Raw genomic sequence first — 144,179 nt, forward strand, 5'->3', positions numbered from 1 at the left:
CAGTTAAGTGCTTCCTTTAACATCCTAAGTGAAAAATTCACTGAATACAAACATATCATTAGAGTTTCTCTCAGTCAATGGCTAGAACCAGTTTGTTCAGGGCTCATGTCCTTAGCATCATTTCTACTGCTACAAGCTTCAGGCCTCCCTGGATTCTTATACCCTGATCATGTTTATGTCTCTAAAAGAAGTTTAACCAATCCACATGTTCTCAAGAACTTTAATCTTACCAATTAGAGCTCTCTTTTTACATTAATGATGCTGATCAGTCAGCCACTATTTTCACCTCTAAAAAACCATTTTTCCATATAGTATGCTATTCATGAATAATATCTATTAATAACATTCTTATTTTGAACATATTTCCAACATCTATGGATAAGCTACATATGGGTAATACAAGTGCTTTTATCAGTACCTGCTAAAGTTTGGATCTCTAAATTCCATAACCCTTTCTTATGCTGCTAATAAAGACATACCCAAGACTGGCAATTTATAAAGGAAAGAGGTTTAATTGACTCACAGTTCAGCATGGCTGGGGAGGCTTCAGGAAACTTACAATCATGGTGGGAAGGGAAGCAAACATGTCATTCTTCACATGATGGCAGCAAGGAGAAGTGCCCAGCAAAAGGGAAAAAGCCCCTAATAAAACCATCAGGTCTCGTGAGAAGTCACTCACTATCACGGTAATAGCAGCATGGGGATAACTGACCCCATGGCTAAATTACCTCCCACTGGGTCCCTCCCACAACACATGAGGATTATGGGAACTACAATTCAACATGAGATTTGAGTGGGAACCCAGCCAAACCATATCAAGCATGGAACTCCTCATTAGAAAGCCTGCTGGTCAGCTATCCCATTACTGGGTGTATACCCAAAGGATTATAAATCATGCTGCTATAAAGACTCATGCACACATATGATTATTGCATCACCATTCACAATAGCAAAGACTTGGAACCAACCCAAATGTCCAACAATGATAGACTGGATTAAGAAAATGTGGCACATATATACCATGGAATACTATGCAGCCATAAAAAATGATGAGTTCATGCCCTTTGTAGGGACATTGATGAAGCTGGAAACCATCATTCTCAACAAAGTATCACAAGGACAAAAAACCAAACACCGCATGTTCTCACTCACAGGTGGGAATTGAATAATGAGAACACATGGACACAGGGAGGGGAGCATCACACACTGGGGCCTGTTGTAGGGTGGGGGGACAGGGCAGGGATAGCATTAGGAGATATACCTAATATTAAATGACGAGTTAATGGGTGCAGCACACCAACATGGCACATGTATAGATATGTAACAAACCTGCATGTTGCACACATGTACCCTAAAACTTAAAGTATAATTAAAAAAAAGAAAAGAAAGAAAGCCTGCTGGTCAGCTGTGGATTGAAATTCTTGAATAGAATGCTCTTAGCATATGGGATGTAGCCTCACTCAAATAGCAAACACACAATACCACACTGCATATTTTAAGGTAAATGAAAGCTATCATGGCATTAATCAATCCAATTTAAGAATGCATTTTTGCTTTTTTTTTTTTTTTTTTTTTTGAGTTGGAGTCTTGCTGTGTCACCCAGGCTGGAGTGCAGTGGCACAATCTCGGCTCACTGCAACCTCTGCCTCCCAGGTTCAAGTGATTTTCCTGCCTCAGCCTCCCGAGTAGCTGGGACTACAGGTGCATGCCACCACTCCCAGCTAATTTTTTTTTTTTTTTTGGATTTTTATTAGAGACGGGGTTTCACCATGTTAGCCAGGATGGTCTTGATCTCCTGACCTTGTAATCCACCTGCCTTGGCCTCCCAAAGTGCTGAGATTACAGGCATAAGCCACTGTGCCTGGCCAAGAATGCATTTTTTTTATAAACGATAAAGGAAACATATTTAAAAATTCAGAGGTTATGACAATGAACATCTTCTTTAATCTGCATCTCACCTTGGGTATAGCTTTCAGAATAAGAAAATTAGTTTCTGGCATTTGCCAACAAAAATAAAGAAAAAAACAAACATGTGAGGGCAGGTAGTGTATGTGGCCAATGATGACAATGCCTGAGGCTTACTAACCAGTCTAAGTTTGGAACTATAAATTCCAAAAGCCATCTCTACCCTCAAGGCCTCTGGAAAATAGGTTGAAAACTGATTAAGATCCCCATAACCTGTGAAGATGGGGGTCACTGCAGTCAGCTTCTAGCTGAGAGAAAACTCAGACAACGAGGTACATTGTTAACAAATGTATTTTATGCAAACTTGATAAGTGGTCTGATGACATTGAAAGGAGACGTGAAAAATCTACAACTTGTCTAAGTTGCACATCCACAAAAAGAAAAAAGAAAAGAAATATTACAATGCCTGTTTTGGACTGTGGAACCCAAAACGGTAAAAGTTATCTGTTACCTAGTTGACTTAATGTCAAATTCATTCCCTATCCACCCCAACCCCCAAAAAGACAGAAAGAAGAAAGTCCCAAATGTTTGATAGCTTCTCAGTATTCCCGATTTATAGTTTTCATAGGAAAATACACCATGGGAGTTGCATTGCAGCTTGTGACAGAACTTTCCAAAACATTGCTTTTGTCTATATACCTACACCCTTTGTTAACTTTGTCGTTTCAAGAGTGATGCAAAATAAACTTGTCAATTAAGAAATAAGCCATACTCTAGGAACTTCTCATTTAAATGATTCACTAGAGGACACATGTTTCAGAAGTAGAATATGAAAAACAACATTGCCACAGTTGAAGCCACAAATCTTTTTTAAGATCAAATAACCAAAAAGAATAACATTGCTGCCAAAACCACCAACCTAAACTAATTTATCTAGTACAAATAAAAGTTATGAGACATAGAAAAAGTCATAAGCTGAAATGATGCCAAAATGTACAATTATATGATAGATTTTAAGTGGTTATGAAGAAGAGGGACCTGTGGTAAAATTTATCAAAATTGTGGTATTACATTACATTTGAGCATCTAAAATGCATGCATTCAACAGTCTCCTATATTCTGGGAATATAGAATATAAAAAAGTATATTGATAGAAATACATATCATTTAGAAAATCAATTCCACATTTTCTTCTTCTCTAGAAATTACTTTCTGAATAATCTTAAAACCACTGTCTCCTTAACAATAAGTCACTCTTTACTATAAACAACACTAGATTATTTACTCTTTGATCTTGATTCCTTGGAAGTACTGCTTCTGGACTAACCAGAAGGTTTTGCATAAGTCAAGTCTGAAGATGTGGGTTCTACTCCTCATTCTATCATAAATTAGCCTCTCTGTAACCTCAATTTCATCATCTGCACATTAATTGTGTAAACTACATTTTAGCAAAATTTTCTCCTAGTTTTAAAACCTGTGTTCATGAAATAACTCACAAACTCATAGTTCCTAGAAATCTCTAAATTTTCTCTAGTTTCTAAATTTTGAGTCACAAATATTTATGTTAATAAAACTTTTAATTGCAAAAAAAGAATACACATATAGGACTTTTATCAAGTCCTATATGTGTATTCTCTCTCTAGAATGTTCCCATCACATTTCTACAACTCATTTTACTCTTTTACTCAGCACGTTTTGAGCAACAGCTTCTCCTTCACTGAGTGGAGGCTCATGTACTACAAATTAGTTTTCCCGTTAACAGTAAACCTAAGATTGTAAGAAATGAGCAACCACTCTACTTCAAAGAGAAAGTGATATTCGAACCAGGCTTTGAATGATGAAAAGGAGATTTCGGGCAGAAAATGGAGGAAAAGCTACTCCATGTTAAAGGAACAATGTAGCAGAGGAATAAAGGTGTCAAAGAGAAAATGTTGAGAAATTCGATATCGTTATTTGGAAGGAGGTGGATAACAGATGAGCATAGAGAATGATAAATATTGTGGCCAAATTGTAAGGAGCCCTGGATTTTATTCTCTAGGTACCAAGGGTGAAAATACTATGACAGACAGAAAAGTGGCATGACCAGATTTTTACATGTGCAGCTGTAACTTTGCAGCAATGTTGAAATGGACTGTAGTAAGAGAAGACCAAGGACAGGAAGACCACTGGTGAATGGTTTAGGTGAGATTCAGGAGACTCTAAAATAGGGCAGTGACCAAAGAAATAAATAATATGTTTTGGATGAAATTATTAAACAATAAAATAAGTTAGCGAAAATCAGTTATTTAAATATTAATTATTAATCATGTGCTTTGAAGGAAATAGTATCATCTGGAAGTATTAACAAATATTTGCCGAACAAGGGGACTAATGAATAAATAATTGAAGTTCTCTCTGCAAAGCTGAATTTGTACTTTTGAAATATACCAGGAAATCCTATCTCTAAGATCCACTGGATTTATTTTCCCTCAAGTTGCTACTAGAATGTGTAAATAAGTTTATTCCTTTAGATGTTCTTGGTAATCTTGTTCTCTCATTGGATCGTATTCTTATTGGATCTCATTGGATCGTATTGTTCTCTCACTGGATCATATATCTCATTGGATATAGCCAATACTGTAATGAGCACTTTAGCTTCAAAATACGTTAAAATTTTTCTTTTCTTTTCTTTTTAAATTTCAATAGTTTTAGGGGAACAAGTGTTTTTTGGTTACATGGATAAGTTCTTTGGTGATAATTTCTGAGATTTTGGTGCACCTGTCCTGAGCTGTGTACACTATACCCAATGTGAAGTCTTTTATTTTTCACCCCCCCCACTCTTGTCTTCAAGTCCCCAAAGTTTATTATATCATTGTGTGCCTTTGCATTCTCATAGCTTAGATCACACTTGTAAGTGAGAACATACAATACTTGGTTTTCCATTCTTGAGTTACTTCACTTAGAATAACGGTCTCCAACTCTATCCAGGTTGCTGCAAATGCCATTATTTCATTTTTTTAAGGCTGAGCAGTATTCCATGATGTATATATAACACATTTTCTTTATCTACTCATTGGTTGATGGGCATTTAGGCTGGTTCCATATTTTTGTAATTGCTAATTGTGCTGCTATAAACATGCATATGCAAGTGTCCTGTGGGTAGATACCCAGTAGTGAGATTGCTGGATCAAATGGTAGTTCTGCTCTTCATTCTTAAGGAAATTCCATACTGTTTTCCATAGTGGTTGTACTACTTTACATTTCCACCAGCAGTGTGGTGTTCCCTTTTCACAACATCCACATCAACATCTATTATGTTTTGATTTTTTTAACTACGGCCATTCTTGCAGGAGTAAGGTGGTATCTCACTGTGGCTTTAATTTTCATTTCCGTGTTAATTAGTGATGTTGAGCATTTTTCATATGTTTGTTGGCAATTTTTATCTCTTCTTTTGAGAATTGTCTTTTTCTTCTTTCCTTTTTCTCCTTTCCCCCTAGTCTCCACATATAACCTTGAAGCAAACTGCAGAAACCTTCTTTTTTTCTCCTTGGTCTTAAAATATAGTCTTGAAGTGTTCTTTGGAATGCTATGTCCCTCTCTCACCACGCACTTCCTTGATACTATGAACATTTATCTAATTGTATACTTGTTAAACTTACACTACGCACGCTTAAAAGTTGTGCTTACTTAGAAGTTCCAGAAGCTAATTTTGAGACAGACCAGGCATGAAGACCCAGACACAAAATTCCAGAGATTACTTCAAGGTGGTTAGTCAACAACCCCACCATTGTTGAGACGATGCCAGCCCGCACTCTAGGTGAACCGTAACTCAAGATAGCCACTAGTACAAGACACACAGACCTTGTACCCAGTGCCACTCCAGCATGCCTCCCATTCCAAGTTCCCTTTTTAAGCCCCTCTCCCCAGCCTAAAGTTTGAAATGGTTTCTTCAAGGCACTAGCCTTGGCCATTTCCTCACTGCAAGCCCTGGAATAAAGTAATTTTCCTTCCACTGCACTTCGTGCTTGTTACAAGCAGTGAGCAGCTGAGCTTGCTTCTTGATTATTTGATAGATATGGAGTATAATTACTTATCCATATCATAATTATCTGCAGGGACACTCATGCTTTTTTTATTTTTTGTCAAACAGATTCCATTTAATATGTAATTCATGTTTATTGATAAGACTAAACAGAACATTCTGAGTTAATATGAATATTTCTAGAGGTTCACAAGAGGGGTAAAAAAATAAAAATTTCTAAGATGAGTTATTATACAAGCTCAACTTTTTTCAGGAATGTAATTATTTACTGCTGATTTTTAAATCAATCATACAATTAATTTTTAGGCATAGTATAAAAGGGGAAAAAAGCCAACCACCAACAATGTAGGTATTTACTATCTGATGTGGTTTGGATGTTTTGTCCCTTGTAAATCTCATGTTGAACTATGATTCCCAGTGTTGGAGGTGGGGTCTGGTGGGAGGTGATTGGATCATCTGGGTGGATCCCAAATGATCTGGGTGGATCCCAGCTTAAAAATCATATTAAGATTTTTAGCAGCATCTCCTTGGTGATGAGTGAGTTCTTGCTCAATTAATTCATGCAAGATCTGGTTGTTTAAGTCTGGAACCTCCTTCTACTTCCTTGGTTGCTCTGTCTTGCTATGTGATACATTTGTTTCCCTTAACCTTTCACCATGATTGTAAGCTTCCTGGGTCCTCACCAGAAGCAGATTTCAGTACCACACTTCCTGTACATTCTGCAGAACTCTGAGCCAATTAAACCTCTTTTTATTTATAGAAGCTACCCAGTATCAGGTATTCCTTTATAGTAACACAGACTAACACAGAAAATTTGTACTAGGGAGTGGGATTTTGCTATAAAGTTACTTGAAAATGTGGAAGTAGCTTTGGAACTGGTAACAGGCAGAGGCTGGAAGAATTTGGAGCACTCCGAAGAAGACAGGAAGACAAGGGAAAATATGGAACTTCTTTGAGAATGGTTAAACAGTAGTGACCAAAACGCTAATAGAAATATGAATAGTGAAGGCCAGGCTGAGGGGGTCTCAGGTGGAAATGAAGAAATTATTGGGAACTGGAGTGAAGGCACCCGTATTATGTCCTATCAAAGAACTTGGTTGCTTTGTGTTCATGCCCTAGAGATTTGTAGAATTTTGAATTGAAGAGTCATAACTTAGGATATATGGTGGAAGAAATTTCTAAGCAAGTGTTCAAGATTTGGCCTGGCTGCTTCTAACAATCTATACTCAGATGCAGGAGCAAAGAAAAAACTTAAAGTTAGAACTCACATTTAAAAGGGAAGCAGAGTCAAAAAAGTTTGGACATTTTGCAGCTTGTCCATGTGATAGAACAGGAAAAGTCATTTTCAGGACACAATACAAGCAGGCTTTGGAGTGGCCACCTGCTAGAGAGATTAGCATAACTAAAAAGGAGCCAAGAGCTAATATCCAAGATAATGAGAAAAAAGCCTCAAAGTCATTTCAGAAGTCTCTGAGGGACTCCCTCCCATCATAAGCCCAGAAACCTAAGAAAAACAAATGGATTTGGAGGCCAAGCCAAGGGCCCCACTGCCCTGTGCAGCCTCAGGTCACTGCTCCCCACATTCTGGTTGCTCTGGCTGTGGACTCAGCTCAAAGGGCCCCAGATACTGCTTTGGAGACCATAAGGCACTGTAAGCCTTGGTCACTTCCACATGGTGTTAAGCCTGCAGGTGCATGGAATGCAAGAGTGAAGGAGGCTTGGCAGCTTCTCCTAGATTTCAGAGAACATGTAAGAAAGCCTGGGTGACCAGGCAGAAGCCTCCAGCAAGGGTGGAGCCCTCACGGGAAGCCTTTACTAGGGCAGTGTAGAGTAAAAATGTAGGGTTGAAGACCCTAAACAGATCCCCCACTAGGTCACTGCCTAGTGGAGCTGTGGGAAGGAGGCCACCATCCTCCAGACCCAAGAATGGTAGATCTACAAGCAGCTTGCATCCTGAACCTGCAAAGCCTCAGGCACTCAACTCCAACCCATGAGAGCATGCACAGGGGCTGCACCCACAAAGCTACAAGGGCAGAACTGCCCAAGACCTTGGGAGCCCTTGCACCAGTGTGCCCTGGATGTGGGTCCTAAGGAGTCAAAGAAGATCATTTGGAGCCTTCAGATTGAATTACTGCCCTGCTGGGTTTCAAACTTGCATTGGGCCTGTAGCACCTTTCTTTTGGCTAATTTCTCCCTGTTGGAATGGGAACATATACCCAATGCCTGTACTATTTATTGTTATATCTTGGGAGTAAATTACTTATTTTTTATCTTACAGGCTGATAGGTGGAAGGAACTCATCTCCAGATAAGATGGTGGACTTGGGACTTGGAACTTATGAGTTTACACTTTGGGGGACTATTGTGAAAGCATGATTATGTTTTGAAATGGGAGAAGGACATGAGATTTGGGTGGCCGAAAGCAGAAGTTTATGGTTTCTCATAATCTACCTCCAAATCTCATATTGAAATGTAATTCCCATTGTTGGAGGTGGGGCCTGATAGGAGGTGATTGGATCATGGGGGTGGTCCCCTCATGAATGGTTTAGCACCATGCCTTTAGTAATGAGTGAGTTCTTGCTCAGGTAGTTCACGAAAGATCTGTTTGTTTAAGATCTGGGACTTCCTCCCCCACTCACTCTGTTGTGCTCTCTCCTGCCATCTGACACACCTGCTTCTGCTTTACCCTCTTCCAGGATTGTAAGCTTCCTAAGGCCTCACCAGAAGCAAATGTCAGCACCATCCTTCCTGTACATCCTGCAGAACTGTGAACCAAATAAACCTCTTTTCTTAAAAATTACCCAGTCTTAGGCATCCCTTTATAGTAATGGAAGTGGACTAATACACTATCCTTCACAATATTGCTAACCCTTGTTACATAATTAAGAAAAACCCTGAACTAGACAAAAGAGTTTGATGTTGTTTTCTGAATACTAGAAAAATTATATTATTCAAAGAATACTCTGTGAACTTATTATGTATTTCATCATTTTCAAGGCTGGTAAAATCACACGCCTTCACATAGGCAAAGAGAACTTCACATTCTTGCAGTTTGGAAACTCCATAGGAAGGAGATACTGTTCCCCATTAGCTCTAGCAGAAAAGTCTCACAGTGGATTCTGATTGGCCCACCTCATGTGATGTACCCATTCCTCAACCAATCAGGACTGGACAGATCAGGGTACTAAGCCTATCTCCCATAGTGGAGGGAGGTGGTAAAACAGAACCATGTGAATGACAGTCTTTCCTGAAAGATAAGGAATAGTCTGAATTCTCTAAGTGAAAGTGAGTGCTAATAATGGAAGAAGAGTGACAGGAAAGTGTGCTAAGCAAATTAAAAAAAAAAAATCCAAGCTGGGCATGGTGGCTCATGCATGTAATTCTAGCACTTTGGGAGGCCAAGGCAGGTGGATCACCTGAGGTCAGGAGTTCGAGACCAGCCTGAGCAACATGGAGAAACCCCGTCTCTACTAAAAACACAAAACTTAGTCAGGCACGGTGGCACATGCCTGTAATCCCAGCTACTCTGGAGGCTGAGGCAGGAGAATTGCTTGAACCTGGGAGGCAGAGGTTGCATGAGCCAAGATCATGCCATTGCACTCCAGATTGGGCAACAAGAGTGAAGCTCTGTCCCCCCAACCAAAAAAAAAATTCCTAACCACAGTCCATATGTCTAGGTTAGATCATGGTTTTCCCACTTACCAACTGAGGGATCTTGAGCAAATCACCGTACTTCATTGATCCTCAGTTTCCTTATTTATCAAGTAGAAAAGTTAAAAATTACCTCTCTTACATGATTGCCATAAGAAATTATTGACAGAATATAAACTAAGGGCTTAGACCAATTCTTGGCTTATATGGGCCACAGCAATCTAATTGACCAATATTTAAGGGATTCACTCTGTTCTTTTCCCTGTGATAGATATTGACAATAAAATAATGAGCAAGTGCAGTCATAATTACTTTAACCAAATAGTCAAACAAACAAATATAAAACTGCAGTTGTTTTGTAAAAAATAGGTAATTCATGCTTGACTTTATAGTAAGAGGAGAATTGAACAAAGCAAAGAGATCAGGGAAAGCCTCCCTGAGGAAGAAAATATAGGGAATACTGAGTTGAGATGTACATGATAAATGCATACTTACTAGGCACAATGATAGGGTGAAACAAAGTGGTCCAAACAGAGGCAGAAAGAAGGGTATTTGCAAATGGTCTGAGGTGAGAATTATGAGGACAGAAGGGCCTTGGCCCTGGAAAAAAGGGAGCACATAATGAATTGACCTTGGAGAAGGAGGGAGAGGCGAGATCCTGGAGGCCTTGAAGGCTTTGCTAAGGTGCTGATTTCTTTATTCCAAGAGCAATGGCAAGCCACCAAAGAGCTTTCAGCAGAGGAAATTTCATGATCAAAGAGGCATTCTTTTCCTTTCTCCCCTCCTCTAGTCACTCAAAGACAGATATAGACAGCCTGTCTCCGGTCTGGCTTGGTCAGGTAATAAGTTTCAGTTTGTGAGAACCATTTTTTAAAAGAAAAATATTGAAAACAATATGTGTGTCTAAAAGAAGATATCCACAAAATAGTGAATGAACAAGAGATATTTCACATGCACAAAGCAAGATAAGACTTATTTGGTAAATTACACCTGCCTCTTAACAACAAAAACGATAAAGCTCAGGAAAAAAGCTTTTCAAAATTGGATTAATCAATAATAGCATGACTGACGAATAGTATTGAAAATATTCAAGTAAAAATTAGATAATTATGAAATAACTTTCTACCCAGTGTGTTAAATGTTGAACTCCCTGAGTTGTATAATGGTAGCTTGCTACTTCCATAAGAAAACATCCCCCATGCCTCCTGTCCACCTGGGACACAGCCTTGCCTCTTGTTCAGTTTAAAGGAACCCCCTGGTTTTTCTTCCGCAAATCAACTGAATGCTGGCCTGCATCCCCTATCAAATGCCAGTCTTAAGGAGAGATCTCAGTCATTCTGACCCATTTGTGACTTCCATATAAGCCTACCCAAAATCTTTCATTTGCATATTAGCTCTTTCTAATCCCTTGGATATTTGCTTTGACATTCTCTTGATTTAATTTCAAGTAACATCATTACACAACAAAACTGTAACGCAGCAGTATGAGGGAAACAAAAGATACAGTTATGGATGAGAAAGTCCGTGATATTAACAAAGCTAGAACAAGGGAATGGTGGAGGTGGGAGGAGAAGACAGAGAGAACTGAGAGGGAAAAAAATGGAAAGAGGGAGAAAGAGAGAGGAGAATGAGAATACATTGTAGGAGATGAACGTAGCATGTATTATTGAGTTGAATGAAAAGAAATAGAACTGAATTTCTGTTAGGAACACTGCCTGGTTTCTTCAAACCTGGCCCAACAAATTAGGCCATTCCTTTCTATTGGTCTCATAAAATCTGTATGGTTAGATCTATGATTCCCAGGCTTCAGTAATTCTCATACCATTTTGATTATTTTTGTCGTATCTGTCCTCCTTTAGTACTACTTGTTATTTACTTAATGTTATACATTAAAGTGAAATTATACTCACACTAAATATTTCTTTTTTGGGGGGGAAAACCGTGGTAAAGGGGTACAAAGTTTTAGTTAGACAGGATGAATAAGTTCTGGAGATTTACTGTATAGCATGATAACTACAGTTAATGTACTGTATACAGTTAACCCTTGAACAACACAGGTTTGAACTGTATGGGTCTACTTATATGCAACTTTTTTTCAAACTCAGAAAATACAGTATTCTAGAGACGTAAAACCCATGTATAAGCAGGGCTGACTTTTGTGTCTGCAGGTTCTGCAGGGTTGACTGTGGGACTTGAATATATGTAGATTTTGGTATACCTGAAAGGTCTAGGAATCAATCCCCTGAATATACTGAGGTACTTCAAAACTACAAAGAGTAGATGTTAAATACTCTCATTTCCCAAAAATGATGAGTATGTGAGGTGATGTATATATTATTTAGCCTGATTTAATAATTTCACAATGTATACATAAGCAGAACATCACATTGCACGTGGTAAATAGATACTATTTTTGTCAAATATAACAATAAAGCTGGAGAAAAAAATAAAATTCTTGACTTCAAAAAAGCCTTAAAGAGGCCGGGCGCAGTGGCTCATGCCTGTAATCCCAGCACTTTGGAAGGCTGAGGCAGGTGGATCACCTGAGGTCAGGAGATTGAGACCAGCCTGGCCAAAATGGTAAAACCCCGTCTCTACTAAAAAAAAAATACAACAACAACAAAAATTACCTGGGCGTGGTGGTGGGCGCCTGAATCCCAGCTACTTGTGAGGCTGAGGCGGGAGAATCGCTTAAACCTGGGAGGCGGAGGTTGCATTGAGCCGAGATTGCGTCATTGCACTTCAGCCTGGGAGACAGAGCAAGACTCCATCTAAAAAATAAAAAATAAAAATAAATCTTGAAGAAAAAGAAAACAATCATCTGCTATGCCTCCAGTATCCAAATTAAGCAGCTCATTTTGATATTTGATGTTCCATATATTTGTACTAACAGTACACAATGTATAAAAATCTTTCTAAGCAACTATCAACTTGGAATCATGATTGATGTGCTGTCTCTACATATTTTTTCTAACATGAGAAAGTGAGAACGCAGTCCCCCACTAAATTATGCAGTCGAATTTCCCACATTTGGGGAAATCAAAGAGGTCAGCACATCTGGAGTGAAATAAACAAGCTTCGCCCTGATTACAGGTTTGGCATATTCATGTTTAACAAACGCACCGGAACTGATTAAAGCAAATTTGGAATCCTACTCTATTATTAAAATAACTAATTCCTAAATTCATACATTACTCTTTCTTTTAAAGATCACTGATGTTAATGTTCAGCTAATATTTTCTTTTAAAAAAATTAATGAAATGCTTTGGAATGTTCTCCAGTTATACAAACAAAAACAGACACATTTTGGAGAATCAATAAAATATTTGAAGTATTTTTTTTAAGACTGTACAGCTGGAGCTCCAGGTTTAAATTAGAGCTCTGCCATTTACAAGATATGGTTGGTCAAGAAAATTAACCTTGTATTTCATCGTCCATAAAATGGGAATAAAATAATAAGATCTATACTAATAGATTTGATGAAAGAATTTAATGAGATAATCTATGCGAAGTTCTTAGTCTGGCACCTGGCACATGAATAAGCGCACCACATAATGATGTTAGCTATTATTACTGTGGTTGCATTATCTTTCCGTTCAAAAAAGTACAACTTTCAAAGCCTTGCTGTGTTGGCGACCTATAGTTTAATTATCTATCGCTTCTCTTTCAATCTTAATTTCTAAAGACACGGTAACAAACCATTCCAAATGAAGCATCTCCCCTTGCAATACTTAACCTTGAGTCAACAATTCTTGTAATTATTAAATATTCATTCACCAAAGTAATTGTTTTTTTAAAGAAATAGAGGTGATAGGACAATGGCCTAACTACAGATCGCAATTAAACTTTATTTCTTTAAGGCAGGCTGGGTGAATTCTTTGCTCCGAACCTCCCGGACTCCTCTCCCTCTCCGACTTTTTATAACAGAGGGAGCTCGGAGCCCTCTCTGGCGCGCGAGGTATTTCGTCTGTCCCCGGGGGTGCCAGGTGAGCCCCAGCGGATCCGGGAGGGTAAGCTGGGACTCCTCGCGAGCAGTAGCTGCAGGGCACCAAGCTTCGCCCTCTGGCCCTCTGCGTCCCCGCGCCTTCGCGGTCTCCCGCCAGTGCAGGTCCGGGGCCCCCAGGCGAGGGGACGAGGTTGGCCTAATCTGCCCAACTTCTGGGGCTTTTACCGTGCTCTGGCCGCCCTCCCGAGTCTTCCCTCAGCGCCCTTGCCTGCTTCTCGCCTACCCCGGGCTCCGGAAGGGAAGGAGGCGTGTCCGGAGCAGGCGGGCGGGAACTGTATAAAAGCGCCGGCGGCTCAGCAGCCGGGCTTCGCTCGCCGCCTCGCGCCGAGACTAGAAGCGCTGCGGGAAGCACGGACAGTGGAGAGGGCGCTGCGCTCGGGCTGCCCAATGCGTGGACTATCTGCCGCCGCTGTTCGTGCAATATGCTGGAGCTCCAGAACAGCTAAACGGAGTCGCCACACCACTGTTTGTGCTGGATCGCAGCTCTGCCTTTCCTTATGAAGAAGACACAAGTGAGTAGGGCGCGCCCGGGAGCTCCCAGGCTCTCCAAGAAAAATCGCGCCCGGTGCCCTGGGGAAGCCGGCGCTCCCTGGGACCTGCAGCTGGGGCGTGCAGGGCTGTGCCTGCCGGGTGAGCCAAGAGGATGCGGGGGAGGCCGGCGTGGTGTGCTATCCCGAGCCGGGAGAGCCAGGGAGAAAAGGAGTGGGAGTGCTGAGAGGGAGCCGGTGTCAAGTTTGGAGCCTCAGCAGTTAAGTTTTGAGCTGTCAGTCGGAAACCGCAATTCCCGTCTGGTGGAAAGATTGGCTTTTGGGCCATGGAATCTTAAATTATCACGGGAAGGCATGTCTTTACATAGGAGACGGTTTCCCCGTGGATTCCAGGAGATTATGAAACAGCACCCCACGCGCCACCCTCACTGACTCTCTCACTCAGATTTATTTGTGTAGCCCTGAGGTGGGCGCCGGGCACCGGGAGCGGCGCGAACGCGGGTGCAGCCGCGGGAGCGAAGCCAACGCGGAGCTCCTAAGCAGCAGCTCTCGGCGGGGCGGGAAACTGCCCGCCTGCCCGGGAAACTTGGCTCTCGGCGGTGTCTGCCTAGTTTGCGGCTCTGTGTGGGCTCTAAAGAGCTCTAGTACCTCCGCAATGCATGCACCTTTTCCCATTTCAAAAGGGATAGAGGCTTTTTATAAAATAGGCACCTCTAAATGGTAGTGATTGAGATAATTCCCAGTGCTGCTAAATTCTGCATTATACATAAAGCACTGTGGGTAAAGCGCTGCCCGGGGGGACAATTAGATTTTTTTTTCCCTTGAAGAAAATACCTGGTTCGTCGTTTAGAAAGGGCCGCCACGGTGCCCCTATCCACAGTTCTCTTCACCATTGTTGATTCTTACCTCCTCTCACTTCTCCCCCTTAGAAATTGTTATGTGTTATCTGCCGCGGATTGGGTAAGGGTTGCCCTTTCACCCCCCAGAGGTTCTGTTGGAGATTGCAGTTCCTGAAATGTGTGGAAGGGGTGGAAGTGGTGGGGAAAAAGGAAATCGGGGTGTTTGTACACATCGTTTGTCTAGAATGAAAGCATCAATGTGCTCAAAATGCTTTATCAAATGACCTGCTTAGCATCATATTTTAAACAGATATCTAGGCCTGCAGAAGTTGCAAGGCTCTAGCCCCTTGTACCGGTGTGGTAAAAGGCAGGGGAAAGGGACATTGCCTGGCTAAAAGAAGCTTGCATAGTCTCTAGAGCACTCTCTAAGAGAAAAGAAGTGATGTGCCTCTCCCCTCTCTTACAAGCAGGTTAGCTTTCAGGCAAGGCATTGAGCACCACAGCTGGAATCACCACAGCGTGCTGTCGAAATGCAAATGTTAAAGATTCTTGCAACAAAATAAAAGTTTTGTTGTAATCTCTTGATTTAGACAAGCTTTCTGCGGAATTATAAGAAGGGTAGAGACCTATTCCTTTTTATAGTAGCATCTGCTCCCATGAATGGTGGTGAGATCTGGGGGAAGAAGCTGCTACCTTCTAGTTCAGGAAAAGAGCCTAAACCTTCCTATTTAAACAAGCACACAAGAGACAGATAAGGTTAATGTCCAACACTCCAAAGCCAGGGGATGTACTATCAAGTCACTTTGAGAGGCAGTAGGATTGATGATCCTTGCACCCTTGCTTTGCAAAACAAATGTGAGCTCTGTAATCTCCTTTCTCGCTTTGATTAAATGGCTGTGTAAATCGGATTACATGAAATAATTCCATTGAAAACTAGAAAGAGGTCAATCTAGTCTGAAACATTGTGACTGTGGCGTTAGTGACTCAGTGCTGCCGACCAGAGACATTTGAGAAAGCTAAGTATTTTAGATATGTGACCTGTTCGGTCACACATCACACAAGTTAAAGTGCAGGCCCTTTGGGGGAACTTGCTGATGTTCAACGGCTTGTAGGCAAAGGAGGGCAGTACTCTTGTTGAATGAAGGCATTCATTGCCTAGGATCTAATGACCTTCAAGGTTTTTTTTAAGAATACTTCTGGGGTTTCCACAGTCACTGAAAAAGGGGACACTGGAAATAGCCCAAAATCAATAAAATAATCTGCAGAAATGGAGGAGGGGACTAGATCTTCTTTCATATTGTTAAATTTTCTAATCCAAAAATTACAAAGACATTTTCTGTGCAATGCTGCATGGATGGAAAGTAGCCTATGTAAACTGGACACTAAGAAATAGGATCAATTGTTCTGAATCTAATGTTATCCTCACCAGGGAAGAATATCTATTAATATTTAGTAGTTTAAATAGTCATTTATAAACATGGCATCAATACCATGGTTCTATTATAAAGCAACTGGTTCTGTACTCTCCTACTACCCCACATATAAAAAATAATAATATTTTAAAATGGGCTTTGATTTGAATTACACAGCTCTCCAAGAATCATGGGGACTCCAGGTATTCTGGCCTTTCCGTCAAGCTAAATAAGTGTGAAAATTCCATCAACAACCACTTGGGGTTTGATGAATGATTCATTCATTTAGCATGTGTGGTACACTTCAGTATTTCCAAATAATGACACAGGCAATAAGCTTAGTCACAGTTCTACAGAAATGATTGTCTTTTGAATTTTTCAGATTTCTGTTTGATTTTATTTTATTCAGATTGTATGGTTTTACAGTTTCTAGAGGTTTTTGTGGCTTGGGCTTAGAAAAAACATCTCTTTCAATGTGTAACTATTTTTTAAACATAATATTCTGATACATCACATTGGATAACAATCAAGGCACCATATTTTGCAACACTGATTAAGATTTGGTTAAAAGTGTCATTAGCTTAATGTGCCGGGTGTTACATTTATCAATGTTGTGCTTACATTTTAGTTTGGGGATGGTTTGTGAGAAGTGTCATAACTGCTGTCAATTTCAGAAATACTGAGATAAGAAAGATTGATCTTGCAAACAATGTAAAAAAGGCCATTTTAGGCACACCAACTCTCAGAGAATAAGCAAATAGAATGCTAGTTTTCACTACTCCAAAGAAAATATCTCTTTTATGTCTGTATGAAGTTTGTCATGTGGGTGACGATGCAAGTTTACTTTGTAGAAGAAAATTAACATATTTATGAAAAGAGCATTTTTTTAGTCTTGTCCTTAAGATCACTCAATTTGGAATGTATGCTTTGAATAATTCTAATTTATGTAGCTTTTAATTGATACATTCTGCCAAGACTTTAAAACCCAAGTGCTAAGTTGATTACATTTAACATAAAACAAGGAAAATAACCATATGGAAATCTGAAGGTCTGGGCCAAACCAATTAAAATTGCTAAATTTTATTTACATCTAACCGCTGATTTGAAGATAGCAAATTCTGGGTCACATTTGTTCTTTAATAATAGGTGACTGAAATGTTTCCATCACCATCAATCACATAAAAATTTCTCACTCATATAGCAAGTCTGGGTATTGGAGGTTTCTTACATGGATTGGCAAATTCCACTACATGTGGCCTTCGCTTTATATCTGAAAATAAAGCATATCCGAGCATATCTGAGAAACACCTAAAATATGGTTGGTGGAGGGATTCTAGGCTCTAGCTTCTGAAGACTTAGATTCTGATTCCTGTTTTACTACTCATGAGACAAATGACCTTAGGCAAATGTTTGTTAAACTTTTTGGGATTTCTGTTTTTTGTAATCTGTATGATGATTATAAAAGTTATAAAGATTTTTCTCACATGGTGGTTTTAAGGACTAAGTGAAATTTTATATGTGTCTTTATACTAGCATAGTGGCTTACTATATGTACAGTTTGAATTTACTGTTCCTGAGAAGAGAGTGCCTGCTGGCCTACTTTTACAAGACAGAGAAAAACTTACTTATTGCAGGTAAATTATGCCTAATGAACCAAGAACAGAGACCAAGTTTTCCTAAATCTACATCTGTCGATTTGGTGACTGTCATGATCAGCTAATATCTGTTTATAGACTATAATTAAGACACATCAATCCAGGAATATGTGAAGATGAAGGTGATATGTGGGCGTAAGAGGTGCTATGTTCCTGAAGGTTTTTCTTTTAAAGTACAAATGAATGAGATAATTAGAATAGAAAATAGAAATGGAAAATGGAAATATTATCATTATCGCTGACTCAGTTTCATATTTCCACACTCTTGCTTTCTAAGTTCTCCTTGTATGATTCTAAGGAATTATTTCATTTTATTTTATTTTGGACTAAAGAGACTTGGTCAGTTTCCCATCCCTAATGTTCTCGCACTTGCTTTTCTGAGTGAGGCCATGCATTCATTTCTGTGGGATGTCTTTGTTGTCTTTACCAGGCAACGTGCAGTGACATTTTTTTTTCATTATGCTAGTTTGAGACTTTTATTTTTTCTTTTCTGGATTATCTTAATGTTCCCTTTTGTAAATTAGGGCAAGGCATTTGGATATAAATCTCTGAGGAGTGATCTTTTATCTTTCTTTCTAGCACATAAATCATGAGCAGCTGCAAGAAACTGTTCTTGGTCTTACACACTGTTCTTGGTCTTAGTCATGTGTGTAGCCAGAACAATTTACAAAACAAGTTGAGGGAACACCAAGATAATTTTATAATATATGCTGCTTTCAGGGTTCTTTTGTTTAGGCTGTGTTTCATAGAAACAATTGACTGTAGCCTTTCTGATTTATAGATGCAGCAAGATGTGTTTGCCTTTTCACTTAATTATGGGTATACTAAAAACTGTTTACAGGGGCTGGGAGTTTAAGAGAATTGTCATGATCCCATCTCTACCTATTTCTTTCTCTGTAGAAAAAAGAGGTGGGGGAGTGATTTTCTCATAGTTGGGGCTCATGGTTCTTTCTTTAAAATCATAGTGTGTGTCATCTAAAGGAAGACTGTTCTTTATGTACCTGTCTTTGTCCTTTGGCTACATTTTACTCTTTTTGTAGGCTGCCACTTTGGCTTGGGTATTAGGAGGCTGATTTCTTTTATTAACCTGGATACTAAGTAGTAGTAATTTGGGAAATTATTTGAACTCCAGATCTTAGTTTGCTCAACTGTAAAATGAGTAAGTGAGACTAGGTGATTTCTAAGTGCCTTCTGGTTCTAAAATTCTCTATTTCTAAAGTACTAGTAAAATAGATATTTGAACCAGATGGTATTTAAGCTTCCTTCAGTTCTCAGATTTATGTAGCCATTGCTTCAGTGTGAATACACATTATAACCATTGTTTTATGATTATGAATAAGCCAATGGAGAGAAATGAAGGAGATTTAAATTTAGACTGTTCTACTTTTATCCATTTCACCTACTGCTTGAGATTTCTGTGTAAAAAGAATGGTATTTACACTTTCCTGTTTTAGCAAAATCCATAGTTAAAGAGGATCTTTACTTTCTCTGTTCTAAATTTTTAAGTTCTATGAAAAAGAATTCTAAGATAAAGTCAGCTAACCAGAGGAGATAATCTTACAAAAGGTAATGCTTCCCTATATTTGCCTGTCTTTTTCTGTCCCTTTCTTTAACTTCCGGTACGTGTGTGCACGGAGTTGAAATGCAGAAAGAAAACCAAGAAAGGATCTGGTGATGCCATAGAAAGAGCACTGAGGGGAGAATCAGAGGAACTGATCCTACCCTTTGGTCTGCCTCAAGATGTGTGACCTTGGACTAGTCTCCCAGTCTTAGTATCTCTGAATCATGCCCAAGAGTTAATTCTGAGAAGATAGTGAAGATGAGAGGCTGCAGCTGGAGACACAGAGGTGGAAAGAGGAGGGAGCCTCAGGGAAAGGCAGTTCCTGCAGATGATACTATGCCAAGTCTCTCCTTGGCTGGCTTTTGTCTGGATCCAGTACCATCCTTGAAACAGTGCTTGCTTACCTCCTTTCCTTAGCTGAGATCTGGAGCAAACCCAGTAGCTAGCTGTAGCCGTTTTTTTTTTTTTTTTTTTTTTAGCAGTCAGAAGCTATGGCAGTCTTTTCTTGTTGACATGAGAATATTCCAAGATCAGCCGGACCCTCCTCAAGCTAGGAGAACACACATTTCTCAGCAAACAGGGCCATAACAATGAAGATAATGCTCTTCTCTAATCACTGGCATTGCCCACTGAGCTATCCACTAAAACAAAGTTTAGAATTGAGGCAATAGTCTAGAAAATTTTAAAAAAAAAAGTAGCAATGGCTATTATTGGGATATTTGGATGCAGAAATTCAGCACTTGACTTTGTGCCTGTAGCTGTTGCCCTGGAGCTCTTGAATGCTTCTGATTAGAACATGGGTAAATTGGGAGGGAGCGGGGCAATAAGGTAGCCTTTTCTGTGTTCCAGGTACACAGACAGCAGCTCAAACTTTGTCTGTTGCTCACAAAGAATGCCTTTGCTCTTTAGGGTGACCATGTAAAAGGACATGAAAGGACCACCGCAAGCTCATCGGTGCTCACTTGAAAAAGCAAGCCTTGTTCACCTTTGCAGAAAGGGCATCCCCACCGCATAATTGCATCCCTGTGCAAACCTGGGAAGAAAGAGCACAGCTAGAAAGGGGCGTTGTGTTTGTCTTGTATGCCCATACTGTGTCGCCTTTTCAGGAGCAGAAGTTCATCTGCTGAACATAAAACCTGCGAGTGCTTACAACTTTTCCCTCTTTTTCACCTTGACATAAAATCCCTAAAGCAGAGGACCTTTCCCTTTCAGTGTCTTCACTCTGCTCCAGGGCTGAATCGCATCTCATTATTGGCTTGTTTCACCTAAATGTGAGTATTTGAGTGGCAGTGAACCAGGTTGCCTCTAAGGAATATAACTGAATAGTGGTGGTCAATTGTGAAGGAACCTCTTAGGGCCCTACAGTGCTGAGTTTTCTACTGTTTACTTGGAGTTCCTTTCTCAGTGCCCTCCCAAACAACTGCCTTGGGAAAACACACAGATTCTTTGGCTTCCAAGAAGAGTGTGACAGAGAAAGTGTGCTTTGTTATAAAGGCCTTGTCACCCTCCTGGGATGTGTTATCCGTATGGATGTACTGGCTGTTAAAACTCATGTTTACTGCAGAACTTAGATGGAGGAGTGGGAAGAAGGGAGGGTAGAGACGTTTTCATATAAAATTGTTTCTAATGTGATCTAGAAAACCCAAGGATTGCAAAACAGACCTCAGCAGTCGTACATCATTATTTATGGTTCTGTGTAAATGTACAATTTAACGCTTCTGAAATAGTAAACACATTAGGGATTTCCTTTTTCGATGAACAACCAAAAGCTCTGTGATTGCTTTAGTTTGGATTTCTGGCAACTTTAGAAAACTGTTGTATTCCGTGGGCCCTACTCAGAAATCTTTGATGTGCTCTGTTAGTCAGAGGATTGACCTTAGCACATATGTCATTCTGCTGTTTGAAACATACATTATCACAGTATAGGAGAATGGCTGGTGCTTTCTACTTCCAGGTGGTCCAAAGTGGGAACTAAACAAAATGAGGGGATAATAAAGGGATTAGGCAACATTCAAGAAAAATTCAGAGGAAGTTATTAGCATAATGTTTTTACTATTTGGATGACATCAATTCTATGTAGAAAAGCACTGAACTACAAAATAGGGCTTACATAATTCTTCCACTATCTTTGTAACAAATTATATATATATATTATTATATATCTAAGATATATATATAATAATATATAATATATAATGTATGTATTTATGTTTATTCTTAGCCCCTGCCCAGAAAAGTGTTTTTAAAACTTTGGTTCCTGTTTGTAATGTACTGAAGTCACAGTACTCTATGCTTTAATAATACTTTAAAAATAATGTACCTTTTTTTAAAATTTGAAACTAGAGTCTTTAAGAAAAAAATGTATTTAGGCATTCATTAAGCTTGCTTGATTTATTTCATATATAGACACACATATGACTGTAGCTAATTTTAATTTAAAATTATAAGTAGATTCTAATAATACTGGCAAATCCTTATATAATGCTTACAATATAAGGACCTGTTCTAAGCCCTTTGCATTTATTTATTTATATTTTTCAATAATGAGACTTTTAAATCCAAGACTAATTTGATCATTTATTGTTTGCACTTCTGTACAAATGTCACACATAATGATTCAACTTGAAGAGATGAAATTTACTGTACTATGTGTCAAGTGTTTGGCATTTAAATGTGTAGCCATTTTAAATAGCTTCTATCATTATATTATAAAAATCAAACCATCCTGATTATAGACCATTATTATTATTATCATTATTATTATCATTATTATTCTACCAAAATGGCACTTAGTAGAAAACAGTTCCAAGATTAATTAATTCACAGCACTTCTCCACTGAGAGGTAGTTATTATTTTTTTAAACCCCATTTCACAGATAAGAAAACTAAGACAAGGTCTTTCTCCTGCCAATTCCAGGTGTTTATTGCAAAAGAGACTCAGCTGGCATTAACCACAGCACATTAGTGTGGCTTATTTAATACCTCAAAGATACGCATTCTGTTAACATGAACATTGAATCAAAAACAAATGCAACTCAGATATTCAAAAAAGCTGCCAGTAATAGAATCTGGACAACAAAAATTTCATGATTGCAGTTGCCTCAAAGAGTGGCTCCTGCCAGCTGCTCAGTAAATACACTTGGAATGTTGTGAAATGAATGGAGACCTAATTCAGGTTGTTAGACACTGATACATTTTTTATAAGCCTCTTTTTTAATGGCAAAATTTTAACAATTTTGCTAGGTCTGTTATACACACAAATGTGTTTGGTGCATGACTGGCAAGGCTACTTTGTTCACTATTTTACAGCATTAATTTTCAGTGAATGTGTAACATCATTTACTTAGTGAAACTGGAGACAGTGTGAGAGAATAGCAAAGGTTTGAATGGGTATAGATCAAATGTAGTATTGGTTCTGCTACTTACCGACCCCAGTAAGTTTTTCTCTTTGAACCTCACTTTCTCAATATTTAAAATGGGCACAGAAGTAACCACCTAGTAGTAGTATTGGTGTGATAATTAAAAGAGATAGACTGTCTAACATCACAGCAACTGGCACTTACTTAATAGAGCATCGTTCCCTTCTCTAACAGAATAGTCACACAGAACATTAAACAAATCTGTATGCTGTAAGAAATAACTTCAGTGTTAGTAATTCCTGGCTTTGGCTATAGGGCTTTCATAAATAAAAAAATTAAAACCAATCCTTAGAGACTAATAGCTTAACTCTCTTGTTTATACATTATTTATCTTATTTAACACTCATAAACACCCTTAGCAAATTTTTAAAAAATTTTCCCAATTTTATCTTCTTTACTTTTCTTCCCTTTCTGTTGAAAGGGAATAGCTATACAAAGTAGGCCAAAGACAAGCTGTTTAAGAAGTAAAAGAGCAGCTTACTGAATAAGGAAATAATAAGACAAATTAATAAGTTAATAGCTGTGAATTACTCCCCATGGGTGAAGCACCATACCACAAACTGCACAAGTGTATCTCATTCGATTGTAGCAAAATGTCGTAAAGTACATATTATTATTTGGCATCATTTTTTTAACAAAGAAAAAAAAAACTGAAGTTCAGAGAGATTACGAAAACTTGCCCAAAATGAGAATTTAAAAAGTGCAGGTAAGTGGATGAGTTTGTATTTGAAGCCAAGCCTATTTAAATCTAAAGGCCAGATTCCTTCTAATCACTACAATATAATGCACCAATATAGACACGCATGCATACACATACAAACTATAAGGCTTGAACTTCTTTGTTTTTTTTGTTGTTGTTGTTTCGAATTTATGTGTGGAGATGAAGATGCATTTTAACTTTACACCAGAAAGACTGAGAGCAGGCAAAGCTGAGTCCTCTGGTTGAGTGATGAGGCTTCTGACCCCACACTCCTCAGAACTTACCAGAAGTGTAAATGGTTGTATATGAGCAACACTCCCACAGGTCAGGGAGCCTGGGTTTCCTCATCAGGCTTTCCCATCCATCTCCCCAGCAGTCAGATGGAAACCCCTTGCCTGGCTCATCTGACTGTTGTGAGGGAATCTCATTGTAAACTCTAAAGATGTCATCTTACTCTATGGAATTAGGAATTACTTCATTGCCAGAAAGCTTTCTGTCTTTCAAATAAAGTGGTACTTTGTTGGCAGAGGGCAGATTTTAAAATATTTTAAAGTTATGTTTCAAAATAACTTCTTGGAAATAGAAAGATACTTCAGAAATTACTTTTATCAATTTGCTCTGACCCTCTTTACATGCTGTTTTGGAAGATGGTTTTAAATGTCTGTGATCATATTAGGAAACTATTTGATAATAATGTCGCTTATGTCTGGGTTTTAAAGCTACCAGCCATTTATATTGTGGCCTTTGTTTTGTTCATTTCTTATCAATCCAACTGCAATAATAGTAAAAAAAAATATTTTCTGCACTAATATCACAAGATTTAAAATGGGTGATTGTCAGCACATCCTTATCAGCAGCATCACCTTGTAACTTACTCAATAGCAGTTTAGTACAAATGAAAATGTTGGCTGAAAAGTCCTGGCATCATCCCAACACAGGTAAAGGAGACAACAGAACAGAGATGTGCTTAACCAAACTCTGCAGTCAGATGGTCTGCTTTGGTTGCCTAAGAACGAAAACCTCTTTCCCCATCTGCCAAACAGAATGAGCAATGGTACATTTATCATAGGTGATTATAAGGATAAAACGAAATAATCCACAAAAAAGCACTTAGTCCAGTGGTGGACACCAAGAAAATACTGAATAAACATTTATTCTTGCTATTACCATTAAACAAATGGTAATGTAATGCTTATCAATAGTGATGGCTCCTTTCTTAAAGAAAGTGACTTTAACTGCAAAATCTCCACTACCAGAGTGAAAGGGAAAGTTGACGCAATTTATCCAAGTAACTCCAGCCTCAAATTCACTTTTGTCCTGAGTAATGTAGTTGTTTTTATTCTTTTTTTAAAACGAAAACTGAAAAAGAAAAATGTGTATAATTAGAATCACAAAAGAGTTTACCTAGAGCAAAGTTACTTCTTTCTATCATGTGCCCAAGATCACAGCACCAATATGTGGTGGCTGGCTTATGAAACAGATTCGGATTCAGAGCTCGCATTCCCAAGCTCTTTGCTTTACCTGGAATTAGGGGGACAGAACATGAGTCATTCCCATTTTGAATCAGTGAGTGATTTCCTACTTTTCCCTATATGAGTGAAGTCATTTTCAGCATCCATAGAAATATAGCCACTTGTCAAAAGAAAATGGAAAGAACATGGCTTTTGTGTCAAAAGCATATAGATTTTACCTCTGGCTCTTGACTCTAGCTTGACATGGGACCTTTGGCAATTTATTTATCTTTCCTTAATCTTCTCTTAACCTTCTGTAAATGGAAGAATAATACTTTGCAGCTTCCTTCTCTTGCTTCCTCACTCTTTTTTTTCTCCCTTCTTTCCTTGTTCTTTCCCAAAAGTGTTTGGCTCATTGGCCTTGTGTAGACTGGAAGAAGCATGGGGTTTGGAGTTAGACAGAATGAGGGTTAAATCTTAGCTCTACTATTATGATTACAGCATGATATTTATTTCCTTCCTCTAGGCCCCAATATCCTCATTGGTGTAATGGGGTTGTAGGGATAATAGTACATAGTTGGAAGAACACAAGAATTAAATGAGATTATAGTCTGGGCATGGTGGTTTATATCTGCAATCCAAACACTTTGGAAGACAAAGGCAGGAGGATTGCTTGAGCCCAGGAGTTCAAGAAGAGCCTGGGCGACATAGTGAGACCTTGTCCTTACAAAAATATTATAAATAAATAAATATAAATAAATAAATAAATGAGATAATATGTGGAAATTGTCTGACCCAGAAGTGATGCTCAATAAATTGTATCTGTAAGCTTTAGGGAATGGATTATGCCAGCAGACACATCAGTATGTATTAGACTGTCTGCTCTGTGTCTGTAAGGATGTTGACACATGTTGGCAACCTCACAAGTTGTGAAAGTCAAGAGAGTAATTAACTGAGCAGTGCTCTACATACTATACTGTCCATTCAGAGGCCTAGTGTTGTTGTATTGTTCTCAGCCTTGAGCAATAAAAAATTTAAATTTTCCAAGTACATGAAAACTTTTGTTTATTAATGTCTTCTAAAATGAGCCTCAAATTACTTTTTGTATAGTATGATCATGAATAGCTTTGGAGACTCATAAATCTGGAATCATCTCTTCAAACTGTATGACTTTGAGTCACTTGATTCTTCTGATAACATTCTGATTTTCTCACTTGTAAAATGAGGTTTATAATAGTGTCTAACTCCTAAGGTGACTGGGAGGATTAAATGAGCTAATGCATAAGAAGGGCATTAGGACAGGTACCAGAAAATCTCGGTAAATGTTAGCTCCTTTCAAATAAAATGCAGTTTTGCATTCAAAGGTTGTTCGTTTGTTGTTTTTATTTTTTTTGCATGTGTTGAATTTAATAACTGTATAGAATCAACAGTTTGGAAATGTTTCCATTATGAATTCAGGTTTTATTTTCTTGTCAGTGATTCTGTTTAGTTTAAGGGCTTGGTTGTTCGGATTCATCTTTGAGTAAGTTTTGTATCAATCAAGACAGACGCAAGTTACTTTTATCAGTCCATTACTTCAGGTAAACAAGCATTCCATTCTTTGACAGAACATTAAACTGTTATGCTCCTTTTGATGGAGTGCTGATTTGTTCAAAACACTTGTGAAAGAGAGAAAACAGCTCCTGTTTTATAACTCTTTTGTAATACAAAGTTTGTTTCCAAAAGTTTTCTGGAAGTTTCTTGATTGAATCTTTGATTGTGGATACCACAGTGATTAATTTACCAAGCCGGAAAATGTGGGGAGTAATTTTGGGTTCAGTTCAGAGTGGGATCTAACACAACAGTTTGAACCAAGACTAAAATGCAGAAATCTCTTTCAGATATTGAAAAAGAAAAACAAATATATATGTATTAAAGTCCCTGCTTTTAAGGCCCAAAGGAGAATGTAGTAGAAACACTGACATGTGTTATTTTTGTGAATTGCTTAGGAACAGAATTAGATTTAAAAAGGAATTCCTTTTGCACTTTTCCCTGAAGATTTGTGTCCTAGCATTTGAGGGGTAATACAGGAAAGTCAGAACAAGAACTTGCTGACAGCACAGGAGATCCATGTCCTAAATTCATGTATGTGGTACTGTATTGCTATGCAGCTTTCAGGATGTCCATTTTGTTGTCCATCAAAATGGGGTAGATCCTATAATTTTAAAGGTTCTTTCTAATGCACACAATCTAGAGTTATTAACAGAAGTCTGACTGTGTCATTACCCTGGCTAAAATCCTCTACCGACTTTACATTACCCTCAGGATAAAGTCCAAACCCTCAGCACACTATACAAGGTCCTCTGTGGTTTGGCTGTTGCTTATCTCCACCACTCCCTGAGTGGTAAGTTTCATTCCAGCGTCACCTAACTATGTACAATGACATACCTATATTGCTGCACTTGGTCTCCAAGGCCCTGAGGGCCTCGCATTTGAGTAGCTTTGATGGTCTCTCCTCCAGGAAGTCCTCCCTGACTTTTGTTTGCTCTTCTTCCTCAGCCCCACTCCCTACTATGTTGTTCAGTGATCTTACCCTGAGCTCCTATAGCATTTTAAAAAACAATCATATCACTTATCACATTATATTGAAGTTATTTTTTTACTTACCTAGCTAAGTTGTCTAACACTGGTATCCCTAGCTAGTGGCACAGTGCCAAAATATTGATAAAGGTTTTCTGAACTAAACTATGAATTTAATGCCAAATGTCTCTTTGAGGGACAACATCCACCTATCAGCATTCTAAGAATGGATCCAGACATTTGACAATTTTGTGCCCACTGACCTCAGCAGACACGTGAAACTGTGCATACAACACTATCCTGTATAAACATACATACATTGTTCAAACATAATTTTCCTCAGAAAGAGAAATGATAAATGAGCCACTTGGGGTGGTAGAAGAGAATGGAGACAGTAAATTTAAAATAAATAAATAAATAAATCAAGGAGAAGGTGAGGCAATTGCCATTCTTAAGGAAATGACACAATAGGCTGAATGACAAGGGCCAGTTAAAACTTGCTAATGCCAGGTATATGAAGACTTAAGAACCAGAAAGGGTTTCAGGGCAGAATATTGTTGATGATGATGAAGAGGAAAAATGTTGATTTCTGTTGCCTATTCTCTGTGCCAGGTCCTGAGCTAAATGTGTTACATACTTTATGTCTCCTGATTCTCTGCACCTGTGAGGGTGGTGGTAGTGTGATTATTCCATTTGATACAAGAGGAGGAATGTGAGCTCACAGAGGTTGAGCAAATTGCTCAGCATCTTACAACTCTCAGTCATCAAACCTGATCTGTTTGTTCCTAATTTCTTACTTAGTATTAGTACTGTTGACATTTTGTTTTCTCACCTAGAGATTTTGTTTGTTTGTTTGTTTAAATGGAGTCTCGCTCTGTCACCAGGCTGGAGTGCAGTGGTGCGATCTCAGCTCACTGCAACTTCCGCCTCCCAGGTTTAAATGATTCCCTGCCTCAGCCTCCTGAGTAGCTGGGATTACAGGCACGTGCCACCACGCCCGGCTAATTTTTGTATTTTTAGTAGAGATGAGGTTTCACCATGTTGGCCAGGATGGTCTCGATCTCTTGATCTCGTGATCTGCCTGCCTCAACCTCCCAGAGTGCTGGGATTACAGGCCTGAGCCACCGTGCCCAGCCGAGATTTTTTTTTGATACATAATAATTCATGAGACTATTACAAATATAGTAAATGCATTCTTCCTTCCCAGCTCACCCACGCTCAAGATGCTTCCTTTAAAATTCTGTTAACAATTTGTGCTGGTTAATAGGTAGTTAGTGCAATACTCAAGTAAAGGATGTTGTGTAGTTTTGGATACTGAGATGTATAGTCTTTGTCTAAAAGGGGTTGAAAAACAGAAATATGACAATATGAGAGGGTTTAGATTATTCTATTAGAATATTTATGTATTTAAGACAGATATGGTTAAGGAGTTTAGCAAAAATAATGTTTCAATACATAAGATCAGAGATTAAGTGTGGAGGAAGAAAGCTGGAGAAGGATTAATAAGAAGTGATGTTTTCAAATTTCATGTGTGGTTAGAAGCCATCATCTTAGTGACTCAAGGCAGTAATACTACTGCTTTACAATATAGTGCTCTAAAATAATGTTACAGAGGTTGCGTGTACTTTAAAAAACATATATCATTTTGGGGATACTCTTTGATGCTAAGTTTTAAAAATTCTAAAGTGTTTAAAATGATACAAACTTAGAGCATGATCTGTGTTCCTTTTTTTTTTTTAATCAGATAAGCTTCTTGTTTTTGGGTGTAGATCTGAAAAGTTAACATTTCTTGAACCAATAAAATGTTTCTAGTTTTATATAATTATATCACAGAGAACAAAGTCTACCTTCTGCCTTGATTTGCAAAGAAAAGCTCCAAAAAGGACCATAAAGAAGAGGAGATAACACACAAATAGTGAGCAATGAAGTAGATGTACAAAATGGTTTCTGCAGATTTGGCACTTAAAACATACAGCAGCTGAAGTACATCTTAAATTTCATTTAGTGAATATATTGCTCACGAGGCCCTCTCTTCATTTCCTGAGGAAGTAGATCCCTATTCTCTCCCATATGGTGAGAAAATCTCTTTGCTATCCAAACAGTTTCCATGTTTACATTTGTTCTTCCATCCCCTTCTGATTCCTCAGCAAAGCAGCTGCTTTGAAAAGAAGCTCAAAGGATTATCTTGAAATGGTTACCCACTCTCCCTCTTTTCTGCCCCAAGAAGAAAGTTTCTTTCTGTATTTTCCCAGCATTATTAAGAGTCAAGACTTGAGGCCTTAAGGTACATTTCCTGTAGTCTTCTTTTGTTTTAAACTTGAAAGCAAAATAATCTTCCCAAGTCTACCATGAGGATGAATTTCAGAATGTACAATAACTTACATTTACCGTGAAAATTGTTAAGTCAGAATCTTCTAAAATAGAGATAACAATAACAAGTGTGATGCCAGTACTCCTATCCTGATACATTGTAAAAAATCATCTCCTTCCTTACTCTTTCCTACATCCATTTTTCTTTTCTTTTTTTGTTTTTTGAGATGAAGTTTTGCTCTTGTTGCCCCAGCTGGAGTGCAATGGCGCAATCCTGGCTTACTGTAACCTCTGCCTTCCGGGTTCAAGCAATTCTCCTGCCTCAGCCTCCCTAGTAGCTGGGATTACAGGTGCCCGCCACCACGCCCAGCTAATTTTTTGTATTTTTAGTAGAGATGGGGTTTCACCATGTTGGCCAGACTGGTCTCGAACTCCTGACCTTAGGTGATCCACCCACCTCGGTCTCCCAAAGTGCTGGGATTACAGGTGTGAGTCACTGCACCCGGCCACATCTTCCTTTCTTAATGAATTTAGAGTCTCCTCCTACATCATAACGGTATTAGAGAGAATGCTAAGCATAATTCCATGGATCTCATGATAAACAATTGGAATAAAAGAGCTTGCCACTTAGTCATGATTATTAGCATGAAAATGTGATGATGCAGCCTATTTTAGGGGAGGGATGAAGTGTCATTGAATCAGCTCATTAGTAGTCTGGCATGCGACTTTCTGTTTCTTGCAAACAAGTTGCATGATAGGGGAACATCAACACTATGCCAGTGTGACCCTGAAGAAAAGGTAGCTGGTTTTGTTTTGGTCAAAGTAGGAATGAGTCTGGAAAGGGATTCAGTTTTATGAGCATTGTTTTGCCTGCTTTAGAAAAGATGACAGATAGATAAGAGTCAACCAATGCTTTGGGAAGAGATAAGATTAGCGTTTAAAAGCTTAACCCATGTCAGCACTTCTGGGTATGTCTTTCCTGAGTGAAATCTTATTCTTTGCATGCATTTTGAATGCAGAATCACCATGAATAATTTTTATGAATGGCTACTTTAGAAATGTTGATGGATTGCAACTCATTGGGGAAATAAGAAATTTATAGTTGCGTGTTACAATAAATTCTAAATAAAGCAGTATGGAATTGTTGACTTCTCAGAGACTTCCAGTGAACTTACTGCAGGACAGTGTCTACATTTCAGCTCTATGGGATACTTTCAGTGTTTTTGCTTTTTTAGTATGCCCCTTTTTGTCAATAAAGGAAAGAAACTCCACTTTATACTTATGTAGTTTCTTCAGAAAGGGAGCTCTGGGGATTTTATAGCCAAGTCAGCACTTCGATTTTGGGCCACATCTACCAGGAGAGGCATTTCTCAATGATTGTTCATTCATTAAAATTGTCTATTTATCATTTACTACAATCAAGGCACTGTGCTGGAGGCCGGAGATACAGTAGTAAGCAAAACAGTTACGTTGTCCCTGCCCTTGGAGCTTATAGTCTATTCCTGGTTTTATAGCCTAGTTTTCCACTTACATGGACCTAGAGAAGTATTAAAGCTACAAAGAAAATGGTTAAAAGTTCAAACTGAGAAGCATTTAGCTAATCGTCACTATTTGAATTTAGCAGTTATTGAACCTAAGAGTGAGAAGGATGACAATGGTTTATATCCAACTGAAGAACAAAACCCTCCTGTTTATCCTTTACTCATTCATTCTAAATATATTTAGGAGGGGCTTCTTCACACCCGGCATTGCCTTAGTCAGTCTGACAAAACAGGGAGGGCCTGAAAGTCCATATGGCACCTTATGGTGCTCACAGTCAAGTGTAAGAAACAGATAATAAGCAAAACTGGTTGGTGATGTTGCAATTCTATTGTGTAAATATGGAAACCACCTGCTGAGGATTGAATTGTACATTGTCCAGCCTTCATCTCTGCCCCATTATATGTATCTGGGTTTATTCTCTAGTCACACAATTTAGATAGTGCCAGTACCTTGGTCTGTACCATATAAAAGAGAATTTTATTGAAGGAGCACTTTTATGAGCAATTCAGTAGCAGTTAGTAATACATGCAATCCACAAATATGGAGGATTATGTACTATGAGAAAGGACCAAATCAAGGTGCTAGAGGTAAGAATGACGGATAAGAATAATATAATCCTCATTCGTATACCATGTATATTCTTATTGGGAGGAACAGATGATAAGAGTAAACTAATTGGATTATCAAAATAATTTCTGAGAATGAAAAGTGCTTAAGGGAAAGCAAAACTGTGATGTGATGTGATAAGAGGTGCTCCTTAAGACAGGTTACCTGGGAAGCCTTCTCTGAGAAGGTGATATTTGAACTGAGTCCTGAATGATGAGAACAACTTGCCACTGGCAAAGCCCAAAAAGGAGAAAACTGGCAGCAGCAGGTACAAAGGGCTTGAGGCAGGAATTACCTTCCAGGTATTTCAGGAACATAAAGGAGGCCAGTGTGGCTAGAGCATGGTGGGAAGATAAAGGTTACTAAGGTGTAAACGTGGAGTTGGCCAAGTCTGTGTTCCGAAGTCTCTGTAGGCCTTGATTAGGAGTTCAAGTCTTACTATAAATGTAATGGGAAGGCACTGGGAGATTTTAAGCAGGTAGTGATCATGTTTTATATATTCCCAGAAGAAGATACTATTGTGAGTAATAACTCTGAAAGCAAAGAAGGCTATTTAGAGGATCCCTGTAATCTTCCAGTAAGAGTGTGCTAAGAGCTTAGTGCAAGCTAAAGTTGTACAAGATGAAATGGAGAGAAATGAGTTTTGAGATTTATTTTGCTGGTAGAAAATATGATCAGATGTGGAAATAGGGGACTGGGAAGAATCAAGGATGGTGCCCAGATTTTTGGCTTAAACCACCATTCTTCAAGTTTGGGCATGATGTTACTAGGAATGCTTGTTCTAGACAGCAATGACAATAGCCATAGCAAACATTTATAAAGGTGCATTATTTGACGGGTACTATACTAAATGCCTACTTACATAACTATATTTAATCCTCAGCAAACCTATAAAGTCAGTTCTGTTATCATGCCCATTTACAGATGAGGAAACTGAGGCCGAGGATGATAAAATAACTTTCCAACGGCCATAAGGATTGTATCAAAGTAGAAATTAAAATATGGGCAGTCTGATTCTAAGGTTGATGTTTTCCAACCCCCTACTCTATACCACTTCTCTGTGCATGAGTAAACACACTGTTTTCTTTCCTTTTTTTTTTTTTTTTTTTTTTTTTTTTTGAGACAGAGTCTCGCTTTGTTACCCAGGCTTGAGTGCAGTGGTGCGATCTCGGCTCACTACAACCTCTGCCTCCCAGGTTCAAGCGATTCTCCTGCCTCAGCCCCCCAAGTAGCTGGGAATAAAGGCGCATGCCACCATGCCCAGCTAATTTTTTTATTTTTAGTAGAGACGGGGTTTCACTGTGTTGGCCAGGCTGGTCTCGAACTCCTGACCTCGTGATCTGCCCGCCTCGGCCTCCCAAAGTGCTGGGATTACAGGCGTGAGCCACGGCGCCCGGCCAACACACTGTTTTCTAAAGCCGTTTTGGATGTATTAGTGAAGCTGAAGTTGACTTTTGAAACTTTGCTATTTAGGTTAACATTCATCTGTTGCCCAATTTTTGCCTCACTTTTATACTAGGTAGAAAAGAGCCTGCCTGCTTGGAAGAGTGGATCCAAATCCAAGCTCAGGGGGCAGTTTCACAACCTCTTTATTTCACTTTCCTGGGATGATCTTTAATCTGTGGGGAAGCAGAGGGTAAATGAGATTGTTTACAATTATTATGTGCAATTAAAAAGAAAATACATTTTTTAAAAATGGGTTGTATTGTGAATGATTGTATAGTCATTTACTGTTAGCACGGCTTTTAGAATATTTAAGAGATCAATAAAGATAAAATTATAACTGTAGCATCAACTGTGGTTTAACTGTAGCTAACTGAACTAGCTGTAGTTAACTATTAGCTTTAATTAACAAAATAATAATTAGAGCATTAATAGTCATGTAATGATCTCATAGATCTGCCAATTGGCTTGTGAGTGCTTTACGTAACATTGTCTTATGTAATCTTTTCAAAACTGCAAAAACATGTTATCATCACAAGAAAACTGAGTCGGAGAGGTTACATAATTTGCTCTGGATTACAACACGTAAGTGACAGCACCAGGATTTGAATTCATGTCTTACTTTGATAACGTTCTGTGTTTTAAATATCATCACCTTCATAAGCAGTGAACCTGCAATTGACATATATTGTTATCAGAAGAACAAGCCCTGGGCATGTCATTGAACCTGCAGTTGTAGAGTATTGTTACCAGAGAAACATGTCTCAGGCGTGTCAATGAATCTGCAATTGAAGTTTATTGTTACCAGAGGAACTTGTCCCAGGCATGCCAACTGTAAATGCTTTGCTGTGTTTCAGCTGGTAGAATTGTATTAAACTGTCATGGATTGCCTATAAAATATTGGTCTTTTTAAAATTTAAAATAATCCTTATTTTTCAACTTGAATTGTAAAATACTAATGGGAAATTTCTAAGGAAAGTTTTGACCACCCTTAGAAGAAATAAATGCTTAATTACTTGGCTTTTTCCCCTTGTTTTGCTTAGGATTTAATTTTGGACAATATAGTCCACTCTGCCTGATTGAAACCTGGAATATACTTCAAAGAGTATATTGAAGTGCATTTGATGGCCTGTGGAATTTTTGGAAGGGCCGGAGGAGCAGACTGCAAGCTGAGCTTCCAGAAAACTCCCAGCACTCAGAACTTAAGTCCACTGTAGTCTGTAAATATGTTGCAGCCAGTGCAGAAAGCTGTTACTGCTGCTGACTGGAGGGTCTTGCTGCCCGCAGTGCCAACTAAGCCAACAAAATGCATGCCCACAGCCAGCCTATCTTCTCAAGTATTTCCTTCCCATATCAGATCTTGCAGTCATGCCTAATTGACAGAACCAAAGTCCCATCTACAATCCTGGCCAACTTAAAGGGCATCTGATAAATGGAGTTTTTAGCTTTCCAGCCATGGTAGTTTAGAGGGATATGCTAGGAGAATATTGGAATGGCAATTGAAAGAGACAATCAACAGTATTCTGTGCACTTAATACACTTAACTTTTCTTATCTTTTTTTTTAAATTTCCATAGGTTATTGGTGAACAGGGGGTGTTTGGTTACATGAGTAAGTTCTTTAGTGGTGATTTGTGAGATTTTGGTGCACCCATCACCCAAGTAGTGTACATTGCACCCAATTTGTCATCTTTTATCCCTCACCCCCTCAAGTTACTCTAAATCAAGAGCACCTAGTATGTAGCCCTTCAATCAAATACAACGTTGTATACTTTTTAAGACATTTTTGTTTTGTTTGTTTTCTTTAACAATATAACACTCATGAACTATCTAAAATATTGTATCTCAGACTTTATAGAGTACCTAATAATCACATAGAGGGCTTATTAAAAGATGTGCTTTCCTGAGATGTACCCTTAGAAATTTGGATTCCCTCTGACATGCAGGAATCTGTATTTTAAGTAAACACCCCAGATGATTACACTTTCATCTAAACATAACACAGCTGACTCCCTTGGTTGCAGTTGGAACACCTTCAGTGAAAGAAGGAACATTTCAACAGTTTATTCCATCCCACGAAAAAGGCAGTTGGTATGTCTCGCACACATTGCATAATTTGGAAAGCCAGTTTGTGACCTTTGCCAATCAAGCTTGTCATCTGATGTGATGGAGAAAACGATCAAGATTGTGAATGTTCTTTGAGCTCATGTCTCTAGCTCCACTCATTTTGATGATATTTGGAAGCAGTTAAAGTAGAGTATAAAGATTTAGTTTATTCTCATGTAGTAAAAGATCCAGGTTGGTGGGTGGCGGGATGCAGCGGGTGGGGGGAACTTTGTTGAAAATTTTCTGAGCTGCTTCCTCAGATTTGTATTTATTTATTTTTTTAATTAAAAGGTCTTGTGAAACTAAACTTGTCAGATTTTCAGTAGCGGATGTGAAAATACACATGAGCACATTAATTACATCCACAGTGGAAAAAAACACAAAAAGGTTCTAGGAAATTCAGGCATTCAGTCTCAGATTGGGCACTTCGGATCAGATGGCAACTGAAGCCTATGCTCATTTCACATCACTAAATGGTTTGGAGTTCAAAATATTTTAGAGATTTTAAATAATTACATAATTTTTGATTTACATGAGATCTCACTTTCAGAAGCAAGTCACGTATTTGAAAGAGTGTAAATTAATGATTTATGTTTCTGTAGCTGTTTTTAGAGAGCTACAGCCCTCAGACTCTTGTACATCAGGGTGATGTACAACCCTCAGATTCTTATACATCAGGGTAGTTCAATTTTAAGAGCAGCTAGTTGGCATAAGAGTAAATGATGCCAGTGTCCATGGAGTGCTGAAGATGCAGATTTCAGAACTTTCATGAATTTTTAAAATTATGTTTCCATACTTTGGCCGGTGTTGGGGGAGGTCTGTTCGTCTTATTTCTTTGAAAATATACACTTATTGCAGAGAGTTGGCAGGAGATATATAAACCTAGCTAACTTAAAGGGCATCTGAGAAATGGAGTTTTTAGCTTTCCAGACATGATAGTTGAGAATTAAACTAGTACCCCTCAGTTTTCCAGACTAGCTCAGTCTGTTACACATCATTATCCTTATAGAAATTAGAATTAGTTATTAGCTCTCATCTCCTTAAAATTAAGTGGATTATACTGTGTGGGGGATTTTTTTTTCCTCTGCTTTGTATAACTGCTAAAGGGCTTTATTTATGAATAGCTAATGATCTACTTTTTAAACCATTGTTACTAATTAAATAGTCTATGCTGCTGTCACAAATGCTTACTCTATTATGTACATCTTTATTAAAATTAGTAACAGTAAAAACCTGAACACTCAGGCCCTGTATTCTTGCCTGAGGTACCAATCTTTTATCAGGGATTTTTACACAGGGTCAAAACTTCTGAGCTCACCTGGCTTTGTTAACCCCAGGTAAGTTGTTCCCTATTCCTAGGCCATTTAAAAAAGAGAAATGCTGAGTTTATTATTTTAGTCCCACTCTTTCAGGGCTGTGTTCCCTTTTACCAAGACCAAAGTGAACTTTTCTAGCCCTTCCATGATCACTCACTTCTTTCTTTTTTGGCAAACTGTAGTAATATACCCTTGAAATTCCCTCATACTCATTCACTCCTGTAATCCATCCATTGTGGTTGACTTTTAGTTCCATTAACTCAAAGGCAACTGCCCTCATTAAGGTCAGCTCCATTAAGTACTCTTTAGTAAACATCATATTGACATCTTTTAGTGCTTGTTTTATTCATTGCCCTCTGCCTTTGTTTTTTTTTCCATTGGCTGCTGTACTCCACAATCAACTGATTTCCGTCTCATGTATTTGGCTTCACATTCTCTCGTCTCCTACACAGATAGTTCATGATAGAACGATATCTATCTATGGTATGGTAGTATTCTCTAAGGTTTTTGGTGATAAACTCCCAGACTCCTGCTGCCTCTTCTCTTCCTACATATCTGGATCAGCAAATAGCATCACTTTTTACACAGTCACCCAAACTGGAACCTGGAAGTCATTTGTGCCTCTTCCCCTTTTGACCCTACCCTCTTTTCATTAGTCACCAAGATCTTCCGTTCTACTTCCATATCCTGTTGAACATGTTCTTTTCTCTCCATTCTCACTGCCACTGCCCTAGTTAAGGCCCTCATCATCTCAGCTTTGGATTACTTCAGTGATCTCCTAATGGGCCTCATGCCCTCAGCCCTCTCTCCCCCAGTCCATCCTTCATTCCGATGCCTGATAAACCTTTTAACAATAAATCAGATCTTGATACTCCCTTGCTTAAAATCATTCCGGGTCTCCCCAGTGCTTTTAAAATGAAATCTAAATCAATTAGCAAAATTAGAAGGGCCTCTACATATCTCTCTAGCGTTGCCTTTTTTTTTTTTTTTTTTTTTTGCTTATTCTTTGAAACTCATTTTCCAATGGAGTAAAAAATCACAGAATTCTAAGAACATGCCTTGTTTCCACACTTCTGTGGGGCACCTGCTACTTCCTCTGTCAGGGGTCTTCTCCCTCACTGTCTTTGAGTTGGCTGCCTCCGATCAGCTTTGGAGAAGCTTCTCCCCCCAGAAACTATCAGCCCCTTCCTCAAATGCCCCCCTCCCCCAAGTGCCCCCCTCCCCAAGTCAGGTTTAGCTGTACTTGGGGCAGGGGGCAGTTGAGGGAGGGGCTGGGCCTTTTCTCTCTGACTCCCACCACTGTGCTGTGTTCTCCAGTAGCTTGAGCTTCCTGAGGCCAGTGACCATAGTCTTTCTGTCTTTAGCTTATGTATTTATTAGATACTCCATACATATCTGTTAAATGAAGAAGTGGCCCCTGGGATAATGTTACTAGAAGTCTGAAAGCACCCAGTTTTGTTATTATAAGAAGAAACAACTTATCGCTTTATTTTTTGGGTTTCTCCCCTCCTTCTAGCTATGTAAATTTTTGTTTAAGCTATAGCTAAGTGTAACTTGATTTACCTGCACGACTCATTTATTCAACCTAGTAATAAATTGACATGTAGTTTCAATTTGAAACTGATTGAGTTAAAGAGACCTATATGCCTTCTGTAACATGACCCTTTTAAATAAAATTTAGTAGTTCATGGCCGGGTGCGGTGGTTCAAGCCTGTAATCCTAGCACTTTGGGAGACCGAGGTGGGCGGATCACGAGGTCAGGAGTTCGAGACCATCCTGGCCAACATAGTGAAACCCTGTCTCTACTAAAAATACAAAAAAATTAGCAGGGCGTGGTGGCGGGCACCTGTAGTCCCAGCTACTCGGGAGGCTGAGGCAGGAGAATGACGTGAACCGGGGAGGCGGAGCTTGCAGTGAGCCGAGATGGTGCCGCTGCACTCCAGCCTGGGGGACAGAGCCAGACTCTGTCTCAAAAAAAAAAAAAAAAAAAATTTAGTAGTTCATTAAATATAAGTGAAGTCAGTTTTATTATCTAACTGGTCCAGTATTTTTCTTTCCAGCATAGATAGTGTAGGTTTTGGTTTATATCCAATCCAGCAATTTCCTAGCAAAGTGGCCGTAAGGAAGTTACCTAATCTCTCCGAATTGTGTTTTGCTCACCTGCAGAATAGGGTAATGATATCTACCTGGTTGATGGGAGGATTACAGGAAATAATATCTGCAAACTGCTTGTCCTATGTGCAGCCCCTTAGAAGTCAATATATTTTGAGTTATTTCCACTTTAAGTAGTATTTACATATAGAACGAGGACTGATTATTAAAGGGTGAATTTCCCCAAATTTTTCTCATACATTGAATACCTTGAAATCTTTAAATTCCCCTATTACATTAAATTCCCTTATTATATTACATTGTCTCCCTTTTTATATTAAGCAATTTCTTTCTAGTATGTTGTTTTTTGTTATAAGAGCATATTCATTACATATTTTAATGATTACCCATAGTTTAAAACATTTTTAGCTTACTTCTTCACAAAAGGGAAGTTAGAAGAGTATCTTTACAAGATTTTGGCACCCACCAATTTGGACTCCAAGTTGGTCTGAGTTTCAATTAGTTACTCTGGTAACATCTGCTTTATTGATAGTAGTTAAGTTTCAAAAACTAACAAATCTACTAAATGTTTCATTTGTCCCTTTGAGATTACTTAACAGTGCTTAGAGAAGAATTTTAGTCTGTGTAAGATGATTGGGTATTTTCCTTATAATGTTTAATGGTAAATTTTTAAGCAATTAAAAAGATCTGAAAAAAGAAGTCATATAGAACTGAATGGTTATTCACCAAATGAGGATCCTGTTGTTGGTTTACATAGATTATTTTTGGAAGATATGGTTCATATGAGTTAAGAAGACCTGAACTCAAGACCAATTACCATACCTGTATCTTGGTAACTTGCTTTCCTGTCTTTGGGTAGTTGAGCCAGTTGGCTCTCTCCCAAAATACATTTGGGCTACAAGGGAACTGCCTGCTTCAATAGCTGGTATGCAGGATTAAAGAGAAGATGAATGTTGTTTTTGGCAGCAGCTGCTGTTTTGTTCAGGGCAGCTCTAATACCATTTCGTAGGTCTGTGCATAAAGAAAATGAGCTACACAAACACTTCACTCTCTTTTTGACTTTGTGAAGTCTGTAATGTGGACCCTGACAATGCATATTTTAAAATCACTTCTCATATTCATAGAGAAAAAAAGGCTTTTTTCTGTATTTTATTTTTTTGTTTTCCCAAGTTTAGAGGATTGGTATCTTCTGGTTTCTTGAACAGCATATGTCCCCCTGATGTTCTTAGGCTGCATGCATTTTAATTTCTACTGAAGGAAAGGAATCTGCAGTGTGACTTATGTGTTGCGACACACGTTCAGATTAAGTCCATGGTTTGTTTTGGGGTTTTTGTAGCTCCTTTTCCCGGCATGTGGCCTTTTACTGTAAGGAAAGCTCTGTGTTCAGGAGGGATTGGTTATTGAGTGAATAGTCCACTGGAGTCTGCTGATGTTTGTTCTCAACGAAAATGAAAATTAAGCAAGACCTTTGCCTTTGAGGTCTTCAACCTCTTCTTCTTGTAAATTCCTTCCACCCCAGACTTCTTTAAAGTACTTTTCTAGTACTGTCTGCTACTGTTAAAACCTGCTCCCAGAAAAGGACCAGCCACATCTGTCACTGATGTTAACATACATTTTAGTCAGTATTACTTCCCTTTACCAGAACTGTTTCTGCTGCATGCCTTGGTTGTAACAGTGCACACAGATTTCTCATTATTTTTTTTCCTAATCATGTAAATAATTTGAAGGCAACATTTAGCAATGAAAGGATTATTGGAATTTCGTGTGTTGTGGGGAATACACGGGGGACAATTTTGATGCATGTTTCTAAAACAAAAATCAAGAACTACCCAGGACAATATGTGTCTATACAATGAAAGACTATCCAGAAATAAGAGGTTATCACACAATGAGCTTGACCTAGAGAGAAAAGCTGTACAATGATAAAACAAAGTAGCCAAAGAAAAATGTCATATACAGCTGCAGAGAATGTTAACAGAAAAAAAAATAGATGATTACCCAAACTGAAAAGATACATTTTAGAGCAGAAGTCACAAACACAGGGACATTTTGCTTCAGGAGTATATCTCCATTAGGGTGTGTGTGAGCGTGTGTGCACACCCACACATTTAGGCACCCTATTCCCTCAGAGTTTCCAGAAATTGGAAGAACAGGAAGAGAAAACAAAGATAAATATTTTGTTGATATATTGGAACATCTCATTTAATTGGAAGTCAATTATCTGTTAACTGAAGCTACTCTAAACATGGTTCAGAACTAAGAAATAAATGAAAAAGGTGTGTGAACTCAAAGTCACTGTCAAAATATTCATGTGCTAAAGGTCATACTCTTTGTTCATGGGAGATTTACTCTATAAAGTCTTACTCAGAAAGTTTTACTCAAACATTTTTGAAGTACTTGTCTCCTGGTTTCCTAGCCAATGCAAAGCCAATAAACCACACAACAAATAATTGCATAGCACCCATAGTTTGAATAGTTTCTCATTTGATTCTTACTACCAGTTCATGAGGTGGGTAAGGCAAAAATTATTTTTACTCTCATTTTATAGGCTGATGAATTGATACTCAGGGGGATTAGCTGACTTGTTTGAAGTCACATGGGAAGGGACTGAGAGGTTTTCTGGATCCATGTTCTGCATGGTTTCCAAAAGCGTTTTTTTTTTTTTTTTTTTTAATTTCTTCTTGCCCTTGGAAACCTTTGTTTAAACAGAATCTTACTCAGAGGCATGAACAAATAAAACAACAAAAAAAAAGCTGAGCTGCTCTGCTTAAAATAAAGGGTGCGGGCCAAGAATTCTGGCAGAGGCAATTCACTTTCCTCATTTGGAATAGCTTGACCATCACTACACTACACCATTCATTCATTCACTCATTCATTCATTCCAAAAGTATTTCAGTTGAGCTGTGTTTTATTTTTCTATTGCTGCTGTAATAAATTACCAAAAATTTAGTGACTGGCTTGGTGCAGTGGCTCACGCCTGTAATCTCAGCACTTTGGGAGGCTGAAGCGGGTGGATTACCTGAGCTCAGGAGTTCAAGACCAGCCTGGCCAACATGGTGAAACTCCGTCTCTACCAAAAATACAAAAAAAAAAAAAAGAAAGAAAACGGTCAGCCGTAGTGGCAGGCGCCTATAATCCCAGCTACTTGGGAGGCTGAGGCAGGAGAATCACTTGAACCTGGGAGGTGGAAGTTGCAGTGAGCCGAGATTGCACCACTGCATTCCAGCCTGAGCAACAGAGAGAGACTCCATCAAAAAAAAAATTATTATAATTTTGAAGATCAAATGTTCAAAATAGGGCCCACTTAAATCAAAGTATTAGTTGGACTATGTTTCTTTCCAAAGGCTCTAGGGGAGAATCTATTTCTTTCTCTTTTCCAGCTTCTAGAAGCTGCCTACGTTTCTTGACTCTTGGTCCCTTCTCTCTATTTTCAGTGCCAGCAAGGACGTGTTGAGTCCTTTTCAGGTCACATTTCCCCGACCCTTCTTCCATCATTGCACCTCTCTCTGAACAGAGCTGAAAAATAATCTCCATTTTTAAGGACCATGGGGATTAGATTGGACCCAGGGAATCTGGGATAGTCCCTTCATCTCTAGTTCTTAACGTAATCATGTCTGGAAAGTCCATTTTGCCATGTGTGGTTATATATTCACAAGTTCCAAGAATTAGGACATGGACATCTTTGGGGCCATTATGCTTCCTGCTGTAAGCTCCCATATGGGACATGTGTTGTGTTCATCATCAAGAGCGCAGGAGACTAGAAATAGGCATGTTAGCAGTAACAATATGTTGCGAGTAATGACCTGACAATCTGGGGGAAACAGGAAAACTAAGGAACAAACAAATGAAATCTAAAATAAATTTTTAAAAGTTATACAAACAAGTACAGTAATTTGGAACCACTTGGAGAAGGGAAGTTACAACTACATAACTGAGATGCTTTGAAAGTCTTCCTTTTATTTGATGAACCTGAACCGTCAAAGAAAAGCAAAGTTTAATATTTCAGTTCACTGTTTAAGAAATCAAAGTGTGTGTACAATATTAGAAAGATTTCTGTGTAGAAAAATTAATACTGAAATATTTCTTTTTTATATAAAGAAGTAAGCTCTGCATTTCAGCTCTCTCCTGAGTATACTGATGAAGGAGGTGTCATTACTGCTTGGCAAAAATCTCAATATTTCTAACTTGATTATCCCCCTGTCCTAATGTTTAGATATGCCAGAATGAATTCTTTAATTTTATGAAAGGTGGATATTTTTAATGGTAGCAAAGTATATGCAAAATTAAATTATAATATGAATTTATTTATAATGACTTTAAAATAAAGGGCTTTAAGAAATATAGGTTTTTCAGAGATATTTGAATGTTCATAAGCTAACATAGATTTAATTTTAGCATTGACCCAGTGGATTTTTATAAAATGAACAAAACCATGTCTTTGTAAGATATTTGAATTTAACTGATGCAAGAAAATATTTATGTTGCCCTGATCAAATCATTCTTCAATTATTATAGCAGTCTGTGTTGATATATTTTAAGAAACTATCAAAGGACATATATTAAAAATTATGATGATTTGAATAATGTAGAATATTCAGCTGTGGCATGGAATATGGGACAGACTTGTCTCCATATGCTTGATATTTGCAAAAGTATTAAAGTTTTAGAGATCTGCTATCGCATCCCTGCTATCGCATCACAGTTCTCACAAATCATCTAACAAATTTGCAGGAGTTCTGGGACAGTGTAGAGGGGCTAAAAGGACAGGAGTTAGAATTGGACAGACCTGGGCTTACTGATTTCACCACTCAGAAGTCACCAAATCTCCCTGTACCTCAACTCCTTCATCTTTAAAATTAGGATATATGAACGTTATTTTTTTCCTTATTAGATATCCAAGATGCTTGGTATATAGTAAATGTTCAGTAACTTTTAGCTCTATTCATGGAATTGTTCCCAAAACACCACCAGCATCTGCATTCACATTCCAGCACTCTGCCTGATAGCATTGAACTACCTATACTCCTATTTAAAGCCACACGTTCTACTTGAGAACTGAATCTCACCCCTTCTTTCTTTCTCAAGGCTGTTGCCCAAGCAGTCTGCTCTCTTCTGACCTATACTGCCAATTGCTTCCTCCTACTGGATCATTCCTATAGGCATACACACATTCTGGTATTTCAACCTTCTTACAAATAAAACTCTCTTCACCCCCAATTTCTTGCCAGCTACTTCCCCATCTTGTTTTTATTTATTTATGTGTTTGTTTATCCAGTTGCTCTCCTTTGAAGGAAAACTCTTCAAAACAGCTGTTCATACTCACTGTTTCCGGTTAGTCTCGTCTCTTGTTTTCTAAAACCCACCGTAGACTGGCTTTTTCCCATACTACTTCAATAAAACTGCTCTTGTTAATATCACCAGTGACCTTAATGTTGCCAAACCAGCAGTCAGTTCTCAGTCCTTGTCTTACTCGACCTATAACCAGCATTTGACATAGTTTGACCCTATTTTCCTTAAAGTACTTTTTTAAAGTCTTGGCTTCCTTCCATGATCTTTTTGCTTTGCTCTCTTGGACTCTTTTGTGGGTTCTCACTCTTCTGTCAGATCCCTTAAAGTTAGAACACTATAGCATGCTCAGTCCTTTGTTCTTTTTTATACTTTTACTCACTCCCTTGGTGATCTCATCCACTCATTTTGCTTATATATGGAAGGCTATCATATTTATATCTGCACCCCAAGTTTCCCTCCTAAGTCCAGATTTAAATATCTTGACCTGGCATTATCACTAGAATATCTCAAAGACATCTTAAACTTAACATACTAAAAACTTAACTCCTGATCTGCCCCCCAAACCTTCTCTACCCCCAGTCTTCCCCATATCAGTTGATGGCAACACCATCTTTCCAGTTGTTCATACCAAAGTTCTTATAGTCGTCTTTGACTCTTTCTCTCAAATCATACTCTGTCAGGAAATTCTCATGGTTCAGCCTTCAGAAGATGTCCAGAATCTAACCACTTTCAGTCAATGTATTACTATAACCCTTTCTTGATTGGATTACAGCAGCAACCTTCCAACTTGTCAGTTTCATTTTCTACCTGTTGTCACCCTAAAGTCTATTTTTATTATAGCAATCAGACTGATCTTATTTAATTAATTTATTTTTATTCTGAAGTGTATATCCCTCCTCTGCTCAAAATCTTGCAATGAATCCTATTTTATTCAAATAAGAGTCAATGTCTGGGCAATAGGCTTCAACACCCTACATGAGCTGTCCTCTCCATTGTCTCTCTGACATCATCATCCTCTACTGCTCCCTAATTTACTCTTGCTATGTCTTAAATAACAGATGCCTTAAATAGACCTTAAGACCTTGGCACCAGCTTTTCTCTCTGTATGCAGTACTCTTCCCACAGATGTCTGCGTGGATCACTGCCTTAGCTTTGTCCAATCTTTGGTGAAATTTTGTCTTCTTAACGATACAGTTATTAATATTACCCTGTTAAAAATTTCAAGCTGTTTCCACCCATACTGCGATCTTTGGAAAGAAAAGAGTACAGTTAGTTCTGTGACACTTCTCTAGACTCAGAGATGCCTGGTGATTTGACCCTCCCTGTAAGTCTTCTTTCAACAAGGACTCAAGAAACTTTTAGGTGTACATCTATACTTCCTCCAAGAGAATTCAGCTGAAGTTACTAGGTAGCAGGCACTGATGTGTGCTTTATTACAAGCATATATCATGCACTGATATGCATTAATATTTTATTGTTGAGATTGGTACTGGTGGGGGTAGCTGCTCTAGAAAATGAATAGAAGTTCATGCCGTATTCCTAAAAAGCTACTCAGCTAGCAAGGTATAAGCAGAAGGAATGATTCTACCTACCCAACATCACCTATCATTGCCACACATATCTTGAGTGTTCAGTGACTTTCTGATATTAGAAATGGCCTGGGAGTCTGCCATGTGCAAGTTGTTACCTACCCTTTTTTTTTTGAGATGGAGTCTAGCTTTTGTCGCCAGGCTAGAGTGCAGTGGCGCGATCTTGGCTCACTGCAACCTCCGCCTCACGGGTTCAAGCGATTCTCCTGCCTCAGCCTCCCGAGTAGCTGGGATTACAGGCACGCACTGCCACGCCTAGCTAATTTTTGTATTTTTAGTAGAGACGGGGATTCACCATGTTGGCCAGGCTGGTCTCGATCTCCTGATCTCGTGATCCGCCCACCTCGGCCTCCTAAAGTGCTGGGATTACAGGCATAAGCCACCACACCCAGCCAACCTAACCTTTCTTAAAACCCCGCAGTACACTTGGTGCTGGGCAAAGCCTCCTGTGACTCATGACTGTGATTGTCACTCTGAACCCAAGATCACCAGTAAGGCAGAGTAGACATTATGATCCCGATCCCCTTTACCTTGCTCTAATCTTTTTTTTCCCATAGCTTTCGACACCTTTTGACATACTATATAACCTAGTTATTTATGTTTGTTGATTAAGCCTTATGAGGGCAGGAATTTCTTGTTCATTATATAGGCCTAGCACCTAGAACAATGCCTGGTATACACCAGGTACTCTATAAATACTTGTTAGATGAATGAGGGGACAAATGTTTCTTTAGTATTTATTCAATGCCAGGCGTAAAGGATTGTGAAGACCAGTAACAGAATTTCTGCCGTTACATTTCTTTGAGCCAAAGATACGATTATGGTCATTTCTGAGATTGGTCCATTACAGAGATCCTTGGAGAAAGTTCCCAAATCACATCAGAAAGAGGGGCTTAGAGAAATATATTTCCAGGGAGGTTACGTCTTAGCAATGACAATATAAAAGAAAGCTGAGTTTAATAAATTATATTTACCCATGTGAAGGAAGACTGTGTTATTAAGGGAGAGTTTGTATGTAGGGGTTGTCTGTCCAAAAAGAAGAATCCTCAAACAGAAATAATTTATACAACTTTGTCTTCACTGTGGTCCAAGAAAGATGATACGATGAAGAGTGTGACCCCACAATGCTAGAAGTAGCCTTAAATAAAATTATGCAGGATTACTGTTAAATAGACCATGGTGGTAAGGGACTAAAAGGATTTTAATTTTGAATACAAACCACTATATCTATGTAATTAGCATTGTAGTTTTAGAAATTTTAGCAAATAATAATCATTATTTGTTGTTCTAGTATAATATCTAGTTAGCATGCAGATATTAATTGAAAATAATAATCCAGTTCCTTTTAAATATGGCTAGCTATGTAAATAGAGAAGATTTCTAGCCATGTGCATCTGGACTCTTGTGTAATTTTAAGATTTTACAGAAGAATGGTATCTCATAAAAGAATTTGCACATATTTTAAGATGTCTTCACATCTCCATGGTTTTGTCATGCTGTTTATTTTTCCTGGAACGTTCATCTTTTCTTTGTCAGCCCTTGCAAATCCTCCTTGTCCTCCTAAATCCAGCCACAGTCACATTTTCTTTCTGGCTTTTCTTGGCACTGTCTTCCTGCAACTGGTTCTCCCCCTTAAGGTTAATTGATTAATTGCTTCCTCTTCTGTGTTCCCAAAGTGTTTATCACAAGATGTGAGTGTTATTTATTTACCTGCCTCAGAGTTTCAAGGACATCTTCATCATCTTTGTTACCCTAGTGACTGGCGCTGTTCCTGTCGCATAATACATATTCAATAAATGGTTATTGAATTTGAGCATCAGAATATATTTTTACCTTGACCACTGATTGACCCAGCAAATATCTATTAAGGACTTTTTATATGCAAGACACTGTGTTATGTGTTGTGAAGATACTACAAAGATAAATCAGTTGCGCAAGTTCTTGAATCTCTATAGTGTAATGAGGAAAAATAAGTCATGCATAGAAACAACTATAATACATGATAGAAAATGTTATTTTCAAGCCAATGTGTAGGTTATGTGTGTTCGAGAGAGAGAGAGAGAGAAGACAGATTACTTTCTGCTAGGGTTCAAGAATGCCTTCCTATTGGCTAAGGAAATATTTTCCTTAAGTGGCTAAAAAGCTGTGTTTCAAAATATTCTTTTGATGTCTCACAAATTAAGTGGAATTCTCTTAGGTCTAAAAATAGACATCTTTCTCACTTTAACTTGGTGTGCTGTCGTAGATTATTGGATTAAAGCACTGCTCAGGGGTTATGCTGCTACTTGCCAAGCAGTCTACATTTAAAATAGAAATAAGATGTTTCTTTTGGTGCCATAAGGTATACATTTTATGCATTCTCTAGTTTTTAGAAGACACCCTAAGGGCTAAGTCTTTAACATGCTGCTACCAGTTTATTCCTAATTGCCATTGGGAAATTGGCTGAAGAAAGTTTTTGACAAAAGTTAACAATATTGTCATTGAGAGAATAATTCAAAATGGATTTTAACTAAAAGCTTTTTAAAACTTTGGTGAACATAGCTTGAATGCGTAATATTTAATTGCATTTAAGCCAATAACATATATTAGACTGGTCTTTTTGTGCATCAAGGCATTAGATGTTAAAAGTTTGAACGATTACAGATTTTAACTGATGATCACCAAGCAATTTTTCTGTTTTCATTTAGACTTGGATTCTCACTTGCATTTATCTTCAGCTGCTCCTATTTAATCCTCTCGTCAAAACCGAAGGGATCTGCAGGAATCGTGTGACTAATAATGTAAAAGACGTCACTAAATTGGTAAGTAAGGAATGCTTTACCGTGCTGTGTAAAAAAGAGCTGTGGCTCTTTTTCCTGTGCTTGTTGATAAAAGATTTAGATTTTTCTTGCCCCAAAGTAATGTTTTCCTAAGGTGGGGAAAGGAATCACTGGGTTACTATAAAGGGTTTATAGAAAGCAGGTAGTGAGATATTTAGGGTCATGGATAATTTGTTGGTAAAACTGGCTAGTTGCACATCACTGCTGTGACTGCTTCTTTGCTGGTCTTCTCCCCGTCCTTCATAGGCAGTGAAGGACCATGGAGAGTTCGCTGTGTGCTGATGGGCTTGCCCCAGCTTGTTCCCCATAATCTCTCCAGTGGGTTCCCCAGCATGTTCTATTTCTCCTTCACATGCCTTCCTACTCTTCTTTAAAAAGCCTAATGAAAGGAAATCTGAAATGGCTATTCTCCCCATTCTATCAGCAGGAAGACCCTGTCACATGTCAGTGGGTGTTTGCTCCTTCGGGGAACATAGAGAGGTGATTCATTGCCCACATGTTGAAGGGACTCATCTCCCTGGTTTGTCACATTGAACTCTTCCGTCAGCAAAAGGATTTGCATTGCTGCCCCAAGTCACTGCCAGCTCCATGCTATGCTTCTCCAGATGCTTTCTCTCAAGATCAAGCCACAAAGAGGGCATAGCACATCTGGAATGCATCCTTCCCAACCCTCACGATCTAAGGGAGATCTTACATGCTTTTTTGAACCATATATGATTTCAGGATGAACAAAGCTTGAGAAGCAATTTTTTAAATTCCTGGTTATTTACTGACTAGAGAACCGAGGTGATGCAAGAATAGGTAAGAAATGAGGGTTGTGATCTGGAGAAAAGGATGAAAAGTTTATTTTTTTGAAGTATTGGGATAAGGAGTAGAAGGGGCTTCATTTATCTTCCCTCCTCTTGATATATATTTTCTGGTGTATATGTTTTATTTTGGGTTTACAATAGAACTTCAAACAAGAAGTTTAAGGCCACTGTTGAAGTCTTGCTAGCTTAGCCTCAATATAGAATTAGAAACACACACACAATTTATACAAATTCCTTAGGACCCAGAGAGTTCAGGTTTAAAAGCATTCTTCCATGCAGCAGCAGCAGATGTATCAGTATGTCTTAATTGAGGGAATTGTGAGCAAAGCCATGCAAGAGTTGCCTGCTATATACCCAGTTAGCTATTGTGTATAGGGATGGGGGTGATGGGGGAGTATTTAAAAAAAATACTGTTTAAAAATAGATCATGTTTTTTTCCTTGAGTTACTTGTTAGTTTGTGACTCAAGAAACAATACTAAAAGGACAGTATGTCTTTAAAATCTAACTTTTGTGAATGACCCGGGTTCTAGTCTAGACTTAACATGTGATGGCTGTGTGACCTTAGTCAAGGCACTTGACCCCTTCTAGCCTCAGTTTCTTCATCTGTTAAATAGAGACAATATGTCAGCGGGATCTGAGGATAAATTGTAATAATGCAGCCTAAGCCCATAGTGAGCACAGTGCCTACTAGCACATAGTAAATATTTGATACGTGTTAGACACTGTTACTATTTTATGATTATGTGAACTTAGGGAAGAGGAACCATACTAAGTGCCTCAGTTCAGAGCTGAAATGAGTGTCAGGTGGCATTACTGGAAGTAGGATGGTAGTAAGCACCATGAGATCAGTTACTACCTTAGCTCCCATCTGACTACTTATGCCCATGCCTAAATTCATTTATCAATAAGTTGTTCTCAGATTCTGGAAGCTATTGACAAGACCAAGCAGAATCATACAGAAAATGTTATGGCAAACTTCTGTGAGATGACCTAGTCTAGCAAACATGCACATGATCTTAGTTTTCTATAAGGAAAATAAAGTTTTTGGAGGCAAGATGAAGGAAAAAATAAGTCTACAAAGCAAGATAGACCCTTGAAGATGTAATGGTACAAAACTACTTTTTAACATATGTTATCTTAATACCCAATGAGCTAAGTCAGTTGTTGGCTAAATTATTCATTTGGGAATTTTAATGGTGATATGAGAAGGGTGGGGAAAGCAAAGTAGATGATGTTCATTAAATGTTTGCTGGGTGAGTGAAGAAGAAGAAATTATGTGTTTTACTTTAGTGAGCATCACAATCACCTGTCATGCTGATGAAAATTATGGGTGCCTCTATTCACAATAGCAAAGACTTGGAACCAACCCAAATGTCCACCAATAATAGACTGGATAAAGAAAATGTCGCAAATATACACCCTGGAATACTATGCAGCCATAAAAAAAAAGATGAGTTCATGTCCTTTGCAGGGACATGGATGAAGCTGGAAACAATTATTCTCAGCAAAATGTCCCAAGAACAGAAAACCAAACACCGCATGTTCTCGCTCATAAGTGGGAGTTGAACAATGAGAACCCATGGACACAGGGAGGGGAACATCACACACTGGGGCCTGTTGGGGAGTGGGGGCCTGGAGGAGGGATAGCGTTTGGAGAAATACCTAATGTAAATGACGAGTTGATGGGTGCAGCAAACCAGCATGACACGTGTATACCTATGTAACAAACCTGCACGTTGTGCACATGTACCCTAGAACTTAAAGTATAATAATAATAAAAAAAATTAAAGGTGCCTGGGACTACACCAAGAAACTGCCTTGGTAAGTCTGAGAAAGGGATCCAAACATCTATATTTTTAACAAAATTCTGAAAGGAGGCTTAAGAGCAATTGCTCTAGATGGTCTCTTCTGTCATTATTTAGAAACCAAAATGTCTTGACTCTTATTTAATCTCAATTCCTATTATGACTAGTTATCATCTGTGTTGTATAGATTTATAAGGATGCCAGATTAATACAAGTCTTCAAAATATGTTTAAAGTAGGTCACTACTTTAGAACCAGCAGATCACAGTCTCTCAGGGACTTATTTAAGGTACAGCTGTAAGGGCATCACTATACCGAATCTCAACTTGTGGAGATGGGGTGTAAGAACCCTAATGTTTCCAACTAGCATCTACATAAAAGTTATTTATGTAGAAGTATCATGACTGCTTAGGCCATAATGTTTATAAAGTGTGTGTGTGTGTGTGTGTGTGCATGTGTGTGTGTGTATTTTAATGTTTGAAAAGAAGTGGAGTCCTATCCTAACTTACTAATTTCATTTATTCAAACAGCAACATGAGTGACTGTTGAGATTTATGGATGTGGATAACAACAGCCTTTCTCTATACATGGTGGGGCAGAGCATCTTGATGGAAGTCGGGAATACTAGGTTGTTTTTAATACCAGCTCCACTGTTACCTGGCTGTGTGGCCTTGGACAAATCACTGAATCTTTCTGGCATTCAATTTCCTAATTTTTCAAATGAGGAACAGGGATATGATCAATAGTTATGAATCTAAGGCTGATAAACTTCAAATGCTTACACATGAAGCTCAGAATTGTGCTGCCTTCATATGCCTTATGTTCATTTCTGAGTAGAGTGTGTAGCTTTTATCATTTCTCAGAGAAATTTATGACCCCAAAGAAGATAAGAACTACTAAATTAGAGAAATTTAGAGGCCCTTTTCAGCTTTGAAATTATTTTATTCCATAATGATGTTTTTTCAGGTTGCACCCCTTGGAATAATTCAATAATGACTCGAATAAAGGAGGTTATATAGGATGAAAGGAATTTGCTTTGCAGACATAACCTTGCTACATTTTATGTGAGGGAAAGAAAGTGGCCTGACAGTCCATTTTTGCCTGTGCTCACAATTATTCCTTCAATGGAAATCATTCCTTTGCAGCCCCTACTAGTTTCATCTTTGCATTAGGTGGCAACCTGCACTGTGCCCACACACGTTAAGTTTTTTTGCTTGAAGTGATTCTCATGTCACAGAAGCACATGATTTATGATTTTAATGTCAATTTTTTTTAAAATTCCTTCTTGAACACTTTGTACTGCTCCTACAGTCCCCAGGGTTTTCATTCGAAATGCTTCTGGCATGTTTACTAAGCATAATAGTTCATCTATTTACAGAACATTTTGCTTTGTTTCTAAAAAAATGTTGCAAGACTTGTTTTAAATGGCAAACTCAGACTTACCTAAAGAAAGGGTCAAGTATCTCGGAAGAGGATGAATCAAGCTTTTATAACTTGTGTCTATGAGATAGTTAGGTTGCAGCTTTTAGTAGTTGTAATTGTTCATATAAGAAGGAAATCCAAATATTGAAAAAGTTCAAACTAGTTTTCTCTGTGTATTCTCCCTACTCTTCTCTTTGTTTGTGATGACTTTGTTTCTTCATTTGAGGCAATTTAACTCAATATGATTTTGTTGCTAAAGAGAAAAACTGTTTTTGTCTTTAACTTTCTATTGAGTAGAAATGTTTCTTAAGGTCCCATCCCCATCTCATAAAGGTGAAATTACTCTGTCTTTTCAAGGTCAGTCTACAAATTAGTAAGATAGCATTAGAACAAGGGAATCTATTGTTTTCCTGGTCTTGTGGTAGGCACTTATTTCAAGTTGGCTATATTTATACATGATTCATGGAGATTAACATAATGAGAGATTGTAAAAATATCCTCAGATAACACATTTTCACACTTTGAATAGACAGTTTTGATTAATTCTGATTATTTTTCTTCTTCAAATATTATGTTCCTCAAATAGAATTACCACTGCATTAAAGTGAAGAATTGGAGTCTCTGAATGTCCCCATTTCTGGATGAATTCTAAGCTTTTCTTCAAATGACCTAGGTATATCATTAATAGTGAAGATTTCACATAATTTTGTTTGACCTTTGAAAAATAATAGTTTGAAAGATAGTTTTCAAATTTTATTTTATTAGGTTGCAATATTTAGCAGTTTAATTTCTGCCCTTGTGGTCAGCAGAAAATTCTTTCTCTATTTAAAGCTAAATTTAGGACATTTTGTGTTTTAAAAAAAAGGACTATTAGGAATAATATTTATTAAAACTCTAGATAGATTGCTATGTTATCAAGCATATCAGTCTTATTGCTAGGAAAACATTGTTCTTCCTTTATAAAATAAACTACTTGGATAATATGTCTTCTTTTCCTTGAATTTTTATGTTTATCTTTTGTAGAGATGTGGGTCCCATTATGTTGCCCAGGCTGGTCTCAAACTCCTGGCCCCAAGAGATCCTCCCACCTCTGCCTCCCAAAGTTCTGGGATTACAGGTGTAAGCCACCATGTGCAGCCTGCTTCTTGGTTTTTTAAAACAATACACCATGCAGAAACACTTTGCATGGATTGTCTCCTTTAATTTTCATAACCTTACAAGATAACTATTTTTAGCCCCAGTATATTGGTTAGAAAGCTGAGCTCTAGTGGTATTTAGCAATCTGATCATCATCACTTGGGAAATAGTTTAGTAGAGGTTTGACCCCTTAACTACCTATCGTTGAGGCACAGTAATGCAGTTCATAATTTATAATGCCTTCCCAGTAGTTTAAGATGTAAGTTTCAACTACAATTAATGAATTATTGTAACCTACTGACTTTTATTTCCTGAGTAGTAGTCACCTTATCTTACTGTGATTAGGAAGCTATCATATTGTAGAAGCTCAGTTAGTTACTTAATTGGAATCATCATCATAAGGTCTGTCATCATCATAAGGTATGTCATCATCATGAGGTATTATACACTCCCTAAATATTGCAGTTTATAATCTCTTCTATTTGAAAGAAAAAATTGTTATCTATCTTTATTTAGATATTCTTTACTGAGGAAAGATGACCTTGAAAAGCCTCCTGAAGTTGCCATCTTAATTTTTTTTTTGAGACAGGGTGTCTATCACCCAGTCTGGGGTACAGTGGTGCAATCATGGCGCACTGGAGCCTCAAACTCCTGGGCTCAAGTGATCCTCCTGCCTCAGCCTCTCTAGTAGCTGGGACTCCAGAGTAGTTGCCACCATGCCTGACTAATTTTTAAAATTTTTTTCTTGAGATGGACTCTCACTTTGTTGCCAAGTCTGGTCTCAAACTCCTGGCTTTAAGCAATCCTCTCACCTTGGCTTCTTAAAGCAGTAGGATTACAGGCATGAACCACTGTGCCCTGCCAATTTTTTTTTAATCACTAATTGTTACCGTTTTTAAAAAGTCCAGTTACATTTGAAAACTATAGGTAATACACCTGGTTGGTTAGAATTTTAGTCAATATTAGTGGTAGATAATTTTTTAGGAGAAACAAGCAAAAAGCTTTTTTGGGGGGTGTTATTTCTGAAGGCTGAACAACTAACATTATAGTAAGCTACTGTACACAAGTGAATGATGACATTTAGGTAGAAGTGTAGAGCTTTTTTCATCTACAGCCGTGATTATTAAACTTTGCTAGGTCTGAAAATAATGGACTCTTTCCCCAGAAAAGTTGACATATGCACAGCATTTTATAAAAGTGTCAAAGGAGTCATAGATAACTACTGAATTTTGATTCCTGCCTTGGACTTGGGAGAGACAGCATAACAAGTAAGGGTCTTGCAAAGATGTCCAAAGTGGCCACTGATCTCATGAGATTTAGGGACCTCAGTGACCCTTGAACCATGAGATCCAAAGGTTTTTAGATCAGTGATCTAGAGAGGAAGTTAAGTATTCTGACTTTGAGTTATTTTTCTTCTGAGTCCAAATACCTGCAGGGTGTGGTATGCAGCCAGTGCCAGTTTGGCTTGCAAAGACTTCTTGGCCGAGTCTCCAGCATTTCCGAATGCTGTTCTCCCGTGGATGTTTTCCCAGTGTCACTGGACATGGTCAATCCTTAGGACATCCAAAGAAGACAGTAAATGGGCCCCACCTAGCACAGTTAGCTCATCATCCAGTAACTTGTTTTTGCAGTTTTTTATTTTACAATCTGGCATAGTATTGACATCCTTGCATTCCAAACCAGAGCTCATTAGAATGAGTTGGCCTTTGGTAAAATTTTCCGTCAATTATTTTTTTTTTTTTGCCATGAATTTCTTTTAGTAGAACAGATTTGTTTTTTAAAATATGTAGCCTTGGTTACTTATCCATTTAACCCTACCAATAGGGAATACCTCCCTGGACTCTAGACCTGGTTCCTGCTTTTCTAGTTTCCAGTTTACATGTAAACATTTAATGTATATTCAGATTCCTAGTGGTCTTCTAATCTTTTGTCTGTCTCTGTTTTCTCTTTGCTCCAAACTGTCTTACCATACTAATCTTGGTATTTTACTACCATGTTACTTCTCTGCTGAAACATGTTCAGTGTTGCATCACCACTTACATAAGTAAGTCAAACCAGACTGAATTTATAGAAATTATCTAGTTTGCCCTCTTTATCTTACAGACAAGGAGTAGAACTTCCACAGAGATGATGCTATGTGTCTAAGCAGAAGCAACTTGCTGTGGAGTTCTGATGGTAGAACTGTTCCTACTGTACCTTACTACCTCCCATTTGACCTCCTTAGCTCAACATTTGGAGGGTCTCTCTCAAATGCAGTTTTCCTGGAATATTTATTATCTCTTATCTGGTCTCCCTAACACACTATGAGCTTTCCCATTTCTTTGCCTTTGCATAAGACCCTTCCTCTATCTAGACTGTCCCACTCCCTTGCATTTAGTATTAATAGAAATTCATACTCATTCACATACCATGCCTAACTAAGCACTTAGTATTTTACATGAGTTATTTAATCCTTATAAATCCATCAGCTAGATTCTACATGATTCCCATGTGATACATGTAAAAATTTAGGCTGAAGTAGATGAAGTGACTTGCCCAAGACTTCTGAGTTAGCAGGTTGCAGGGCCGGGATCCAACCTGAGTTGTCTGTCTCCAGAACCTGTGCTATTAATCTATACATTAAATTCACTGCCTCTAAGGAGTATTTTCCAAGTTCCAGGCCATGGGCTCCCTCTACTCTGTAAAACTTTCCACAGTGACATATATCAGAGAAGCAGAATTTATTTCATGGTTATCTGTGCTTTCTGGAAGGTGAGTCGGTATACTACAGGGTTGAATATTTCCCACCCAAAATGCTTGGGATGAAAACTGTTTCAGATTTCATTTTTTTTCAGATTTTAGAATATTTGTGGTTTTTTCTTTTTAATATACTTTCAACTATTGTTTTTTATTCAGGGGCTACATTTGAAGGTTTATTACTTGGGTATGTGATTGATTCCATCACCCAGGTAGAGAACATGGTACCCAATAGGTAGTTTTTTTAACCCTGTCTCCCTGCTTCCTATCTAGTTGTCCCTGGTATCTATTGTTGCCATCTTTATTTCCACGTGTATGCAGTGTTTAGTTCCCACTTATAAGTGAGAACATGCAATATTTGTTTTTCTGTTCCTGTGTTAATTCACTGACAATGATGGCCTCCAGCTGCATCCGTATTCCTGCGAAGGACATGATTTTATTCTTTTTTTGTGGCTGCATAGTATTCCATGGTGTATATGTACCACGTTGTCTTTATTCAGTCCATTGTTGATAGGCACGTAGGTCGATTCCATGTCTTTCTATTGTGAATAGTACTGTGATGAACGTACAAATGCATGGGTTTATTTGGTAGAAGGACTTATTTTGGATATACACCCAGCAATGGGATTGCTGGGTTGAGTGGTAGTTCTGAATTCTTTGAGAAATCCCCAAATTTCTTTCCACAGTGGCTGAACAGTGTATATGCATTCCCTTTTCTCTGCAGCCTCACCAGCATCTGTTGTTTTTTGACATTTTTTAAAATTATACTTTAAGTTCTGGGGTACAAGTGCAGAACGTGCAGTTTGTTACATAGGTATACACGTGCCATGGTAGTTTGCTGCAGCCATCAACCCGTCACCTACATTAGGTATTTCTCCTAGTGCTATCCTTCCCCTAGCCCCCCAGTACCCAACAGGCCCTGGTGTGTGATGTTTCTCTCCCTGTGTCCATGTGTTCTCATTGTTCAACTCCCACTTATGAGTGAGAACATGTGGTGTTTGGTTTTCTGTTTTTGTGTTAGTTTACTGAGAATGATTGTTTCTAGCTTCATCCATGTCCCTGCAAAGGACACGAACTCATCCTTTTTATGGCTGCATATTATTCCATGCTGTATATGTGCCACATTTTCTTTATCCAGTCTATCACTGATGGACATTTGGGTTGGTTCCAAGTCTTTGCTATTGTGAATAGTGCCACAATAAACATACATGTGCATGTGTCTTTATAGTAGAATGATTTATAATCCTTTGGGTATATACCCAGTAATGGGATTGCTGGGTCAAGTGGTATTTCTAGTTCTAGATCCTTGAGGAATCACCACACTGTCTTCCACAATGGTTGAACTAATTTACACTCCCACCAACATGACAGCCATTCTAACCCATATGAGATGGTGCCTTATTGTGGTTTTGATTTGCATTTCTCTGTTGATTAGTGAGGTTGAGCAATTTTTCATATGTTTCTTGGCCCCTTGCATATCTTCTTTTGAGAAATGTCTATGTCTTTTGCTTACTTCTTGTTTATGGGGTTATTTTTTTTCTTGTTGAATTGTTTAAGTTCCTTATAGATTCTGGATATTAGATCTTTGTTGGATGCATAGTTTACAAATATTTTCCCTCATTCTGTAGGTTGTCTATTTACTCTGTTAGTAGTTTCTTTTGTTGTGTAGTAGCTCTTTAGTTTAATTAGCTCCCGATTGTCATTTTTTGTTTCTGTTGGAATTGCTTTTGAGTACTTAGTCATAAATTATTCCCCAAGGCCAGTGTCCAGAATGGTGTTTACTAAGTTTTCTTCCAGGATTTTTACAGTGTGGAGACTTACATTTAAAAATTTAATTCTTTTTGATTTAATTTTTGTATGTGTTGAATAGTAGGGGTCTAGTTCCATTCTTCTGCATATAGCTAGCCAGTTTTCCCAGCACCACTTATTGAATAGGGAGTCCTTTCCCCATTGTGTATGTTTGTTGACTTTGTCAAAGATCACATAGCTTGTATGCATGTAGCTTTATTTTAGATTTCAGATTAGAGATGTTCAATCTGTATAAATGCTTAGAAAGTAATATTAAGACAATAATTTATTAAGCGACCACAAATATCTACAACTTGACTTTCTAAGTTCTCTTCCAAATGTAATTAGAAGGAAACCAATGAAAACCAAGAATGTAATAATGGGAGACTGCGCTATAGGTAGATGTGCTGAGCCCCAGCACACAAAGCCAGGGTTTGCATCCTACCTGCACCAGTTACTCCTAATGCGTGTACCTTGGGGATACCGGTTAACCTCTCTGAGTTTCCATGAACTCATTTGTAAAATAAGCTTAATATAATCTCTCATGGGGTTGTGGTAGAAACTGTACATGAAAACTTGTTTTAAATTATAAAGCACGTTTCAAAAACAGTATTATTTTTCAGTCTCACCAGAAATTGAGTATCAGTAAATCAGCTTAACAAATAAATTACTTTATTATTATACACTGCCCTACCGCCAGTGGTAGAGTGTAGATTTCAGTGTTTTTGTCACGGAACTTCCTGTAAGCCTTCTTTGAACCAATATTTGTATATAAATTATTCATGAAATGGACAGCATACTCTTTACATATTCTTTACTTTTTAGACATATACTCAGATCCCACACTTTCTAAATACTAATCTAGTTGATTGTATTTTTGTATTTTTAAAATAATATAAATTATGCTTAAGAAAGGGCTGGATTGTTAAGCAGATTGTGTTCAGAATACTTGCCACTTCTTCCTGCGTTTTTCTATCTGGAATGCCTTTAATTTACCTGGTTTATTCAAAATGAGATAGAATATTGCTGCTTAGTTGTTGCTTTCACACCTGCAACAGGTCTGCTGTGTCTTTGTCACTAGGTTTTACATAAAATGACTAGACCGTTTTTCCTTTCAAAGATGAAGATGAAGATTAAGAAGAGAAAAGAAATTATGGAAGTTTGGTGGAAAGTTTGAGAGGAAGAAAGTTAAGTTTAAAGAGTAAGGAAGTTAACGCCAAAAATAAATGAACAAAAATGCCGTCATGTCTAGTAGCTCGGATGTGTTTTCAATAAGCAGCAATGGAATGGACACTGTGGCTCATGCCTGTAATTCCAGCATTTTGGGAGGCCAAGGCAGGCAGATCACTTGAGGCCAGGAGTTTGAGACCAGACTGGCCAACATGGCCGCCTCTGCTAAAAATACAAAAATTAGCCAGGTGTAGTGGTGCGTGCCTGTAATCCCAGAGGCTGACACATGCGAGGATTCCTTAAGCCCAGGAGGTGGAGGTTGGAGTGAGCCAGGATCATGCTACTGCACTCCAGCCCAGGTGACAGAGTGATACTCTGTACCAAAAAAAAGAAAAGAAAAAAACAGCAATAATTCTAATATTTTATTTAGGGTGGCATGAAGAAGGTTGATGGTGAAGATTCAGAAGTGGAAAATACTTAGAACAAGTGCCCAGAGGGTGTAGAGTGTGAAAATATGTAGTGGAGCTAAGAGACAAGGGAGGCTCTTCTCTCAAGGGACCTGAGTTCTAGTCTAGACTTAACATGTGATGGCTGTGTGACCTTAGTCAAGGCACTTGACCCCTTCTAGCCTCAGTTTCTTCATCTGTTAAATAGAGACAATATGTCAGCGGGATCTGAGGATAAATTGTAATAATGCAGCCTAAGCCCATAGTGAGCACGGTGCCTACTAGCACATAGTAAATATTTGATACGTGTTAGACACTGTTACTATTTTATGATTATGTGAACTGAGAGAAGAAGAACCATACTAAGTGCCTCAGTTCAGAGCTGAAATGAGTGTCAGGTGGCATTACTGCAAGTAGGATGGTAGTAAGCACCATGAGATCAGTTACTACCTTAGCTCCCATCTGACTACTTATGCCCATGCCTAAATTCATTTATCAATAAATTGTTCTCAGATTCTAGAAGCTATTGACAAGACCAAGCAGAATCATACAGAAAATGTTATGGTAAACTTCTGTGAGATGACCTAGTCTAGCAAACATGCACATGATCTTAGTTTTCTATAAGGAAAATAAAGTTTTTGGAGACAAGATGAAGGAAAAAATAAGTCTACAAAGCAAGATAGACCCTTGAAGATGTAATGGTACAAAACTACTTTTTAACATATGTTATCTTAATACCCAGTGAGCTAAGCCAGTTGTTGGCTAAATTATTCATCTGGGAATTTTAATGGTGATATAAGAGAAGGTTGGGGACTGCAAAGTTGCTACAGTGTGTAGGAAGGAAGAGTACCTAGAACTCTGTAACTTACTGGGGTTATATGTCTCCAGTCAGTTGCCAGTATAGCTCTCAGTAAAGAACATGGATTGAGTGTTTATAATGTGTTTGGCACATTCATCTATCTTAATTCTAAATGACCATTTGACATAGGTATCTTGATCTTCATTTTATAAATGAGAGGAACCAACATACAGAGTTTAGATTTGTCCCAGATTCCTTTGTCTCAAACCTATTGCTTATTCACTTATGCCAGAATGACTGATGTAAGTAAGTCAGACGTTACTTAAAGCCTTCAGAAGAACCTGGGCAAACATTTGAGACTTCTCAAATGTTCAGCCCAAGGTAAGAGAATTAAGTTACATCACAAAATGAATCTTTCTAAATTATTTCTTATAAAGCATTTTCATCTCATAAGTAGCATTGTTCTTGTGAAGTTTCACTGATCATTTTTTAGGTTCAACATAAAATAGTAGTTCTCAAATTTGGATGTACATCGGAATCACCTGGAGGACTTGTTAAGTAAGATTCAGTAGGTCTGGTATGGCCTGAGAATATGCATTTCTGACAGGTTCCCTATTGCTGGCACATCACTTTGAGGTACACATTTTGAGAACCACTGACATAAAAAGCATATATTTTATGATTAATCCTATGGAGGAACAAGTAGGAAAATAGTCCTCGAGGAGAATTCCAAGATCACAGGTGGAAGCTGAAATTCAGATCATGTTTCCAAAACTCAGTAGGTTATACCTAGCCAGGCATAACTGAATTTGGAGTCTAAAAGATTTGTATTATCACTTTTTTATTTTGAAGGATGCCTTTGATTACAGAGGGAAATCAAGGATTAAAAATCAATATACATGTAAATATTGAAATTCATTGGTAACTTTAAAAAGCACAACAGTTTTGTACGCTTTTCTCCAAAGCACTACAAATATGATTAATTGATGTATAAGAATTTTCTTATGGAATTTTTTTTTGTCTCTGTAGGTGGCAAATCTTCCGAAAGACTATATGATAACCCTCAAATATGTCCCCGGGATGGATGTTTTGGTATGTAAACTACATTTCTGAGTTTCATTTTAGTAGATCATAGAAGAAATGGGATCATTCATATTGGGATAGTACACTAGCTGCTATTTAGGAGTTTGCTTATTGTCAGGATTTGAAGAATTTATCTTTGGAATTTGACTTGCAGGGTTTTTTTTCCCCTCTTAAGCAACTGTTAAACTTTATCGGTGATCATTTCAGCACATATATCCTAGACCTGTATAGTTGTTCTTCACTATCCTTAGGGGATTGGTTCCAGGACACCTTCCAACCCGCCATCCTCCCCACTCACTCCACCATCAGGATACCCAAATCCTAGGATGCTCAAGTCCTTTCTATGAATGGCATAGTATTTGCATATAACCTATGAACATTCTTCTGTATACTTTATTTTTAAATTTTTATTTTTCACCATGGAAGGCACACTGGAACTCCTGTGTGTTCCAGGAGTTTAGTTCCAGGAATTTGGAACTAAATTAAAGTATTTCTAAATTAATTCTAATACTGAATATAATGCCTATATTACATAAATAATTGTTATACTCTGCTTTTAAAATTCATTTTATGTTTTCTTATTGTTTGAATGTTTTCCGTCTTCTGTTGGTTGAATCCATGGATACGGAGGGCCATCTGTACTTCCAAAGTAAATACGATTATCTTCTTTAGACCTAGCCACAGATTTTCTCATTTTCTTTAAGCATCCCCCCAAGTCTTTTAAGGACTTGGGTGTAAGTTTATGTAAATTCTTTTTCATAGCTGACCTATCTCACTTGTTTAATTTGAAAACACGATTTGATTTACTAGCAATGCAATAGATTCTTAGAACTTACAAGTGTATGTGTTTACTATTTATAAGTACTACTCTGTTGCTGAAACCAAGAAATTTTAATTATTTTTCTCATTAAACAGTATCAGAATTCATACATTAAGAAATATGTCAAGCATAGAGAATAATACCTGTATACCCATCACAGAGCTTATCAAACCTTACCATTGTGCAATACTTGCTTCAAATATATTTTTAATAATGAAACATTACAAATGTAACTAATGCCTTATGTATGCTCCTTCTCTGTCTTCATTAATCCCCACTTTGTCTCTTAGTGGTAACACTTATTCTGAGCTGGACTTTTTCATTCCAATGTGTGCTTTCAGGGCTTGTAATGTGGACAGCATTCCCTGGTGTTATGTAGAGCAGGAGGAGCATTCTCTTATATGTTTACTGCAATGTATGCACCCATACATAAGACATGGAACTTTTTGAATATTGAATAATTTTATGTTAAGCTTCTGTACTTTGAAGTTCGCTTATATCTTTCAACATGCTTTGACAAGTTGTTTTATGTTGACTCATTTCAACTGCTGTACTGTGTTTCTTGAGTAAATTTAAAACCATTTGAGTTACTCTCTTCTCTACAACTCTCATCTTTCCATAATCTACCAAAACTTATTATACATCTACTTTGTGCAAGTTGTTTTAGGTTTTGACCAATTTTTGTGGATCAGTCCATCAAAGTTGTTACCAATTTGAACACATCATTATGTGCTTATGCTTAAAATGCATTTCAATGACTACAAGGCTGTCATTTCAAGAGAATGTCAAAGCTACATTTCTTTTTATTAGTAAGCATTTTAGCATGAACTACCTAAAGTTTTTTTTAGAATTCCTTAGAACATGTATCTTCATGTTGAACCATTTATCCTCAAGACTACGTCAATGTCTATCCTATTGGGTTAGGGGGAGTTCTCTGGAAATAGAAATGGAAAATTATTAGCAGCCTGAAAGTTAATTAATTTTATTATTTGATTACTTAGCAAGTATTTAGTTAGGAAAAACTAACCAGGAGCCAGCACTTTGGCAGACACTTGAAGAAACAAACACACATCAATTAGGCAATGATCTTTTGATCAAAAAGTTTAGTAATTGGGAAGGCAGGCAGGGGGGATTATGTGGCCTTTTTATAACACTTTTCTATTTGCAAAATGATTTCACATATTAATTTTCTTGGCTGATTAGAAAAACTCTGAGGAAGGCAAAATAGCTATTTTACAAATGATATATTGAGCTTTACAGCTCAAAAGTATTTTGCCCAAGGTTATACAATTAGAAAATGACAGTCTTAAAAAGAAACCCCTAGGTCATCAGACTCTTAACCCTGGGTTACAGAAAGTGAGGATCTAAATAATTACAATACTTAGGGAAAGTGTTTGAAGGGAAGCCTCTAGGTAATAAAGACCCACCCCAGATCCTTCCTGACTGCAGCATTTAGAATTGTGATTGCCAAGCACTCAAAGATAACCTGCTGCTCTTTGAAAAACAAATGTTAAACTGAAAACAACTAAATAGAATTTTTTGTGCTGATATAATCATAGAATGTGCTAAATCATATATTTCAATGTCGGCTTGTGATAGCAAGAGCCAAGCTTGTGAAAATAAAGCTGATTCACTGCCACATATTTTGTGCTTGTTTCTGTAATTGAGAAAAGTCTACTATTATTTGATTCTGGCATGCTGTCCTGGCACAACTGGAGAAACACTGTTCTTCTTGGCCACCACTGTGGGCAAGAAAAACAAGGCCATGTTTAGAGCATTGGACAGAACCAGGGGTCTCACCCTTTGTTTTACCTTCGTTTTGAAATGTTCGTTTCTGCCAAGACCAGAGGAGTTTCCCAGTGGGGAGGCCTCTGATTATTTGCGAGTGGTCAGAGTCCCAGCTGCCTTATCTTTTGTCTTTAAACAATAGAGGGTGGAGTGGGAATGGGTGCCAAAAAGATTCTTTGGTGCCAAAGCAATAAAATTCTGCCCATGGGCGCTGGGCAGAAGAAAGCTCTAGAATAGAATACACTTTTATTTTTATTTTGCCTTCGTTTTGAAAAACAGCTAAATTCTCCTAGAAAAGGCAGTTCACTTTTCCAAGGTCCTTCTTAGAAAATTACCTAGCAGATTCTCTCTCACAAATAGCAGGGTGTGATCAACCACTTAGTATTTAAATCTAACGATAATCACCAATGCTATTTTAAACTCTTTGAAACTATTATATTGCCGGACTGTTAAACTTTCCTTTAACTTCCTAACCTTAAAGAATACCTAGATATTTCTGGTCTTTTCCATTTATTAGTAATGTTATTGTAGAAAGATTAAAAATGGCATTGCTGAATTGTTGCCACACATCTTCATTCATCTGAACTTCCATAGCATGACATAAACTGTGGGTTGCTTGTAATATTTGAGTTTAAAAATCTTCATTAATTTTTTTAATTTTTTTATTTTTAGCTATTATGGATACATAAGAGTTTTATATATTTATGGGGTACACGTGATATTTTGATACAAGCATACAGCGTGTAATGATCCAATCAGAGTAACTGGAATATTCATCAGCTCAACTTTATAATTTCTTTGTGTTAGGAACATTCCAATTCCACTCTTTTAGTTATTTTGAAACAGACATTTTTATTAACTGTGTCGCCTGTTTTGCTACTGAACACTAGATGTTGTTCCTTCTTCAGTTTTTACTTGAAGTACATATTCATCAGTTTTCTTTTAGTTTTTTATTTGCAAATAATTTTAAATTTACAAAAAAGTTGTAAGAATATTTAAAGAACACCCATGTGTCCTTTAATCCAGATTCACCTGTTTCATGTATTTTTAACATTCTGCCTCATTTGCTTTATCAGTTGCTTTCTTTCTATGTATGCATGTGTGTTTTATTATGTTTCTGAACTTCTTGAATAAGTTGTATACTGATGCATACATGGCCATTTACTCTTAAATACTTCAGTGTGTATTTCCTACGTAAAGGATATTTTCTTACCTAAACACAGTACATTTGCAACTTCAATAAATTTTACAATAATTATAGTACTTTAATCTATGTCTGTATTTCAATTTAGCCTTTTTTTTTTTGCATTTCTTTTCCTTCGGTATAAGATCCTATCTAGGATTGTAATTCTCATTTTGATACCATGTAAATAATGACTCCCAAAGATACCTTGTTTTGGAAATATATTACCTGACATGGCAAAAAGGACTTTGCAGATGTAATTAAATTAAGGATTTTTAGATGGAAAAGTTATTTTGGATTATCCAGGTGGTCCCACTCTGATTTACATGAGTCTTTATAAAAGGGAGGCATGAGTGTCAGAGCCAGAGAGAGAGATTTGAAAATATTACACTGCTGGCTTCAAAGATGGAAGAGGCATTCACAAGCCAAGGAATGCACGTGGCCTCTGGAAGCTAGGAAAGGCAAAGAAAATGATTTTTCCTTTAGAGCACCCAAAAGAAACACAGCCCTAATGAATACCTTGGTATTAGCCTATTCAGACCTATTTTAAACTTCTGACCTCCAGAACTGTAAAATAACAAATTTGTTCTGCTTTAAGCCACCAAGTTTGTAGTACTTCGTTATAGCAGCAATAATAAGCTACTACATCCTGTCTCTTTAGTCTCCTTTAAGAGTTCCTCAGGCTTTCTTTGTCTTTATGGCACTGATATTTTTGAATGAGACAGTCCTCCCGTTTGAGAAAAGTGTTTCTCTTTGCAACATTTGATTGATGTTTCTTAATGCTTCTGTAGACCTTATGCAATTCAAGTGACAATGCTACATAAGTGATGATTTGTGCTCAGGTTACCACATCCAGAGGCACACAGAGTCCATCTTCTCCTCATGGTGCTGTTTGTTTTGATCATCTGGTTAAGATGTTCAACTATTTATGTATATTTACTCATTCACAATTTGGGGAGAGACACTTTAAGGCCATGTAAGCAATCCTTCTCCTTATCAAAGTTTCTCCCACGGATTTAGCATCTATTGATGATACTTACCTGAACCAATCTTTGCTATCATTGTCAGTTTTTCATTCAGACTTTTTAAAGGCACAGCTAAATGTGGGAGTGATTGGCAGCATGTGATGCCACTCTAACAATAAGGCTTCCAACCTTCTTCCCTCTTCAGTACCCTTCCTCAGGTATGCACAATTTCACTTCTTGGCTATTCTCATCTTCTTTTGCCTGGCCCTATTACTTACCTCTGGGCTCTTTCCATTTTCTTTGATACCTCAGGATTTATTATTTGATGTTTTGATTCTTCCTGAATAGATAGAGTGATTTAAAAAGAAATACATCCAATCATTTCGTTCCTCTTTTGTTATATTCATTGAATGGCTTTTTGTTGCTCTTAGGAAACAGGAAAAGGAGCTGCTTCAACAAGGCCTCCAAGACTATAGTGATCTAGCTGGGCACAGTGGCTCACGCCTGTAATCTCAGCATTTTAGGAGGCCAAGACAGGTGGATCACGAGGTCAGGAGATCGAGATCATCCTGGCTAACACGGTGAAACCCCGTCTATACTAAAAACACAGAAAATTAGCTGGGCATGGTGGCGGGTGCCTGTAGTCCCAGCTACTCAGGAGGCTCAGGCAGGAGAATGGCGTGAACCTGGGAGGTGGAGCTTGCAGTGAGCCAAGATCGCACCACTGCACTCCAGCCTGGGGGACAAAGCGAGACTCCGTCTCAAAAAAAAAAAAAAAAGACTATACTGATCTGACACCTTTCCATATCCTTTTTCAGTCCTTTATTGTTACCGATTCCTTGCTGCCACATAGCTTCTTGCCTGGCTTTCTCTTTACCTGGAATCCTGATTGGTTCTTTTGTCTAGCTAACACCTGATTCTTTTAGATTTCAGTTTTGATTTTTGATGAAACCAAATTGTTCTACTGGAAACTCTTTTCATAGCACTCCTCAGAGTAGCAGTTTTGGATGTATTTGTGGGATGATTTAATGGATAATCTTCCACCAACCTGTAAACTTCACGAAGGTAGGAACTATATTCTTTTTGCTCTACATTAGATTCTCAGTGCCTCATGGATGCTCATAGGCATTTAATGAATATTTGCTGAAAGAAAGTGAAGAAAGGAAGGAAGAAGAAAAGTTCCCTACCATATAATCATTTGTAATTTCCTTGAGGCACAGATTTGAACTGAGTATAGTTCACAAGGTTATAATGATGAGGTGAGTGCCTATAACTCATCACACAGTATCTGCACTGCAACGTTATAATCTTCTTTTAGATACGTGTGAATTTTTAAAAATATTTTAGGTGTAAGAATTGTATTATGCAATTTTGGGGAATCACAGCTTCTTTAAGCCTTCTGTTCTACTGCTTTAATTGAGTTATTTTTGCATTCAACAACTTGCTTATTGTTCCCATTTACTAAAGGCTGAGAGCCAAATTCCTGAACCTAATGTTCATGACTCTCCGTAATCCTGCCCTACCCAAACCAACTCATCTGAATACCCATTATTCCCCAACACAAACTTGCCACCTCAGCCACATGCATCACTGCCTCCTAAAATCAATGCGCCTGTTCTCAAAGGATGCCCTTTCTTCTCCCATCCACTTATCCAAATTCTACCCACAGAATCACGCAATATCTTGGGGCTTAACCCATCTTAGTGGTCATCTCCTCCAAGGTCAGTTTAAGATTTCTCTTTCACACAAGGACATTTTCTGCTCTTTCAGCTCACATTTTCTCTCCCTTGTATCATTTGATCAGGTGAAATTGGCATCACATCTACTCTGTGCTGAGTGTTTTGCTTGATGCTGGGGCTTGGTGGTCAGCAATACTAACATTGCACCTGCTATATGGACCCTATCTTTTAGTTTATTATCTTGTGACTTCTATGGAATTTGTCCAGAGGCTATTCATCTTGGGTACATGATCATATATTGCTTACATAGAGCTTAATATTTTAAGTGTTATATATTTGTCTCAAAGTATTCTTGTGAGGAATAATTAAAATACAAAAAATATGAGTTGTGGTGTGCATATAATAACATCAGATACCACCATTATTATTTTGTTGTTGTGTTCTCTTTTACTATATTTTGACTATCTACAGAGCAAGGTTGAAATCTTTTACTCCTGTGTATCTCCTCACCATTCTTTAGACAATCCAATGCATATAGTCGCTCCTCAAAAAATAGTTATGAATAAACATTTAACTCTTGGCAAAAATGCTAGATTTCCAAATCTTGAAGGAGCCCATCTTATTAGATTCCTGTGGTTTTCACTAATAGTAAAAGTCCCATTATTATAAGGACACTAAAGAATAGCATGTCACCTGAGGGCATGGGTGCAACAGGCCTCATGAAAAGACTGGAACCAGGATTGGAAACTATCAGTTTTTCCTTCTCCATCTCTGAATCTCTGTTTCTCTGCCTCATTCTATTTGTGCAGATTTTTTCTCCTTTGTTCCAGTCACTTGGTAGAATGTAACTGCCCAAGAGCTGCCAGATTTACATATTTCAATTTCAGCCCCACTCAGAGACTAATTATCAGTTTCTAATGATCAATACCAATTTTGGGGAGGAACTTTCTGATTGGCCCATCCAAGTCAGGTGTCTACCATCATCCAACCAACTGTGGCTACAGGGAAAGTTCACTGTTTGTAAGCATGGATTCTGAGGCTCCACTCCTATGATGTGGCATTCTGTTTATAAAAATAGACGTCAGCCAAATAGACACTTGTAGTCAACTATTTATCTGCCTCGATCTCCCATGTAATAAGAAAGTATTTATTTAAAATGAATAAGCATAAAATGTTAGTTGAATGAATAAAATATGACATTAAATGCTATTTTAAGTAGTTCTTTTGTATACTGTACTACAGCACAGGGGCCCGTCTTCCTAATAAGTGATTATATTAAGATGCTGTTCAGATTATCTAGGCCATTATTGTCTGATAGAAATACAATAGAAGCCACATTCATAATCTTAATTGTCTGGTAGCCACACTAAAAAAAAAATTAATAAAAATAAGCAGCTGAAATTAAGTATAATGAAATTTAGCCGCATGTATCCAAAATACTGTCATTTTACCTTAAAATCAATCTAAAAATTATTAATGAAATGTTTTATATGTTTCATATTATTCAAAATCCACAGTGTGTTTTACACCTGCAACATATTACAGTTCATACACTAAATTTTCATTAGAAATAGTTATTCCATATTTAGATTTTTTAATAAAATTTACCATTGAGAAGATAGTCACATTTCTGTGTTTTCCAAACATACTTAAAAGTTTTCCAGCCTCTAAATAGGGTGATATTATTGACTTTTCAATTTAAAGAAATTATAGTTAAATGAAAATTTTAGCTCTGCAGACACGTTTAATGCATTTTGAGTGAGAGGAGCTGCAGATAGACAGTGGGATTCCCATATTGGCCAGCACTGATTAGACAGGCCCCTTTATTTTACAGATGGAGAAACTGAAGCCCTGAATAGATTTGCCTGAAATCACAAAGTGAATTGACAGAGTTGGGACTAAAAACTGGGCCTCTAGTTCATCATTGATGCCCTCACTCCCCAAACCCCTGTGCTGTTCCTTCACTGTTCTATTTTAGGGCTGGCCTAGAGGCCATTTATAGGTCTGCCCTGGGAAATAACACATATTTAGAGTGCTTTGGTTGATTACCATCTTAATCAGATTGAGATTTCTACATCACTTTAATTCAAACAAGAAATGCAAAGTTAGATGCCTAAAGTGAACACTGAAGACCCAAATTAATTGTTTAGGGAGAGGACTAAAATAAATCATTACAAAACCCAGCTAATCCAAAGAGAAGTTAAGATTTCGGAGACTACACTGGCAACATGAACATGCAATATTTTGCAAAATGCTTTTATAGGAAACTTTTAAATTTGCCTGCCCATGGAATGTTTGAGAGTAGAATGTCAGCTTTCTAGCCACAACGATAAAAACCAAAAGAACAGTAAATAAAGTCCACAAATGGCAATTGTCATGATTCCTCAGAGAAATTTACCTTCATTGGTATGACTCTGGATTAATTGAAATGAAACAGAACAAACCATTTCTATTCCAAAGAGATTTCTTAATTGAGCCTAAGAATCGTGTCTGGTCCAGACGTGAGACCACATGGGTCATAGTGAATTCAGCAGAAAAAAACACTTCAGTTTTATGTGCTTTCACTATTCTCATGGCTACTAGAACAAAATGAGTGATCGAGAGTCCTGGTTTCTCGTGTTTCTGTGTAAATTTGTTATGTAACCTGGAAGGAGACACTTCACTACTCTAGGTCTTGATTTTCCCATTTATGCAATTGGTGAGACTGGTCCTCAGTATTCCTTCTAGGTCTGAAATTCTGGTGATTCTGATGATATGGCTCTAGATTTTGATTGCTCATCCCAGAGGTAGATGCTGAAAGCACAAACAGAAAGGTACGCTTTGTGTCCTAGGCATGCATATGTCTAATTCCAGCAAGAGTGAAGTTTGACACGAATTAAAGAAAGTAAAACAAAAACAAACTGGGTGGTAATGCTGGTATTTAGATTAATCAGATTAGAAGGCTGGGTGAATACTACTTGTGAATATTCTTAGAAGCATCATCATTTATGAGCCAGGCTTTTCTCTCTGAGAATCTCTAATTGGTATTTCACCAACTCCTGTGAAAAGAACGCCCTCCCTGGGTAGATACTAGCTTTAGGCCCTATAAGAAAGAACATAGATATCTCTCTGTGAATAGCTACCACATGGAAAGTAGTGTAAAGTGCCTCAGTGAAGAAGTGTTATAGAATTATTTTGTCTACTTTCAGCTTCTGAATTCATAAATCTTACCATGACTGCTCTTAAAGACTGTCTGTGGGGCGGGTGCGGTGGCTCACGCCTGTAATCCCAGCACTTTGGGAGGCCGAGATGGGTGGATCACCTGGGGTGACCCTAGCCAACATGGTGAAATCCCGTCTCTACTAAAAAACAAAAGTTAGCTGGGTGTGGGGGCAGATGCCTGTAATCCCAACTACTCGGGAGGCTGAAGCAGGAGAATCGCTTGAACCCAGGAGGCAGAGGTTGCAGTGAGCTGAGATCACGCCATTGCACTCCAGCGTGGGTGACAAGAGCAAGACTGTCTCAAAAAAAAAAAGACTGTCTGTGCATCTAATACCAATGTGGAATAATGTGTCAAATTATTTCACCTCATAAACCAGCACAGTTTCTTGAATGAGGCAGGAGATGGAGAGGAGAAAGCATGCCAGAATTAGCAAATCCCCAGGATGATTTTAAAATACATGGTTTATTTCAGCCAGTTTCTCAAATTTACTGGTTCTGGAACTACAGAGATTCTGTATCACATATTTTGTGGAATTAATATATTACCTTTTAAAACTTTATGCTTAGTCTTAGAATGTGCATATATTTCTGTTGTTGGTCTTTGGAAACAGTCATATTCCTAGTTATGTTTAGAATACTTTTAATTTTATTCATTTTAAATTATATATTTTATTTAATCATTTAGTGAGATCATGATTTGGTGTTCATGGTACTTTAAAATTCCTAAGGAAGTTCACAGTTTTTAACTGAATTGTCAGTGGTAGTGAGATGCTAGCAGTCCAAGGATATTGATTCAATATCATTGAGTCAGTTTGGATTCTAGAATAATACATGTTATAAGTACATAGGGATAGAAAGCACATGTTTTTGGTAGTCCTAACTAGAGCTGCTATAATTAACCAAGAAAACATAAGACAGAAGCTATCAAGAAAGAAGGTAAGAAATTGAGAGAATGGAGTCAAGAAAAAAATTTTTACACTCAAAGCAGAATCTATATGTTTCTTCTTTTGGAAACTATACATACAGGTGAATAAAGCATCAAATTACTGTACATGCACATCAGGAATTTAAAAGCCATCATTTGTGTCACCTTTGACATCCTGTATGACTGTCAATTTTCTTAATCCTTTATATTTTCTAGTGAGAGAACATTATATCTTACTTTCTTCTAATGAATATCATTGAGTAAATATTTATATAAAACTATTTAACTTAAAATATCTCTGAAAAATAAGAAACAGTGATAATATCATTTATTAAGGCAAAGGAAAAAGTACATTTGTAAATTTGACAATCTGTAATCATTTATTTCATAATCATAATCATGGAGGAATTGAAAAACAGAAAGATGTGCTATCACCTCACAAATGAAATACTTAGTTCATTGTGTTTTATTCTCCTTGCAAATCATTGACGATATTTAATTAAAAATGACAAAATTGCTAGACATTCCAGTCAAAACTAGTTTCCTCTCTTACAAGTAGGCAGATCAAAACTGACTGACATTTAATATTATTTGTTTACCTTCATTTTATCTTTAATAAACTCAAGAATCTTTAAAAGCCAATATATACATGGTTAAGTTACTGAAAAATAGAACTTTGAATTTATGATTCAGCCTTTTCCAAAGAAACAATAGCACAAGCAAAAATAAAAAATGAATGAAACATGATTGCAAGCGTTTTAGAAATACACAATTTTTCAGCTGCGTAGGCACATAGTTTATATCAACTATCAACAAATTGTTCATGACTTTAGAAGGGCAAACATTAGAGTAGGATTAGATTGTGGAATTTCCATGGTTTAACTCTAAGAAAGCACAGGGTCGGGGTTGGAAATTTTACTGGAAAGAGTTGATTGTTTAGACTGTTGATTTAGGTATGTGAAAATGGGAGGAGGTAGGGTAATAGCTAGGTAGGGTAATAGGAACTAGAATATAAAATGTAAACATAGAGTTCGGTTGAAAACAGTGATCAACAGAAGTGGCAGTAAGCACCCCAGAATTCCCCAGCTTAAAAATAAGAAACAAATCAACAAAATATTTTCTACTTTAACCTCAAAAAAAAAGCAAAATGAACAAAGTACCCATTCATATAAGACAACTACCACAGAAACTAAAGGAATGTCTTAATTCAAAACAAGGAATTTGATTTTGGTTCTTACTTGCCAGAGATCGTAGGCAAGCATATTCATAAAGTAAGGAAATAGATTCCTAAGAGATTAATACCTGGAATTTCATTGTTAGAAAAATTTGCACAATTTCAACGGAATGAATTGGTGAAAGCTACTCTATCACATAAATACTATTCAAATAGCATTTACAGTGTATGCTGTGTTCCATATCCTAGGAAATCTGTTCATTGTTGATAGGGCTGATGGTCTATAAGGAATTATCACTCTCTAAAAGGAGAGAAACTTGCAGAGCAATTCAGCATCCAAGGAAAGACTGACAGCTTTGAAAGAGACCTGATAATGATGCAAGTAGGAACTTGCATGTGCTTGAAGTAAGCATTGATTTAACAAAACAAAGACTCTATTCTGCACATACTTTGGAAACACATATTCTTTGAGAACTTGGTTTTGACGAGTTGAAATGGCCACTTGAACTAAATTCCCATGTTGAGATTTGTTTGTCCTTCTTATCTGAAGCCAGAGCCAACAATCCTAAAAGTTTTGAGTGACGTTTAATGGTTCCAGGAATTGGGGCTTACCTATCTGCAGATAAACCTGTTTCCTTTTTGGCTGTATTATATTAAGTAAAACTGTTCTGTTAAATGAATATAAAGTGGTCCCTTCTATACTTTATAATAAATAAATGACTTGAGCCAGATGCATTGACTCACGCCTCTAATCCCAGCACTTTAGAATGCTGAGGAGGGAGGATTGCTTGAGGCCAGGAGTTCAAGAGCAGCCTGGGCAACAAAGCAAGACCCCATTTATATAAAAAAAAATAAAAATTAGCCAGACTTGGTAGCATGTGCCTTGTAGTGCCAGCTACTTGGGAGGCTGAAGTGGGAAGATCACTTGGGCCCAGGAATTCAACATTGCAGTGAACCATGATTGCACCCCTGCACTATAGCCCAGGACTCAGAGAGAGAGCCTGTCTCTGTAAAAAATTAAAGTATAAATAAATAAATAAAAGGCTTGACTTTTCCCACAGAGATATTCTATTGGTAAATAGAGAAATAAAGCTTAGTAGTTTGATTTATTTTCCATGACATCAATTACTCTGAGTACAATATTTTTGTTACAAGTTGTATTAAATTATTTGTGCTTTTAATGAGCCAATTCAATGTTAGTTATTTCTAATAATAATGTTATTTTTGTCACTGCACCATTTCAGCAGAGTTCAAACTACATCAGCGTTTCCACTTAAAAGATCTTTATAAGAGAAAAGATAACACGTTAAAATCATATAAAGTATGCAAACTTACAACCTCCTCCTCCTGTTACAAGAGTCCCTCCTCCTCCTGTTACAAGAGTCCCTCCTCCTCCTGTCACACTAGTCCCTTCTCTTCCTGTTACAATAGCCCCTGTCCTCCTATTACAATATTTTAAGTACTGTAATATTAATTTTAAAAATCTGGCCAGGCATGGTGATTCATGCTTGTAATCCCAGCACATTGGGAAGCTGAGACGGGCGGATCATTTGAGGTCAGGAAGTTTGAGACAGCCTGGCCAACACGGTGAAACCTCCTGTCTACTAAAAATAAAAAAGTAGCCAGGCGTGGTGGCAGGCACCTGTAATCCGAGCTACTCGGAGGCTGAGGCAGGAGAACCACTTGAGTAACTAAAACGATAGCTTTGAAGAGTACTCTGAGTTTTATGGCACTTATTAAAATAGCTGTTTTGTCTCCTTTTTCATATCTTGCAGCCAAGTCATTGTTGGATAAGCGAGATGGTAGTACAATTGTCAGACAGCTTGACTGATCTTCTGGACAAGTTTTCAAATATTTCTGAAGGTTTGAGTAATTATTCCATCATAGACAAACTTGTGAATATAGTGGATGACCTTGTGGAGTGCGTGAAAGAAAACTCATCTAAGGTAACTTTGTGTTCATTGGGATTATTTTTCATTACCCTTCTCTAAAAACCCATGCTTCTTGGTGCTGTTGGGGAAAATGAGGCACCTTTATTTATGATATTTTGATTGTATAAACTTCAAATTTAAAAATCTTGTTCAGATGAGCAAAGAAAACAAGTATTTGCAGTTATACTGCAATATTGAAGTGCACATTCAGACTTAAATGTTGTCATCTAATATAAAAATAAAACTTACTTACATTACAATGCAAAATCAGTCCTGCCTTTATCTTTATTTTTCAAAAGTGAAGTCCTCGAAACCTTTCTATTAAGTTACAAGTGTTCATTTAAATGGAAAATTGTCTGTAATAAACACATATCCTTTTATCCATAATGTAATCACCCCATATGTCACAACAAAGGAATACATTTTGGCTCCTCAAAGTCATTGGATAACTGATCATCACCAACTTCAGGATATGGGCATGACATATGGAATAGGCAATGTACTCCAGAAAATAAGAGTGAAGTATTGGAATTTAAATTCTGGCTCTGTCACTAATGAGTTTTGTGAGCATAACTTCTTTGTACCTCACTTTATCTTTAAAATGGGGACAATGCCAGAATTCATCTAACAGGGTCGACATTAGGTGATTTGTCATGAGTACTTTAACACCCTACCTAGCAAAACAAATATTAATAAAATTTGACGTTTTTTCATCACACTGTGTCTATAGCAGAATCATGCTTAGGAGACCTGATTTGGTATACAGTTCAAATGGCCAAAGGTTAGCTTAGGAGACTTCTATAAGTTTAAATTCAAAGTTTTAAGCAGGATTCTGTACCTTAATACCTAAATGCTTTTTCCTGTGTCCCATCTAAATTCCAGCTACTCTGTAAGACCCAACTTCAATCCCATTTGTGCTCTCCTATTTTATAATTATTACCATACTAACAATCCAGTCACTACCTTTGATCTTTGTATTGTTTTATTTTCTAATTTCCAAAGTCAGAATGTAGTGTTAACCACTGTTTCATATTACTACCACATATAGTGTGCCGATGGCATTCAAAAGAAGTAGAGATCACAAAAAGTAGAGTGTATCACACAAGGTGTCACAAAGGAAATAACATGTGCATTAGAGCCTTAAAGATGAGTTAGGTAAATGAGTTAGGTCAATGGTGATGTTGGGAAGAACACTGCAAACAACAAAGAATGTGCATTTACTAATCATGACACTTTGGTGGGAACCCAGGAGATTACCGATGATATTTCTCAGTTGTTTTGGAGATTAAGTTAATGTATATAAAGCTCTTAGAATAGTCCATAGTGAGTAACAGATAGTTGTTTATTTTTGTTACCTACTTTTCTTTATAATCCATTATGTATCCCTACAACATAGCTTTGATTTGCTTTGGGGAATTTTATATTAATTTTATATCAATTAATCATACCATTTTTATTATTTTGGGACTTGCCTCTTTCACTCAGCTTTAGGTTTAGAAGATGTATCCACTTTAAAGCATATAGCTGTAGTTAACCTTCTCTTGAATTGAACTCCACTAATTCAATATATCACTAGTTATTAAGCCACTCTCTTTTGGTTGACATAAGTGATACAGATATTGCTGCAAAAAAACTTTTTTATATGTCTGATGGTATATATGTGCAATAGTTTCAGTAGGTTATTTACCTGAGAATGGAATTTCTGAGTCACAGGATGGGCACATGTCTAACTTTACTGGATAATATCAAATGTACCAACTTACATTATCTCAGCAGTATATAAGAGTTGCCTTGCCGATATTTAGTATCTTCTGACTTTCTAATTTTTGGATATTAGAGCATGCATTATGTAGAGGTTTTTTTTTTTCTAAAGACTGGAAGTTCTTGTAACAGAGGAGTCTTTTTAAAATAAACCCTCATATTTTTAATGAGCATCTCTAAAGAAAAATAACCCCAGCTTGTTTTTAAGGTTATTTGTTTTATTTTATTTTTTGCCATGATGTTGTGTTCACTGCCCCAGATTCAACTTGTGATCCCACTGGGATCACTACCCTACGTTACCAATCTGAATTACATACATTAAAACAGCCATCTAAAAATGCTAGTTGTAAGAGTCTAAATACTTGAATCTTTGAGGGACATATTTATAGTCTATTATCTTCACCTCAGTTAAGTCTAAAGACTATTTGAAAAATGTAATCCTATTTTTTCTTCTAGGATCTAAAAAAATCATTCAAGAGCCCAGAACCCAGGCTGTTTACTCCTGAAGAATTCTTTAGAATTTTTAATAGATCCATCGATGCCTTCAAGGACTTTGTAGTGGCATCTGAAACTAGTGATTGCGTGGTTTCTTCAACATTAAGTCCTGAGAAAGGTGAGACATGTAAGCATTTCCAGTTCAAATGTAAACAACAAACTTAAATCTTCCCTATGTAGTAAGAATCTACCTCTGAGTTTAGCTGTAGCAAGATACGTGCAAGTACGTCTAATAAAAAAGCAGGTATCAATAGCACAGAAGAAACTAATGATTGTAGATTTGTTGGTTTCCAACCCAAAGCAATATTCATCAGTTTCAAATTAGTGAGCTGTTTGTGAGTAAACAATATATGAGATAGCCACTCATACCTTTTCTCATCTAATATTTTCCAGTAATTACAATTATATTATTCTGTACCTCCAGTCTACTTAATGTTTTTCTCAAATTTTTTTCTTAAGGATCTAACTCTAAGTCACAAATTCCGATCCTCCCCAGTTACTCTATATTAAGACTCTTTTTTCGCTTCACTGGGTCCCTATAATACAAACCTGGATTCATTGCTTTCTTTTTTTAATGAGAAATTACCATCAATGTGTCATTATTTGTATTTACTAACATATTTATTCAGTAAGTATTTGTTCTACAAGGTGATATTGGTGAATTTCTTAGTAAAATAGAATAGTAGGACCCAGTATGAAATAAATAGGATCTGAATACTCTAGACTTGGGAAACAGACCTGGCAAGTAATCTGGTATTGCACTTCACCTTTCAGGGACTCTATAACTCATACAAATCACCATATAACACTGACACATTATTGCTTTCTATTTAGATTCCAGAGTCAGTGTCACAAAACCATTTATGTTACCCCCTGTTGCAGCCAGCTCCCTTAGGAATGACAGCAGTAGCAGTAATAGTAAGTACATATATCTGATTTAATGCATGCATGGCTCCAATTAGCACCTATAGGAGTATTGCATGGGCTTTCAAGGAAACTTCTACATTTGTTACTATTGATACTGTTCTGTTACTGTTATTCCTTTTATGGTCTTCCTGAGACTTGTAGAATTAAATTTCCCTAGAGCTGGAGATAATGTTTAGAGAATTAGGCCAATAAATTTTCTGTTGAGGTTATTTTAAATAAGACATAAAATTAATTTTAGAAACATGATTTATGCCTTTTGTTGAATCATTAACATATATTCTGTGTGGAATGTGTCTGACAAAAATGGAAGTTTAAAATTAAGTGTATAAATGCTGGTTGTATAGAATTCCAAAGATATTTTCAGATTTGTGTATATCAGTATATACTATTGCGCATTTGGAAATTTGATGATTTTGTTATTTTACTACAGAATTATATGCTTGATGAGAATAGGCTTATTTTTCTGAAATTTCTGTCCTCTTTGGCCAAGAACCCAGTTTTCTTTGAAAATCCAGGCAAAGGTCATTATAAAGTTTATTGTATTTACTAAATACTCTCTAGCCTCATGGAAGGTGCAGGAAGAAAAAAAGCCATCTTGTGATCTAAGCTAAAAAAGTCATCTCTTAAGACTTATAAATGGGGCACTGTCATTTGTTCAGGGACTTAGAAGACCTATCTGTGAAAAGAAGTAAGCAACTTATTACTAATTCGTAATTGCTTGTTACAATGCAGAACATTTAAAAAAAAAACCTCTAAAATACAATTTACTTATTTTGGAATTTTTTGCCACCAACACCTGACCTGAAGTGATTTGAGGCTATTTATAGTCTTTATTTATCTTTCTAAAAGTGAATATATATTTTACTAATGAAATATTAATGTATTTGATTACAGAATGCTACCCAGGATTCACTGGGGATAGCATATGTTATACATTATGTGCAGGACAGAATCTTCTGAAACCTAAAATTCTAAATTACATAGCATATCAGTTCTAAAATGTGTCAAAAAGGGACTAGAGCCCTGTTTGTGTGTTAGTCAATTAAGGGCTTTCTTACTAACTATGGATTTTATTAACATTTTCAAAGGAGCAACTTTTGTCTTCTTAAATTCTCTGCTTGTATTTCATTGATTTCTAATCTTTATTATTTCCTTCCATTTGCTTTGTGTTTCATTTACTCCACTTTTTCTAGCTTTTCAAAGTGGAAAAATTAGATCATTGATTTTAAATTATTTTTGCTAATTACAAGCACTTAAAGGTATAAATTTTCTTATATACACTGCTTTAGCTGCACCTCACACATTTTTGTGTTGTGATTTTATTATTTTTTTCCAAATATTTGTTAACTGTGATTTCTTCTTTGATTCATGGATAATATAAAAGTGCATTGTTTGATGTCAAAAAGTTTGAGATTTTCCTATATATCTTATTGTTACTAGTCTATGAATTTTGTTGTCAGAAAACATACTCTATAATTTTTTTGAAATGTACTGAAACTATTTTATGTATGTTATTTAACTGTTGAATGCAGCACTCAAATTTGGCCAAAATGGTTGATAGTGTTGTTTATATCTTCCCTTCCTTATTAAACTTTTTGTCTAATTTTTATTAATTATTGAGAAAAGGGAATTGAAAATATTTACTTTTGATTGTGAATTTGTATGGTTTTCCTTTTGGTTTTGGGTTTTTTGCTTCATATATTTTGAAGCTTTATTATTATGGGCTTATACATTGATTATTGTTAGATCTTCCCTGTTTAATTGACCTTTTAATCTTACTGAAATATCCCTCATTATCTCTGATAGTGCTTTTTGTCTTGAAGATTATTTTATCTGATATTAGAGCAAATCTTTCTTATGCTTACTGTTTTTCATGGTATATGTTTGGCTTTCCTTTATTTTCAGTTATTGTCTATATTTTTAAAGTACATCTCTGGTAGACAACATACACTTGGGCTTCACTATTTTATTTAGTGCATCTCTGATTGTTAATTAGAGTGCTTCATCCATTTCTATGTAATAAATCATTGGTATAGTTGGATTTTAATCCCCCATTTTCTTACTTGTTTTTTATCTGTCCCATTTGTGTATTGACCTTCTGTTCCTTATTTCTAGCCCTTTTTTTGGGTTAATTATTTTTTTCTAGTGTTTAATTTTAATTACTGTTGGCTTTTCAACAGCACCCTTTTGCATTATTTTGTGAATTAAAGTATGCACTTTAACTTGTAATATTCTACTTAGAGTTACTATTGTAGCACTTGAGAAAAAAATACAAGAACCTTGAAACAGGATAGTTTTATTTACCCATACCCATCTTGCGTGTCATCATTGACATATATTAACGTATCTACATCAGGTATAAATTTCACAATACAGTCTACAATACACAATGCAGTTCAATTATTGCTTTGAACTGTCATACATATTTTAAAGTAAAAGAAGAAGAAATATATTGTCTTTTAGATTAACCTGCATATTTATTATTTCCTGTACCCTTCATTCCCTCTTGTCAGTCCAAGTTTCCATTTGGTATTAATTTCCTTCAGGCTGAAAAACATTCTTTAGCATCTCTTATAATACAGATCTGCTGGCAACAAATTCTTTTTTCTTTTTAATTGGAAAATATCTTTGTTTTGTCTTCCATGTAGCAGGTACTTTTTACTAGGATATTGAAGTCTGGGTAAACAGGATTTTTTTTTCTTTTAGTCTTTTAAAAATATCACTTTTGTGTTCCTGCAGTTATTGCTTCTGAAAAAAATAAAAAAGGTAGCCACCATTTGTCTTATTTTTTCCCTGTATGTACTGGGTCATTTCTTCCTCTGCCTTCTTTCAAAGTGTTCTCCTTTTTAACAGTTAAACTAGAATATGCCTATGAGTGGTTTTCTTTGTATTTATCTTTCTTGAGATTTGTCAAGCTTTTGGATCTATATATTTGTTTTCCCTCAAATTTAGGGAAAAAATAGCCATACATTTTTCAAATGTTTTAATCCATTTTATCTGTCCTCTCATTCTGAGATACTACTTGCATATGTGTTAGCAGATTGCTAGTGTGTCATAGGTCACAGAAGTTTTGTTCATTTATTTATCCTCTTTTCTGTCTGTTCTTCTGAGTAATTTCTACTTGTCTGCTTTCAAGTTCATTGACCTTTTCTTCTGCCATCTCTGATCTGCTGAATTTTTCATCCAGTGAATTATTTTATTTATAAATTTATATTTTGTGTTCTAGAATGTCCAGTTAATTGTTTAATGTATTTTATATTTCTCTGCTGGAATTTTCCATCTGCATACTCACTGTGAAAAAAAAATTCTCTTTTGTCACTTAAACATAATTATAATAGCTTCTCTAAAGTTCATGTCTCCAAATTTCAACACATAGGTCATCTCAGAGTTGATGTCTATTGACTTCTTCCTCTCTGATTAGGGGTCACATTTCCTTTTAAATGGTTAGTGATTGTTTAATATATGCTGGATATTACGAATTCTATGCTGTTGAATATCTTTCAGATTCTATAGCGTTTCTTTAGAGGCTATTGAATTGTGTTTTGGTAGGAGGTTCGAATACTAGCAGATGAGGTTTATCTTTTCTCCCAGCCGTGTTTTTAAACTTTCTTGGGTACAAGGAAAAGTAGCCTTATTGCTAAGGCATGGAATATCTGAGATATCTGTAAAGTGCTCAGAAAATCTCTCTAATATTGCTTGTCTTAACAATTTTGTCGCCATTGTTCTGTGACTGCTAGGGCCTCTACTAAGATTGTAGCTTCCCACGAGTTTGGTGTTTGGTTATTTTTTTTTTTATTATTTTATTTTTTGGTCAGGTTTTGTGACTTCTCTACTAGTGCATATACAGCTTATTATTGGACCAGTAACTTAAGGAGATTCATCTAGAGATTTCTGATGCTCCTTCTTTGCACAGCTCCCTTCTTCCAAATAACCTAGATCTAGAAACTCCAGCTGCATCAGCAGCCCTTAACTTCAATCTCTGACTCCCTAGCTTAGTGAGGCCATTGGTCCTTGCTTGGACTCTGTCTTCCACACCTCAATCTGGAAGTGCACCCCAGACAGGAGAGCTGAAAGCCAGAAAGCCAGGGCAAACATGAGCCTCACTTAGTGTGGATTCCCTGTCTCGTGAATTACACATTTGTGCTGCTGTTCGTTAATTTCTGAAAAGACTTGCCTCATAATTTGTCCAGAATTATAATTACTTAGGTTGGAAAGGCTAGTCTGCTACCATCGTGTTTGGAAACAAAAGTCTTTCCTACTAATTTTAAAAGACAAACTAAATATAAAATACCTATTCAATCCCATGCCTCTGAATCTGAGATTACTTTTTAAATTGCAAGATGAATGGAGAGCCTTCTTTTTTGTTCACTGTTTCTTTTTTCTTCCTTTTTAAAAAATTTTGAGTCTTGCATTGTCAGCAACCTTTAGCTAGGTGATGTCACTCATGAATATGCCACTTAGATACCTATGCACAAGACAAGGTTTTGTGGTGCTCACATTGTAAGAGAAACAGACGTAAATAAAATACTCATAGTACAGTATACAATATGTATCATAATAGAATTATGCAAATGTTTTTAGTTGTAGCACAAAGGGGGTAAGACTGTCTTTTGAGCGAAGGGTTAGGGAAATTTGAAGAAAGCATGCTAGTTTTCAGGGATAACTCAAAAGCTGGCCATGTCAGAGGACCAGGGCATATGAAAACTTATTACAGAGATGTGAGTGTGTAAGGAAAAGTCATGGGATAATGGAATAACATACAAACCTACTAGTTATCCAAAGGGAATTATGTTTATAGCATAACAGTAATATCCTTTATGATAAGCAAAGAGAATGTTTGAAAGATGTTTTATGTTTGAGATTCTTGCAGACAGTACCTAAATGATAGAGAAAGAAATCCTGACTTTGACATTACCTTATACATTTTCTAGAAATAGTCTTGACCCAACCTTCCTGGACTCATATACCAGTCAAGTTAAACTCTGTTGACTCTTCGGTCAAATGGAAGATCATAATACCTCCTTCACAGAGTTTCTGTGAGTTTTAAGTGAGTTAGTACACGTGTGCTTGGAGACATAACTGATGTCTTGTAAGAGTTCATCATTAAGTACTAGAACAATGAGATGCAATAAGACTTTGGATCAGTAATTATATTGAACCTTTAGTGAGCTCTGGATCTGAATCAAGGAAGAATACTCATTTGCTTGTTTCATAAGCACCAAGATAACCATGTCACAGGCATGGTGTTCCTAAAAATGCTCACTCTAAAAAGAAGTTCAGCAAAATTATAGCACAATTCTTTGTGTTCTATATTTCTACAGATGTTGGTTATTATTAGTCAAATGAAACAAGTCAGTTCCCAAGATTTCTGGACAGTGGATAGTTTTGGCAATAAGGAGATACAATTAATATGGTAATAACCCAGGAATTTGAGATTACTCAAATCCTGCCCAGATGAGCTTCCTCTCCACACAGATTCTCTGCAGGCTATCTTTGCATAAAATCAAAACTTTGTTGTCAGCTTAAGTTTTGTCCCCAAATACCCTTCATTTGGGCCTTGAGGCGTATGATTCAAATCTCATTGATTCCTACTCGATAGCTGCAGTGGAAAGTATTCAAAGTCATTCCCTGGAGATATAAGCAAATCTCTTCTGATAAAGTTCTTTTTGTCTGCCTGCAAGAGGGACAGTAGTATCCCTGATGGACCAAAGGCCTGGTTCTTAAGCCCCACGCATGAACAAGTGAAATTAAAAAAGTGAGGTAACATTGACCTCTATAGGAGGTGGAGCTCAGTAACCTATGGGCGCTTCCCGCAACCCTCCCCTCCACTGCCGCCCCGCCATCCCGTCTTTGCTATTTCTCTCCCTCCCTTTCTCTTGCAGGAAGATTGCTGCTGTGTCTTAGTCAGATTCCAGGATCGTGTATTGGCTCACAGTCTTAGGGATGGAACTGTCAACATGGTAGTCACCGCACTCTCAGAGAGCAAGTCTGAGCTTTCTTTAGTGAGGTCTCCCACACAGCTTTGTTTGAAGCACCTTCCTTAGATGCTATCCTTCTGCCTGAGAAAGGTTTTAGGTAGCAAATTCCAGAATATCTCAGTCTTTAGTAAGCTGCTGTTTGCTTTTGAGTCTGGTCTTTCCTTTGGTCTGAGTGGTGAATTTCAAGACTTAGGTTTGGTCTTTGTATAGAACAGGAAGAACATGGTGTTTGGCTACTTTGATTCCAGGGCATCTGGCTGACCCAACGCAGATAATGGAGTTCTCCATAGCATCTTCCTAGCTCGTTAGAGTTTTCCATTGGATTTTAAGGACAAAATCTTAATTAATTTATTTGTTCTCTCTGTGTACATTGATTATGGCCTCTTAAGGAGGTAATTACTTAGTAAATCTATTGTAATTACATACCAGCAATCCCAATAGATAATGGGGGCTGCAGCAGATTGGCCTTCAAGGAGAACCACAAACAGCCAAATGATTTATTTACAAATAGTATTATTAAAATTCCTCAAATGGTGGAAATTGTTTGTAACCCTGAATCCATTTCATACAGAGAACACTTTTATAGATAGTAGTTAAATCCCAAACTAGTCCACGTAATCTTACATAATCCTTAAATAGCTCTGTTATTGTAATGATAGTACTTTAATTATACCAAATCCCATTTTATAACTCAGATTTATTTTTGTGAGAAAATTCACGTTGGGCTCCAACTTGAGATGGTAAAACATATCGCCCATGGGGCTATAGGATGTGGGGTGGGCCAGGAGGAGGAATCCTAAGGAAGAAATTCGTAGTTATGTGAATGGACGACCCTATTTCTGACAGCTCCCTACCTGGGGATCACCAGCACCTTATTGTTCATCCCTCACTGTCTCCTCCCCCAACACACACACAGGCACACACACACACACACACACACACACACACACACGTGAGCACACATGCATACATTCCATCATTAGGGTCTCCTTGGAAACATACCATTTATAGGATGAGGGAATTTCCTGCTCTCAGTTCACATACGGTAGAGGAATGGGCTGTTCCTGTCCTCACCATAGTATGTAAAATCTATTTCTGACTTACCAAGTTAAACTATGAATTAATTTTTCCCTATAAGATGTTGATACACACATAGTAGATCCATTATTTTATATTATGTACTCTAGGTACTTTGTATGTTAAATAGGTATAGGTATATAGAAAATTCTGTCAAAATAAGTTTCATGTTGGAAGAGACCCTTGTGGGAGATGTGTTTTGTTTATTTAATTCATGAATCATTCTGCTCCTTTTTTTTTTTAAAGACAGAGTCTTGCTCTGTTGCCCAGGCTGGAGTGCAGTGACATGATCTCGGCTCACTACGTCCTCTGCCTCCCGGGTTCATGCGATTCTCCTGCCTCAGCCTCCGGAGTAGCTGGGATTACAGGCATGCACCACCATACCCGGCTAATTTTTGTATTTTTAGTAGAGACGAGGTTTTGCCATGTTGGCTGGGTTGGTCTTGAACTCTGGACCTCAGGTGATCTACCTGACTCAGCTCCCAAAGTGCTGGGATTACAGGTGTGAGCCACCACATCCAACCTAAATTCATGAATCATTTTGCTTCTCATGGAAGAGCCAGGCAGGGTCAATAAAGGTGTCCCAAGCCAATTCCATATGTGTTCTTTCTTATTGAGTTTCTTATTTAGACTTAGTATGGGACAACACTAGTGCCTTCAACCATTCCCCTTAGTGTTAGTCTTAAGCTTTCCAACATTAAAAGTCCACACTCTTAGTCCGTTGCATAGTGACATCCAATAAATGTGTATTGAAGATATGAATGTGGAAACAGCCATGATTCTAAGCATGAGATACCTAAAAATACTATAACCACAGTTCACATAAAATTATTTAATATTTTCAACAGTCCAAACATAGCTGAATGCATACAGATCTTGATCCAGGTTGTAAAATGTCATGTTTAAAATTTCTGAACAAGCTGTCAAGAGTGAGAAAGCAAAAAGGCTTTAGAAGATAAAGGCATGGGAGATAGATTTGCTTGATAGTATAAGTCATTTTCCCCCCAGAAATATATTAAGTCTGTGTTCCATATGTGTCAGAATTACCCAAGCCAGATCTCTTTCTGTCTCTGTGATTTTTTTCTTTTTTAATGCTTCATCTTTTGGAGACTACATGGACTTACATTGCCTTGCAAAAGCAATATTCAGCAGAAAAATCAATCTTTTGAATACTTTAAACAGATATAGGTCCAGAATGTGTTACAGAAACAGTTAAAAACAACCACAGCATAAGAGCAAAACTTCTAGAATGGATATGCTGTATTCATCACTGTGTTCTTTAAATTATAGGGAAGGCCAAAAATCCCCCTGGAGACTCCAGCCTACACTGGGCAGCCATGGCATTGCCAGCGTTGTTTTCTCTTATAATTGGCTTTGCTTTTGGAGCCTTATACTGGAAGGTAAGTGGTACCATTCCTTTTTTAAAAAATATGCTAGGTTTACATAAATTATTAATCTTTTTTTCTCAAGAAATGATCCTTTAAGAAAACAGTGAATTCTACCTTAGCTTATCATCTAAACAAAATTTAAATTTTATAAAGTTTCCTCTTTCTCATTATGTCTGGAGACAATCCCTCTAGCTGATAATTCACACTTAAGAATTAGGAACTGGTGTTAATAGCCTGAACTAAATATGAAAAGGAAGATCTGACAAAAATCATATGATATACTTAAAAGACAAATAGAAATGTCATTTGTATTATCTGCTATTTTGGATTTCTACTCTTTTGTTCTCTTCTTATTGAAGCCTGTCTAAAATTTTAAAATGTGCAAAAATCATTGTGACTCAGCTTCTTGAAATGTCTTTTGAATTTGATTAAATGTCAGCTTCTTTATTACTCTTTAGCCCCCAACATCCTAAAAATGTTGAGTTGATAGTACCATGCAGCTTTCATAATTTTTTATTACAAAAATATTTTGCATGCTACATGCTGAAAGAACTGTTATTGGAGTTATTGACATAAAAGATAAAAGTGGAGTCCACTTACCTCTTAAATATTAGACCATTAATTGATCATTTTACAGCATGTGTCTTTCTTCTTTTTCCAGAAGAGACAGCCAAGTCTTACAAGGGCAGTTGAAAATATACAAATTAATGAAGAGGATAATGAGATAAGGTATTTTATTTGCTAAATGTGTGCCCAATCAAGCATGGCATTGCCATTTCACACACTGTGTACCTGCCCATAATGTCTTTAAGAAGTCCTTCACTCATGACAGTAGCTCCTAACCAGTGAGTCCCAACTCTTTATCCGTGTTTCTGATGTCTCACTCTATCTTCAGTGCTGCATCTCCATTTACCTATAGAATACCTTCACACAATTGTCTTCATGACTCTTCTTAGGGTTTATAAAGGGGTTACCTCTGCTTTCTTATTTAAGTAATGCAGCAGAATCTTCTCAGACTCCTGGTTGTGGAGCTCTGGAGGCACATTTGCTCATGTTCTTTCTTTTCCACACTTTTATCAAAACATGCTGATTCAGCTCTTGGAGCCTCTTCCTAAGCTTAGTTCTTTTGGTAGGAAGCATTATCATCACTGACATCTTTATGATCTCATGAGTTGCTGCCACTGATCTTTTCTTTAGCCTTTCTAAACTCAACCTTTAGTCACACTCTTCTGTAAACCCTGGTTCATAGTGTGACTTCTTATTCAAAATACGTTCAGTGATTTTCTCTTGTATATTTTATATATCTTTTATTTTACTCTGGCTTTCAGAGCCCTTAACTATTCTCAACATACTTGTTGTTTTCTCTAAAGCCGAATACAAAATTTGCTGTAAGATGACTTTCCATTCACTGTAGCTGGCTCTTGTCATTCTTTCACCTTACCCTATACTGCCCAGCACTCATATGTTCCCTTACCTTTGATTATAATTTTCATTTGGTGTGTTGTCTTCTCTCATGTCATGTCTGTATGTATACACAGACACATATGAAATGCATATAGGCATGTTTGATATGTATATATACATATGCAGAGAAAGAAATGTTTTAACTACTTGGAAAGACTACCTTAAGACAAATGAAGTCTTCCCTCTTCCTTATAGTAATAATAAGGTAAGCTCCCCATTCAATTTTGCAATCTTCTGCTACTATATTTACAGAAAAGCTGCCTTTTACAATGCCCAGATCATGGTGTACCTCAGAATCTCTGACCAAGAGCAAATAAGTATTTTTTCTTATTGTTTTTCAGTATGTTGCAAGAGAAAGAGAGAGAGTTTCAAGAAGTGTAATTGTGGCTTGTATCAACACTGTTACTTTCGTACATTGGTAAGTTTTTTTTTCTTTCCTTTTTTTTCTTTTTTTTAAATTATACTTTAAGTTCTAGGGTACATGTGCACAATGTGCAGGTTTGTTACATATGTTTACATGTGCCATGTTGGTGTGCTGCACCCATTAACTCGTCATTTACATTAGGTATATCTCCTAATGCTATCCCTCCCCCCACCCCACGACAGGCCCCAGTGTGTGGTGTTCCCTACCCTGTGTCCAAGTGTTCTCATTGTTCAATTCCTGCCTATGAGTGAGAACACGCGGTGTTTGGTTTTCTGTCCTTGTGATTGTTTGCTCAGAATGATGGTTTCCAGCCTCAGTCATACATGTGCATGTGTCTTTATAGCAGCATGATTTATAATTTTATAATCCTTTCGGTGTATACCCAGTAATGGGATGCCTGGGTCAAATGGTATTTCTAGTTCTAGATCCTTGAGGAATCACCACACTGACTTCCACAATGGTTGAACTAGTTTACAGTCCCACCAACAGTGTAAAAGTGTTCCTATTTCTCCACATCTTCTGCAGCACCTGTTGTTTCCTGACTTCTTAATAATGGCCATTCTAACTGATGTGAGATGATATCTCGTTGTGGTTTTGATTTGCATTTCTCTGATGGCCAGTGATGATGAGCATTTTTTCATGTGTCTGTTGGCTGCATAAATATCTTCTTTTGAGAAGTGTCTGTTCATATCCTTCGCCCACTTTTTGATGGGGTTGTCTGACTTTTTCTTGTAAATTTATTAAGTTCTTTGTAGATTCTGGATATTAGTCCTTTGTCAGATGGGTAGATTGTAAAAATTTTAATTCAAACTGAAATATTTAGCAAGAACTATACAGCATATGAGATGCCAAAATTTAGAAACAAACTTCATTAGTAAGTCTTCTGTCAAGCAGATGTCAGTATGTTGGCTGAAGTTGTTACATAATTGAAATGTACATATCTAATTCATTGTGTATTCTCCAGTTTTGAAAGGTAAGCAGTGTTTGTCCTGACTGGTGGATTCATCTAGTGTGGGAGATGCACTAAAATTAACAGTTGTATGTTTACTTAGACTGTTTTTGAGGCCAGAAAATTAATTAGACAAGGGGAATATAGCAAATTAGGACTAAAATTAAGTATTACTAATAGAATAAAAATATATGGAATCAATTTTATTTAGGTGTGACCACTATAACGTGACTGTATCCCATGTGTTAGATGCTGAAACAAGAGAAAACCAGAATGTTTCCCTGCCATTTTAAGGAAAAAGAGAAAACGTCCAAATATCTTACAGTCAGGAGAGTAAGATTTTCCAGGTCAATTGCCACCTTCCACATGACTAGTAATAATTATGCATTATAATAGTTCAGAGCCCAGGATGCACTGAACATAAACGCATAGCAGACACGTGCTGTGATTGTGTGGGTCTGCGGAGGGATTGTGGGAGAAAGGAGAGTAAGACGTGGCTAGAAGGTACGGTATCATTATCTCCTGTCCCGTCTACTTTCTCTGCTTCCTTGCTGCAGATACTGTTGCAGGAAGACCCACAGCTGCATTAACTTAATTAGTATTGATTCATGCTGTCCCTCACTTTTGCTTCTGCTAATTGGCTGTTATTTTTGTTACTGGCATGGAATCCTGAGAGCATTTACCACAGTTGCATGTGAATATACTGTCCTCTTTCTAATTCCTCATTTCTTCTGTGCATTCCCTCATTGTCAAAGGATTATTTACTCTCCTCTTTATTACCTAGATAGTCTGTGGTGAGTTCCTTCTTTACCCTGCAAGTCACTGCTCTTCCAGCTTTAACTCCTGTCCCAGGTTCAGAGATTTGTCTCTAGACTTAATCTTCTTCAGTGGAGCTGAGTCATAAAGTATCTTGCCTCCTGTATGAGCTTACTTTTATGGTTATACAACATTTTTTTAACAACTCAAGATAACATGATATAATTATGTTGCACATTTCTCTAACACTGTAATACTTTATTCTACACACTCTGTCACTTTTACCTTCAATCATACTCTTGATTAACATGTTTTGTAGCATGAATAGCACCCTCTATTTTCTGCTGCCCATTCCCACTTCTTTCTAGGCTCATTCTTCCTGTCAAATAATGTAAATGGATAGACCCTTTGCTTGACACTTTTTATTTTCTGGAACAATATTTCCCAAGCTGAAACCATGCTTTTTCCTAGAAATTCATTTTTTTGCCTTTGAACCATAAGATGAGATTCAGTTTTCTTTTTTTTTTCCTTCCTTTTCTTCTTCTTCTTGACAGCCATTTCAGTTCTCTCAAGCAGCATTCACAAACCACACATTAAATGGTTAATTGAGTCTTAACTGCTCAAATGCTCAAGTAATATCCTCTGTTGTTTGGTTTGGGATTGCATTGCTGGGATCCGGTTTTGGCACACAGGTCTTTAATCATGTGGTTTTAATTATGACATTCGTCCCATGATATTTGGGAGTGGATTAGGATACAGAAACCCAGGCCACTTGTTTAGGAGGAAAAAAGATGGTATTTTAAAGCAACCATAGTCAAACAACTTATGCATGTGTTGAATAGTCAGTTAGCATTCCAAGACAAGAGCTAGGTCTTTCTGTTTCTTGCTGTACCCTCAACACCTAACTTGCTGCCTGTGCATTGTTGGCTCTCTATAAATGTTTGTTGAATGAGAGACTGAGTGAGTGACCCAGCCCTAAATGAAAGTTTAAGCAAATGGCAAAGAAGATTGTTCTTCTGAAGTAGGGTTTGTTTTTATCTTTTGTGTGAATGTGTGTGTTTAATTTATTGGGTTGGATTAATGAGACAGCAAGGTATGCATATCAAGAGGGAATATAATCACATGGGAAATTAACTAACAAATTATTTTTCTTAAGGTATGAATTATTACTCATGTATAAAATGAATCACATTAGCCAGGTTAAAGAAGCCAGAATTATCCAGAAAAAAACTCAGCTCATTTATTCAGTAGTCAATGGGAAATAGATGGCAGAATGAATGAAAACATGACTCATTCTCCTTCACAAAGTGCCTTACTCATCATCTCTGCAAAGCTCCACCAAGGCTCAGGTCACATACTGTCACCAACAAAAAGCGGACTTCCCAAATGAAAATAATCTCTATTTGTGGCCCTCTAAATAGATTTCATATGACACTTGGTAGGACATCACAGTCACTTAAATGAACATTTTGTGCCCTTTTCAAAACCATAAGCTCTTAGGGGGCAGGTTTTTTTTTCTTAATTTAATTTTGGAGCCCCACTAAACAATGTCACTTATACTGTGCACATATAAATGATTAATAACTATTTGTTGAATAAATTAATGGAAAGATGAATGAATATCTCAGAATTACAATAAGATGAGAGTAAAATATATGAAAATAAAAACAGAAATAAACTTGTATGTGTCTATGAGTACATAAGAATTCAAATGCTGAGGGAAAAGTAGGAAAAGAGGGAGAAAAGGACCAGTTCGTCATCAGAATCTGAAAACCCCAAAGTAAAAATGTGTGTATATCATTTGTAATCATCTATTGACTACCCATTATATGAAGTAAACCCTTACATTTGGCCTTCTACTAACAGAGATGGAAAACCCTCCAAGGAACTCTTAAGTCTAGTTCCTAGATAGGTGTGGAGTAGAGGGAAGGTCTGGGAGAACAAACTATGATGTGGTTGGAGAGAAAATCTTCTAAAAAATAAGAATAACTGTAGTAAAAAATACCAAGACAGAAATAAAATGTGGAGTTGCAATTATACATTTAAAAAATAGACATAGTTTGGATTATAATCATTTTCTTGGTTAGCAAGGAAGGGGAAAATATAAGGAATGACTCAGGTTTATGGCAAGGATTTCTCCCTGAAATGGAATTTTCACCAACTAAAACAAATTAAATCAAGACAAATATTGGAACACTGGAATAGAGAACATATGGACTAGTTCTCTGAAGGAAATAACCTATAATTGGAAAATGAAAAGAAGGAGGGCTTAATATCTTAAATACAAGGAACAAACGTGGAAGGAATGTATTGAACTAGAAACAGCAACAAAAAAAGTCGCACCTAGGAATAAATAGGCCAGGAGTGGTAGCTCATGCATGTAATCCCAGTACCTTGGGGGGCTGAGGTGGGAGGATCACTTGAGCCCAGGAGTTCAAGACCAGCCTGGGAAACATAGGTAGACCCCATCTCTACAAATAATTTAAAAATTGGGTGGGCATGGTGGTGTGCACCTGTGGTCTCAGCTACTCAGGAGGCTGAGGCAGGAGGATCGCCTGAGCCCGAGAGGTTGAGGCTGTAATAAGCCATGATCAAGCCACAGCATTCCAACCTGGGTGATGGAGCAGGCCTGGTCTCAAAATATAAAAATAAAAAATTAACTGAAGTTGTGTTTATTTGACACCGTGCATGAGAACAGCTATGTGAAAAGTTAAAAATTTACTTGGTCACATAGCTTATGCCAAAGATCCATAGTAGCATCCTACAAAACCTTTTTTCATATTGGGTTGTGTATAGCAAAGATTAAGATAAATAAATAAAACAGATAGATTACATTAAAAGCTTTATTTATGTTGATACATTACAGGAAACTTTTGCTCTTTACTCTTCCCACAAATGTGATTCCAACAAACTCTAGTAGGTGCATTGATGGATGCAAAGCTTAATATAACTTTGTTGTGTCCTCAAATTGTTTATAGCCTACAAAAGGAAATCAGACATATACATAATAACCAATTTTTAAAAGTGAACTAAAAGTTTACAGAGTTACTTTGATTAAAGTCCAGGCCTCTGCATATGGTCATACAAGTTGTGAATTCAACACAGTTCTAGATACTGGCATGGATGACATCTTAGAATTGAGCACACCCAAATACAATTACCTAATTTGAAAGGAGAGAGAAGTCACTAACAATAGGAGAAAAGCTTCACTTTGCAAGTGATGGAGGTAGTATCTGTACTGAGCACATGGCGTAAACTAAGTCAGGAAAGTCCCAAAGTAGAAACTATGTTCAAGGGTCAGTTTGGACAGTTGGATTCCAGTGGAAGTCACATATAAAGAGTTAAAACGCTGAGAAGAAAGGGTGAGCATCAGTTTGAGAAAGGGTTTGAATTCCAGGAATGGGGCTTAAATGCCTTGTGTCACATAAGGAGGTATTGGGAGAAAATGGTGTAGGAAAGATGTGGGTGACAAAGCAGAGGTGTGGGAAAACTAATTGGGTGTTGGTATGGCAAGATGTACGGGAGTGGTTAACTAGAGAAATGGAGTCCACTTACCAGGCCAGTCTTTAAATAAGATGTGAGAGAGAATGACAACTGAATTAGCATCAGGGCCAGGAAATAAGAAAGCATAGACCATTCGAAGACATTGCAGTAAAAGAATCAACAAATCCTAGTTACTAATGATGTGAGACTTGGCATCACAGGCAGAACTCAAGAATGATTTGGAGACTATGGGACTTACCATAGTGCAGTGGCATTAACAGGAAATGGAAAATCAGGAGAAGAAGCTGTTGGTAAATATTATTGAAACTGACCAGTGTCCAAATATGTTAGACTGGAACTTCAAATAACAGTCAGGCCTGGAAAGAATGATTTGCAATTTGAGAGTTATCTGCAAAGAATCTTATCTGAGACCTTGAAAGAAAAATTGCTTAGTCACAGAAATGGCCCCATGTGGTTGATAGTAAATAGCATGGGTTTGATTGTGGAGAGGTTCACTAAAGAAATACAAACAAAATTTCTGTATATCTGAGTTAAGGGGGAAGAAAATAAATCTTAGAATTGGAATAAAGGACAAGCTGAAGTCAAGCTTGGAAATTTAGGTCTCAAGGCTTGGGAATGGTTGGTTACCAAATAGTAAGATCTGTGATTCTTTGCCAGATATTTCCTAAGACTTTCCAAAGCTTTGGGAGTTTGGTTTCTGTAGATACATTGTAAAGCAGATGATCAGAAAGGATTAGACTTGGGTTCAAGCCTTGACTCTTTGGTGTAGAATACTAGATGAGTTTATATCAGTTATCAGTTCATGTCTTTTAAACCCTGGTTTTTGATGTGTAATGAGGGTTAATGATAAATTTAGTCTTCTTATTTCACAAGGGTTCTTGCAAGAACCCAGGTTATCATTATAAAAATTGTAGTTTTGTTCTATGGGAAAACAGGTGTCAGTCTTTAAGTTTATTTTCTTTGCTAAGTGACCTGGGAACAAAATAAAAAATACATTTCCAATCTTCTCTACATTTAATTTTCTCTTTCTTTCCTTTCTTCTTTTTTCTTTTTCTTTTTTTTTTGTTTTGTTTTTGTTTTGTTTTTTTTTTGAAAGTCTTGCTCTGTAGCCCAGGCTAGAGTGCAGTGGCATGATCTCAGCTCACTGCAACCTCCGCCTCCTGGGTTGAAGGGGTTTTTGTGCCTCAGCCCCACGAGTAGCTGGGACTACAGGTGTGCACTACCACATTCAGCTAATTTTTGTATTTTTAGTAGAGACAGGGTTTCACCATGTTGGCCAGGCCGATCTCGAACTCCTGACTTCAGGTGATCCACCTACCTCAGCCTCCCAAAGTGCTGGGATTACAGGCATGAGCCACCATGCCCATCCTACATTTAATTCTCTACATTAAGCTTTGTGTTTCAAATTGTTTATACATTTAAAAAATACATTCTTTTGCTTTTTGTGATTCCCTTTTGCTTTCTAACCATGCTTTTAAAATATCTATATATTTTGGATTTCTGAAGTTTTATCTTAGTATCTCTTAATTTTTGTTCTAGATTTAATTCTGATTTCCTAAATACAGGTTGTCTAGCTTCTAGAGTTCTCTGCTTGGTAAATTGTTGTATAAGACAGTTTTTAATATATTACATTTAGAAAGACTGGAAAATATTGCAATTCTTATTACACTATGGAATTTTATGGCTAATCTGTGTAATGATCTCAATACTTTAAAAACAGTGATCTGTGATGCTGGGTTGATAAACAAGGACAAAAGTAGTGAAAGAGATTGAGCAGAGAAGATGAGAAACGCAAAACATGTTTATTTAGAGACTGGGATTGAAGATGGGATGATGATACCATCTATATATATATATTTTTTAAGTAGAGAAGGAAATACGAATACTTTACTGGAAAGTTGAAACATCCGAAAGCTAGTAGATTAACACAAGTACTGAAGAACTAAAACAAAATATGGCTTTCATGCTTCAACAAGTACAATAAGCTATGCTGAGGCCAAATGAACCTTCCCCAGAACTTTGTTGGTATGTGGTGCCAGGATTTCGGTCTTTCTTTTTTTGGCTGGAAGTATTGAATGAAATCTTTCTGCTGCTATTTCCTCAGCTGGGATAAATGATTGCTAGAACCTAACTAGATAGTCAAGATACTAGAGCAGCTCAGTGGCCATGTGAGGCTATTACTTGTTAGTGTCTATTGACCAGCTTTTCCACCTGTCCTAGGGATCTCTTTCATGCTACTCCATCTATCTCCACTTCTCTAGTCTCCACTCTCCAGACACTTCTTTGTTCATCAATCCTTCTCTCTTCACCCCTGTTTATAACCTTTTATAGTCTTGCTAGAGAAATTCAAAGCTAACTAAGTTGATAATTATCACAAACTGAGATCATTGGTAGAATGTCAGGAGGTATGAAAGTCACAGGGTGAAATATTTATTGAGTGTCTATTAAGTGCCAGACATTATTATAAGAGTTGAGGTACAGCACTAAAAGAGATAGAGAAGCTCCCTGCCATCATGGAGCTTACATTTTAATGGGAGGACATAGATAATAAACAATAAGTAAGATTGTTTCAGATAATGTGTTACCAAGGGGATCATAGAAAATGACTGATCACTGCATCTAAGAAAACATTTATCAAGTTCTTTTATGCAACGTAAGTGAAACATATATTGTAAATCTGTTACTCATTCCGTGGTCATATATGATTTCAGCTATTGAGATTTTTAAAAAGGCAGAAGGCAGATACACCATAATCTCTCTGTTTTTCCTTCCTTTCTAGGCTGGTAACAGTTCATGTTTGCTTCATAAATGAAGCAGCTTTAAACAAATTCATATTCTGTCTGGAGTGACAGACCACATCTTTATCTGTTCTTGCTACCCATGACTTTATATGGATGATTCAGAAATTGGAACAGAATGTTTTACTGTGAAACTGGCACTGAATTAATCATCTATAAAGAAGAACTTGCATGGAGCAGGACTCTATTTTAAGGACCTGCGGGACTTGGGTCTCATTTAGAACTTGCAGCTGATGTTGGAAGAGAAAGCACGTGTCTCAGACTGCATGTACCATTTGCATGGCTCCAGAAATGTCTAAATGCTGAAAAAACACCTAGCTTTATTCTTCAGATACAAACTGCAGCCTGTAGTTATCCTGGTCTCTGCAAATAGATTTCAGCTTGGATAGTAGGGGTAACAATTTTTCTCAAAGGGATCTAGAAAAAATGTTTAAAACTCAGTAGTATCAGCCACTGTACAGTGTAGAAAGCAGTGGGAACTGTGATAGGAGTTGGCAACTTGTCAGCTTTATAGTTGCTGATTAGTGATATGGGTCTGATTTTGATCTCTTCCTGATGTAAACCATGCTCACCCATATCCCACTAAACAAATGCAAATGGTTGCCTGGTTCCATTTATGCAAGGGAGCCAGTACTGAATTATGCCTTGGCAGAGGGGAGACTCTCCAAAAGAGTCACCGCAGGAAGAAGTTAAGAACACTGAACATCAGAACAGTCTGCTAAGGAGGACATTGGCATCCTGGGAAAGTCTGCCTTTTCCCTTGACCACTATAGGGTGTATAAATCGTGTTTGCAAAATGTGTTATGACGTGTTTATATTCTAAAACTATTACAGAGCTATGTAAAGGGACTTAGGAGAAAATGCTGAATGTAAGATGGTCCCATTTCAACTTCCACCATGGGAGAGAATAAAAATAAATTATGACATTTAGTATCTAAGGTTAGAAAACCACGCCCACATGCTAATATGGGTGTTGAAAACTAGGTTACTTGGAATGCAAGGAATCAGGAAACTTTAGTTATTTATAGTATAATCACCATTATCTGTTTAAAGGATCCATTTAGTTAAAATCGGGCACTCTGTATTCATTAAGGTTTATGAATTAAAAATAAAAAGAAAGTTTTATGTAGTTATGCATGTCAGTTTGCTATTTAAAATGTGTAACAGTGTTTGTCATATTAAGAGTGAATTTGGCAGGAATTCCCAAGATGGACATTGTGCTTTTAAACTAGAACTTGTAAGACGTTATGTGAATATCCCTTGCCAATTTTTTTTATAATCAAGAAAACATCTGACTAAAGTCAAAGAATTATTTCTTATGGTTTATTTTGATGAAAGTTCTTTTAACACATCTTGAATGTACACATAAAGGAATCCAAAGCTTTCCATTCTAACTTAATCTTTGTGATAATATTATTGCCATGTTCTACAACCACAAGATGACAGTTTTCAATGTAGTGACACAAAAGGGCATGAAAAACTAACTGCTAACTTTCCTTTCATTTCAAAAGTCCAAGAATTTCTAGTATATTTGGATTTTAGCTTCTGTTCAAAGCGAATCCAGATGCAACTCCAGTAAGTGGCCTTTGCTCTTTTTTGTACCAAAGAGCCCAGATGATTCCTACAGTCCCCTTCTTCTCTAACATGCTGTGGTTCCTTAAATATGACTAATTTCTCTAAGATACAACCCAGGTGCTTTGAGAAGCTGCATTAAGGTGTTCAGGCCCTCAGATATCACATGGTACACTTGATTAGTAATAAAACCAGAGATCAATTTAATTGCTGATAGGTCCTGTCTCAGCGTGTGGCATTGATTGTTTTCAGCAAAATTGATACAGATTAATATGAGTTATGCATGTAGGTTGTGTATAGATTGAGAAGACAGATACTTCTCCATCTAGTAGTTTGATTTATTTAATCAATGGTTTCAGTTTGCTTGAGCATATGAAAATGCTGCTTAGTGTGCTTAAGAGTATGATAAATGTACTTTTGTCCTCAAACCTAGTAGCTGTTTTAACACTCATGGACATGGTCCTAATTAATGGGGTTAAATAAACAAATTCAGCAAGTTATTAAATCTGACATGGTAGGAGAGGGGAGATGTGTCCTGCTTATTAAATGTATTGATCCATTGAAAGTTACATGGATTGCCAATTTTTAAAACACTAAAGTTGAATAAAATGCATGAACAATAGAAAAATGCTGAACATTATTTTGGATGCTAGCTGCTTGGACATTAACTGTGTCATTTCTGCTTTGAGATAAAAATATATATTTATCTTTGCTTATTTTATCCCAGATGTGTTCTGAATATCCTTCTGCATAAATCATGGAAAACCCACTGCTGAGATAGGAAACCATGAAATCGCCTTTTCAGTTGGTGCCATGTATCTGATAGTTCCATCTTAGAAGGTTTCAAAATTACCTTTTAAAATGATCTCAGAAGTCTGTAGATTCTCAACGATACTGAAAGCTTCACACCTCTTTGGTAGAAACCAAGTCTATTTAGAAAATGGCTTTATGATAAATGATGCCTCCTGAGTGATAATGAAGTGTTCCTGGATATTGTATTGTAATTTAATGTGCTTACTACACTGCCACATTTTAGTGAGTCAGAGACAAATTGATTTTTCTTCAATACAATAATGGAACAAGTAGCCTATTCTCTTAAAAACTATGTGAAAAAATGAAAATTATGAAAAATTATGCATACCTAATGAAGTATTGGTTTTAGTAAGAATTAAATACATTTCGTTGAGTTTTAAAGTACTTTGGAGAAACTTTGGGGCACGTTTTGCTACTCTAATTCAACTGAAGTTATAAATAAAGAGAAAAATTCATTCAGAAATCATGGATTTTAAAAATGTTTTGCTGCAGCCAAGTTTTCATTTAAAATGTAATTCCAGTTTGGAGCTTTTAGGCATTCTGTATATTTAAAAAATATATTCTTCAAAAATGCATTTTGGCATGGTGGGATGGATGTTGCAAAAGATATCCGGAGCCTCCAGTCTGTCATTAACTGATATGGTAAATCACTTCTCCTCTTTGGATCTCAATTTTTTTATTTATCTATACGGTAAACTCAGAGATCACTCCTTAGGGGTGAGTCCTATTGCAATATGACTGACAAAGAAGGTAAAATAGCATTGAAACTAACCCATACAAAATATCCAACTCTGGACTCTGTGAATAAGTATCTTGACCATAAAAAGTCATTGCTGTTCTTATTTCTAATGTAAATAGTGTCCATTAGTAAAAGTGAAATTCAGTCTCAAGTAGGGTGAATTGGATCACCATTTACACAAGAGATGGCTTTTTCCTTTGCTTGAATAAACATTTTGGATCACCTCCAAAGAATGAAAACCAGTAGTACATTTTAGTCATATTAGTCAGGATGAGAAACTATAAGATGTACGTAACATTTGGAAATGCACCAAAGTGAGCGTTTAAATCTTCTCATTTTATTGAAAACTAAGGGCAGAAAATGTAAAATGCTCATGAAGTTTTTGAATGCCAAAAGATATTTTAGAACCAATTTATAAAGGGGTAATTCATTAATTACACTTTAAAATTGGAAAGTGGGATAAGAATCCTAAAGTAAACCAGCTTATCTTTGAAACAATATTATTTTGAAATTGGCTTTAAAATAAAATGATTCAGATCGAATTCGAATTAGTTCATTTGTGGAACTTGATCACACAATTCGTAATGTTGCTGCTTTCCATTAACTAGTCTTGAAATGCCTCTGTTTGTAAAAATAAAATAATGGTACTTTCATTTTATAACAAGGTGTTCTTTTTAAAGAAATAATCCATGCTAAAACGGATATTTGTGATCCTGAAATGTTTACTAAGCATTGTAAATTTATTTATAACTGCCATCTCCAACTACATCCTTATGATGTTTTTAACAATAAAATTAAAACAACTGTTTAAACTAAAAACCACACTGTTTTCCAGTACTTGATCTCTGAGCTACAATACTCACTAAATATAATTTTCCAATCAAAATATTCTATTCTATATTCTAAGGGTTAATACGTGATTATAGTGTCCAGTTGCCACCATTTTTTTAAATCAATGGACTTGAAAAGTATTAATTTAGATGGATGCGCAGATATACCCTTAGTTCAGTCATAGATTGGAGTTTGAATATAATAATGTAAATGTATGTCAACACTATTCTAAATAGTTTTATTATGACTGAAATTTAATTAAATAAAAAAGGTTGTAAAATGTGATGTGTATGTGTATATACTGTATGTGTACTTTTTAAAATAGGTGTATGTCCCAACCCTTTTTTATACAGGTTTGAATTTAAAATTACATTATATATACATATACTTTATTGTTCTAAATAAAGAATTTTATGCACTCTCGTAAATTTGCCCAGTCATTTTATATCTTAAGGTTATCACATATGTTTACAACATGGTTGAGCATTTATTAAGCTACAGTCAAAATTATCTATGGAAACTTTTGTCATTAATCTAGATTTTGTTGAAATATGGACACAAGGGGATAACAAATCATTTAAATTCAATAAATATTTATTGATTACTAAAATAAAAAATCAAGGAAAATAAAAAATGAATTAACACGACGTTTGCTTTCAAGAGATTTATAACTTGGTTGGAGAAAAGAAATGCAATAGATATATAGGAAAACACTATAATAGATATAGATACAGAAAATAGATACAGATATAGATATAGAAAAGCAGTATAATATGTATAGTCCCTAAAGTAACTACCTACATGCAAAACAGAGGTCCAGTTAATGTGCTTAGGACATGCAGGAAGGAGAAATGGATATAGAATAAGGAGGACTGTGGAGGAGTTGATGTTTGGGCTAATACTTAGAAGGATGAGACAAATTTTTATAGTGAGAATTATGCCCAGTCAGAGCAGCATTTTCCATAGAAAGAAGTTATAAAATTTCTAAGCTTATTTTACCAAATCAAACAGGTATGTCCTTAGCATACACCAAATAAAAAGACACACGGAGAGATAAGACCAGACCCTTCAATGTAACAACAGGGAGTGCAGACACTATTCTTAGAGTCCCTGAGAAGCCTAGACTCCGTTGCTTGTTTCTGAGAAGAGGAATGACAAGATCAAAACGCACTACGGCTCCTGTGATTTAGGCAGCAGATAACCATCCTGCTTAACCACTGGTTGCTATTTGACTCTCAAGCACATACCCTTGCTGTACACACCCACCATTTCTTTTTAGAATTTGCTGATTCTCTCTCCTCTGTTCACCTTTTATATTGCCAACTTCGACAAATATATGACTAGATAAGTAGAATAGCCTCCTAACTGATCACATGATTCTACTTTCACCCTTTTTCAATCAGTTCATCACATTATAGTCAATAATAGGGAGACATCTGGTGTGTGTGTGTGTGTGTGTGTGTGTGTGTGTGTGTGTGTGTGTGTGTGTTTCTGGCTAAAACACTTGGATGGCTTCTCATTATTTTTTAGATAAAGCCCAAACTCTTCAACATAGCCTATAAGGCTCTACTTGAGCCATCTCATCTTTTTTGTTTTGTTTTGTTTTGGATTGCTCATTGTTTTTGCCTTTAATCCATAAACAACATGAAGGTTGGGCCCATAAATACTAATATAACTGCAGTCCTCAAATTTAGTGCAAATAATAATTAGTGGAATTGAAACAAAATATGATCTAAATCGCTATCACCTATCGCACTGAGAAGTTATGTTTTAAGATTTTTATTATGGACAATTTGAAATATATGCAAAAGTCAATAAGCTAGTGTAATAAATTCATATAACCATAACCCTACCTCAACCTTACTCAACTCCTGAATAATCTTGTTTTATCTAAACTCCCTATCCACTCCCCATTTCATATCATTTTCAGAAAAGTACTTAAAAGTATTTGATCTGGAAATATTTCTATGTATATCTCTAATTGTTTACTTTCAGAAAGCATAACCCTGATACCCTTGTTATACCTAAGAAAAGTTATTAATAATTTCTTAATACCAAGGAGCCAACAAGTATTTACATTTTAACTCTCTTACACTGTACACTGTGGTATTGCACTAGAGTAGGGTATAAAATACAGTTAAAAGTCCCCCTTGAACATTAAAGTTAGTTTCCCTGGAGGTAAACACTGCTAATTATTACTCATTAACTTCTAGAAATTTTTGGCATGTACAAACTATATATACATGTATATGCAATACTAGTCTCTAACCTTATTTCTTTCATTTAGTAGGAGAACGCGCAACACTACATCAGCCTACATAAATCTTTACCCACTGCACCATAATAACCAGGAAATTATAGATAGGCATTATGATTATAATATAATGTGTGCCCTTTGGAATTTCAGTACTCAGCAAAATCTAACATACTATCAGAACTTTTTTTTAATTACCTAACTCAAAATTAAAATGAAGCTCTCTTTCAAGGACATATCAGCCTCAGCAACACTCTTAAATGGTGGCTCTATTCCCCCTGCAGGTGTTACTAGGTCTGGAGGTGGGTTCCCTGCTCCTCATTGCAGCTTCTGGGTCATTCTTTTCTCATCCTTAGACCCTTGTAGATTAGAATCTCCTGCTATCAGATTATATACCCACTGCCACTCATTTCTGCTTTCATGTACTAACTCCCAGGTTTTTACACCTGGTTTCTTGATGGGTTTAGCACCTAGATGGATCACTGTCACTGGATTCATTTGTATAATACTATTGTTTTAATTCTTGAGGATGTTAATATAACCATAAATGGGCCTTTAAACATTCTGCACTTTCAGGTTATTGAACTTCTGTCCTCCTAGGAAACTTGCCTTCAACACTATTCTAACCGATCGGTCTCATGGCCTTCCTATACACCTTGCCATTGCCATTAACTGCAACCCATTCGTATGTCAATTGCATTCATTCCATCTCTGAGCACGACTTTGTATCTTTCCAGTTTACTCCCTCATATACCCCAATCCTAACAATCCTTTAACTCACTGGGACTGTCAACCTATTGATTCTACCATTTTTTACTACCGTCAATCTCTGATGCCCTCTCTTCCCTTCCTAGGCAGTTATTAAAATCTATGGTCCGGCATTATCATTGTCCTCCTGCATACACGTTCTTCACCCTTGGCCCCTCTCACTTTCTAGTATTTGTTTGGTAAACCGTAGCCCGGCTCAAATCCCATTCTCTACTCACTCTTTGTCTATACTTGTATGGCTAACATGGCTAGCGCACAATGCACCTTCAGGTCTACTGGTCCCCCTGTAAATTCCTTCCCATCAACCTCGGGTAGGCACTATATTTCCCCAGTCCATTTGCTTTTCTATTCTCAAAACAGACTATTTCATACATTATTTTCTCTTCCAAAACACGCACCTTGTTCCCATTCTTACTCTTAGCTTTTTATCTTGACTACTGTGGCACCTTGAATATTGAAGAAAAAAAATGATAACTTTCAAAGACTCCTAGAAGCTAGAGGTGATTTTCTAAAGCTTACATTTCAAAAACTCTTACCTACCCAGGCTATTTATAAATTCCAGGAGGGGACCTAGGAACGTGTTCACATCGTAATACGTTTTTGTAAAATTTGCAGCGACTTCTATTTATCAGTGGCTGTTCTGGTGTGGGAATGGCTTTCAGCGACACTCCTACTGATCATGGCAACAGCTCACCAGGGCATCATGACCCAAAGGTGTGTGGCCGGAGGTTGTATCATGATGTGAACATGTCCTATAGACCTGGCATCAAAAGCATGTGTGTAATGGAGGAGAAACAAGGTTTGAAATGAATGGCCCCAGCAGCCCATTGTGGAAAATTCTCACAATCATTAACAGTCCCCTGATGGGTGAAATTCTAAGTAGGAATTCAGCTTTTATTAGTGCTTGACCAAAACAGAAATTTTCTCCTGTCAGGAAAATAGTAATGTAGAGTATACAATTATAAACAAACCATAAAAAAACCTTTTTTTTGGTTTTTAATAATTAAGAAACACAATAGAATTTAACAAAACTGCTGTAGTTATAAAGCTAGAAAATATGTATGTCAGGTCACATGCTTTATGCTCCTGAAAGTACATTGGAAGCATAAAACAACTGACCTCACATACATATTTTGACAAATGCATAATGTCATCTATCCACCATTATATTATCATACATAATTATTTAAATACCCTTTAAAAAAATCCCTCATTCTTCATGTATTCAGTGATTCTCCCCTCTCCCTGAACTTCCATGAACCGCTGATGTTTTAACTGTCTTTTACCTTTTACAGAATGTCATATAATTAAAATCCTACAGTATGAACCTTTTCAGGCTGGCTTCTGTCATTTAACAACATGCATTTAAGATTCATCTATGTAGTTTGTGCCTTGATAGCTCATTTCTTTTTGTCAATGACTAGTGTTTCATTGTAAGGATGTATCACAGTTTATCGATTCACTTAAAAGAAAAGACATCTTGGTTGCTTTCACTTTTTGACGATTATTAATAAAGCTACTGTAAACATTAGTGTGCAACCTTTTGTGTGAACATGTTTTTAATTCATTTTGATAACTACCTAGGAGCACCATTGCCAGATTATATGGTAAGACTATGTTTAGATTTATAAGAAATTGCAAATCTGTCTTCCTAAGTGGCTTTACTCTTTTGCATTTCCAGCAGCTATAAGTGAGAGTTCCCGCTGTCCTTCATCTTGGCTAGCAATTGCTATTGTCAGTTTTTTGGATTTTAGCCATTCTAATAGGAGCGTAATGTTATATCATTATTGTTTCAATTTGCAAGTCCCTAATGACAAATGATGTTGAGCATCTTTTCATATGCTTATTTGCCATCTGTGTATCTTGTTTGATGAGATTTCTGTCCAAATCTTCTGTCCATTTTTAAATTGGGTTGTTCTTTTACTTATTGTTGGGTTTTAAGAGTTCTTTGTATATTTTTATACAAGTTCATTGTTAGGTATGTGTTTTGCACATATTTTATTCCAGTCTATGGTTTGTCTTTTCATTCTCCTGTTTGTCACAGACCAGCTGCAAGCATTTTTTTAAAACGTAAGAACAGAGTATATATCTTGATTGATTTATTCCCTAATCTCACAGAGAAAAAGCAGTCTCCACAGTACCTGAAGTTGATTACTTTGATATTTTGCACGTATCATATTTTCTTTTCAAGTTTCTCTTTTTGACGGAGTATTTTAAATACATGCAAACTTGGATTTTTAAGGGTTTTTGTGTAGTGAAATGCTCTCTTATTATAAGACTTTGCAACATAATTAACAATATTTTAATTACTTCTAAAATATATTTTTATCTTTATTTCTTATTTTTTTTAGAGACAGGGTTTCATTGTCACCTAGGCTAGAACTATATTTTTAAAGACTTAAAAAGCTCCAACACATGAGAAGTAAAAAGTTGGTGGAATTCATGTACATTTAACTCCAATTTTAAAAGTTGCTTTAAAAGTTTTATAAAAACAAATATGAAATTATGGGCTCCTGATTCAAACATATAAAATGAATATAAAGGATCTCTTTCTGACATCTTTGTATTTATTTTGTTAAAGAACTGAGAGAATGCTTAAATACAAAATAAATTGATATGAAACAAAAATCAATATAAATAATTAATAAATTTAAATTATTCTAACTTTGAGAAGCAAACTGTAACAAAACAGTGTCACATCAAAAGCAGTAATATGTTAACAGGAAAAGATAACTTTCCAATAGGAGTTATAAATAGGCCCTTAGGTTGCTTTACAATCAAATTAATAAGAAAGTGGGTCACTAGAACACAATGGCAAATGATTTTAATTTTTTGCTGATTGAATACAAAATACTATATTGATGAAAATAACTTAAAACACAATACATCTTTTCACAACAAGGGTATCAGATATAAACTGGTTAATGAATGTCATCAATTTTTAAAACATTAAAAATTAATCACACCAAAAGGAAAATGTAAAATGTCCTCAAATCTTACAGAGCTCATGTATAAGAAAAAAACTTTACAGAGTTTTACCAAATTTGACAATTCTACAAATTTACATGATATTGCCAAAATGAGCTGTAAAGATGAAAGAAACCTTCTACATTACCAATAGTAAAAAAATAAGTAAATAAAATTGATCAATCATTTCAATCTTGGTAGCGTGATGGTGGTAGAAATACTAAATTATTTCTATAAAACATATTTCCATACGAAGAAGTGATAAAAATGTATGTAACCACAAAACGGAAAATAATTGTTATAGGTATATGTATGGCAGTTAACTAATCAAAATACTATTTTTAAAATTATCATAATGTTTGTATTTGTCAACTTCTTATAACTCACAGTTTTTGTTATATCCTTTCGTTCTTAAAATATTTATTTTCCTACCTACTTCTATATTCATAATATCTATATTATTTTTCTTAAGGAATCCACTAAATGTATCAGTTTTGAGTCCCCCAAAAAACTGGATCCACTAAAATGGATTATTAAATCTTGGCTATTGCAAATAGTGCTTCAATAAACATGGGAGTACAGATATCTCTTCAATATACTTATTTGCATTCTTTTGGGTACATACCTAGCTGTGTGATTTCTAGATCATATATTTTATTAATTTACATTCCCACCAACAGTGTACGAGGGTTCCCTTTTCCCCACAACCTCACCAGCATTTGTTATTGCCTGTCTTTTGGATACAAGCCATTTTAACTGGGAGGAGATGTTATATATCTCACTGTAGTTTTGATTTGCATTTCTCTGATGATCAATGATGTTGAGCATCTTTTCATATGCCTGTTTGCCATTTCTATGTCCTCGTTTGAGAAATGTCCATTCATATCTTTTGCTCAGTTTTAAATCAAATTATTAAATATTTTACTATTGAGTTGTTGAGTGCCTTATATATTTTGTTTTTTAATCCCTTGTTAGAAAAGTAGTTTGCAAATATTTTCTCCCATTCTGTGGATTGTCTCTTCAATTTGTTGATTGTTTGTTTCTTTTCCTATGCAGAAGTTTTTTAACCTGATGTGATCCCACTTGTTCATTTTTGCTTTGGCTGCCTGTGCTTAAGGGGTATTACTCAAGAAATCTTTACCCACTCCAATATCCTGGAAGGTTTCTCCAATATTTTCTTTGAGTAGTTTCATAGTTTGAGGTCTTAGATTTGTCTTTAATCCATTTTGATTTGATTTCTGTATATTATGAGAGATAGGGGTCTAGTTTCATTGTTCTGCATATAGATGTCATTTTCCCAGCACCTTTAGAGACACTGTCCTTTCCTCGATGTATGTTCTTGCTTTGCTGAAAATGAGTTTACTATAGATGTATGAATTTGTTTCTTGGTCCTGTATTCTGTTCCATTGGTCTATGTGTCTGTTTTTATGCCAGTATCATGTTGTTTTGGTTACTATAGCTCTGTAGTTTAATTTGAAGTCAGGTAATGTGATTACTCCAGTTTTGTTCTTTTTGTTCATGACAGATTTGGCTATTCTGGGTCTTTCGTGGTCCCCTATAAATTTTAGGATTCTTTTTTCTACTTCTGTGGAGAATGTCATTGGTATTTTCATAGGGATTGCATTGACTCTGTAGCTTGCTTCAGGTAGTATGAACATTTTAATAATAACAATTCTTCCAATACATAATATGAAATATCTTTCTATTATTTTTGTGTGTCTTCTTCAATTTCTTTCAGCAATGTTTTTTATAGTTTTTATTGTAAAGATCTTTCACTTCTTTAGTTAATTCCTAAGATTTGTATTTTATTTTTATCTATTGTAAATAGGATTACTTTCTTAATTTCTTTTTTAGATTGTTCACTGTTGGCCTATAGAAATGCCACCGATTTTTGGATGTTGATTTTGTATCCTCCAACTTTATTGACTTTGTTTATTAGTTCTAATGGTTATCTTGTGGATTCTTTAGGATTTTCCAAATATGAGATCATATCATCAGCAAACAAGGATAATTTTACTTATTCCTTTCCAATTTGGATGCCCTTTATATCTATCTCTTGTTTGATTGCTCACGCTAGGACTTCTAGTACTGCTGAGTAACAGTGGTGACAGTAGGCATCCTTGTCGTGTTCTATATGTTAGAAGAAATGCTTTCAGTTTTTCCTCATTTAGTTTTTTAGTTTTTCCTCATTTGACACTAACTGTGGGTCTGTCATGTATGGTTTTTCTTATGTTGAAGTATGTTCCTTTTAAAGCCAGTTTTTTGAGGATTTTGTTATGAAAGGAAGTAGACTTTTAGCAAATGCATCTTCTGACATCAATTGAAATGATCATATGGTTTTTATCCTTCATTCTGATATGATATGATGTATTACACTGATTGATTTGTGTATGTTGATATGATGTATCACACTGATTGATTTGGGTATGTTGAACCTTGAACCATCCTTGCATCCCTGGGGTAAATCTCACTTGGTCATAATGAATGATCTTTTTAAAGTGTTGATAAATTCAGTTTGCAAGATTTTGTTGAGGATTTTTGCGTTATCATTCATCAGGGATATTGGTCTGTCGTTTTCTTTTTGTGTGTGTGCCTTTGTCTGGTTTTGGTATAAGGGTGATACCAGCCTTGTAGAATGAGTTTTGAATTATTTCCTCCTCTTCTATTTTTCAAAATAGTTTGAGTAGGATTGGTATTAGCTTTTCTTTAAATGTTTGGTAGAATTCAGCAGTGAAGCCATCAGGCCCCAGGTTTCTCTTGCTGGGAGATTTTTTTTTTACAGCTTAAATCTTGTTACATGTTATTGGTCTGTTCAGGTTTTGGATTTCTTTATGGTTCAATCTTAGTAGGTTGTGCCTAGAAATTTACCCATTTATTCTAGATTTGTCAATTTGGGGCATATAGTTGCTCACAGTAGCCATTAATGATCCTTTGAATTTCTGTGATATCAGTTGTAATGTCTCCTTTTTCATCTATGATTTTACTTATTTAGGTTTTCTCTCTCTTTTTATAAATCTGGCTAAAGGTTTGTCAATTTTGTTTATCTTTTCAAAAAAAACCCCACTTTTCATTTCAATGATCTTTTGTATTTTGTCATTTCAATTTCATTTATTTCTGCTCCAACTTTTATTATTTCTTTTCTTCTACTTATTTTGGGTTTGGTTTGCTCTTCTTTTCCAATTCTCTTTTTTTTTTTTTTTTTTTTTGACACAGTGTCTCATTCTGTCACCCAGGCTGGAGTGCAGTGGCGCGACCTCGGCTCACTGCAAGCTCCGCCTCCCGGGTTCACGCCATTCTCCTGCCTCAGCCTCCCGAGTAGCTGGGACTACAGGTGTGTGCCACCGTGCCCAGCTAATTTTTTGTATTTTTAGTAGAGACAGGGTTTCACCGTGTTAGCCAGGATGGTCTCGATCTCCTGACCTTGTGATCTGCCCGTCTCGGCCTCCCAAAGTGCTGAGATTACAGGCGTGAGCCACCGTGCCTGGCTTCTTTTCCAATTCTTTAAGATGCATTTTTAGATTATTTATTTGAAGTTTTTCTTCTTTTTTGATGTAAGCACTTATAGCTATAAACTTCCCTCTTACTACTGCTTTTGCTGTATCCCATAGGTTTTGGTATGTTGTGTTCCTGTCGTCATTTGTTTCAAGAAATTTTTTTTATTTCCTTCTTAATTTCTTCATTGACCCACTGGTCATTCAGGAGCACGTTGTTTAATTTCCATGTGCTTGTATAGTTTCCAAAATTCCTCTTGTTATTGATTTGTAGTTTTATTCCAGTGTGGTCATAGAAGATGCTTGATATTATTTCAATTTTTTAAATCTTTTAAGACTTGTTTTGTGACCTAACATATGGTGTATTTTTGAGAGTGATCTGTGTGCTAAGAAAAATGTGTATTCCTCAGCCAATGGATAAAATTTTCTGTAAGTATCTATTAGGTTTACTTGTTCTATAGTGCAGATTAAGTCCAACATTGATTTTCTGTCTCAGAGATCTATCCAATGCTGAAAGAGGGGTGTTTAAATCTCCAGCTATTATTGCATTGGGGCCTATCTCTCTCTTTAGCTTTTATAATATTTGCTTTATATATCTTGGTGCTCCAGTGTTGGGTGCATATGTATTTACAACTGTCATATCCTCTTGCTGAATTGACCCCTTTATTATTCTCTTTTTTTTTTTTTTTTTGAGATGGAGTCTCACTCTGTTGCCCAGGCTGGAGTGCAGTGGCGCAATCTCGGCTCACGGCAAGCTCCGCCTCCCAGGTTCACGCCATTCTCCTGCCTCAGCCTCTCTGAGTAGCTGGGACTACAGGCGCCCGCCACCACGCCCGGCTAATTTTTTTTTTTTTTTTGTATTTTTAGTAGAGACGGGGTTTCACCGTGGTCTCGATCTCCTGACCTCGTGATCTGCCTGCCTCGGCCTCCCAAAGTGCTGGGATTACAAGCGTGAGCCACTGCGCCCTGCCGACCCCTTTATTATTCTATAATGACCTTCTTTGTCTTTTCTTACCATTGTTGTCTTGAAATCCATTTTGTCTGATATAAGTATAGCTACTTCTGCCCTTTATCCATTTCCATTGGAATGGAATATCTATTTACATCCCTTTAATTTCAGTCAATATGTATCTTTATAGGTAGAGTGTGTTTATTGTAGGAAACATCATTTGGTCTGTTTTCTTTTTTATCCATTCAGCGACTCTATTTTTTAAAAATCTATTCAGTCTCTCTATTTTTTATTATTGGAGAGTTTAGTCCATTTACACTCTATGTTATTATTGATAAGTAAGAACTTACTCCTGTCATTTTGTTGTTTTCTGATCTTCTCTTACTTCTTTCCTTCCTTTCTGTCTTCCTTTTGTTGAAGGTGATTTTCTCTGTTGATATAATTTAATTTCTTCCCGTTTATTTTTTGGGTATCCATTGTATATTTTTAGATTTGATGTTATTATGATGCTTGCAAATAATATCTTACAACCCATTATTTTAAATTGATGACAATTTAACACTGATCTCATAAACAAACAAGAAAAAAACTAATAAAAATCTACACTTTAACTTGGTCTCTGAGCTTTTTAACTTTTGTTGTCTCTATTTATATCTTATTGTGCTGTTTAGTTCTTGAAAAGTTGTAGTTATTTTTGATTGGTTCATCTTTGTGACTTTCTACTTAAGATATGAGTATTTTATACACCACAATTACAATGTTGTAATATTCTGTGTTTGTCTGTATAATTACTATTATTCAGATGATTTCTTACTGCTTATTAACTTCCTTTTCTTTCAGACTGAAGAACTCTCTTCAGCATTTCTTATAAGGCAGATCTGGTGTTGATGAAATTCCTCAGCTTTTGTTTGTCTGGGAAAGTCTTTATTTCTTTTTCATGTTTGAAGGATATTTTTCCTGAATAACTATTCTAGTGTAAAAGTTTTTTTTTTTCTTTCAGCACTCTAAATATGTCATGCCACTCTCTCCTGGCCTGTAAGGTTTCCACTAAAATGTCTGCTGCCAGACAGATTGGAGCCCCATTGTTTGTTATTTATTTCTTTTCTCTTGTTGCTTTTAGGATCCTTTCTTTATCCTTGACCTTTGAGAGTTTGATTGTTAAATGCCTTGAGGAAGTCTTCTTTGGGTTAAATCTGCTTGATATTCAATACCCTTCTTGTACTTGGATATTAATATCTTTCTCTATGTTTGGGAAGTTCTCCGTTATTATCTCTTTCAAGAAACTTTCTACCTCTCTCTCTCTTTCTCTCTCATTGTTTTTTATTTTGTATCCTCTGACTGTGTATTTTCAAATAGCCTGTCTTCCAGCTCACTAATTCTTCCTTCTGATTGATCAATTCTGCTATTAAGAAACTTTGATGCATTCTTAAACACATCAATTGCATTTTTCAGCTCCAGAATTTCTACTTGATTCTTTCTGATTATTTAAATCTCTGTTAAATTTATCTGACAGATTACTAAATTCCTTCTCTGTGTTATCTTGAATTTCTTTAGGTTTCCTCAAAACAGCTATTTTGCATTCTTGTCTAAAAGGCCACATATCTGTGTTTCTCCAGGATTGATCCCTGGTGCCTTGCTTAGTTCATTTGGTGAGGAAGTGTTTTCCTGGATAGTCTTGATACTTGTGGATATATGTTGGTGTCTCTGGATTGAAGAGTCAGGTATTTATTGTAGTCTTCACAGTGTGGGCTTCTTTGCACCTGTCTCTCTTGGAAAGGCTTTCCAGGTATTTGAAGGGACTTGGGTGTTGTGATCTAAGACGTATCTGCATTAGGGAGCACCCCTAATTACCCCAAGCCCAGTATTGCTGCTGTGCTTACAGCCTTGTAAAGGTATTGCCTTTGTGGTCTTGGATAAAATCTGGAAGAATTATCTGAACTACCGGGCAGAAACTCTCACTCTCTTCACTTTCTCTGAAACAAATGTAGTCTCTCTCTCTCTCTCTCTGTCTCCGTGCTGAGCCACCTGGAGCTGTGGGTGGGATGACACAGGCAATTCAGTGGTCACCACCACTGAGACTGTACTGGGTCATACCTGAATCCAGCAAAACACTAGGTCTTGCTCAAGGTCCACTGTAACCACTATCTGGCTACTGCCTATGTTTGTTCAAGGTGCTAGGACTCTACAATCAGCAGGTAGTGAAACCAGCCATGCTTGTGTCTTTTCCTTCAGGGCAGTGAATTTTCTGAGGCCCCAGGTCGATCCAGAGATGCTGTTCAGGAGCCAGGGACTAGAGTCAAAAACCTTAGAAATCTACTTGCTACTCTGTACTACTGAAGCTAAGCTGGCACTTAAATCACAAGGCAGAGTCTTTCCCACTTTTTCCTCCCTTTTCCACAGACAGAGGAGACTCTTCCCATGACCACCACCACCAAAGGCCCAAGGGAAGTACTGCCAGGCTACTGTCAGTGTTCATTTAAGTCCCAAGAGCTCTTCAGTCAGCTTGTGGTGAATGCTGCCAGGACTGAGACTCACCTTTCAGGGTCATGGGGTCCCCTATGGCCCAGAGTGGGTCTAGAAATGCCATCCAAAAGCCAAGGCTTGAAATTGGAGCTCTCCCCAAGAGCCCACTTGGTGCTCTACCCCACTGTGACCAAGCTCATACCCAAGGTGCAAGACAAAGTCCCTTTTTGTTTTCCCTCTGCTATTCTCAAGCAGAAGGAGTCTCACCACAGCCACCACCCCCAGAAAATGTGCTGGATCTCACCTGAAGCCAGCATATCTCAGAGTCTTACCCAAGGCCCACGGCATGCTACCTGGGTATCACCACTGGTTATTCAGGGCTCGAGGCCTCTTTAGTCAGCAAGTAATGAAACCTGCCAGGAATAGGTTCTTTCCTTCAAGACAGTGCATTCCCATATGGCCTAAGGTGTGCCTGGAAATGTCATCCAAGAGCTACGGTCTGGAATGGGGGCCTGATGATGTAGACCTATCTTACTGTGGCTACAAGATGCAAGACAAAATCCTCTTTACTCTTCTTTCCCCTCTCCTCAAGCAGAAGGAAGGAATTAACTTTTGTTGCTGTGAGTTGCATTGCCTGGGGTTGAGGGAGGGGTGGCACAAACATTCCCTTAGCCACCCCAGCTGATGTCTCACTAGGTCATGTGTCCCCCATGTCCACTGGTTTGGAGCCCAGCACGGCACAAGGACTTGCCTAAGATTTGCAGTCCCTGGCTGGGCACGGTGGCTCACACCTGCAATCCCAGCACTTTGGGAGGCCGAGGCGGGCGGATCATGAGGTCAGGAGATCAAAACCGTCCTTGCTAACATGGTGAAACCCCGTCGCTACTAAAAATACAAAAAATTAGCTGGGCATGGTGGCAGGTGCCTGTAGTCCCAGCTACTCGGGAGGCTGAGGCAGGAGAATGGCGTGAACCCAGGAGGTGGAGCTTGCAGTGAGCAAAGATCGCGCCACTGCCCTCCAGCCTGGGCAACAGAGCGAGACTCTGTCAAAAAAAAAAAAAAAAAAAAAAAAAAAAAAAAAAAAAAAAAAAGAATTGCAGTCCCTGTGGCTCAGATAGCTTTTCAATTTTATTTAGGACCCCAGAACACTTTAGCCCATGGTTGCGAGGCTTGCTGGAACTCAAGTTCTGATGACGGGGATGGGTTATTCCCCTCTAGTTAGAGCTGGTCTAAATGGTCCTTCTGTGGGCAGGTATCTGCTGAGTTCAGCCAGGTTAGTTTTGCTTTCTGCCCTGACAAGGCAACTCTGAATTCAGTGCACAGTCCCATAGGCACTGCATTTTCCCTTCCCCAAGCACTTAGATTCTCTCTCCATGCCATGTGGCTGCTACCAGCAAATGGGGGAAGGATAGCGTCAGCAACTCAAGACTGTCTTTCCTACCCTCTTTAATATGTCTTTCAGCGATATGAAGTTAAAACCAGGTACTGTGATTGCTCACTTGATTTTTGTTTTTTATGAAGGTGCTTTTTTGTGTAGATGCTTGTCAAATTTGGTGTTCCTGCAGGGCGGGTGATTGGTGAAGGTTTCTATTTGGCCATCTTGCTCCACTCAGCTCCTCTACTTCTATTAATTGAAAAATGTTCGATTACTAGTATTGTTTACTACATTAAAAATTATTCAACAGAATAATATTTACACAAATAATACTTGTGCTGTGACTTAAGTATTTATCTGATGGTATATTGCTCTTTTCAGGATATAAACAATAACTTTAATACTTATTTGTCTATAAGTTCCCTAGTTCTCATTCTGAAATGAACTCAAGTTACAGTATTTCTGTGGGGTCACAAAGACTACCGAATTTCAGTCTCAGGCAAAAAGAAATCATGTATGTAATTGAGAATATTTATATAATATAGAATATTTGACATTTAAAATATTTTAAAATGTGTTAGCATTACACCCCTCCAAAAGTTTTCAGAAAATGTAACCTTAAAGATCACTGTTTAAAAATAATTCACTCACTATTTATAATTCTTTAGATGTTTGATGGTGAAAAACTATTGTAAAATAAAATTATCTCCCTCTATTCCATACACATAATTGTTTTTAAATTTAAGATTGAGCACTACTATGCTAAATTACCGGAAGGGTTTTTTCTGTAGCTGAAAATGGAATGGCAGGTAAGTCATTTGTTTGTAGCCTGTTATAGTCTATATGACCACTTTATATCTTAAGCAATGATGTCATTAAATGGTCCACTTCTAAGGTAGAAAGCTGTTTTCTAAGATAATAACTACATGTATTTATTTTAAAATATATATGAATTTGGAAACATACACAATAGTAGTTGGAATTTTATGTAGTTCAACTCTACATGGTGTAGGGTTTATTGAAATATGAGAAAATTCAAATACAAGTGTGTTTTTAAACTAAAATAAAATATTTATTTTGGAATTTATATATATCAAAAAGCTTATTTTTTTAAGTTATAAATTTTTTTTACTTTAAGTTCTGGGATACATGTGCAGAATGTACAGGTTACATAGGTATACACGTGCCATGGTGGGTTTGCTGCACCCATCAACCCTTCATCTACATTAGGTATTTCTCCTAATGCTTTCCCTCCCCTGGCCCCCCATCCCCAGACAGGCCCCAATGTGTGATGTTCCCCTCCCTGTATCCATGTGTTCTCATTGTTCAACTCTCACTTATGACTAAGAACATGCAGTGTTTGGTTTTCTGTTCCTGTGTTAGTTTGCTAAGAAAGATGGTTTCCAGCTTCATCCATATCCCTGCAAAGAACATGAACTGATCCTTTATATGGCTGCATAGTAGTCCATGGTGTACATGTGCCACATTTTATTTATTCAGTCTATTGTTGATGGGCATTCGGGTTGGTTCCAAGTCTTTGCTATTGTGAACAGTGCTGCAATAAACATATGTATGCATGTGTCTTTATAGTAGAAGGATTTATAATCCTTTGGGTATATACCTAGTAATGGGATTGCTGGGTCAAATGGTATTTCTGGTTCTAGATCCTTGAGGAATCACCACACTCCCTCCCACAATGGCTGAACTAATTTACACTCCCACCAACAGTGTAAAAGCATTCCTATTTCTCCACATCCTCTCCAGCATCTGTTGTTTCCTGACTTTTTAATGACTGCTATTCTAACTGGCATGAGATTTTATCTCATTGTGGTTTTGATTTGCATTTCTCTAATGACCAGTGATGATAGGCATTTTTTCATATGTCTGTTGGCTGCATAAATGTCTTCTTTTGAGAAGTGTCTGCTCATAACCTTCTCCCACTTTTTGATGGGGTTGTTTGTTTGTTTTTTCTTGTAAATTTGTTTAAGTTCTTTGTAGATTATGGATATATTAGCCCTTTGTCAGATGGATAGATTGCAAAAATTTTCTCCCATTCTGTAGGTTGCCTGTTCACTGTGATGACAGTTTCTTTTGCTGTGCAGGAGCTCTTTAGTTTAATTAAATCCCATTTGTCAATTTTAGCTTTTGTTGCAATTGCTTTTGGCATTTTAGTCATGAAGTCCTTAGCCATGCCTATGTCCTGAATGGTATTGCCTAGGTTTTCTTCTAGGGTTTTTATGGTTTTAGGTCTTATGTTTAAATTGGTCAGCATTCACAGACCAATTTAATGTGTTCCACTCTTTTTTTGGTAGCATTTATCACCCTCTAACACAGAGGTCCCCAGTTTATCAATTCATGATGCCCTTTATCAATTCATGATGACTTCAATAATTTTTCACGGCACCTTTGGCCAAAAGAAACATCTAATAATTGCATTTACTAAATAGGTTCAAACAATAAGTATTTATGTACTAACAAATTAATAGTCATTTGAAAAAATAATATACATAAATTGAAAGAAAATAACATGTATATGTTGTTTGAAAATAACAACAATTACTCATTAATGGGATGTGTGTGCTTATTGAACCCTAAATGGCTTGTCAATGCTTGGAGTCATAATGGACAACACCACCCTCATCTCCCAATACACATTGCTTTTTGTGCAGTTACTTGCTTGTTGTCACAACCACCAAAAACTGGCTTTGAAAGCATATGATGTCACCAAAAGAAATTTAGTATACTCTAATGTTGAAAATGTGAGATTTCTCAGCTAGTAATTTGTGTATCATCTGACAGATACTGCTGTGTGACAGTATGTCCCTGCTGTTACAACAAAATATCTTAGACTAAGTAACTTATGAACAAAATAAATCTATTGCTTATTGTTCTAATGGCTGGAAAGTCCGAGATCAACATGCCAGCAGATTTGGTGTCTGTTAAAGGCCCATTTTTGCTTGTAGACAATGTCTTCTCGCTCTGTCCTCACATGGCAGAAACAAATGGGGAAGAGGACAAACACACTCCCTTCACCTGCTTTTATAAGGGTACTAATCCCATTCTTAAGGGCAGGACACTTATGACTTTATCACTTCCCAAAAGGCTGCACCTGTTAATACTATCACATTGCAGATTAAATTCCAACATATGTTTGGGGATGACACCAACATTTAGACCATAGCACTATGTTTCCCTTAGAAATGTAAATAAACTGCAGTGAACCTATAATTTTGCTGTAACATCCCAGGGTGCTTTGGCACACAGTTTGGGACCCATGGTTCTAACATATTGTATAATTAGTTACTTATTAGTTACAATATTTATTGTCTTCTCCACCATCACCCCTATAATAGAATGTATCAAAGCACAGAAATTTCTGTCTTTTTTTTTCTCTGATATATGCTAAGCACCTTCAATAATCCTGGGATATGTAGGTTTTCAGGGTATATTTGTAAAATCAATGGTTACTGACTATGTATGTGTCTTTCTCTGTGAACTCTTTGTTTTACATTTTTGCCAATTTTTCTTTCAGTTGGTATCTTTTTACAGGTCTATGAATGTTTTCGTATGTCTAGAAAATTATTGCTTTTGCTTATTGTATGTTCACCAAATATTTTCTGATTTTTCTTTTGACATTTTTTCTGGTAATTTTTGCTATATGGACATTTTTCTGCTGTATTTTGTATAATTTTTCTGTATGGAATTTTAAAATTTTTTTTAGTCAACTGTGACATTTCTTTTTTCTATATTCTATAAGTGATATATTTTTTAAAAAAACCTTGCTCATTTTATAATAATATTTTTTCTAATTTTATGGTTCCTTTGAGCATTATTATTATTACCGTTATTATTATTTTAAATCATTGCTTTACCAGGAATTTATTTGGGTTCTAAAATACAGATTCAGCTTCCTCTTCATCCAAGTGACTAGCCAGCTGTCTCAACGATGCCTGTTAACTAATTGATCTTTCCCCACTGACTTGAAATCACAGATCTGCCACACACTAAATTCCCATGTGTATTTTGGGTTTATTTCTAGAACTGTCAATTCTGTTTTATCTGGCATTTTTTGTTCCTTCTCAAGCACCCATCCATTTGACTCATTGTGTTCTTGAAAATTGTTTTTAATTTTGCTTCACAAATTAATGGGTCTTTAATGTGGGGGAAGTTGGGGAGAGAATAAACTATTACCCTTTGAAACGATTCTTTAAAAGTGAATTCCAACAAACAACTTGGCAAGAATTAGGAATCACAATTCAAACAGGATCTAAACAAAAGTTCTCTAGGAGACTTCTTTTTTGTCCATTCAAGTATTTATACCACAGTTCCTGGCATATTGTGAGCACATACACTGAATCAAATAACTTCTAGCACTGAAAACAGGACAGCATAAATGAACTTCTTACACATGGAGTACAGAAATGAATACCAATGACTGGATTTTTCTGTATATAACCATCTACCTGGTTAGTCATTGTGTTGGCATGATCTTTTAAACATAAGGACAATGATGTCATGAATTACAATCTTGTCAGTGAATAGCCCAAAACCTAACAACATGCAATTAGAAATACAAGGCAAAATATTAATAATCTCCTGTTTTTAATGATATTTCTGAATGCAGTATGTATCAATATATCTGACCAGCATAAAATATCACAGCTAAAGAGCATCATTATCCTCTATCTTCTGAGGACTCAACAAAACCTTTATACATCTCCGTAAATTCAAAGAAGTTGCATATATACATACATATGCAAATAATTTAAGGTAGCTCTTGGAAGTGGACATAGGTAAACATTCAAATGGCTAATCATGGCTTAAAAGGTTTTCAATAAGTTTGTCACCTGATCCAAGTGCTCTTACAAGTAATTATAGCTCCTTTTTCCCTCTACACAAGTCCATGAGAAGGAGGCAGGATCTAAAACTATGAATTAAAGGGTCTCCCCACAGCACCCTCACCAAGACATATATAAGACTTGGGCTCCTGGCCAACGACAAATACAAGGAGAATTTTCTTTACTCCTGGCATTGCAACATGTTTTCTTGAGCTGATGGAAAAATAATTCTTGGAAACCAATCACAACAGCCCTGCTTATTTATTGCTAGTGGCAAACAGATTAAATGTATAATAGTGAAAATGAACCAATTAAGGTAAAAATCACAGAAACAGAAAGGCACTATGTGCAGCCTTTGTCAAATGTAAATGATTATATCCCAAATGCTCATGTCTTAGCCTCTAATTTTGGAGGATTTTTGCTTCTGGCCACTTATACTGAGGCATGAGGCTGTTTAAGACCAACCAACTGTATTATATGTATTGTTTTGTTCCCAAAGTTGTCATTGAAATGTCTGGAGTATTCATACCATTGAAAATATAATTCTGTCAGCACAGTCAGGTAGAAGCATTTTCAACTTCTATAGAAAATGGACAAAGCTAGGATATTTTCTGTGCCAATTAGCAGTTTTGCTGAGCAAGAAGGAAGTGTGTCTAAAGAGGCCTGAATAAGAACCCAGCAAGGGCAGTATTTGAATGAGAACAACTCAGCAAGCTTTCTTGGGCTTTTGGCGCCCATAGAGGCCACAGTAAAGAGTTCCCAGGAAGGTCATCCAATTCCAGTGAACCACAGGGATTATGTGGGAGGGAAAGGAGTTGTGTGGCTTGTTCCCTTCAGTACATGTCCAGGGGAGGACATTTGCCAATGCCTGGCACCATAGGGCTTATAAATATTTTCTAGCTAAACTTATGAATACAGCCTTTCAAATGCCAGAGAATTGGTGCAAAAGAATAAGTTCAGGGAAACCTATGAATTATCTGAAAAATCAATGAAGTCGCAGTTTGTATTTGGAAGTAACATACAAGACCCAAACACATAATTTGAGTTAGATTCAGGATACACATTTATCTAACTGTGGGATACTTATTTGGTGATTTGTTTACGCTGCTGTTTGACACAGTCATTTGAAAAATGGCCAATTTTTCAGAGTTGCAGCATATTTAATTTTAGTAGGGACAGACTGCATTACAGTATAGTTGGCATCATTTTATTTGTTTAATTTATACTGTTATCATGCTGGAATTCTGTACTCTTTTAGGTCTTAATTCATTTTTGAACCCTAGGAACAATATTCTAGTTCATTCTTTATTTTAAAACTATATTCTTTACCTAATTATATGTGAGTTTATTTAACTTTCTTCTCTTTTTCCCTTTCTACAGTCTACCATCTTTATCAATTTAGTTTCGCTTGTCTGTGGAATTAAACTTAATGTAATCTTTTCTGATTGCATTTAATACGTATATTTCTCTTATGCCTGATGAAGAAATGGAATTAATTCAACAGACACAGATTACTTAGTAAGTCTCCCAAACACCTGCAAGTAACAAACACTTCAAGATAAACAAAATGCAGGATTTGTGCTCCAAGAGGGAGAGATGCTAGAGATAAATAAGCAACTAATAACTATAGTGTAATAAGAGTTCCCCTAAAGTCTATGCTCAGCGCAGCAACCACAGTGAACCTTTAAAATAATAAGTCAGATCTCGTCAGTTCTCTGCCCAAATTCTTTATTCAGAGTTAATGGCTTACAAAGTCATGTATAATCTGGCTCCTGTTTTTATTTTTTGATTTATATATAAATAAATATATATATATATATATATTTGTATGTTTATTTATACAGGGGTCTGGCATGGCCCCTGTTTTTAATTTGCTCCCCTCTCCTATCATTCTTTCCCTCTCTTCTCCCTGTTCCTTCACACTAGTGTACTTGTTCTTCAATGACATACTGATATTGAACATGATAACTACACTCCTGCCTCACTTTCCCCCCAGATTTCCACCTGCTTTCCTACCTCTTTTAAGTCTTTGCTCAAAATTCTGTCTTCTTAGTGAGACCTACACTGAACACCAATCTTACATTGCAACCTCTCACCAGCATTCCTTATCCCCTTTTCCAAGATTTGTTTATCTCCATAACGCTTTATATCTCCCACATCATACTTTTTTGTTCATGTTCAATTTCTGTGTTGCCTTCCAGAATATAAATTCTATGAGGGCTTGGATTTTTGTCTATTTGCTTATTTCTGGTTTTTCCAGTGCCTGTAAGAGAACCTAGTACATACAAAGTGTTCAATAAATATATGCCAAATGAATGAAGTATGCATTAGCCAGAGTTCTCTAGTGAAAAAGAACAGTATATAGACACATAAGTGTGTGTGTGTGTATTTGTGTGTGTGTGGGTGTATGTTAGTATATAGTGCATATATGCAGTAGTCCCTCAGGATCTGTGGGGGATTGGTTCTAGGACCCAGCCCTGCATATACCAAAATCCATAGATGCTAAAATCCCTTATATAAAATGATGTAGTATTTGTATATAACCTATGCACAACTTCCCATATATAGTCTTTTCAACCAGGTAAGTAACATGATAAGATTATTGTTTGCTTTTTGGTATTCTGACAACTGGAAAAATAATTCTAGATTTGGAAAGTTTGAGGGAAAGAAAATCATCTAGGTTGTTATTGCAATTGTCCAGGACAGCTTGAACTGAGGCAAAGATAAAGGAGCTTAATTGAAGAGGCCTTTTTTGCATAATATCAACAAAACTTTAAAATCAGTGAAATAGCTATGGATAATAGATTAGAGAGTCAACAATGACTCTGAGGCTTCTAATTTGGAGACCTGTAAAGATATTATGGTTTTCAACCTGATAAAAAGAAGATCCACTATTAGAAGGAGTATACTGCAGAGGAAGGTTATAAAAAAAAGTCTTACGAGGAATAAACCAAGAAACCTGTGTGAAAATTGAGAAAGAGTAGAACCAATTCTTTCTCAGAGACAGGAAGTATGGTAGAATTTTGTTGTGTTTTGATTTCATAATATTCATTTGCCCTTCTTCATTAACTTTTGGGGAAGTATTGCCTCTCCATCAGTTACAGCTTGATGGATAACTGGAGGCTCTGCTTCCACTTAGCTGAGAAGCAACTTCTGTAACACAATGTAAGTCACTTAGATGCTCTCTTTCCAGGAAGCAGAATGACAAGAGACTAGAAATAGCTGTATTCATCAAAGAAATCAGGCCTGCAATACCAAGCTGTTTTTGTCATCAAAGAGACTATTTTCTAATCCCCTCTGGGGCTTCGTCGCTTCCCACACATTTTCAAGTCCACGTCTCTAGGCTTCTTGTTGATACCATGACCTTCTGATAAATTCCCTTCTGATAAATTCAGTTTTTCAAAGGGGGAAGAGTTTATTTTTGTCACCCCTGCCAAAGAAGCTTAATACAGAAGAGGGAAAGATGATGAAGGAATAACATGTTGGAAATAATAGATATTGAGGGTGTTCTTACAAGATATACCAATTTTAGGTTATATATAAAGTAGGTTATCATTTCCTTTTTGAGCATCAGGCGCTTGAGAAGAACCATTAAGTCTTTTGTCTACTTTATTTTTTTTAACTGTCACTGAAAGGAATGTGTTAGAAACTCAGTAAGAATGATTAAAAGAGTTGCTTATCTCATTGAGCCTGGAAAACATAAATTTTTAATGGCTTCCAACCAACATAATTATGCAATTTTCTTTCATAGTATTTTGAAATTTTGGAATGGGATTAGAGAATGCGAATCAGCAGGAATTTAATAATGCAAATCAGATTTCTGGATTCATAGAGTATACTTTCCACTAAGCAGTCAAAAGACTGAGAGAAAGAAGTAGGTTGGTGAGTATGTACTTGACATCATGAGCCCTGGGATTCTGCCTGGGTAGATAACTATCTAGATGTTATATATGGGGGTGAGTAGAATTAGTACTATCTTAATTATAAATGCTGTAGCAATGATAGGATTCAGGACTGAACAATTCCAGGAAACATATTTATCCAGATGTCTATAGATAGCACAGACTAAGTCTATTACCCAGAAAGAAAAAATAAGGTTATAACCATAAATTCAGTGCTGTGAGTCAAGCCCTGAGACCAGTGAAATACAAAAAAAGAAAAGAGAAAAGAAAAAAGTGAAAAATGAATGACAAACTCAGAAATTTGGAGAAGTTAGAGCAGACTGATTTATGCTGTCAATCAAGTGACCTGGAGCGTGCTTATACCATCAATGCATAAGGTGATACCTGCTTGTTGAAAGGCAGTGTGATAAGCAGAAAATGATGCTGAGACTCTAGTATACTTGAAGCTAAGAATACATAAATTGGAGAATAGATAAGGTCACAATGAAAGCAAAAAGCAAACTTATTAAAATTGAGGGAGTAGAAGAGGTGGGAAGAGAGGAGAGTTCAAGAGAGAAATCTCAGGGTTGAAGACATTAGAGGTGTGGATGGCTATGTGAGTGGGTTAGAAGTGAAGGTTATTACTGTAAAATAGATCAAGAAAATGGACCTGGAGCATTGAATGTGTCATAAATATAGAAATCAATTAGAGTTATTGAGAAATTATGAAAAGGAAGGGTGGGGGGAAAAAGCATCAACATCCTTGGTGAAAAAAGGGTCCGAGAGATGAGTCAATGATGAAAGGCTGGACTGACAGGTAATATCCAGGAGAGAAATGATTGAGACTGGCTAGAGTATGTGTAGACTACAACTGAGAAAGGATTGTTCTAAAAAGAACCTTGGTTTTGTAACTGGGTCTGCCCTCCCCTCCCCTCCCCTCCCCTCCCTTCCCCTTCCCTTCCCTTGATCTTCAGATCAGCCTGTCTTCCTGAAATGAAATAATTTCCCGCTGATTTTAGAATCACATTACCATCTACAGACAAGGTTCTTCTGCAGCGTTATTTTCCTCATCACAAGTTTTCCCCAAAAAGCTTAGGAGATGGTGAGAAGATATTGAGTTCCCTGTCCTGAGAGATGACCACAAAAGAAGGTAGTAAAGTCTTATGATAGGTGCAGCAAAAGTGTTGGGCACTGTAGCTGCATGAGGGAGACAAGAACCTTGGGTATGATACATGGGACAAGGATAAATGGCAACTTCAGGGCATTACACACATGCTTCGTGGGGAAAAGATGCTTCAGAAAGATAAATTTTTAAGATGACTCATAGTAATCCTGAACATGGACTTCGGAATCAGACAAATCTTGATTAAAATATTGGCTCTGCTACTTAATAATTGTGTTACCCCAAAGCAAGCTCCTTACCTTTCTGTGGCTGTTTCATCATCTTTAAAATTGCTAATGACACTTCCTCATTACAGAAATTAATTATATATGTAAAATAGGACCAATAATTCTTCTTTTACTAAAATATATCTGTTATGTGAACATACTGTCAAACTCACAGTGAGTGTTCATTAAATGGTAACTTAAGACAAAATCTAACAGATTGGATTTAACCTAGCGGATTTCCAATTCTTATTTCCTTTCTACTTGAACCTCATACTTTAAAAAATATCTTCTAGTTTATTTTGTTTTGATTTTTTTTTTTAACCTGACATGTTCAACCTGTGGCCACATTTTCAGTCTTTTACTTCTTATTATAATATTTGTATTATGGTATAAATAGTGCACTATACTAGAGTCATAGTTTTTTCCTTGACAATGTAAACGCAATACATGGATAATATATGTCCAGTGAAATCACTCCATTGTTCTCAACTCTCCAATCACTTCCCGTCATACTAAGCACAACATTGGAAGACATGACCATATATGACAAGACACCCTTTTGATGTAATTTCCTACAGTCTGCACCCACCTTCCCACAGTAACTCAATTCCAGCTCCTTGATGTTTCTACAAGATTCCAAGTACATTCTCATTTTAGAGTATTTGATCTTGTTCCTCCCTTCTCTTGAAATGCTCTTCTCTAGACATTTGAATAGCTAGTTGTCTTATTTCATTCTTGACACTCCTGAAATGTCACATTCCCCCAATAAGGCCTCTCTGATTAATCAATATAAAGGAGCATATCTACCTCCACATTCATTCCCTTCCCTGCTTTTTTTTCCCTCACAACATATTACTACCAGATATTATGGGTTTACTCATAGTTTATCTAGTTTCTCCACTAGAAGGTAAGCACCATGAAGACAAGGAATTAATTTTACCACATTGACCGAAAGAGTCACTGCTTAAGTAAATTAAAGTTCACTGGAAAAGTTGAAGATAGTTGTACACTTTTTAAATAAATTTAAGTGGTCAGTTTCCAAGGGCACACATTTTTGGAGCATGACTTTCACATATCCAATCCTTATAATTGTAAAATACTTGGCACACCAATAGTCCTCAGAGAGTTATTGCTAGCTGACACATTTTTCCACTGCAAAGTTTCAGAATTAACCTAGGCTATTCATCTGGATAGATATCACAGACTTTAGAAAATAAAGCTGAAATACTTCCCAGATACTGGTTAATAAAGTATTATTGTTACAAGGAAGACTATTAGTCTCAAAACTATAATTATAATGAGTATGTATTCACCAATTATTCTGTGCCAACCAGTACTGAGTATTTTACGTATGTTTTATTTAAATATTCCCAAGACTTATATGTTAGCTATTATCATCTCCAATTTGTAGACAAGGTACAAAGAAGTGAAGTTCTTGTTTAAAATCATATAACTAGCATGAGAATGTACTGGGTTGAATAGTGTGCCTCAATATTCATGTCAACTTAGAACCTCAGAATATGACCTTATTTGGAAATAGAGTCTTCGCCATTGTAATTGGTTAAAATGAAATCATGCTGAATTAGAGTGGGCCCTAAGTTCAATAACTGGTGTCGTTATAAGAAGGTTATGTGAAGATAAAGACACAAAGGGACGAGGGCCATATGACAATGGAGGCAGAGATGGAAGTGATGCAGCCACAAGCCAAGGAACATCGGGGATTGCGAAAGTTGCCAGAAATTAGGAGAGAGGCATGAAACAGATTCTCCCTCAGAACCTCCAGAAGGCTCCAGAAGGAACCAAACATGCTGGCAACTTCATTTCAAATTTCTGGCCTCCAGAACTATGAGAAAATAAATTCCTATTGTTTTAAGTCACCCAGTATGATAATTTCTTACAGCAGCTCTAGGAAATAATACAGTGAGGAATTTATTTCAAATCCAGGTCTGCCTCACTTTACAAGTTAAGCTTTCAGTCTTTTTTTTTTTTTTTTTCTGAGACAAGGTCTCACTCTGTCACCCAGACTGAAGTGCAGTGATGCAATCTCGGCTCACTGCAACCTCCACTTCCCGGGTTCAAGCAATTCTTCTGCCTTAGCCTCCCGAGTAGCTGGATTACAGCTGCACACCACCATTCCCAGCTAATTTGTGTATTTTTAGTAGAGACAGGGTTTCAGTGTGGCCAACTCCTGACCTCAAGAGATCCGCCCGCCTCGGGTTCCCAAAGTGCTGGGATTACAGGTGTGAGCCACAGCACTAGGGCTAGCTTTCAGTCACTTTACTGCCTTAATTTCAGCATGTCTTTTCTATGTCTCCGTTATAGCACAAGTCACACTTTATGGCAATCCTCTATAACAAATATTAGGGAAAATGGTTTTAAAATATTTTAAATTTTTGTTTTGTGACAATGTATAGTTGACAAATAAAAAACATATATATTTATGGAGTATGAAAATACGGGTTTTTTTAGAGAGAATATCGCTCTGTCACCCAGGCCGGAGCACAGTGCTGCGATCTTGGCTCACTACAACCTCCGCCTCCCATATTCAAGTGATTCTCATGCCTCAGCCTCCCAAATATCTGGGATTACAGGGAATATGTCTTACTCATCTTTTTACCCACAGGCCTTATGTAACATCTGACAAATAGCATATATGACTGGTTATCAAAAAAAATGAATACCCATTTCTTTATTGGCAAAATCTTCCTTCATAGTTCTCCCTTTTCTTACACATAACAGGTAAATGCTTTGGTTAATATCAGCAACAATGAAAAACTAGTACATATAATTATGTTGTTACATACATTTCTATAGTTTATGAGATTATTAATTTTAAGTTAATGCCTCATTCTTAAAGTTCATGTTCTAATTATGAATGATCTTATATTTGGATTTTTATTTAATTCTTTATATCATGATTTGTAGTAGATAGGATTTAAAGCAATTACTTCATGACAATGCAATAAACTAAACTAAAATAATTGCACACAAAAAAGGGACAAAGCACAGAATGAAAGAAAAATTAATATGAAGGCAGGGGTGAGGTTTGAACAAAATTTCATTGAGTAGATTCTTAGCCTTGTAAGAGATGAGCCAGAAATTTGATGCTGAGTGCTGCAAGAGAAATGCTAGAATGAGAAGACATGCTCAGATGAGCCCACAAATTAAAACATACCAGTTGCTCAGTATGCTTTCAATAAGTTATTCTTGGCTGGACACCAGGTAGAGATTTGTCCCATGGCTATACATAAAAAAGGGAATTTCATGTATCTTTAGCTATGCTGTCTTATTAGGAAGTAGAATTTGGTCATCACAAGAACATAAATTTCAGTCATACAAACCTAGGTTCAAATCTTGGCTCCACCACTTGCCAACTGCATGATCTTGGAGAGGTTCTTGAATTATTTTTATTTTTGATAATTAAGGTTAACAAAAGTTACCTTATTCTGTTCCTTTGAGGGTTAAAGGAGATAAGACATGTACAACACTTGGCAAAAGGAGATGCTCCTTGTTAGTTATCTTCTCCCAATAAATGATTATCTTTCATGGTAGACCTCTAAGCAGTCCTTTATTTGTGAATTGCTTATTGCCCTTTCCTGATCCAGATGGAAATTGATGTTCATTTTAGGCAACTCACAAGTTATTGGGCTGTAATTCTATGTTTTCATAGCCATATATATATTTGTTTATATTTATATGGTATTGCAATGTATGTGCATTTAACTTATGCATATTCTAAAAAATAGTGATATCCAAAGTGTGAGAAGTGCTGCTCACCATTCTACTCAATAAGCATAGGCTCAGATTGAAATTGAGATGGGAGATTGGATGCTGTTGTTTAAATCTAGAAATCTGTCTTGATTTCTATCTGCTCCACTGTGTCTCACAACAATGAATGTGATTTGAATTTTAAAGATAGATACTTATCAACAATCACAGAAAGCCCCCCCTCCACAAAAAATCAATTGCTTCATTTAGCGCAATTTTAAGGAATTAAAAAATCATTCTAACTTTGGAGGAAAAACTAACCATGTTGAACTTATTGTGAGATAGTTTATTCCTAGTAGACTGTGAAATGTAGTTTTTATTCTCTGTGATCACATGTAAAATCTGAAAGCAGATTTTAAAACCTAGTTTGTACAAAAGGTAGGACTTCATTTTATACCCCTTTGTGCCAGATAGAAAATAAATGCTCAATAATTGTATATGGGAAGAAAGAAAGCAAGAAGAGGAGAGAAGCAGAGAGAGAGGTGAGGTGAGAGAGAGAAAGAGACTGACTCTGCGTGTGTGTGTGTGTGTGTGTGCGTGTGTGTATGTGTGTGTGTGTGTGTTTAGGGTTTTTAAAGTCTTGCTGGTACATAAAACCAAACATTCACAGCTATATTCTTTCTCTCTCCGTTCATGACATCTGAATCCTTCAGGTCTGGTCCCGTCTAGCTGGGAGTTTAGACTCTCCAGAGAATTTACTCACTTTCTGTCTCTTCTCTTCTTACCAGGAATCAAGACAACTTATTACACATTCCTTTTTCCAGATTGATGGACTATCTTAGCCTCAGAGGGTTACAGATAAAAGCACACTAAACTGGGGTCAGGAGGCCTCAGATCTAGTTCCATCTCCCCTAACAATTATGCAATCTCTGGCAACATGCCTAATCTCTATCTGAGCCTCAGTACTTTCCTGTCTGCAAAGAGAAAGCAGGACTAGATGATCTGTATAAGGTCATGTTGATGAATCATTTTCGGACATGTATTCTACAAATTTTAGGTCTTTTCCTGATCATGAAAACAGAAATATGGTCTCCACTTCTCAGGGACCTTTGATTGGATTTTGGATTTCATCTCTCTCACACAATGAAAAACGCTTTCCTTCTTTCCAAAGTTAAGAGTTTATAATCCCAAACTGGAACTAACTTAACAGCTGTTAGCCCATTTTCAATAAAAGAGTATTCTATGTGTTTCTGTCTTATATCCACATCTGAAAAAAATGCTAACTATATATGAAAATACTTTATATAACTTATGATTGCTTAAATATTAGACAAATTAGAACCATATTTTACTGGTGTATATTAAGTTGATTTTTTCAGGAGAATCTAGTGTTAAAGTGATATATTACATTTTTTGTTTGTTTTTCTTAAAATTTTTTATTTTGATGTAATATATTACGTTTTATCTTTGAAAGGAAGAATTTTATCTCTGAAGATTGGCGAAGTCCCCATAGCTAGTTACAACAGAAGCCATCCATTACCTACCCTTATGTTTCCCCTTCTCTACTTCCTTGCTCAGAGACACCCTGACAAGTTTAGCTAACATGTTAAGAAAAGTCCTACTGGGAGAGTAGATCCCTATCCCAGTTCTGATCTGGATTATAGTAACACCATCCCTCTCTAACCCCCACAGCCACTCAATTCTGGAGCATCATGTGACCCAGTTCTGATAAAGTTGATAAAAGAAAGATGTGGTAGGTGGAGGCTTTGGGGAAATGTTGTTTTCTTGATTAAAAAAATAAAAAGACAGTATAACCTTTTAGTCTGTTCATGCTCCTCTTTTCATGCCTGAAGAGTAGATATACAACCTCAATGTACTGTAACCATCTTGTGACTATGAGGTAGTTAAAGATAAAGACAAAGTCTAATATGCCAAGAATTGTCCTTACTGGCATCAGTGAACTGCCTTGACAGCCTTTGCTTGTCTACTTCTTGACTTCTTTATATGTGATACAGATTAATCTCTACTTGTTTTAGCCACTCTGGTTTTACTTATCTTACTTGTAGCTGAATGCATTCCTAAGTGATATAACAACCCACATTAGACAGAGATACTTACTTAACCATGATAATAAAGCTGGACTTTTGAGAATCTCCAGATCTTTGAATGATTATATTAATACATTTAAAGGTCAAATTCCACATTTTTTTTTCAGAGACAGGATCTCTCTCTGTTGGCCTGGCTGGAGTGCAGTGGCACAATCATAGCTCACTGCAGCTTTGGACTCATGGGTTCAAGTGATCCTCCCACCTCAGCCTTCCAAGTAGCTGGGACTACAGGCACATGCCACCATGCCCAGCTAATTTATTATTTTTTTGGCAGAGACAGAGTCTTGCTATCTTGACCAGGCTGGTCAAATGCAAAGTTTAAAGGCATGAAACAATTAATTGCAACCATAAGAAGAAAGCAAAAATGTATGGTTTTAGTTAAGTAGCATAGAGAGAACAAGTCTTAATGGTCTAAGTTAAAGATTTTTTTTTTTTTTTTTTTTGAGACAGAGTCTTGCTCTGTCACCCAGGCTGGAGTGCAATGGCGTGATCTCGGCTCACTGAAAGCTCCAACTCCCGGGTTCACACCATTCTCCCACCTCAGCCTCCCGAGTAGCTGGCACTACAGGTACCCACCACCATGGGTGGCTAATTTTGTCTTTGTATTTTTAGTAGAGACAGGGTTTCACTGTGTTAGCCAGGATGGTCTTGATCTCCTGATCTTGTGATCCGCCCACCTCAGCCTCCCAGTTCAAGAATTTTTAATCAGGCTCAAAGTATATCACTGACCTTCAGTTATTACAAAAAGCAAAAATTAGAACATTTTATGGTATTTATGATGTTAGTAATGATAATTATATTAATGTTTATTAACTGTTACTAAATGCTAAGTACTTTGCTAAGCTCTTTACAGCCATTGTATCGATTAATCATTACAAACCTATGAAGTAAATACCACTTTTGTATTCCCATTCTATAGACAAAGAAAGTGAGATTTAAATGGATTAAATGTCTTGCCCAAATTCACACAGTGAAGAAGTGGTGGAACTCAAACCTGGACAGTCTCATTCTATTCTGTGCTATTAACCACTATACTAATTCAACGCAGCTATCCTATTTTGTTTCTAATTCTTCTAATTTTAAAATAGGCTTAAACTTGTAAAAATATTGCAAGTTTAATACAAAGAACTTAGCTCCCCTAAACCATTTGAGAATAAGTTGCCAACCTGAAGCCTTGATTATTCTTGAATACTTTAGTATGTGTAGTGGTTTGAATAGTGATCTCCTAAAAACTATATCCAAGTTCTAACTCCTGGAACCTGTGAATGTGATCTTATTTGGAAATATAATCTTTGCAGATGTAATTACTAAGTTGAGGATCTTGAGATGACATCATTCTGGGTTCAGAGTGAGGTGCAAATCTGGTTACTGGTCATTGGTGGCTGGCAAGATGGCCAAATGGGAACTGCTCCAGTCTGCAGCTCCAGTCTGCAGCTCCCAGCAAGATCAACATAGTAGGCAGGTGATTTCTGCATTCCCAACTGAAGTACCCAGTTCACCTCATTGGGACTGGTTAGACAGTAGGTACAGCCCATGGAGGGTGAGCTGAAGCAGGGTGAGGCACCACCTCACCCGGGAAGCACAAGGGGTTAGGGAACTCCCTCCCCTAGCCAAGGGAAGCTGTGAGGGACTGTGCCATGAGGAATGATGCTATCCAGCCCAGATACTACGTTATTCTCACGGTCTTCACAACCCACAGACCAGGAGATTCACCAGGGCCTTGGGTTTCAAGCACAAAAATGGGTGGCCATTTGGGCAGTCAGATTCACCAAGGTTGAAATGAAGGAAAAAATGTTAAGGGCAGCTAGAGAGAAAGGTCAGGGTACCCACAAAGGGAAGCCCCCCAGACTAACAGTGGATCTTTCTGCAGAAACCCTACAAGCCAGAAGAGAGTGGGGCCAATATTCAACATTCTTAAAGAAAACAATTTTCAACCCAGAATTTCATATCCAGCCAAACTAAGCTTCATAAACGAAGGAGAAATAAAATCCTTTACAGATAAGCAAATGCTGAGAGATTTTGTCACCACCAGGCCTGCCTTACAAGAGCTCCTGAAGGAAGCACTAAATATGGAAAGGAAAAACTGGTACCAGTCACTGCAAAAACACACAAAATTGTAAAGACCATTGACACTATGAAGAAATTGCATCAACTAATGGGCAAAATAACCAGCTAGCATCATAATGACGGGATCGAATTCATCCCCAACAATATTAGCTTTAAATTTTAAGTGGGTTAAATGCTCCAATTAAAAGACACAGACTGGCAGATTGGATAAAGAGCCAAGACCCATCGGTGTGCTGTATTTAGGAAACCCATCTCACATGGAAAGACTCACATAGGCTCAAAATAAAGGGATGGAGGAAGATTTACCAAGCAAATGGAAGGCAAAACAAAAAAACAAACAAACAAACAAACAAACAAAAAAAACAGGTGTTGCACTTCTAGTCTCTGATAAAACAGACTTCATATGAACAAAGATCAAAAGAGACAAAAACGGCCATTACCTAATGGTAAAGGGATCAATGCAACAAGAAGAGCTAACTATATGCATCCAATACAGGAGCACCCAGATTCATAAAGCAAGTTCTTAGAGACCTACAAAGAGACTTAAATACCCCATTGTCAATATTAGACAGATCAATGAGACAGAAAATTAACAAGGATATTGAGGACTTGAACTCAGTTCTGGACCAAGTGGACCTAATAACCCCTTTAACACCCCAGTGTCAATATTAGACAGATCAACAAGTCAGAAAATTAACAAGGATATTCAGGACTTGAACTCAGCTCTGGACCAAGTGGACCATAGACATCTACAGAACACTCCACCCCAAATCAACAGAATATACCTTCTTCTCAGCACTACATCACACTTATTTTAAAAGTGACCACATAATTGGAAGTAAAACACTCTTCAGCAAATGCAAAAGAAAATAAATCATAACAAACAGTCTCTCAGGCCACAGTGCAATCAAATTAGAACTCAGGATTAAGAAATTCACTCAAAACCACACAACTACATGGAAACTGAACAACCAGCTCCTGAATGACTTCTGGGTAAATAACAAAGTTAAGGCAGAAATAAAGCTCTTTGAACCCAATGAGAACAAAGGCACAACATGCCAGAATCTCTGGGACACATCTAAAGCAGTGCTTAGAGAGAAATTTATAGCACTAAATGCCCACAGGAGAAAGTGGAAAAGATCTAAAATCAACACCTTAACATCACAATTAAAAGAACTAGAGAAGCAACAGCAAACAAATTCAAAAGCTAGCAGAAGACAAGAAATAACTAAGATCAGAGCAGAACTGAAGGAGATAGATACACAAAACTCCCTTCAAAAATCAAGGAATCCAGGAGCTTGTTTTTTGAAAATACTAACAAAATAGATTGACCACTAGCCAGACTACTGAAGAAGAAAAGAGAGAATAATCAAATAGACACAACAAAAAAATGATAAAGCGGAGATCTCCAGTGATGCCACAGAAATACAAACTATCATCAGAGAATACTGTAAACACCTCTATGCAAATAAACTAGAAAATCTAGAAGAAATGAATAAATTCCTGGACACATGCACCCTCCCAAGACTAAACTAGAAAGAAGTTGAATCCCTGAACAGACTAATAACAAGTTCTGAAATTGAGGCAGTAATTAGTAGCCTACCAACCAAAAAAGCCCCAGACGAGATGAATTCACAGCCAAATTCTACTAGCGGTACAAAGAGCAGCTGGTACCATTCCTTCTGAAACTATTTCAAACAATAGAAGAAGAGGTACTTCTCCCTAACTCATTAAAAAAAAAAAATTCAGGCCAATATCCCTGATAAACATTGATGTGAATATCCTCAATAAAATACTGGCAAACCGAATCCAGTAGCATGTCAAAAAGCTTATCCACTACAATCAAGTTGGCTTCATCTCTGGGATGCAAGGCTGTTTCAACATATGCAAATCAATAAGTGTAATCCATCACATAAACAGAACCAGTGACAAAAACTACATGGTTATCCCAATAAATGCAGAAAAGGCCTTTGACAAAATTCAACACCTCTTTATGCTGAAAACTCTCAATAAACTAGGTACTGATGGAACGTATCTAAAAATATTAAGAGCTGTTTATGACAAACCCACAGCCAATATCATACTGAATGGGCCAAAGCTGGAAGCATTCCTTTGAAAATCGGGACAAGGCAAGGATGCCCTCACTCACCACTCCTATTCAACATAGTATTGAAAGTTCTGGCCAGGGCAATCAGACAAGAGAAAGAAATGAAGGGTATTCAAATAGGAAGAGAGGAAGTCAAATTATCTCTGTTTGCAGATGACACAATTGTGTATTTAGAAAACCTTATCTTCTCAGCCCCAAATCTTATTAAGCTGCTGTGCAACTTCAGCAAAGTATCAGGATAAAAGATCAATGTGCAAAAATCACAAGCATTCCTATACACCAATAATAGACAGAAAGCCAAATCATGAGTGAACTCCCATTCACAATTGCTACAATGAGAATAAAATGCTTAGAAATACAACTTACAAGGGATGTGAAGGACCTCTTTAAGGAGAATTACAAACCACTGCTCAAAGAAGTAAGAGAGGACACAAACAAATGGAAAAATATTCTATGCTCATGGATAGGAAGACTCAATATCATGAAAATGGCCATACTACCGAAGTAATTTATAGATTCAATGCTATCTGCGTCAAGCTACCATTGACTTTCTTCACAGAATTTGAAAAAACTACCTTAAATTTCATATAGAACCAAAAAAGAGCCCGTATAGCCTAAGCAAAAGGAACAAAGCTGGAGGCATCACACTGCCTGACTTCAAACTATGCTACAAGGTTACAGTAACCAAAACAGCCTGGTACTGGTACCAAAACAGATATATAGACCAATGGAACAGAACAGAGGCCTCAGGAATAATGCCACACATCTAAAACCATCTAATTTTTGTCAAACCTGTACAAAAATAAGCAATGAGGAAAAGATTCTCTATTAATAAATGGTGTTGGGAAAACTGGCTAGCCATATGCAGAAAACTGAAACTGGACCCTTCCTTACACCTTACACAAAAGATGTATAATCTATCTTGATAGATTAAGGACTTAAATGTAAGATGGATTAAAGACTTAAACATAAGACCTAAAACCTTAAAAACCCTAGAAGAAAACCTAGGCAATACCATTCAGGACATAGGCATGGGCAAAGACTTCATGGCTAAAACACCAAAAGCAATGGCAACAAAAGCCAAAATTGACAAATGGGAGCTAATTAAACTAAAGAGCTTCTGCACAGCAAAAGAAACTGTCATCAGAGTGAACAGGCAGCCTACAAAATGGGAGAAAATTTTTGCAATCTATCCATATGACAAAGGGCTAATATCCAGAATCTACAAGGAACTTAAACAAATTTACAAGAAAAAACAAACAACCCCATCAAAAAGTGGGCAAAGGATATAAACAGACACTTCTCTAAAGAAGACATTTATGTGGCCAACAAATATATGAAAAAAAAGCTCATCATCACTGGTCATTACAGAAATGCAAATCAAAACCAAAATGAGATCCCATCTCACACCAGTTAGAATGGTGATCATTAAAAAGTCAGGCAACAATAGATGCTGGAGAGGATGTGGAGAAATGGGAACGCTTTTACACTGAAAGGGATGTGGAGAAATGGGAACACTTTTACATTGTTGGTGGGAGTGTAAATTAGTTCAACCATTGTGGAAGACAGTGTGGCGATTCCTCAAGGATCTAGAACCAGAAATACCATTTGACCCAGCAAACCCATTCCTGGATATATACCCAAAGGATTATAAATTATTCTGCTATAAAGGCACATGCCCACGTATGTCTATTGCAGCACTATTCACAATAGCAAAGTCTTGGAACCACCCAAATGCCCATCAATGATAGACTGGATAAAGAAGATGTGGCACATATACATCATGGAATGCTATGTAGCCATAAAATAGGATGAGTTCATGTCCTTTGCAGGGACATGGATGAAGCTGGAAACCATCATTCTCAGCAAACTAACGCATAACAGAGAACCAAACACCACATGTTCTCACTCATAAGTGGGAGTCGAACAATAAGAACAGGACACAGTGAGGGGAATATCACACACAGGGGCCTGTCGGGGGATGGGCGACCAGGGGAGGGATAGCATTAGGAGAAATACCTAATGAGATGATGGATTGATGGATGCAGCAAACCATCATGGCACATGTATACCTATGTAACAAACCTGCATGTTCTGCACATGTACACCAGAACTTAAAGTGTAATAAAAAATATGATTACTGGTACCATTATAAGAGAAAAGAAAGATGTGAGATACACAAACACAGGGGAGAGCCAAGTGAAGATGGAGGCAGGCGTTTGAGTGACATGCCTGTAAGCCAAAAAATGCGAGGAATTGCCAGAGCCACCAGAAGCTAAGAGAGATGCAGGGAATAGATTCTCCCTCGGACCTTTCAGAGGGAACCAACTCCACTGATGTCTTGATTTTAGACTTTTGACCTTCCAAACTGTGAGAATAAATTTTTGTTATTTTACTTCATGCAGTTTTTGGTAATTTGTTACAGCAGCTCTAGGAAACTAATACAGTGGGTGATTTCTTTTTTTTTTTAAGGGGATATCACTACCAGATAACAGTTTGTAATTTCTACAAACAAGGAAATTATTCTACAAAACCGTAAGATAACCATCAAAATCAGGAAATTAACATTGATACACACCATTATCATCTAATCCATTCAAATTTCACCAGTCATTCCCAAAATATCCTCAAGGGTAGAGAATCCAATTCAGAATCACACTTTGCATTTCAGTGATGTGTCTCCTGACGCTTCTAAATCTAGAACAGTTCCTCAGCCTTTCTTTGAATTTAATAACCTTGACACTTTCAAAGATTGCAGGGTAGGTGTTTTGTAGAATAACCCAAAATTGGGGGTTTCCAGTGTTTCCTTATTACATTCAGCTTATGTATCTTTGGCAAGAATAGTACAGAAAAGTTGTGGTCTTCTCACTGCATCCTACTGGATAACGCACAATTCAATTTGTCCTATGTACAATCTTGTTCTCTAATCACTTGGTTAAGATGGTTTCTGCCAGAGTTCTCCAAAATTAGTAAAATTACTGATTTTCCCTTTGTCATTAATAAGCATTCTATAGAGAGTTACTTTGAGACTATAGATATTCTGTCACCCATTAAAGAATATATACTCATGGTTTCCTATTTTATTCAAGATTCATAATCCAAGACTGCTATTTTATGTTCAAATTGTCTTCCATTTGGCCAGTGTGAGGCCCTTCAAACTGGCTTCTCTTTCCTTTTAATGTGTCCACATGGTTCTATGAGCACTTTCTTTCTGGCACAAAAAGATGTTCCAGAATCATTTTGCTGATTCTCTACCCTAGCCTTGGATTCAGCCAAATGATGGAGAATGGTATTGAGATCTGAGTTCTAGGAATCCTTGAGGTTACTGATATAGAGCTACTCCTGGGCCCTCCCAACACACACATGTGCACACACACTTACATTAACATCTATATTTATACTATATACTACAGATGTATCTTCATCTATTTATATAGATTGAAAACCATGAGTTTGCACTGATATCTCTAATTCCAATCTAACAAGGCAAAGCTCCTTTTACCTTCTAGTTGTTTTTATTTTTCTTTTCCATACTTGGAATTTCCTTTTCCAAAGTTGAGAGATACAGTTTCTATTATCTTCATACATTTACTTATTTGCTCAATCTTTTAGTAACTAATCTCCCACAACTGCTGTCACTCTCTTCCCCCATGTATATACTCTTCACTGCTTCCCTGTACCAGACTCCCTCCCACCCTGTGTGGACACTCTGCTTATCTGTCTGGGTTCAGACATTCCTTATTGGGGAACTTTTCTCACCTTGGTCTCCTCACCTTGTTTGGGCTGGGCTGCTCTCTTGCAAGGACACTCCCTTACCCTGCCTGGGTCTTGACACTTCAGGTCAGCCTGCCCTGAGCTCTTGCATAGATACCCTCCATAGTCTCCCCAGACTTCAATACCCCGTATCAGCTCACCTCTATGTATGGACCTCCTCTTTACACTACCAGAGTTCTGACATACCTGTATTGAGTTGCCTCACCATGAGAATGCCTTCCTTACCCCTCCGGGGGACTGACCACTCCCATCAAGCATAACACTTCTGTGTAAACTCTGGCACTGTGTATCCAGGCACTCCCCCATAGACACCGCCTTAAATTGCTCACACTCTGATACCCTGTTCTGGGCTGCCTTCCTGGGTGATGCCCTCCTTAGCCTGCTAGAGCTCTACACCTTGCACAGGTTGTCCCTCCACGGGGAAGCCCTCCTCACCCACTTGCCCTCTGCAATGTTGGGCCATTGGAGCTACCCCAACTCTGGCATAGATGTCTGCCTTGATCAACCCCACTAATGGCTTTGGGACTGAACTTACCAGGAAGGGAGGACGAGGGAAGGAGAAGATGAAGAAGAAGGAGAGTCTACTTCTCTGTTAAAGATAAAAAACCTAGAAATTCCATTTGAAATATTGAGGTAAGTGTAATAGAATGAAAGGTGATCATTTTAATCTTCTGTTTCATTATTTGTCTGGGAAGTAAAGGGAGTTTAGAAGAGCACTTGGGAATCCACATTTTGTTCCCCTACCATGATTGCAATGTCTTTCTGTGGGGTGCAAAGAGGCTAGGGATTCCTCAGAATATTTACACTTTGGAGTCTATATATTTACAGTACTTTTAAAATTTTTGTTTGTTTGTTTTTAGACACAGAGTCTTGTTCTGTCACCCAGGCATAGCTCACTGCAGGCTTAAGCTCCTGGGCTTAAACAATCCTCTGGCCACAGCCTCCTGAATGCCACAGCTGGGACTACAGGCATGTGCCACCATGCCCAGCCAGTTTCTATTTAATAAAGAATAATAAGAGAGAACTGCTTGGTAAAGCCATTATTTCTCGATACCCCATGATATTGCTATTTTAGATAGTTCTACTTTTTACTTTTCTTTGCCACAGACATGCACTTGATGCTCAGGGTCCCTGTTCAGTTCTCAATGGTGTACCATATTGTACATTGACTTCGTAGCTCTTTTTAGTTTATGTTTCTATAGTCAGCCATTGTAGACCAAACCATAACTACTGGTCTTGAGTGGCTGAGATCAAAGAAACTTCCAACATTAGCTATATACTATGCCAACTTGAATTGAGGGAGATCTATTAGGGTAGGCAAAGGCAATCATTAATTGTTCTCACACGATCCAGTGGCAGAACAAAGACTATTGTTCCTGAAAATTAAAAAAAAAAAAGCAATAAGCAATGAGCAAAAACAAACACATACATATGCGTATGCACACACACACACATACACACACACACAAAAAAAAAACTTTAGGAAAGGATCATCCTAGACTTATGACACAGACTTCACACAGAGAGGCCTATTTATTCCAAGCCAAACAAATGAAACTTAAGAAATCTAGAAGTTCTTCTCTAAATCAGTGTTTTCAATCTTTTTTAAAACTTTTTTAAAAATGTAAGTATCTCAACTAATACTCAGTCTATATTTCAAAATGTATAAGCATTTTTTCTTTTCTAAAATATAAAATTAAACTATATATTAAATATATTTTTTTCTAATCTCATAAGTTTCTTGGTTATGAGACTTCTATCCCACCTTACACGCTCCATAACCCCTAGTAGTTTCTCCATCTCCTGAAAATCAATGCTCTGGTTATCAAGTGGAAAACAGTATCGAATTACTTATATTCTTCAGCAATGATATTTGCTTATTAATTGAAAGTTAATGATTAGGATTATTTAAGAAAGAAGTGAAGAATTTCAAATGCAAATTACTTAACCACATGTGAACTTCCAAAAGAGCTATAAATATATATTTAAGAGCTATATGTACATATATGTATATATATAATTATATGTCTAAGAGCTATATGTATAATAGTTCTTAGATATATAATTGTGTACATATATACATATATATACAATCTTAAATTACCAATGCTTTCTCAGATCAGCAAGTATAATAATTACATGACTCTTATTTATACTTGGTTTGCCAGATGGTGCCTAACTCTCTCACAGTGTCTTATTTCCAACACAGGAACTTTTGTTTTTGTTTTTGCTTTTAACTCTTAATTTATTTCTATGCTCACTAATCCCTATAGCTATTGTGGATCTTATTCCTTCTTTCAATCCTTCAGTTACACCACTCCCTACCTCACTGTCACCTAAGGACTTAATCTCTTACTTCATCATGAAAATAGAGGCTGTCACGAATTAACACCATGGTAGGCAGAAAAATGTCTCCCCAGAGATGTCTATACCTTAATCCCTAGAACTGGTGCATATGTTGTCTCAAATGGCAGCAAAAGGAATTTTGCAGATGTGATTAAGGGTGTAAACCCTGATATAGAGAGATTATCCTGGATTATCTAGGTGGGCTCAATCAAACCACTTGAGTCTTTAAAAGGAGACCTTGCACTTTGGGAGGCCGAGGCGGGCGGATCACGAGGTCAGGAGATCGAGACCATCTTGGCTAACATGGTGAAACCCCGTCTCTACTAAAAATACAAAAAATTAGCCAGGCGTGTTGGCGGGCGCCTGTAGTCCCAGCTACTAGGGAGGCTGAGGCAGGAGAATGGCGTGAACCCGGGAGGCGGAGCTTGCAGTGAGCCAAGAGCGCGCGCCACTGCACTCCAGCCTGGGCGACAGAGCGAGACTCCGTCTCAAAAAAAAAAAAAAAAAAAAAAAAAAGACCTTTCCTGGAGGCAGCCAGAGAGATGCCACAATAGAAGATGTAGAAGAGATCTGAAGCATAATAAGTACTTGCCCTGCCATTTCTGACTTTGAAGCTGAAAGAAGGGGGCCACAAGGCAAGAAATACAACATTCTTCAGAAGCTGGGGTTGATTCTCAGCTGAAAGCCAGGAAGAAAACTATTACTTCAGTCATAGAACTGCAAGACTGAATTCTAACATTCCGAATAAGTAAGAGAGGATTCTGTCCTAGGGTCTCAAGAGAGGAACACAGCCCTGCCAACACCTTGATTTTGGACCTGTGAAATTGGAGCAGAGGAACCAGATGAGCCCATTGGATTTCTGACCCACAGAACTGTGAGATAACATGTTTGTATTGCCTAAGCCACTAAATTTGCTATGGTAGCAATAGGAAATAAACAATTCTATTGCCTATGCTTTGATTTCATGTTTGACTATTTCAAGACAACATTCAGGGTAAGAAATATTATTTGATATCTACTACTTTGTAGTTAATATCCAATAAAAATTATCTCTTCCTTTTCAGCTCTAATATTCTGGTTGAATACTTGAGCTTCTAAAACTCAATGGGGCTTTCTTAAAATTAATTTTCTTTATCTTATCTTAAAGACCTTTGTGAAAAGAAATATTGCAATGTTTCTGAGACTGATTTTTGGATAATCACAGGGTTCCAGCTCTCTTCCCTTAAAATCTGTATGATTTCAACTAGTTAATTGAGCTGCACTCACTAGGGCTCAAACAGAAGGCAACTTTATTGTTTCTTACCATCCCCATTAAAGTTGCTCTGTTGGTTTATTCTTTCGCACTCCTGGGTAAACTCTCCAGAGGCTGCCATAGCTTTTAAAAACACCGTCATATGTGAAAGCGTAATTTCCTTTTTTTTCCCTAATGTAATCAGATATTGGTACCTTCTGGGTGAGCCAGATGTCCAAATGCTTCTTTTATGGGGTGCTTCTGTGGGTCCCTTAGAGATCTTCTCTCTCAGATATACTATAGCACTCATATTTCCTTTAGCTATCCAGATATGATGGCTCTCAAGCCTCTGGACTCTGGCAATGTATCCTATTCCGCTAGGGGTCAGCCCTCTAGGTGGTCTTCTTGGGTAAAACCTGTCAAGAGGGCTTATGGCAGTCTACCTACCATGGGTCATCTCTGGGCCATAAGAAAGGCATACCTGTGCTCCACCATGCGGGGAGGCTCACCTTGCTCCTACTCAAATTCTTCCCCTTCCATTGATTTTTGGCAAAACTTGCCAATTGTTCCACTTTTCCAGATGAAAGCCAAGCTCTAGTCTCTATGTTTTTTCTGAACTTCAGAGTCATGTGCTAAGACTTTGAGTGGCCCTCTTTAATTCTGCCTACTTTGACCTTCTTAATGGATGAAATTCAAATATCCAAGAACATGGGCAACTCTTTCTTGAAATAACTGTTACTCTCTGTTATGGACTGAATGTGCAGGTCACTGCAAACTTTATACGTTGAAGCCCTAATTCCCAATATAATGGTATTTGGAGGTGGGGGTCTTTGGCGGATGTAGATGAGGTCACATAGGTGAGACCTCCATGATGAGGTGAATGGCATTATAAAAAGAAGAAAGAGGCCAGGCGCAGTGGCTCACACCTGTAATCCCAGCACTTTGGGAGGCTGAGGCAGGTGGATCATGAGGTCACGAGATCGAGACCAGCCTGACCAACGTGGTGAAACCCCTTCTCTACTAAAAATACAAAAATTAGCTGGGCGTGGTGGCACGCACCTGTAATCCCAGCTACTCAGGAGGCTGAGGCAGGAGAATTGCTTGAACCTTGGTAGCAGAGGTTGCAGTGAGCCGAGATCAGGCCCCTGCACCCCAGCTTGGTGACGGAGCAAGACTCCATCTCAAAAAAAAAAAAAGAAAAAGAAGAAGAAGAAGAAGAAAAAGAGAGCTCTTCCTGCATGCACACACCAGGGAAAGGCCATGCAAGAACATAACTAGGAAGAAGACCCTCATCAAGAACCTAACTGTGGTGGCACCTGATCTCAGGCTT

At 37.1% G+C, this 144,179-nt stretch overlaps 1 protein-coding gene and 1 pseudogene across 1 annotated transcript; one reads left to right on the plus strand and one right to left on the minus strand.

The window, feature by feature from the left end:
• Positions 1-12,550: 12,550 nt before the first annotated feature.
• On the minus strand, positions 12,551-12,678 carry LOC115837173 (annotated as a pseudogene).
• Positions 12,679-13,881: 1,203 nt separating this feature from the next.
• On the plus strand, positions 13,882-101,561 carry KITLG (KIT ligand). Its single transcript, XM_003259625.4, has 10 exons — positions 13,882-14,094; positions 48,665-48,778; positions 61,938-62,000; positions 75,502-75,672; positions 77,875-78,031; positions 78,748-78,831; positions 87,186-87,295; positions 87,945-88,012; positions 89,089-89,165; positions 97,160-101,561. Exons 1-9 carry the CDS (start codon positions 14,080-14,082, stop codon positions 89,126-89,128), a joined length of 822 nt encoding a protein of 273 aa, XP_003259673.1. The 5' UTR covers positions 13,882-14,079; the 3' UTR covers positions 89,129-89,165; positions 97,160-101,561.
• The last annotated feature ends 42,618 nt before the right edge of the window (positions 101,562-144,179 follow it).

This window comes from Nomascus leucogenys, chromosome 10, assembly GCF_006542625.1.
Source record: "Nomascus leucogenys isolate Asia chromosome 10, Asia_NLE_v1, whole genome shotgun sequence".
In the NCBI taxonomy this organism is placed as follows: domain Eukaryota; kingdom Metazoa; phylum Chordata; class Mammalia; order Primates; family Hylobatidae; genus Nomascus; species Nomascus leucogenys.

Bases quoted from the DNA above. Each gene is read 5' to 3' on its own strand.
- KITLG (XM_003259625.4), top strand. The intron at 78,032-78,747 runs GTGAGACATGTA...CTTTCTATTTAG, and splicing joins AACATTAAGTCCTGAGAAAG to ATTCCAGAGTCAGTGTCACA. The intron at 78,832-87,185 runs GTAAGTACATAT...TTTAAATTATAG, and splicing joins TGACAGCAGTAGCAGTAATA to GGAAGGCCAAAAATCCCCCT.